This window comes from Lasioglossum baleicum, chromosome 7 (assembly GCF_051020765.1).
Source record: "Lasioglossum baleicum chromosome 7, iyLasBale1, whole genome shotgun sequence".
Taxonomy (NCBI): Eukaryota; Metazoa; Arthropoda; class Insecta; order Hymenoptera; family Halictidae; genus Lasioglossum; species Lasioglossum baleicum.
The window spans coordinates 13,813,686-13,943,788 of NC_134935.1; the positions used below are offsets into that span (position 1 = coordinate 13,813,686).

Genomic DNA, 130,103 nt, shown 5'->3' on the forward strand with positions numbered 1-130,103 from the left:
CCGACAGCAGGACCATCGCCGGTAATAAAGACATTAACGAACCCTGCCGCCGAACGATGGAGGCCTTCCGTTCCAGGAGGCCAGTTAGTTCGAGCAAAGCTCCGGAGCCTGACGGCACCGGGCCAGCACGCTTTCGGCGAAGTGATTTACGCCCCGCGAACTATAATTATTGAAGCGCCGCACGAAATTGCTTCCACGTATTTCCTCGATCGCCTCCTGGGTCGTGTGACCACGGAGGATCGGCGACGACTGCTCCGCCATTGCCAACCGATCCGATCTGATTCGTATATCGCTCATTTTTGCGGGCGAACTGTTCACTTCACTTCAGCGATTTCTTCATTGTTGTATCGTTGTAGTGATTTGTATGATGAAAATATTTTTGTCAGTCGTGAAAACAAACGAAACTTGATAAAAATTGTCAGGCGATTAATTATTTATAAGAATACTGCAGATTTTATGCATTTGTTGTTGTAAAAATGTGTAGATCTCAACTTTAAAACGGTAAAAACACTTAATGAATTTACTGATGAAAAAGAACATACAAATAAATGTCTTTACTGTAGCTTAGGTATTGCTCTGTATACATATATGCCATACACACGGTCGCTATTTTGATTTACGTTCACAGAGGACCAGTGGCTGTAAAGATCGCAATAAGAATTCATTTTTCGACCGTTACGGCACGCGAAACAAGAAAAATGAACGTGGAAAGCTCGCAAAGCACACTCGCAGACTTGCCCGTCGAATTTCCGGTGCGTTATGTGCATTATGTACGTTATGTCCGTCATAACTCGAATTTAAGAGGCGTCTCCATCGCGTGGAACAAATGACACTCCAGGGGAGATCGTCGTTGCGCGGTTTATTTTCGTTTGCCTCGTTTCCGGACTGTCCCATGGGTGGGATCGACGTATCGACGTGGCCTAAGTGAAAAACCGGGCCGCGAATCATTATGTCGTCCATCCATTCGGGGCTGATCGCTGGATCGAAGCAAAAAATCCCGCCGGGCAATCGTTGAGAAGAGAATCTCCTCCTCTCGGCAAAAACAAATTTTTTATTGAAGGATCTTGCAGGGAAGTGGCATTCGTTTTTCTTAGATCTTACAGTTCCTGTTCTTCCTAGTTCAGTATGCGATAAGAATAATATTTATGAGCCTACCAAGCAGAAAAAATTTACACAACTTAACGAAAGTATAACAAAAGCCTATACAAAGTTTTAAATGAGTCGCACAATTCTTTCCTTTTAAAACAAAAAAAAAAGGTGCAACGCAGATTCACATTTTTCACCAAAGAAACAAATTGCCCCTTAAGAGAAAGTAAACTCCGCGGGCACCATAATTCGACCGACAGTATCTGTCAGTCTGCCGGGGTCATTAAGAGAGACGTCTCTATCAAGGGATCCAAGAGGGGAAGAGAGCTGATCGTCGATTATCTTGATCGAGTTATTAAAAGAAGTCCAGAGCGCTTGCCCCGATTCGATCTCTCTTTCTCGGTGGGCATGAATTTCTGCCAGATGGTCAGACGATCGTCATCGAGACAGGTGCATGCGGATCGGTGTTACAGACCCACTGTATGGGGAAAACACTGTTCCAAGGTGAACCAGGCGCGATTCCGCGAAATAAATGCGCGAGGAACGCCTCGGGCGATGTCCGAGCTGCTTTCACGATCATAGCGAACCACTAAGTGGTAGTTCAGTATGATACAGGATCTTTCGTGACTTAAATTAAAATAGTTCTGCTGCTTAGCTTAGCTGGGTACGGTGTCCCACAAAAACTCATATCAGTGTCTAAAAGTGTTTATATTGTTCAATATCATTGTTTTATGCCTGAGATGAAGCTTGTAATTATTAATCTATACGCCACACAACATTGATGTTGTGACTAGCTTCACTGTGGACATAGCTTAAGACTACAGATTTATATTGAAATAAAATTCGTGGATCCCCCTAATTTTATTTTAACAGTATAGTAAATTATATGTAGACATTAATAGTCAGAAAAATAAGGGAAACCTTAAACTAGTAGTTCACCACGACCTTGATACAATTTTTCTCTTCCCACCACTATACATCTACGCCCCGAAATCGTATAGATCGATCACGTGTTCTTATCCCCAATAATTGAGATACTCGAATCAAACGAGACACCCCATACATAATGACTGGGTAAGACCGCTTGGTGGTCGCAGGATGTTGTTAGAATAGAGCCTGAGGCCAGCAAGCCCCATAATTCGCCGTTGTCTCCAAGAAATCATCCGAAAAACTGACACTTAGGGCCTCATGATCGAATCCCGACGCTCATTGCGTTACTCTTCGCGCGGGATTATCGATTCCCATGAATCGCAAGCAGCGAAACCATACTTTGTCGTGGTGATCGCGTCCCTGGACGCCTAACGACGTGAGACCATGTGCGAAACTGCAGGTTTCCCGAATGTATTCCTCGGGAACCAACCAAACCGGGTACTCGAAGGCAAAATGCCGGGTCACAGAGGTTCGCGATCATGCTTCCTCCCCGACTTCAGCCTCGAGGCTACGATGGCGTGATGGATAAACGAGAGGCTCGTTTGGACTTAAGACAACTTTGTCCAGGAAGATGAGACCCCGAGAACGACCTCCCTGGAACCTGACCACGGTTAGGGTCTCGATCACTAGACAGCTGTGTCCCGTTCGGATGGCTCCCGGTGACGATTCGTTCGGCTATGGTAATTATGCTAATTCCACGGAAAACCGGTCGCCTCCACCCCAGCCGTTTGCTGTTGAAATGGAAGCGTTATCGGACGATATTATCGCCATCAAGAGAACAAAACGAGCGAAGATTGCGTTCGAGGTATTATTAAAACATTAGCTGCCGCACCGGTGGCTGTAAAAGTCACAGATATGGTGGGGGACGCTTATTTAACCCTTGTGCACTGTTCGGGAAATTGGGACGTTTACTGGTCATTAAATTATGGGTTTATATTAAAATGAGCAATTTCTACATGAAACCCTAGCTACACAGAAGATTTTTTTAAAACAGCACCTGCGCGGCGCTGGTAACTGTACAATTGTTGAAATAGTCGGAGAAAGAATGAAATTTCTATTTGGCTCCTGTATCTCCCAATTTATTCAAGCAATTCTCATTGAGCATACAGGTTCGTGGTTTAATTATAACGGGCACAGAATTTATTCATAAATATCACCATTTGGATAACCATTTTCAACAGATTACATAAATTGAATTGGAAAATTGATATCGCATATTTATATGTTGTCCAATGACTGTGCATGAACAGCAACAAAACAGAATTTTATTTCAGAATCTGATGAATATAACGTCTGTTCAGGATCTTCAGCGTGAGACTGAATCGATAGTGCAAGGGGTTAACTTCACGTTTGAGTCCACTGCCACGAAAACAAATCGATGGTCTGGTCAAAGAATCGCGGCACCTACAGACAAACGGTGTTCACTATGGCAAAAAAGGGCGTTCATTGTCCAGTGTAGACACGCCCCGTTTCGGTTCTCCGATCCGACGCAATTAACGAACATGTTCCCGGCTATCCCGGCACGATTAAACCAATTACTCGCCGATAAAGTCGCTCTTTTCCTCGGAGCCGATGGCGAAAAAGAACGAAGACGAAACGCGGAGGCCGTCTCGCGACCGTCCGGAGCTTTGAAGAGTTAAGAAAATTCATTTCCCGTGCCGGAAGCTTTCGTGTTTGCGATTGGGAGTCGGGAATATAAGAATCGACGGAGGAAACACGGCTTATTGCCAGCCGGCTATGAAAGCGAATTCCCATCGTTCGCAAAGAGAAAGAAAGAGAAAGGGGAAGAGAAAGAGACAGGTATTCGATTAATTCAAGCATGAGCTGGAAAGCTTTCGTAATGGACAGAGAACTGCGCTGGACTGATCTGGGCTAAGTGGCCAACTATGAAACTGACTATTGATGCAACGTGGGCACAGGATAAATATGGTGTTCAACGGGGAAGATCCGTGTAATTCTAGGAGATAATGTTTGCTGACGGCGCCTGGCACTGTCTAGGAGCTTTAGCGTCGCGAGTAACGGTGACGGAAGAGAGGGAAGATAGAGGAGGAATGATAGGTTATAATTTTCCCATCGTTATGGGGAGGAGGCGGGAGAGTGCGAGGAAATGGGGAATAGTTCCCAATAACGGGTCTTCGGGGGGTGTTGTCACTATCCTATGATTATCTTTTTGTTTGGTGGAGGAATGGGCCAAGAAAATAAAGATTTTCTACATGTTGAATAGATAGTAATAAGAGAAATGGTCAGAATTGTTTGTAATGAATGCTACAATTTTCCAGACCCATGTCTGTCTCTGAAATGTCCAATGGCTGAAGAAACCACGTATTCTCTCAAGATGGCGTCCGAATCTCATAACATCATAACGAGATGTTTGCAGGAGCAAATAGATGTTGACTAGAAAACAAGCGGCTACGGTACAAAGAAAATAAATGAGCAGGTACCTGTAGTATATCAGAAAAATATCTAAAAAGTTCCCGTCAGCTGTGACGTTAGAGAGAGGCGAGTTAGCCTTGCCCTGGTGGCGTTGCGAAAAGATCCACGGGACGCGACTTGCCCCGAGGATGCGTCTCGCAGGAAGAATTCCTGCCGACAAAGATCGCTCGCCTTTTTCTGACGAACCCAGCAACTCTTCAGCTAGCTTGGATTTTCCGAGAATTTCAGATTCTTCGCGAAACACGGAGAACGCGGGCATTCGGCTTCGAGGATATTTGGAACTGAAAGATGTTGGCACTTGGCGATTAATCTTATTTACGTTATTATATGCATCCTCCATTTCTGCAATAGTGAATAATCGATGTGATAGAACCACAAGTAATGTGGGTGATCAATAAATGAGTAGACGCGATTCAAGTTTGCTTCTTTTTCTAGCAAATGATGCACAAACAATTTTTATTTTGCATCAAGATCTGCAGCCTAGTAATCAAACTATTATCAAAGCCACAGTATTCAAAAAATATTCCTTATTGTAAACATGCATTGATGCTCGATAAGGAAACAATAAAAATTCAGTGTAGTAAGATTTTTATTTTAAAATTCACTGTTTCAATGTGAAATCCTTAATTTATGTAAGTGTTTCTAACAATCGGATCACCCACTGCAATTAGTTAGATTTGTTCTTCGAGAATTATTTGTGTCGCGACGATTGTTGTCGACCCGATGACAATGATTGTTGTGTCCGACACAACTGATAACAGACAAAAAAAAAAGAATTGTCCACGTCGTTCACAACTAGTGAAACAATGTGTAAACCATACTAAGCCCTCGATGTCAGTGAAAACTGTGTCAAGCTGACAGAAGAACGCAGGACGAGGGTCAAACTCCTGTTGTCGATGTTTACGAGTCCAGCTACCGTTCCATGGGGTAATACGGCAACATTTATCATACACAGTGGCGGTTGCCATGATTATCGTGCCAATACGGTATCCTATGGCCGGTATCCTGCTCGCACGAAATTTCTCGAGGCCGGTGAACCAATAATCTTTGCGAGAAACCCACGGAATCCGAGCGTATTCGAGGATGGACTGAGAGCCCCGAAGAGACTGCAACGTTTCGGGCCGCACATAGGCAGACGGTTTCCAACATAGGGCAGCCTCGTAGTATTAAGGGTGTGGATCCCCAGTTGACCTTGACGACTTTTCGATGGTCACGCCAAAAACGAAAGAGCGGCCGCTAGTAGAACCTAAGTAATAACATTTTCGTCCAGTAGGGGAGCTGGGTACATTGTCTGCCGTCACTGCATCAGTAAGGGTGCGTTCCGTTTCACGCTTCAAGCGCATACACTGTATAGTGTAGTATAAGAGTAGTACGGATCGCAAGGGTTCGGTAGCTGACAAACCATTTCTCTATTATATACATTTGGAACCACTACGTAGTCTCAATCGCTAGATAAAAGATCAATCTAATGCGTATGGTGTCTAAGATGGCCAACTTTTGCGTTTTCGAGGCATAATTTTAATTATTCGGCAGCAAGATGTCTGTACCGCGCGGCGCACTTACACACTCACCGCTCGGGCAGCGTGTACGTGTGCCTAGGCGGATCGCAAGGGTCCGGTTCTAGTAAAAGTACGTCTCGCTAATGCACATTTGGAGCCCCTACGTAGTCTCAATCGCTAGATAAAAGATCAATCTATTGCACATGGTGTCTAAGTTGGCCTAATTTTGCGTTTTCGAAGCGTAATTTTCAATCTTCGGCAGCAAGATGTCTGTACCGCGCGGCGCACTTACACACTCGCCGCTCGGGCAGCGTGTACGTGTGCCTAGCCGGATCGCAAGGGTTCGGTAACTGACAAACCATTTCTCTATTATACACATTTGGAACCACTACGTAGTCTCAATCGCTAGATAAAAGATCAATCTATTGCGCACGGTGTCTAAGATGGTCTACTTTTGCGTTTTCGAAGCGTAGTTTTCATTATTCGGCAGCAATATGTCTATTCGGGAGGCTCTGCAAGCAGGCTTGACTTTGACCAGCCGTACCGCGCGGCGCACTCACACAGTAACCGCTCGGGCAGCGTGTACGTGTGTCTAGGCGGATCGCAAGGTTTCGGGAAGCTTCAAATCATTTTTCGTCCTTCGCCGCCTCCTGCACTAGGTACCTATACTATATCTATATCTATACCATGCAATACCTTCCTATACCTTGTATAGCATAGAGCACTAGGGTCGTTACGGGGAGCTATGGGGAACAATGCTGGCATTGCCGACAACTACTGCAAACCATTTCTCGTCCTCCGCTGCATCCTCCGCCGTATCTTGGGGTATCATGGGGCCTCGCCGTCTGACGACGTAGGAGGAAAATCAAATAATTTCAATTTTCGTCCGGCGTAGGACGAAACAGCGTTCACTTCAAATAATTGTCATGTCGCCAATTTTGAAGTATCCGTATTTTTAAAAACGGGGCCGTAAAGAGGACACTTGGGGCTATATTATCATAATTTTTTTTTTCAATTTTCTGGCGGTATGATAGCAATGCGCCTGTTTAAAAAACAATTGCAAAATAAACTATGAAAACAAATATTTTTTCAACTGAAATCATTTTTATTAAATACTCTTATGGTTACACTATGATATAATTTAATGAAAAACTTGTGACTTTGGGTATTCGGATAGTTTTTTCATATTTTCTTAGTTTTAAAAATCTTAATATTAATAAATGTGGATTCGAAATAATCGTTTATCTCGCACTTTCTAAAACCATTGTGACCTTATTTGTGGAAAAGTAACATAAAGTCGCAAATTTTTGGATTATAACCAAATAAAAATCGGTGGCACCATAGGGTCTTAATAATATGTATACAAAAAAAATTAATGATTAGCTTTGCATTTTTTATAATTTAAAGTAATGTACTCACCGCACTGAGTAATATCTACACTATGAAACTTTCGAAAATCAAGGAGTGCATATACGCAAAAACAACAAAGAAATGAGACAAAATTTTTTCCTTCAAATGTATGTCACAGTTCTTTCCAATGTCAGTGTTTGGGTTAGGTTCTATTACAATCTATGATCGATGCATTAATACTGTAATGTATTTCAATACACATAGATTTTTAAAAATGACATAATAAACGAATTATTGCCATGTTTTGGGGATTTTGCACCACTGTACGACGTACGATAGCGTAGCGGCTGTAAAACATTGGGCATGCAAATGGTCGGGTCATTATTGGGCGATCGACAGCGAAGCTATTTTCCAGAAAGCTGTTTTTAACGCGTCCTACTCATAATGTTTTACTGTAAAGTACTTTTTAATTTAAAACAAGTCAACACGTCATGTCCGATAAAGTGTCGACTTCCAGCTCAATAGTAATGACCTGTCATAAACCTCTCCATAGAGAACAGCCTCGGGAACGGCACATAAACAAATCGAGCCTATCATTGCTAGGTCTGCCTATCTGCCACCACAGCCGCGCCCGTAGTCCCAATGTTTTGACTTCGACGCTGCACGCTACATGGTATGTGTGGCCGCTGTAGCCAATATTTCGTCGACAGCCGAAAATGCGTGTGAAACGAGGTCTGCCTCCTCCGCTCTGATCCAATCGGCCGCTCATTCGTTCCTAGAGACACGTCACCGTAGTCCTGCCTGGGACGCTTCTTCTCACGCTCGCATCAATACAATGTCACCAGTTCGGACCCATACGAGATGGCGCCTTGCCACCCCGACAATCGCGTAGTAGTGGGCGGTAACGGTGTAATATCTTAACCCACTCAGAGTTTTGCTAATTCAATTACAGAATTGAATTACATTGTATTTCAATTATATAGTAATTCGGGCATTGTATTGGACTACTTGTTGGACATAAACAAATTGAAAATGTTTTTTCACTACATGGAAGGTGTCCCATCTCTACTTGGCCAAAAGTGTCTTCCAAGTGGAAGACAGATAAAAGAGTCACTGCACATGGTGTGCGGGTTTGACGGGAAACCCCAAGATGATTAGCTGCAGCCCATAACTGACCGTGGAGGTCTGCAAGGTTTATAGCACATAATTGCTATTGAGGTATAGGGAGATGTCCGAGTTTTTCTTCGTGGCTCCGACAATAAAGTAATAACGAAGTAAATGGATTTAAGAGAGGTTTTCTCTCAAAAATTGCAATTTGAATTTTTTTGTTTACGATTGATCTATGTAAATCGCAGTTTCTTCTAATTGTTTTAATTTTTAATTATTTTCGAGTATCCATACTTCCATGAGAGTTAATCTACATACATATACATATACAATTAGTGCACATGAATCTTTCCATGCGAGATAAGACTACTGTTTCGAATTTTGTTCAAATTTGAATATGTTGCAGTCTTTAGCAAAATATAGACGTATCTCGAAGAATTCTTTGAAATCTTGAAAACTGTTGGTTTTACGGACATGTAATATGAGTTGTGTGTCACAAGTTTTTCATTAAATTATAACGGCTAAACTAGCAAATTGATGAAACTTAGTTTTGGTTACTCATAGTGAAACCATCAGAGTATTTAATAAAAATTATTTCAGTTCAGAAAATATTTGTTTTCATAGTTTATTTTGCAATTGTTTTAAACAGGTGCATTGCTATGAAAGCACCAGAAAATAAAAAAAATAAAAATAATGATAATATAGCCCCAAGTGTCCTCTTTACGGCCCCGTTTTTAAAAATACGGATACTTCAAAATTGGCGACATGAAAATTATTTGAAGTGAACGCTGCACCGAAATATTGTATGGTGCAAGGGCCGTCCTGTCGGTTGATGCAGGACGAAACTAGAAGGGCCTCTCACAGACGGGCCTACCTGGGCCTACCCACACATTTGAAATGTCTGCCAGACGGCTCTGACGTCACCATGTCTGTCGGTCGTAGGATGCACTGTAGGCGCACCCTTAGTATTTACTGCAACATTTAAAAGAAAATTAATGATACTAAAAATAACATAAGAGGCCTAGTTGGGACCAGGGATTGAAAACTGTTATGATATCGGTTCCGATTCTCGAAACAGTTATGAAGAATCGAAATGGTGTTGTAACTGTTACACCACGAGAATATCGGTTCTGGCTTACATATGTAAAAATCGGATAAGGTAACGGTTTTGGAGAACCGATATTATTTCGGTTTTATAATTGTTAATTTTCGGTTCTGGATGTCGATTCCCGATTTCGGTTCTGTATTCTGTATTGTGTTCGGCCTTATACATATGTATATTCATTATTCAAGTAGTTCTTTATTGTTATTCATAATTTAATAATTTTTAAATTAGTAAATTTTTATAATTTGTCTCTACATGCATTATTTGAATTATCATCTGAATAACAATTTATTGTTGAAACAATAGTTTAAAGAAATCAATTTTCATAATGTATAGTTTGTTTCTATATTCATTGTTTAAATTACCATTTACATAATAATGTTTATTTAAACAATTGTTTTAACAACAAATTATTATTGGAATAATAATTCAATTAATGCATGTAGAGACAAATTATAAAAATTTATTCATTTAAAAATTGTTTAAATTATGAATAACAATAAAGAACTACTTGAATAATGAATATATAAGGCCGAACACAATACATAATACAGACCGGAAACCAGGAACCGACATCCAGAACCGAAATTTAACAATTATAAAACCGAAATAATATCGGTTCTCCAAAACCATTACCGTAATCGATATTTACATATGTAAGCCAGAACCGATATACTCGTAACAGTTACAACACCATTTAGATTCTTCATAACTGTTTCGAGAACCGGAACCGATATCATAACAGTGTTCAATCCCAGGTCCCAACTAGGTATCCTATGTTATTTTCATTATCATTAATTTTTATTATATGTTGCAGAAAATACTAAGGAGACAGGCACTGAAGGAAGTCTTCAAAGGGTTGATAGGACGCGGGGCAGCGCGCGGCGCGACGGAGGCCGAAGAGGCGGCCCGTATAATTTTTACTTTTACAATAAATTATAATAAATTATAAATTATAAAATGTGCACTTTGCATTCCCCGGAGATTCACCGGCGCGCGTACAAACCATATATATATATTTAAATATACTATTAATAAATAAATCAATTTTTATAATGTATTTGTTATTCAATGATCCTATGAATACATAAATATCTTAATTTCATCTTTGAATTTTTATTTAAAAACGCTACGAACTTTCGTTCCAATCTAATAATTAATTGTTAAAATAATTGCTTGAATTTTTATAATGTATAGAATAATAATAACAATTTATAATGCGGCGGAAGATACGGCGGAGGATGCAGCGGAGGACGAGAAATGGTTTGCAGCAGTTGTCGGCAACGCCAGCATTGTTCAACCAGTGTTCGTGCTTCCCGCGCGTCTCGCTCCCCGTAACGACCCTTATAGTGCTCTATGATATACCAGGTATAGGAAGGTATTACATGGCATAGATATAGATATAGTATACCTAGTGCAGGAGGCGGCGAAGAACGAAAAATGATTTGAAGCTTCCCGAAACCTGGCGATCCGCCTAGACACACGTACACGCTGCCCGAGCGGTTACTGTGTGAGTGCGCCGCGCGGTATGGCTGGTCAAAGTCAAGCCTGCTTGCAGAGCCTCCCGAACAGACATCTTGCTGCCGAATAATTAAAATTATGCCTCGAAAACGCAAAAGTAGACCATCTTAGACACCGTGCGCAATAGATTGATCTTTTATCTAGCGATTGAGACTACGTAGTGGTTCCAAATGTGTATAATAGAGAAATGGTTTGTCAGTTACCGAACCCTTGCGATCCGGCTAGGCACACGTACACGCTGCCCGAGCGGCGAGTGTGTAAGTGCGCCGCGCGGTACAGACATCTTGCTGCCGAAGATTGAAAATTACGCTTCGAAAACGCAAAATTAGTCCAACTTAGACACCATGTGCAATAGATTGATCTTTTATCTAGCGATTGAGACTACGTAGGGGCTCCAAATGTGCATTAGCGAGACGTACTTTTACTAGAACCGGACCCTTGCGATCCGCCTAGGCACACGTACACGCTGCCCGAGTGACGAGTGTGTGAGTGCGCCGCGCGGTACAGACATCTTGATGCCGAATAATTAAAATTATGCCTCGGAAACGCAAAAGTTGGCCATCTTAGACACCATACGCATTAGATTGATCTTTTATCTAGCGATTGAGACTACGTAGTGGTTCCAAATGTGTATAATAGAGAAATGGTTTGTCAGTTACACACTGACGCTGCATCATCGTGAGCCGTATAGTGACGTCACGTTTACGTATGAAGCCCAACTTACCGGGAACATGCTTTTTCTCGTCCACTGTTTTACCGATACAGCAGAATCAGATGTTAGCGCCCCGTAACGAAAAATGCCGGACCTATACTTGGATCCTAAACCTCCGTTTAGGGGTATGTTTCCGTACTTTACAAAGTGTGTGTTTAAACACGTATGGTTTAACATAATAAACGTTGCATTGGCATTGTATGTGACCTCAAAACTTCTGTTGCTGTTTGATTTTTCTATAAGAACCCTAAATTTCTCGATATTTAAGAAAATGTATGTGTCTCGACAGTGGCAGCACTGTCGCGCCGCCCAATTTTTGTCGAACTCCGCTACATGCTGCCGAATAATGAAAATTACGCCTCGAAAACGCAAAAGTAGGCCATTTTAGACAGCAACGGCAATTGGTGGGTCTTTTATCTATCGATTGTGACTACGTAGAGGCTCCAAATGTGCATTAGCGAGACGTACTTTGTAAAGTACGAAACCCTTGCAATCCTCGTGTACATATACAGTGTCTAGCGGTGTGTTAGGGTGCCACCACACTCTCGCTCAAGCCGGACCCACACCCTTAAGTCATTACGTTCGGCCCCGGTCCTAATAATACCCTTCGCTCGCTCCGAGTGAGCGAACCGACCCGAAGTCCCGTCCATCCATCCAGTTGTCCGCCACGACGACGTGCCGCATCCTCTGCACGATGCAGAGGTTCTCACGTGGTACTTGCTGGTAATATTCGCGAGAGACACCTCGAGGAACACCTTCTCGAATCTTCAGAATTTTTCTGTACTTTTCTTAGAATTTTTCCAAAGAAATAAAAAAATTCATTTATTTTTTGGTAACCTCAATCCTTAGATGACAGGACTTTTTTGGGACTATAAGATTGATGATGGTTCGTACTCAAGGCTTCATTTATTAATTTTTTAAAACACATATTTTTGAAGCCAGTTCTTCGGAGGTAGGAGGTGATTCTTATTCATTTTATTTCATCGTCGGAAATTGAATCAGGAGCCACTTCCATAGCTTCTTCTAGCAGAGTTGGGCAAAAATTTAATTAACGATTGACGAATAAATTTCTACTTCAATCGTTAATCGCAATTAACAATTAATTTCCTAGTCTAGTCGTTAATTACGGTTAACGATTAAATACTTATAAATCGTTAAAAAATTGCGGTTAACGATTAAATACTTATTAATCGTTAATTGGGAGAATGACGGTTAAATTTCTACTTTAGTCGTTAATTGCAATTGTAATCGTCAATCCGATAATTGATTAATGATTAACTGTTGAAACTTCGAAATGAAATACGGAATCAAAACTGTATGAATACTGAAAAGAATGTAAACTGAGTTTTTGTTGAGATATATTTCTGTCAATTCTCCATCTCCGCTCTCTATCTCTATCTCCCTCCTTATTACAATTTATGGATAGACCGTATGGTGATTAATTTCATCAATCGGTTGAATCAATCGCCGAGTTTTCAATGATTACTTTTTTAATCGTACACATTACTCAACTCTGTCTTCGAGTCTTTATACTGTTGTACATTTGTACATGTACATTTCATCCATTCATTTTTAAAATTTGCAGTCTAGTTATACTACAGTGTGTGTGTATTGGGACACCTTAAAGTCGTTTTCTAAGACAACGGTTTAGTCCAGACCCATGGTTCCTTAGGGACTATTGTTCGTCGGGACGAGTATTAAAGGATGCAATAAAAAATGTTTGACCTTGAAGAAAGGGTCAAGGGCAAATTTACGGACCATAGAGGTGGAGAATCACGGTGGTCACGACATATAATTTTGAAACACCTTTGTACAAACTCATATCCTCTTAGTCCCCGTCACGTTCAACGAAGGAGTTGACAGATTTTTCGAAGAAATCTGCGGAGAAAAACGATAGCAGAGCGATAAGCTCGAGTGGCAAGGTCAGTTTGGTACTGACTAGTGGAGTTGGCCGATGATGACAGACGACAGGGTTGGTTTCCATAGGCACCGTCGAGCTCCGTGGAATCGGCAGGGACCACCGGGTTCGCTCTCTCTCCGGTTATGCCCGTCGGCCTCTCGTGGCTTTGCTCTGGTAATATCTTATTACACGATCGCTGCATGCCTGGCCGGTGCATGCTAGCTCTCTCTCTCTCTCTCTCTCTCTCTCTCTCTCTCTCTCTCTCTCTTTGTCCCTCTCTCTTGTGCACATATACGCGTGTGCTCGCCGAGGTGCGCGAGATCCCAACCTAACCCGCATTGTATAAACTCGACGGTGTTAATCCACCAGGTACGCGGGTTACATTACCCGTCAGTGATACCCGTGATCCTATCTCTTTTCCAGGGAAATTTGTACCGATCGTAAACTGTCCGCGAAAATTCGCGACGCGTTATTATACTTCGTCCCCTGGCGGGACGTTGCGCGACATAATGATCGGCCAACGCGTTTGTTCGCGATCACCAACAATGAATTTTCTCTGACCTGGTGCTGGATGATCTGTAAATAAATCGGGCATGTTATCTCGCATCCTGTTGAAAAATTTTCGATTGCTGTGGCTGTGAATAGAGAATGTAGAGCAAATCGCTTGGGAATAAATTAGATATCGTTTTTGAAAAATTGAATTCAACTAAGATCTGGCCTGAAAAATTTCATTCTGTACAAAATGCCTCACTTGAAGATACATGAATCAAGATCGTTCAAAAGAGAAATGAAAGTGGCCTTGAAACCTGGTCCTCGTAAAGAACGAATCATTTGAGAATCCATTAAACATCAAGAAAACGAAAGTGGCCTTCAAAGTGTCTGGTCTTGATCTCGTTCGCAAATAAATCGATCTTATTATCTCAGATCCAGTTTTAAAATCGTGTTCTGCTTCACGTATAACTTACATTATCTTTAATCGTTACACCAGGTCTTCCTAAGTTAACAATCGTATTCCCAAGAGAAGAATTCGAGCAGAACGTCGATGATCCGATTTTTCCCGGTTGTTAGATCCCTTCATGTTCTTCAGGTTCGTCTGTTTAGAATTCTCGATATTGTGATTGCACGTAGCATTCAGAAGTTCCCGAGGAACTGCTGAACTCGGGCATCGAGTATCGGGAAATGCTTCCGCGGACCCGTGGACCTTTGATTGCCAGAAAGAAAAGGTAACGACTGTTCGGAATGTGGACCAGTGGTACGGCGAAACAATGGGCACGGCTCGTTGAAACCGGGATCGCCGATTCGGGGCAAAACAGGAAGCTTTCCTGGTAGATGGGTCAGTGATTCCAAGCAAGAAGACAGTGCTTCTTGGACCAGGTTCGTCGATGAGAACAGAATAGGGCTCGCTTTAACAGAAGTCGGAATCGTCGTATTGAAAAATCCTGAGAAATGCCAAGACCTGAATCACCAATCTACGAAATAAGAAAATAAATTGTCAAAATTGTTTCACAATTTCCTCCACAGTGGAGGAAGACTAAATTACGTTCTTAAATATCTTCCTATTTTATGCATAAATACATTTTTCGAATCGAAGCTCCAGAATATGGTCTTGTAATTTATAAAAAAGAAAGAAAGAATGTATTAAAAATTGAAAGAGATAGCCACACACTTTTTCATAAATCTCATTTTTTATCGAAACACAAAAACAATCTTAACGCACACTGAATCAATCAATGGATAGGCAAAATCTGCAATCATTCAACATATTTTTTAGAACACACTCTGATCGAAACTCGAAGTCACGATCCTTCAGCGGCTTCGTGGCATTCCAGCGAAGTTCAATTCTGAAGACGACCTCGTACGGGTTCAGGATTCTGGTTGGCTTCACCTCCTCGAGTTGCCTTGAAAGCCACGCACCGATAAACCAGTAATAAGATATTAACGCCGGCAATTCCGGTCTAGAACGTGACTTTAAGGGGTGTCCACGCACCACACCGTTCCCCACTCCTCTCTTCTCCCCTGCTTGATCTTCTTCTCCTTGCTCGTCCTTGCGCGAGGATTCGTCGATTCGTGAGACGCCGCGGGCAAAGGAAAGAGGCGAGCTCTCCGACAGTGTGTCGAGGCGATGCGCTGCCATAAGTGCATCGAACGGAGCCCGCCGGAGATAATAACTTCATACTGAAACGCTGGTGGTCTGTCCTGTATCCTGCACACGGTGTAACCGAGTAAAATCGACGGACGGAGCCGCGGCGGCGACCATGATCGACACAATATCCCCGCCATTGTTGGGAAGAATAAGTACTCAAGGAAGACGAACTAGAAATCTTCAATTGAAAATAAACCTGAAGCTGTGTCTCCACTGAAGCAACATAATACATGTACCTGACAAATGCCGAATTCTTTCAGAAAAAAATTGTCCTAATATAGAATAATAATTAAACAGTAATGTTCAAACAAGAATACAGAATCAGTACAATATTACAGGCTGCGTATTTCAGGACTATAACGAAGGAGCACTAAAAAAAAATTATAGCGAGAAACCCCAAATAAAAATTGAAGGTAGCGATCATTCAAGAAAAAGCATCCTCGTACGCATAATATTATGAAAATTATGAAAAATGTTTGTATATAATTAAAAAGAATTGCTCGAATTAAGTCAGCTACAAAATTTGAGCTAATATTATATTATTTGAGCTAATAGCTAAGTCTGACGTAAATATTAAATGTCAACACTAAAACTTTCCAGACACCAAACTGTTGAGTCACAGCAAAAATCTCCAGGGAGAACTGTAGCATTTCCTCGCGAGGACGTCTATGGCGAGGATTAAACGATCCCGAGGTCGCGTTTTTAAAGTCCGAATCCGTTGTGTAGCTGATGTCCCGGCAACTGGCAAGAAGAAGTTCCATCGTTGATCAAAGGCCGGCGAACGACGAAGTGGCACAGGTGGAACGTAAAATTCTTAAAAGACGAGAACCAATTGCTCCGGATGGTCGGGTCTCGCGACACGGTTAATGAAGTAGGACAAGGAAACGAACCCGGTCCAAGACCCGGACCCAGAACCCTCTTCCGACAACTTGCCTTTCCCGTAGACTAGATTCCGCGACAATGAGCACTTCACAGAATCATGCCCCTCGACGAATAATAACGCCTCTCTCGAACGCAACGTATACAGAAAGAGAGAGAGAGGAGAGACACAGAGAGACCGGCCGCGCCGGTTCCTTACGGAGGAGGACGATCCGGCGCGGGATCTCCAATTAGAGCAACTTCACCGCGGAGAGAATCGCTAACGAGCTTTGACCGAGAAACCAGGCCGTATCGATTCCGCGGGAACTTCTCCGCGAAGATTTACGGCCGGCACGCTTGCTTGCTCACTGGCTATAGCTTGCTACAGTCCGCGTGCGTATTCCGCCTTTGAAAGTCGCCCGCGGTTACCGGCAGATCCACCTTCCGCTTCCGCTTCGAGCCGTTCGACGAAATCCTCAGGATCCGTCATCCCCGCCCCTGGAAACCAAAAATGAAAATGATGCGGTTGTTCAATCCTCGGACTCCTGTGAATTTTAAGTCGGAGTCATTTTTTACACAATATTTATCTAATACAGTTTCATTCCGATATAAGACGAGGACTCAGGACCGATTTTCGTCCTATATTGGATGAGGATACCTAAGCGACTTAACTTTGTTAAGACTGCTACGCACATTTATTAGCATTTTATAACGCTCATCTTGTCAGTCCGGACATTTGCGTATTACCGTTTCACAAAATTATTCAGGAAGCAGCGCAATGTAAAATTCAATGAAATTTAATAGGGAGACTGCTCAATAAACTTTCGTAGAATTTTACTTCCCAGGTGAATTTGCATAAACACTCGAAGACCACGCGAAGTTCGTTTGGCCCCGTAGCTGTTTAAGGGTTATCTACTTACAAGCACAGTGTTAGGTCAGAAAGAGGGAAGGTTCCATCAAAGACGGCTGTGAAAGAACACTCGTAAAGGCCAGTCCTGCGGTCCTTTGATTATCCTCGGATTGAACCTTCATCTGGTTAGCTAAGGTGCTTAACGGCCGGCTTACCGACCGAGACTTCCACTCGCGGCGGACCCTATTTGTCGGCTCCCTTACGACCATTTTATTAACCATCGTTTCGTAGCCCGTTTCCCGAGCATTTTCTTCCTTATTCGCCGGCCATAAACCTGCCAGTCGGTGCGCCTCCGTCCACGAGTATTCTGTTCGAGTTACTAATTGAGGATTCTATGCCTGGACGAAGGTTTTCCGACTCTGGAAGGCTTCCGCAGGTGTTCCTCCCATTACGCCCATTATAAAAATGCCTCGAATTAATGCGCCCAATGAAAAAACCACGCTGCTGCCCACTAAACTTTCTATATTAAATTTTTTAAATAAATCCTCTCAACTCTAAAAAAAAACTTTAAAATTCCTTGCATTAATAAATTAATTCGTCAACTTAAAAGAATATACTACACTACGATATACTACCCACGAACAAAAAAGGAATCAACTCGATTTGATAAATATTCTCTCTCACTGAGATAAAAATTCTTATTTTTAGTGCAAGGATCATCAAGAGAAATTTAAATTTTCTGCATATTGCATAAGCTACTTGGGAATTTCTTTCAACCTTTAATAATTTTAATTGGTCGAAAGTAGTGTACCATATTACTTACTTAATAATATGGTAGTACTCATAGTATCCACTCACAGTACTCATAAATACTTACAACTCGCAGTCTAGTCTAGACAAATAAAATCAAATATAGTTAATTATATATTAATATAAATTACTTTTTTATTTTTTATTAAATTAATAATATAAATAACTAACAATGAAATATAATATGTAAAAAAGAGTACATAGAATGATGCAGTATAAAATGATATAGTGATTTTAAATGGCATTTTCTGTGCAGTGTTCAAGTGAACAGGGTTGAATAAAGGATCCAAGGGTACGAACAGGTATCTTTAACGATTCGATGAATCGGGAGAGCGGAGAATTGGTTCGCGGGGCAAAGAGCTCCTTTCCAATCTGCTCGCGGGTACTTAACGTCTCGTGCCGCGGATTCCGCAAACCATAATGCATCGGGATCTGATTACCCTGGGATTGCTTGATTTGCATCCGGTCACGGTCCAATGACACCTGTAAAGCAGTTTCCTCGAGTACCGCGAAATCTCGCAGAGCTTTCGCGCGCAATGATCAGAAATTCGCTTATCCGCCATTGGAACTCGTTTTACAGGTTCTTGGCTGACTGGCACCACTATAATTAATTCGATCGGGAAGAACAGAATTTTACAGCATCCTCTTATAAGACGCATATTCTGAACTTATGAACATTTTTAAGAAAAAGTTTGAAGAAAATGATCAATATTATTAAAAATCTGAATCTTTAATGAAAATTCACAATCGTTGATTTTTTAACCCCTCACTACAGGAGCATCGAAATAGAACACAATAAAATCCAGCTGCTTTTATTTTAGTGAAATTAAATTCACTTCAATTAGTGAAAAAATTAATAATGGTCGAGATCGATCTGAAGCGATCATACCACGTTACTGGATAAAGGGTGAAAATGCAGCCCTTCTCACACACCGGTAAGGTTCACGTCCAATTATGTCCCTCTAAGGGCGGTATAATCATAATAATAGTAATAAGAATTTACGGTTTCCTGATAACGGAGCTTACAAATCTTTTACGAGATCGTCTTGGGGACGCGTTACATCCCCTCGGTGATGCAGTTAGAGCTCGCACACACACAGGAGGGCATAAAGGACGAGAGTTAAGGTCGACTTTATCCACGATAAACTCGAGAGATCGCCTCGAGGAAATAACAATGGCAGTCGGACGTTACGGGTTCCATCATCGCGGAAGCACGCGAACGTTTCGATCGTACTGCATACACTGAGTTCACCCATCCCCCCCTCTCTCTCTCTCTCTCTCCCTATCTCCCTCCTTCTCTCTCCCTCGTACTCTCTTCCAACGGGGTTGCATTAATATCGCATCGCTAGTCGATTTTACGCGGCTCTCGTCGCGATTCCCGGGATTTCTCGTGCGGCTGCATTCGCGTCCTGGATGCCTATCGATCCCCCACGACTCCTACATACGAGTCTACGGGGTCGACTGGAAATCGAATCACCGTCTGTCCGCGGACCGTCGAGATTTTTCTCTGCAGATAAACCCAGGACGATGGACGCCGACGACCCGGAAACACTCGCTGGGGATCCGATTCCTGAGCCATCGACGCGATTAACTCCTGTTTGAAAAATAATCGGCACCGATCCGACCCGTCCACGCTACACACACAGAGCTCGTCAGAATTTTTTAACTGATGCGGACTGATTTTTTTCCCCTCCACACGCGAATTTTTCGGAGGACGGACATTTTTTGCAGAAATGTTCCGAAGAGTCGATTTTTATTGCTGCACCCTTCGGAATTGTTGTACATATTTATATGTTGCAACATTGTCTGCTAGATTTAGTGAAAATATGTCAATGGTGTTTTGCAATCAAGCAGCAGCTTCTCTATAATCATTTATTTAAAATAAAATGCCTTTGTGCCACTTTCGGGGCTATAAATATAATTATCAAGTAGAATACAAAGCAGAGTATACACGCACTATAAAATACAAATATGTACCTATTTATCTCGACTATAATTTTATTTCTTTTCCTAAAATCCTCCAATGCAATCGCAAACCAGACTTCCGCCCTGTAAAACGTAATGCACCCGCACCCTTAACGATTTCCTCTGCGAACCCATCAAAGCAGGTTCATCGTTAACATTCTAAAAGAAACAACAAGTTCATGCTCATCGTAAGGACACACTTCCTTTGAAGCTGAACGTTCAATAACGTATTTCCCTACGGCGAATCAAACGGTACAATAACCCGAGCAAATAACACTTAATCACCCCATAAACGCTTTACAGTCTGTACCGCCCCCGAGGTACGATCATAAACCCAGTACCAACGTATAGTACGAAAAATAAACTCTCTTTTGTCAGGGCCGAGAAACACAGATAAAAATTTGTTCAAAAGTCGCAAGCAATTTTCCAATAATTTTCCAGGCGCGCTTCATCTTCCAGGGTACTAATACTCTCCGGGAGCGATGCTATAAAACCTGGTTTAACCTTGTCAATGGTGCCAATTTTACGAGTCTTATGTCTTGCTCATACGTTGGCCAAGAGAAGGCTTAAGCCCCAAGAAAAAGAGAAGTTGCAAAAATTGTTGCATGGGAGGATGTTATAAAATGAGGACGTACTGCAGCTAGGTAACTATTCTATCGTCTGGACGTTTGTGTTACACTGATTGGATAGGATACTCTACATACGTTCCACAATATCTTGGATTAAATGGGTACAATTGTGAGTCGAATTGTGTCATGTTTGGAGTCATTTTAATAAAAAAAATGTCACGCACGTGTTGGTAAAGGTTTCATAAACATAAAGTCAGAAACTAAAAATTTTTTGATTCACATTTGGGTCTACAATTTTTCACATATTACTGTGTACTTTACCCAGACTTTGTCAATGATGCCAATTTCAGGAGTCCTATATCCTGCTCATAAGTCGTCCAAGAAAAGCTTCAGCATCATGAAGAAGAGGACCCGAAAAAATGGTTGCAGTGGTTTCGAGGGCGACAAATTGGCATGCAACGAATCAGCGAATGCAACAGCCGGTAAACAAAGGGTAGTGTCGTTTTCCTGATCCATTTAAGCAGCGAATCCTGTGCCGTTATGAACGATCTTATCGCTAAGTGGCCCGGCGCCCCATCTGAGCATCTGAGACACGAGAGATAGAGCGAGGCGATCTAGGCATGCATCTTTCATCTTCGGCGAGGCTAAAGGGTTTAAATGGGGAGGAGACGGCTTGGAGGTACTTCGCCATAAGGGTTGCACCCACAGATGGTGCCCTCTTCTTTTGTTTGACAGAGGCAGAGAGAAAGAAAGGAAGAGAGAGAGAGAGAGAGAGAGAGAGGGGGGGTTCGTCACGAGAGGCTGCTCATTTGCCTAGTCAAAGGCTGGCTTCCTGCGGATCCCATCCGTCGCTTCCTTCCAACCCCACACCCAGAACCCTCCTTTTCCTGGACATCTTCGTTCACCGTAGCTCGCTATTATCGTTCCCTGTGATCCCGGCGCGACCCGTTCGCCGCCATATTTACATACGCATCTTGTATTTTTGCATTCGCCGGAAACGGCGGACCAATTAAACGACGATCAAAGCGGCCCGACCTACTCGAGCACCTCCGCCTGTCTTTTGGAATCCAAATTGTGATTCGAGGGTCCTGGAGACTCCCCCTTGAGCCCGGGCCCTTCGGCATTCATCTACTGCCGCTGGGGAATGGAAAGTTCGGATCGGTAATTAGAGTTCTCTCGATTTTACAGTTGTTTCGTACTCTTATAAATTGGCGCCTTATTCTCTCTCGGAGGTTGCAGAACATGTGACAAGGTAGAGAAACTTTCTGTGTTTATGTAATATTTCTTATTTTTTCATCATCCCACATCCCCATCCACCGATAAACAATACGAAACGAAGTGTAGAAATGTTGGATGTCGTATTAATCGGATAAATATCATTCATGTGCTAGTAAAAGTTTCATAAAAATATAATCAAAAACAAAGACTTGCCCCTTGCCCTAGAGGATCTGAGCACTTGAAAGATTTTGGGGTCCCCTTATACGAGATCACTTCAACGCAATTTTTTAGAAATATTATTTTACTGTGTAAAAAATATAAAATTCAGACAATTCGATGCTATTGATACCATGTTTACTGGTTAATCCAGCACTGAGTACGGTGTTGCGACTCGCATAACCTTGGTCGCAAGATGTCGCTGGAGGCGTCAGGTGCGCAGCAAGGCCGTTCAATCTGCGTTGCAGTCCCTCGATCAGTCGCAAAGGCTGGCCGCTAAACTGGGAAATAAATTTGAGACGGTGAAATTTCTCCTCGGACAATCAAGGGTAGCTCTCGCGCGATTTCATCGGCGATTTTTAGGAGATGAAGTTTGTCAAAGAGGGAGGCCAGGATGGGTAATCGGTCGGAACCGCTTGCTCCAGTATTCGGCTTTGACGATGAGATTCGAATTCGGGTGTACGTCGTCGACGTCGACGTCGACGCCCGCCGTCTCCGGGCGGGCGAGGAGAGGCTGCTAAATTAAACGCAGTCGACCGTGATCCTGTAAACAGACCATTTCCATGCCAGGAGGTTCGCCAGGCTGCGCGACTAATGGGCTTGATGATCCACCGGGGGTTGACGTCGTGAATTAACATCAACTACGACGTTTTCCTGTGCAAACGACCTTGCAAGTGGATACATCCGCCCCTCGTCGTAGTATTTGGCCCCGCGTCGTATATCGCGAGAAGTTGAGTCGCGTCGAGTCGGACGAGTCGGGTCGAGTTTAATGCGGGGAACGAGGACTCGTAGATCTCCCGCCGGAGTCGATTGTTTGCCCACCTTTCCTCCACGTTTGAAGGAACACGGGGATTCTAAATCCGCTGGAAGTCGAGGAACGGTTTATGCTTCATGCTTGTTCGTTCCGGTTCATTCTGTTTGGTGGGAAAACGTTGCATAACGTTTCATGCGATAGAGGACTGATTGTTTCTGATGGGAGATTTGATGATTTGTGTTTTATTAGCTTGAGCTCTACGAGTCTTCAGTCTTTAAACTCTTTCGAACATTTTCGAGAAATGAATAGTATGAAGGTGAAATTTTTCTTTCCGAGTACACTGCGGATCACTGTGCAAAATAAAAATGTTTCGCGTTAACTGTAAGACACAGCAACTAAGTAAAAATTTTATAAAAAAAAAATTAAACCGACTTCGAAAGAACGCACTAAGAAGTATGAAATAATTTCCATTTAATTTATGTGAGTACACACGAACTTGAATACAATACAATCTTTTCGGAGGCGGCGCAAAATTGAACATTTTTTTTTATAAAATTTTTCTATTTCACACTTTTTAGTGGAACGACCAGAATTTGTAGAACAGCGTAGGATGGTTTTGTTGTTTAGGATTGGTATTATTGGTTATTTGCAATAAAAACCGCAAAGAATAGAAACCGCGAAATGTTTCGTTCCGATTGGTCCATCCATCTCGGCGTAATCGGTGAACATACATAGAAAAAAAGCGAAAAAATGGCACATACAGATCGAAATTCTTCTGACGTCATTGCAACTTTTGTATTTCATTTACCAATTTTCGCCACAAACGCATAAAACCGGCTATCACTAACTCGGACCTAACACCTTCTAGGGTTAATAAACGACTCCTGTATCTCTGAGATAAACCGGGTCCTAAACGGATTAGAGTAACCCGAAACGGTGGAACTTGAAAGCACCCTTGTCTCCGAAGACGTTCCGGAACGAGTTGTCGAAGTTGGTCCGGCTCGACCGTTTCTCCAACCCCTCTTCTCACCCCCGATCAAGGAGTGGTTCGAGGAGCGGCGTGTAATCGCGAGCATCGAATTTGCATAAATTGCGGCACGCAACAATTTCGGTGTAATATCGCGGGCTCACGTAGAAAGTTGCTACACTGGTCGGACAGGGCGGTATTGGTACCGCGTCGGAATGGGGGTGTTACGGTGGTGTCTAGGCGAGGGGCGGCTGCGCACGGGAATCAACCGTGTCCGAATATTGGGGCGAGAACCCGTCGCCACGGGTTCCTCCGTGTCGTTATTACCGTGCCGGCGAAGTTTCGGCCAGGTAGCCCGAGCTCCTCGAACCGACGGAAATTGCAGATGCATTACCGTAGACAATTTGCAAAGGGGATGGTGCGGGGGACGCGTAGCCGCCGGCTGATTTAGCGTGCCGGTGAACGCTAGCCTGCGGAAATTAATCGCGGCCCTCGTGTTCTACCGCGGCGATAAGTAGGATCGGTAGATCCGCTGCCGGACGTAAATTTGAATGGCAAGTTGCGCACCCGTCGTCCCGATGTAGAATGGAAATGAAAACCGCCGATCAACGGCGAATCAAAAATTGAAACGAACCGACTGCTCGCCGAGAAGTTCGCGGGATCTGGGTTACCTTGGAACGGGCTCAACAGAGACTTCCGTCGGCTTGATTGAAGTTCCCCGGTTGCTACTTTCGACGGACTAATGGATTTCGTAATATTCTGGAAACTTGGAGTACCAATGCATTGTTGGAGACAAGCTGCATTAGCAGCTTCTTCCTCAATATCTTTATAGATTCTGGTTGCTCCAAGCACCAGAAAAAATATACAGGGTGTCTCGAAACATTATGCATCTGTAATAAAAGTGGGTAAAATGCAAGACAGTGAAAACTTTTAAAGAACATATTCTCTTGCGTTCTTTTCAGCTTATTATAATTATTAAGAAGAGAAATCAGTTTTTTAAAAATAAAAATTCGCAGTTAGGGGTTAAAGGTACCAAGATGTTAGACTGCAGAATTGAAAATATAATCGATCAAATCTGAACAGGATGTCTAATCCAATTTGTTTAATGACAACAACCCGGCGCGGCCGGGTCGAGGGGGCGTAGCCTTCGAAAATCGGCAGTCGCGAGTCATTAATTCCGAGGCCTGGTTCAGTGTAACCTAACTTCATTTGTGATGAACATTGAGTGACGCCAAGATGTCGGATTTGGAGAATCGGTAAACTAAAAGCGAATTGAAAATCGCAAACGGGGGGTTTGAAGGTGACGCATAGAAACGCGAAACTCGACAGCGGGAAACAATAAATGGCTGCGGGCTAATAACCGATGCGATACGGTTGAACATCGTGCCGAGCCGGGATCATAAATCCACAGGGATTAGTAAATATGCCTACCGGACGCTGCGTGGCACGGAACAGGGGGTGGGCGTTGCGTGGGAGGGAGGGAGTTTGTTGGAATTTAGTACTTGAAGGGGCTGAGATTAAATCGGATGTTGCTTTCGCAGATTCGCTGGCCATTTGCGTTGCTTAACGTGTGCGGGAAAAATTCTGTTAAGGATGACGCATCCCTTGACTTCTAATAAACGATGTGGCACAACGATGTGGAGAAAAATATTTTTAATATTTCTAAAAACTCTTATTGTAAAGGGTCACATTCCAATTATTAAATTTCGAATTTTTACATAAACTTCAATTTTCAGACGCAGTATAAAGATTTGTTGTCTGTACTAACAATTCCATTAGATGACAAAATAATACACATTGCAAGAGATGAAAAACCCTTCGAGTGTGTCCATCGTTCCACTTTTTACAGAATATTGTACAGACATCGGACTTCGATTTTTTAAAAAACAATCCTGAAACCATATAGATTTACTGGAACGATAAAATAATCAAGTAACTTCGGTGCAAATTGATAATAGATCCACGTGTAAATTCAGCATCGCGTGAAAGGAATATTCTGTAGATTCTGTAGCTGTTCTACATTTGGCGAAATAATCAAGGAATCTCCTAACGAAGTCCGAGTATCGGCCAAGTTCGTTTGGTCCAAGCTGGGACAATGCGAGAAAAGAATATCATTCTTCGCGGGAAAATAATTTACGATTCTATGTCACGCCGCCGACTAATTTGCATACCTATAATTCCTCGGGAAACCATTCGGAATTTAAAGTAGTCCGCAGCTACTGCATCGCATCGGGCAAGAGACCCATCGTCTCTCTTATCTCGTGGACTTTCCCTCACGGAGGATATAATAACTGTTTAATTGCTTCGGTAGTCTTGTTGACGGAAACGGTTCGGTCCGAGTAAATAGCTACAAGCCGTAAAATGTCATAGTCCAAAAAAATTTAGATGTGGCCTAATCGTGCATGTATCTCGGAGTGACACAGATAGTGTGGCTCACTTCGCCAGATCAGGGGAATAAGCTACCCTTCCTCTGCCACTACCGGTTTAGTCACGTGACATTGTGACACACGCACAACAGAGACGACACGCGTCACGTGGTCGAGCCGTGGCGGACGTGTAGGCAGAGTTGTGTTGAATTACAATTGAATTACATCACGAATTTCAATTACAAAGTAATGCAATTATATTGTATTCAATTATCTCGTAATTCGAAATTCAGTCATTTCATCCAATTAAATTACAATGTAATTTGTAATTCTGGTCCCTTACTCGAATAAATTATTACAATGTAATTCGATTTTACAATTGAAACACAAAGTACAGTGTAATTATGTATTATATAAGAAGAATAAGAGGTGGAAAAAAGAAAAAGATTAATATTTAGCATTGATGAACATGATATTATTCGTACATGCATATTGTGTGATATTTTGTACATACAATGAACACGTGCGCGTTTTTTGTCTGCTATAGCAACCTTTTCAAGTATACCACCAGTGGTCGGGCCCGTCCGGAGGGCCTATAAAAAATACAATGTAATTTATTATTTGTCAATAGAAATAATCATTGAAATTGTATTTGTAAATAACAATTAACTTTATTATTTTAAATACTTCATTTAGACTTGCTCAAATAATAGATCATTATTTTTGCTTTTTATTTGAACATCCAAATAACAAATAATTTGTTATTTAAATTTTTATTTAAATACTTATTTATTTAAATAAATTTATTTATTGCCCAACACTGCTCTGGGCTCAATTGCGTAGCTATCGTGTGTGCCGTACCCTTGTCTAGGCTTGTGCGGTTGCATTCTTGTTCAGGTTCTTCTTCATATGTACCTTCGTTCGAGTACTTGTTTAGATTGTTTTGTTCAGGTTCTCGTTAGGTGATTGCTTGGATTCTCATTCATTCCAAATCCTGGCGAATTTATAAAACAATGTTCACCGAACCAATTACTAAGCAGAACGTCACTCTCCAGTGCGGAAGTCAAAGAGCACATACCCCCGCAGTTCGACACGGTCGGCCGTATATCGGCAATCGATCGAACTTCCAAAGTTTCGCCGTCGACTTCGGGGTTCGAGTCCCGGGCCGGTAATTGTGTTTCGATAAGTAACTCTGGTGAATAAATATAAATGGAGAGGACAGCGTCTCGAGTGGACCCTTCGGGTGGCGGGAGGGCGGAGGGCGGATGCGGAAGAAACGTTGTCGGCTAGAGGAAGAGGGAAAACGTGGCGGGGGGGGGGGCGGTGTAGAGAATGTAAATCGGTGCACGCGGCTATCTGTCCGGGAGGGAAATCGTGGAATGCAAATTGACGAGAGGGACTCGAAGCCGAGCAGGAGCGACTGGTGCATTGCAGTGGCCGGCTAAACGGATAATCAATATATACAAGGCGTCAACTCGACTTCTACGTCGAATTTACAACAACCGGGAGCCCACCCCCGCAACCCCTGTCGGCCAGTTTTCACATAATTGACCCCGTTTTTCGTTCGTCCACCGTTCAAGACGCCCACTCGAGCACGTCTCGATCGGAGGATTTACGATAAAGCTGGATCGCGACGTTGTTTTTTTCGTGCCCAACCTTCTCCCTATTTGTCTTCTTTTTTTCTTCTCTTTCCCCACTCTTCACTCTTTTTCTCTCTCGATTTTTTTCTTGCTTCGGCGACCGGCTCGACTAAAAGCGCCGTTCTTTTTTTTTTCGAGCATCGAACTTTTCGGCCCCCAAACCATGGACCAGGAAAGTTTATTGGGTCACGTCGAGGTTTCCAGGTGGCGAGATCTCGCGGCTCGGAAAATATTTCCTCGAGGAATCGAGCCCGATATAAAATCCTTACAGCGTTGCCCTGGAAAACGCGATTTTTAAGACGGAGCTCCGCAACCACGCGCGCGATGCCGGACCCTTTTTACGGGGGCGAATCTCGATGAAAAGTAGATTCGATCGAGGATCGAATCGAATTAATGCTACACGCTGCAGGTCCCGTTCCCGTACCTTCGATCGACGGGGACGCCACTGGTATTACTATAAAGAACTCAAAAACCGCCTACGGAAGACGAATCCGGAGATACGAGCGGGTTTCCGAGCACTCTTATCGAGACCTATCTGTTCCAGCCTGGAGGGCTGACGTTGGCTTAACCCTTCGCTGGAGAAGTGGCCTTTGACGTGATGGATTCTTCTTTCTTCGAGACGAAGTGAGCGAGATGCTTTTGTAAATACACGGCTTCAAAGAATGAATTCTTTGCTTCAAGATTTATTTTAAGGAACTCGTTCGTCATTTGGTAGAAGAGGAAACAAAATTTACATTTACTGTATGTCTATGTCTTATCTAATATTTAACCCTTAAAGAGGAGAAAATTTGCTAAATTTGATGGCTACATACAAAATACATATCCCCAAAGTTTTATAATCTTTTGAATTTCTGAGGTCGGGATGAATATAAAATAAAATAAGACAATCAAATGAAACGTATAGAAATGGAGAATTGTCGAAGAATAATCCTCGGAATATCAATGCAGATAGTCTTTTGGTCCTTCCAGAATTAAGAGCACGAAGATGAAACGAAAGAGCCAAGATAACCGTGTGAAAATGATGATTCACACAGTAGCCTCGTTTATCCCAGGCACCGAATAACTTAAAACACGGTAAGAACTCTGAGATTTCTCATCGATCGACTTAATCCCAAAGAAATAACTTCGAAATCCCGAAAACAACGCACAGTCGACCGCGTTTTCTTTTTGCCCATTTGCGGTGGCCGCGCCTGGTATCGGTCAGTCTGTCCGCCTCGGGAAAATTTCCAGGGGCTCTGGATATTTTCATGCAAATGCGGATACCTTTTTTCCCGGTGCGCGCGGAACAATGGCGGTCGAATTCGTTTTCGCCGGAATCGCGCGTCGAAATTGTGCGGATTAACGGGAGCGCGCGGCTCGACGTTCACGAGCGTAAACGTTTCCGGCGCGATAAAGAGAACCAGGTGAAAAGACAACGATGGAACAGCGAGAGACCAAGGGGTGGCATCGTTTCTTCGTTGTGAGCAACGAGGATTTCCGTGTAATTTCGCCGGGTAATAAGATTATACCGTTTCCAACTCTATCTATTGTTTTCTCATTCGCGGGGACGCGGATGATATTGCGCGAGGCAGTGTTCGCGCTGGTACGAAACGGGTTTCTGACGCGAAAAAAAACGCACGAAAGAAGTTTATCACCTTTGAACATTTACTGAGGCTGTGAATGTTGCTTGAAATACCTGAAATTATAAATCGTAGAAGAGAAGACCAAATTGTAGGAGGAATTATGATGTTAACTTTGAGGCACTATTAAAAATTGATTGCCAAAATAATTTTTACAATTGTTAATATATACATAATTTTTTTACTGTTCTAGATTTTAAAAAATCTAAAAATTGGGCAAATACTATAAAATGAAGGAAATATTCTAAATCGGAAGAGAGAAATGTTTGGTTTTCTAATTAAAATAGTTACCTTGCAACACAAGAGAAAATAGCTAGAAAACTGACAGCACTTTCGTTCACGTTACAAGTATAACGTAAAGACCACGCCGCCCCCGAATTCGCTGGGTAATTTTTCTCTTCCCTCCCCCTTGTCCCGATCTCACCGTGACGAGCATATAGTTAACATCGCAGGAAGAAGATGGCCAACTCGGAAGTTTAGTCGTCGTCTGTGATGGCCCATAAAGAGCCGGCTGAAATTGCGTCCCGCGCCACCTCGGAAGCTCGGTCTACGTGCCCACCGACGTTCCTCCCTGCAACCCTCTTGCCGCCCTCTGCTACCCTCGTCGTGGCAAGCCACCCCCTGAAGACTGGCCGTGGACCGAGCTTCACCCCCCGAACGATGTAATAGCGCAGCGAACCGTATACAACACGGCGCGGCATAAACTTTACGATGATGAGGAAGGACCGAGGAGTCTGGAAAGTCATCCGGCCCACCCGTGATACCGGAATTAGATACCCGGCCGCGCTTCATCTAGCTTCGTACCTCCTTACCCGGGAAGATTGTTTCCGCGAGAACACCTCCACTGTGCTACTTTGATTCTCTTTCGGACTATAGCCCGGACACTGTAGCTCAGACAGGCGAGACGGTGGCGGTGAATAAATCTGCTTGATAACTACGCTGCGGATTTCCTGATAAAATAAGAAACGTTGCAGCAATTTTGAGTCACAAGGATTGTGTAGATGTTTATTTATTTTATTAGTGATTTTATTTGGTTCGGAACAATATGACAGTATTTAATAGCAGTTTTAATGCTAAACCTTCTGCGTTTGGAGATTGAAGAGTTTTTAAATGTTGTAGAGTTGAAATGTGTTCTAGAATTGAAGGGTTGATCAGTGTTTAAGATTCAAGAGTTGTTAAATGTTCGCTATACAATATAAAATCTCAGATCGGTTTGAGTTCTTTGAGGATTTAGGTTCTTCAGTGAATTTTGGACCTGCAGTTTATTAATTTATGGGTATCGAGGTCCCGAGGCCTCTCAAGTTAATTACCATCTGCGACACTCGTCCAATCTAGATTCACCGTGTCCTAAGTCCGTCATAACTCAAAGCTATCGCGAGCCTGGATCTTATTAACCGTAACAGAACCTAAGCCCAACGTAATCAATGTCCATCATAGCTTAGGTCAGACGCAAGCATGGCCTGCCACAACCAGTACCATCGATACAACGATCTTCTTCAGTCTGGCCAACTCGATCCTACGTTCTTGCCTTTCAATGAATCCTGAAACGTAAAACACGTAATCAATGATAAAAAAAAGTAATTGCTAATTCAAATAAAAATTTGTTTATCCAGAAAACAGAGCGAGGACTTTGTGCAACAGCAATAAAACTATAGGAATGAGATAAAACATACATAAGTCTCTCAGAAAGTAAACCTTTCGTTCCTTACGATCTTCCAACAGCACTAAAAACCTAATGTCGCATAAAAGAAAAATGTTCGTCTCGCATGAAGATCCGCAATTACGGTTCCTTCTAATTACTTTAGAGCCTGTTATAACAAACAACCAGTGCTTATCTTTTTACGATTCGCATCGTCTCGACCCCACGGCGCGGCGGTCGTTAAATAATCAAACGGTGTAAGACGGATTAATTGAAATTCAACGGGTCGAATTGAAGCGTAGGAAAAGAGAGAGATCGTCAGAGCCAGCAACGTCCTCAGAATATATCCGCGGCGATAAACGGCGCCCGGAAGACCGGAAATGTGTCCCGGGCAGGTCTAAAACGATCGTAAAACCGAATGTACCATGGCTAAGTTATATCGTTCGTTTCGCCAATTGATTACATGAATTATAGATACCCTTCCGCCCCGCGTAGCTGTATCTAGTATCACGTAGGCCATGTACGTGGTTATCCCTTTTAGGGCTGTTAACGTCCACTGCGGAAGAATTAGGATCGAGCCGCCCTTAACCACTGTTCAACCGAGCTCCTCGTAACTCACGACCGGGAAAATACTGGATTCGTGACGAAACTGGACGCGATGCGCAGTTACTGCATCCGGAACTACGCTGGGGATGCACAGGAGTGACAGGAACTAGCTGGACAAAAGTACAGTAGGGCCTATAGTTAAATTTGGCGGAATTTATTACACTTACATTTGCGCGACTCATCCCCTTCACTACATTACACTGTATTTACTATACTATGCTGTACTCACTATTCTATACTACATATACATATGTACACTCTTTATAGTCCTTGTACTATAGTATACTATACTATGTACTCCTTATACTATAGAATACTACAGTATATATTGTTTATACTACAGTATATCATACTAAAAAACGTCTAATCAACATAGGTCCTAAATGCAATCCTTTCCCTGTGAAATCAACTTTTGTCATTTATTATTGTCCCATATAACAACTGGTTCTCTTCGCAACATATTGAATATATACAGGGTGTGGCCGAACGGGTGGTACAACCGAGCAGGGGGTGATACTACATGTAAGAATAAGTTGGAAAAAAGGAACAACATTTTTTCGTTTGACGCTTCGTTTTTGAGAGAATCCAGATTAAGTTCCGCCAGGTTCGCGTGCTTTAGTATGTGCACAAAGTGGAATTGGTTGATCGTGGTCAGACGCGTCAGACGATTCCTATGCAATATCACGTGTATTCGCTGCATTTTCTTACATTCGATAATTTTACAGAGAAAGGATTGCTTTTAGGACCTTCTTAGTGAATTCGCACCAGGGGTAAAAATGGAATCCATGATTACCACATGTACAATCATGAAAACCAGCCTTCCGAATGTTAGCTAACAGTCGGACCTCTAGTTCCGAATCGAACGCGCACGGACATTGAACTTGTTCGGAAGTTCAACGACTAGTTTTCAGGCAGGCAGAGTGGCGGGGCCAGGTGTAACGCCGCGGCTCAGACGCTCTGAAGGACGTACTCACCTGCGAGTGTGCGGAGGCAAGAGGTAAGAGGGCGGCTGCGTTACCAACGACGCACAGTCTGCCGCTCTCGACGCCGCTGGTAATAACGAACCGTCGACGACGACGGATGGGGAGAAACGTCGTCGCCGAGAGTTTCGCCCGGTATCTGACGACGGGGAACCCGGTATAGTCGAGGCTCGATCGTTCTTTAATTCGTCGACGCGAACCCGAGGGTTCCTGTCAACCTAGCCGCGAAAGACTCGAGATTCGGCCCCGGGTTAATTGATGGGGAGAGAGGCTGTCTGGAATGCGGAGAACACCTGAATGGAACCGCCGAATGCGCCTGGTTGCGCTCCTCGCCATGAAAGTGCACCGGATCTCGGAAGAACTGCAACGGGGGTGCAGAGCTTCGGTTGCGTTCAAGATCGGATTGTGACCTTGAGTATGGGGTTAGAGGTTGTTCTGATAAAAGTTGAAATAAACTCTGCATCGTTGGTTTTCAACGTATTCAAAGTTTGTAACTTGCGTAAAAAAATTGAAAACTCTAAGAAAATAGATTTTAAAAATATATTTATTAATGAAAATGCAGGTGGAAGATCTTGTATGTAGACATTGGTGTGCATTAGTTTTACGGAGTACTAAAAGTGATTATTTACATTATATACAAATTTTTTAATAATTTATTTAAGCACGAAGACACAGGATATAGATATTTCTTCGGCGTTATAGATCGTCGTTGAGAATCCCCTGGCATTGTCCAGTCCCGCGGAGGAAGACAATGGCGGACAGCGAGACTTCGAGTATAGTGCGCGGTCGAAAATTCCCATTCCGGGGAAACATTAGGCTCGGTTTCGAGCGTGGAAATTCGATAAGGGCAGGTCCGCGTGACCGGCCAATAATTCTGCGGCGATGCTTTTGCGCAGACATCCGGCGAGTCGTGATATATCAGTCGGGGGCCGGAGCAAGCCGGAACCGGAAACCGTCAATCATAGGACTAAGTTAACGCCGAGTCCGTTCTACTCGCTCAGGGAACCGCCGCGCTATATCGTTACACGAACTATTTTATGGACCCTTCTGGCACTCGCTCTCTCTCTCTTTCCCTCTCTTCATACCACGTTCCTCGTTCCCTTTTCCGTCTCGCTCCCTCGGACCCACTCCTTTCGCTCGGGCTCTCATACCTACACACGCCACCCCCGTCATCCCTCTGAAATATACTTTCGAGCAGCGAGCATCGATTTTTTCATAAATAACCGGCCACCTGACCACCCGTAGTCGGTAAATCTCTCAATCTGGCCGCCCCCCAACCCTTACCTGCGTCTGGTTAATTCCATCGAACCTGCACACGCCTCTGGAGCCTGCAGCTTGCATCCCCTAGCCTGGCGCATGGTAGTCTAGGAAGTGGCTTTCAAGTTTATTGTTCTGAAGAAATTATCTTTCTACAAAGGAGTGGTCGTTCGAAGCTTTTAGATCTAAAATAGTGTCATCTTAGATAATTGTATAATTATATGCAGTGTTCTGAATACAAACTCTTAGAAATAATAACAACCCCTTGCTGTACCACTTTCTCTGCAGTTAGAATTTCATTTTTAATTGTTTAACAGAAAAGAAAATTTATATTTACAGTATGCTGTCTGGAACAAATAAGTGATCAGGAAAGTGTTGAAGAAGAACAAATTTTGTTAACATTTAGCTAGCTTTCGAAATCGAGGTAGTAGGAAATTTTATCCTGAAGTTCAGCAGGAAGATCTCCGATATCGAAACGAGCGAGAGAGATAGAGAGAGTACGACAGTAAAGCTCAGTATCTTTGCACTTACGGTAACGCGTGTGAACTGTGCTTTAAGGGGAGGCTCGCGCGACGGAAGCCACGAACAACAATGTCGCCCCGGCGCGTTCCCTCCTCTCAACGAAGTATTCAATTACTAACGAGTGTCGGCTATAAAGCACCCCCAACCCCCGAGCCTTGTCGCGATAGCACGCGACCAAGTCGCGTCGCGTAAAGGACCTTGTCACGCGTGTATTTTTAACGAGACTTCGCTTACCCCTACCACCATAGCTTCTCTCCTCTCGACCCTCTCAACGGTCGCGCCACCCCCCGCACGTTATCCAACAGCCACCCTCGCAGACTGCACCTGCGAGGCTATTCCTCCAACCCCCTGCCGATCCTGTTGTGGAATCGACTGTTTCATTGCCGGGGGTTCAACTTCTTCCCTAAACCAACGCTGTGGAATGTTAGATTTCGGGGGTGGCTGGATTGGGGTGGCGCTAATCACTTGACATACTATATGTTTTTACTGCTCGTCTTTACTGCTCAGTTACCTGGCCCGAGAGTTTTTAAAAATGAAGGTTGCAAAAAATTTTTTAATCGTTGCCAATTTGTTTTACAGTTGAAAACTTGGGTGCAAAAATTCGACAATACTGAGGGTTGAATTTCTTCCCTACACCAGGTTGTAGAATGCTAGACGCTATTGAATGGAAAGCTCGAAGAAAGAATTTCGCATTCTTTGATTTGTTCTACTGATTGTCCAAGGTGTTCTCTGCTTTATTTCTAATTGGTTCTTCTACATCGTCCGAGATCTGTTTGCTCGTCCTCCTTTCTCTGTCTCTTGATGTTTCCTGTGTATCATCGTATAGTTTTCCTTCTATTTCGTTTTTATTTCATTGCACTTTTCTGTTTGCTTCGGTTTCTCTAACAATTAGTTTGAGTACCTACATATGGCGGTTGCGACAGGAAATGTACACTGTCTCTCCTAACATCTTTCTTCCGAGATAATTCCTTTCTTTTCAAGTTCCACGTTCCTTAGGTGAAAAGTTTCTCATCTTCTCATTTTCTATATTGTCAAATTATTTATTTCTCTACGATCGTGTAATAATTTTTAAAAATGTCGAATTCTGAGTAAAAACGTATTGACCTTCATTAGCCCTAAACCTAATAATTAACGAGTAATTTCACTTTATTTCTTGAAAATTTTATTCGTTAATTATTAGGTTTAGGGCTAATGAAGGTCAATACTTTTTTTACTCAGAATTCGACATTATTCCATATTTTGGTATAAAAAATATAGTATTCCATTTAAAAAAGCAAAGTCGACCTGCAAACCTCCGAAACGCTTCCACCTGTAAAAAATATAAATCCACTACACAATGTACCCCTTCAGACCATGCAACTTCCGTATACAAAACTTTTTCGTGCAACACATACTTTGGAAGTTATTATAGGTGTGCAAGTTGCGTGGACCACCCTGTATAAAGATATATTCACTGAGATCTTAATTAATTTTTGTTATGTATAGCTTACTCACAAGTGAATTGATCTATCGATTGGATTTTCCCATAAGCACTTTTACGGACTAAGTAATTATGAAGCTAGAAATCTGGAGCGACCCTTTTGCCAGTTCCAGCGTTAATAACGTTCTTAAAATCTTCACTGTATATCAATAAATTATTCGCTAGAGTTGTTGCACGAACTCGCTCGTCAAACCTCCAACAGCACAGCTTAGCAACACAGTGTTAACCATGCATAGCAGATTCGAGCGCGGGTATAGTCTAGCAACCAGAGTGTTAGCCTTTCATAGAAGATGGAAACGTATTATAGTCGAGTTACACAGTCCGAGCACAATCTACAAACAAACGTCTCGACTTAGAGCGTACACTTTGCCTCCGTTGAAAGGCGAGGTCCTTCGAGAATAGTGATTTCTGTCGTGTACACGTCACCAAAGCACAAACGATTGCAATCTCGATTGTAATCGAGTATTTTTGTAGCAAAGGGTGCAATGGATCCTGTGATCCTCCGGTTACGTTGAAATTGATACCAGCATCGGCAGTCAATAGTATCGAGAACAATGTTCCCACAGTACACGCACTTTTGTCGTCCCGGCGACAAAGGGTTCATCTAATTCTTATCGGCACGCATCGTTGATGATGCATACAAATTGTTGATGCCGCGTGTGCTAATCAAAATTAGCGTCAATCACGAAATTAACGTCTATTGTTGGTTAATGCTGCTGTCGGCTCGTTCGCCGAGGTCCTGTCGCGGGCAGAGCCGTGTCGTCGCCGTGTGACAGATCCTTTTTCAGATTTGGGACTATGGTCTATCATTGGGAATCCTTTAATCGGAGAATTCGTGATTCGGTCCCTTTTGGTTATATTCTAGCCGTGAATCATAATATTTTCTTCCCGTCTTTACCAAGATACAGGTAATCATATTAATATGCGGATACTCTGAAAAAAATGATTTTAAAATTTTGAAAATTTTCAATATAGCATTATAATATATACATAGTAATATAATATTTTTTGAATTTTAATGTAGATTCAAAAGAACATCTTTCTAGCGGTAACGGTAACGTCGCAATTTTGGATCTCAAAAATACTGTTTCATTTAGTTATATGTTTGCAGTGAACTTCTCAACTCTCCCCAAAGTGACGAGTGTCAGATTTTGTCTTTAACAATTCGTGAAGTTACAGAATTATTTTGTGGTGAGATTTGTTTATTTCTTTATTCAAATTCATGTTATAAGGATCCTATGAAATAAATTCAATCCTTTTTTAGAAATGGATATATGTACATATGTATATCAGTCTCGTTTAGGGCTCGGTAGTTCTAGTGTTACAACACCTTTGCGACTCTTCGATCCGCAATCAAAGCGAAAAAAAAACAAAGTCGACACTCGCAAAGAAATCTACGCATCCCTAGCTCGTACCCTAGCTGGTACCCTAGCTGGCATTAGTTCGATACAGTTTACTACTTTTCCGATACCCGGGATGCAAGTTATTTACGAGGTCGCCTAATAATTTACTAATGAAGAGGTAACGCCGCTGACCCTCGAGTAATAATTCAGGGCAATAGGGCTGGAAGGGTAACCCAGATATGGCGAGGCATAAGTGGCTCGTATTTCGCAAGCCGAGTAGCAGGCTCTTTCGGCCTGCGAACCAATAAAACTGAAACAGAGAGGAAAAGAGATGGGAAAAAAGACTTCGTTGGTAGGGTCGCGTGTCGTTAACCCGAAATCAGCGTTGCGGGAGGGTAGCATCGATACTCGTGTTCAGAAGAGGCGGGTGCGTGGGCGGGTACGATGAGCGGAAGTCACGAAGAGTTCTTTCATATTCGAGCGGTGTAGAAGCGAAAGACCCGTCGATTACCCGGCCGAGTATTCGGCGGAAATTGAAGAAGTTCGCGAGAGAGGCCGGTTTGACGATGTATCGAGGAACGTGGCTTGAATATAACCACGCCAGTCGCCTGGCCACCAACCCTTTTCTCTGTCCACCCCCGCAAAAGCGAAACGGCCGGTCCCAGTTTTTCCCTCCCCTCGCTCATAAAGGACGAAAATTTCACAGGGCGTTTTACGGCCGGTCATTAGCGAAATCGGTGGTAGCTTGCGTTCTCGCTTTTACTGCGACCCTCCCGCGAGAAAATAAAACGGGTTCGGGCGTTTCACTTTTAATAGAACTCGCGCGCAGAACCGTAAAGGGCCGGTGTGAAACGGAGGAAAAAGCGGGGACCAATTGCTCGTCGATATTGCCGTTTTTCTTCGACGGCCGACGAAAAAGTAGAACAAACCGAAGTCTTAGACCGCCGCGTGAAATTTGGTTTATACACCGGCTTGCAAAATTAAAGGACCAATAAATTTTCCTTAAAAAATTGCCAATGTTCAAAGTATTTTAACTTGGTGAAAAGTCGTCGCCGAATATTTTACCATGTCTCATTTTCTAAAGTTGAACCCTCCACTTTCGAAATCCATTATTCGTTTTATTGAAAATAATGCGTCTCTATATTTTAATAATAAAAGATATAGTTTATTTTCCGCTTTACAAAAAGTGTATATGTAGAAGAAGAGCAAAACGAACACGTCACGTCGGTTGCCTGGTCAGAGCGCAAACTGAACATCGGTGGCTTCGCAAACCAAAACTGCAACGAAGAAGTCGGCGGGCGCCTCCTCATTGGCCATTGTCGTGGCACTACATACCAACACAAAAGAACTCTATTTAAACTACATACACAATGTTGCAGACTCAAACGTTCGTAGAAAAGCTAAAAATCGTTTTCTTAAATAGGACCAACGTAGATTTGAAGATTGGAGTCTCACCTTGAAATGAAATACCAAGAAACCGCTCGTCTTCGAAACAAATCTTCCGCACGCCCTGGCCCAGCCGTATCCGCATCCATTCATTGCCTCGCGCTCCCACAATAAATTCCCTCGAACGACCCCCGGACGTCGACAAAACAAAAACCTGTCCCGAAAAAAAAGGAAGAACAGAATCAACAATGTACCGATCGAGCGTGTGCGGCTTCTTGAAAAACGGTGATCCCCGGATTCGAGAGCCGGCGTATTCAATCGGATCCTTCTCTGTCGCTAATCCCACTTTTGATGGAAACAGAATTGGCCGGGGCCCATAACAAATATTCCGCGCGTGGAACGCGAGCCACCGAGTCGGTCCAAGTGTTTCTGCACGGTGAAATATTGCGACGGCTCGTTTGTACGCGACTCGTATTATGTAGATACCACTGAACTGGAAATCGCAATAACGACCGGCCCGGATCGGTGACGTTTTTCCACCCTCGCCTAACCCTTTTTTCGAACGGCCACGCCGCCGGATTTAACCCTCTTGCACCCTATTTTTCGTCACCGGCAACCCTCCTACCCCACAGTGCGTCGAATAGGCTGGATGGACCAAGCCCAAAATTTAAAACTCGAGAAAAATCTACATCACAAATTTTTAATAAGTCACCCCCAGTAACGTAATGTAATAATTTCGTTCGTCGTTATTATTGAAATTATTTTGTAAGATTGTTTTGGTACAGTACGATTATTGCAAATACTTCTAATAGGTTTCCGGTAGATAAGTCAGTTTGACATTGGAACGTTAAATTTTCTATTTTATTATTCTCGATATTTAAACTGTCGGAATAAACCTGGTTCAATTTTGAAACTGAGGTGGTTCGAGAAAGAAGTATTATTGTGTATTGCTCTAGGAGAGTACTGTGACATATCGATATTATCAACGTTTATTGAAAACAGTATCTGGAACAACAGAATTTCCCGGGAGATCTTTGTTCTATTGCAAGGTTGCTTCCACGTCAAAGATAAGGCTGTCGAACCCTTCTACAAGCTTGCGATGCGTTCTAATTCTGGATACTGAGTCGATCATTCTTACAAAACGCAGTACCTTGCCTGACAGAGACCGTCTGATTAACCACCCAATTTCCTGATGCCTCCAACAACCCCCTCTATTTCCAAACACCCTACGAGATTCGATTTCCCTCGAGCCAACGGTTGCTCCAGCTAAATAAGGGTGGGAGAGTCTTCACGAAGAGTTTCATCTTGTTTTTCGCACTGATTCTGTATTTGGAAATGGGGGTGGCTTCAACTCCTGATCTTTCTTTTGGAACTTGATTTTCGATGCGGTGCCTTTTACTTGAATTTGGTAATTATTTTTTTTTTGTGTGTTTTTCTTAATCGAACCTTTACTGTATATTGAAACGAAGAGAGATACAAATTTGAGGAGTGAATTTTGGCGGGGAGTGTACAAATATGATTTAAAACAAATGTTTTTGAAAATTACAGCTTTTGAAAGTATTTGGTTATATTGGGAATGGTCTATCGCCTTCAAGACCGAGATTGAAAGTGGGAACCGTGGGTCAGGTGGTAAATTAACGCGACGAAATTCATCCTGATGGTTGGGGTGATCGAAGGGGTCTGAAGGGTAGGAATGATGCTCGACTATCCTTATGAACGGTTATCGAAGTGGTCTCGGTGAAAATCGGAACGCTGATTGGATGGAAGCTCGATCAAACGGAGAGCGCGAGACGCGGAGTGGTGGGAGGCTGCTCGAGACTCGTCTCGGTGTCGAGCGTGCTTCTGTTAAGCCCGGTTTTCACGTGACGTTAGATCGAAATTTTTACAGTATCGTGACACGAGAGATCGCGGGAGAGGTTCGTTCGCGAGAAAAGCTGAAATCGCGTGGTCACGACGTCGCGGTCGTGACTTTCGCAGTTATGAAAACTAGAAGTCGCGTTGTCACGACAGCTGGAGACGTGACCTTTTATGACACGAGGATACGTACCCTTATCTGTGTACCCGGAGCAATTTTCTTTGGTACAGTCGGGTGAAATAGTCCCGGAGACATCCACGATCAACTGCGGAAAACGAAACGAAAAGATTCTTGGTAGAAAAATAAAAATTAATTTCAGGTAAGAGAATTCTGGAATAAAAGATACAATGGACTTGTGGCAATAAATATACAGCAAAGATGTACAGAATATACACCACACAGACAAAGTCTGTAAGACTGAATGGAACGACCCAATCCTCGTGCATTTCTCAACATTCTCAACGGTCATTAAAACCTATATTAAAAAAGATGAAAATTTTTGGTCCCCCGAAACGAAGTTTAACCCCTTACTATCGTGTACAACAGGCCTGTTCCGTCCTCCAGGATCGTGCTCCCTTTTCATTCCGCTAAGGTGGGAGGTGACGTTCCCCCACTGTACGACACGTATATATCAACGGAGTGATTGATGGTGGGGGCTGTGTGGCTCGTGAAGAAGAAGTTGGGCAGCCCTGTTGTAGAAGATGAAAACAGTCCTCACTTAATCGGACAGGAAGCGAAGATGTCGCTAAACGACGGGGATCAAAATCCAGAGGAGCCGGATGACGCGGTGCGAAACTTTGGCGAGATCGTGTGCACTCGAGCGGGCAGAAATTCGTAAGTGAGCCGATGCCAGGTCACCATTAATCACCGGCCCTGGCCAGGTATCCGTATTTATTGTGCGGATCAGCCGGATGCTGGCGCGATTATCAGCCACCGGAATTACCTCCCATCAGCAGTAAATTGCAGCAGGCTCGGGGGGAAGGACGGTGTGTTGGCCGGGGCCGCAGGACGACAGCACGTCGCGAGTTACAACGACAGAAACGAGGAGCCGTTTGCACGTGGCCGGACAAATCCTGAGACGAGCGACGACTCAATAAACGGCCACTCGATTTCGCATTTCTGCGCGATTTTGCGGCCATTACACCTCGAACCCACAATCCACCCATTAAAATTATTCGATCATGATTGAACACGTGAGTTTTAATCGACTGTGTCCCCCAAATTGTACACACATTAATCTTTTGTTTTTAACGTAGCAATTGTCCATGTAATTTAATCACCGGAAACTAAGTACAGTAAAGTCTTGAGCTAAGTTACACCTTGAGGGCCGTACTGTTTCTTAGATCGCGTAAATCTAATATTCTTTGTGACCCCGCCGATCACGCAATGATAAGGATAAACGTTTGTCTTTCGATTTTGATATTCTACATATGTCAGACGTCGTTGAAGCGTAATTTTACGGGAATAATAGCGAAAATGTTCTATCGCGGTGAAAATTTTTTCGGTCTAGAATTCCCGCAGTGGGCCATCGTTGGGGGTCGAGTAAAAGGAATCCGACGATAAAAGTAATATGTTTAAAGTGACGGGAACGCGTCGGATGGAGGATGCAGCCGGCTCGAGCTCGCGTAATGCGGGCTGCCGCGTTTATTCCGTCACGTAGAGACGCGAAACGAGCCACGGATTTCCCCGATCCGTCTGCTCCGCGTATACGGGCGACGTCTTTTGTCGCCGCGCGACGCGGCGCGTTTCTCCGAGATTGAATCGTAATAAACCGGAACGTGACAAATTTTAACAAAGAGACGCACACGCGTGCACGCGTTCTCGTCGCCAGCCGCGGCTGATAATAACCACGCGACATTCAAAGGCATCCGTGGGACGAGCAATTAAATCATCGACGATGTTCACAATGGCCTCGAAAGAGCAGCCTAGCGAGAGCTGAGTAACATAAAAAGAGAGAGAATATATTTTCGTCGAGTAAACGATGGTTGGTAACGACCCGCGAACCACGGTCACCAATTAAAATAATTCTCCAAAACGAATAATCGGCCGCGAGAGCTCCGCGTTGATTTATCTCGGCGACACAGTCAATTTGTACTCCCGGACTTATTAAGCGAACGACGCCTATCGAAAACGAGTGGCGGCTAACCGTCCAGATGTAACCGAGCGTCGCGACGCCTTTGATCACAGACTAATCCCCCGACTCACAGACGCTACAGACGTCTGCAGAATGATGGTAATCGAACGTCTGTGCTGCTGACAGAACGCTTAATGTATTTCTAATTAAGCAAATCCACTGAGTTCGGAAATTAATGATTGTTTACGTTTCGAGAAATATACGAAGAATAGACGAAGAAATCTATCCTAGCAATAGAGTAAGAATAAACGAATAGAATTTCCGAAAGTCAGCACATTTTCGAATCGTCGGAAAATTTCGTCGTCGCCTCGAAACCATTGCAAAAATCCCGAATTTCGCGTTGACAAAGGCTGACTTACTAGTCTTGTCCGTAAAAAAAAAACGAGGAAACAGACCGACACAGAGACAGGGTTCAGGACACGGCAGCGGCGAATGAAGAATTACTGGGTGGCTTTGAAGCGACGCCGTCGTTATCCGGACAGTAGCGTGGCCATAATTTAATGGCAGCCGATGAACGCCTCGCTAATAGGTAGTTTCTTTTTTGCCTATGCCGCGAGGAGGGCGCAGGCCGCCGGAAGAGAATCAATTACGAGCTTTTAGTCTCGTTAGTTCGCGCGACGAGGTGACACGGCGACGTGTCATCTTTCCTTTTAAAGATAGAAAGGCTATTAATAAATGTCACGCGTTGATAAAGTCGGCAGGGCTCTCGCGGCTGACGGTGCTGGACAAGCTCCGAGCACCGGGCCCGATGGGAGTTAAAAATATTATTTACCCCGGTGGCAATATTTTTAACCCGTTCCACGACGCTCGGGGCATCGTTCGTGCCCTTTCCTTTTGGTTTGGAGAAGCCGGTGTTATAGATCGACGGGAAATCTTGACGCGTTCGTGGAATTAAGTTGCTCGAGATGTACAAACCATTTTTAGACCCTTAAATCCTGGTTTGAGGTTCAAAATTTGGGACCAGTAAAGAGTAGAGTTGGAAATGGGAAGATTGGGTACAAAAATACTTGGACTTCATGAATGTTATGCTACGACCCCGATTAAAAATCTTTTACGACTGTAATTTACGAGAATTGATGTTTCTGGGATATCAAGGTGACCTAGAGCTTTTTCAAGATCAAGTTAGTAGGTCGCTGAATTCCTCTCTCTGTATCGACAACAACGTGGTATAAAAGTTTTATTTTATACAATGATATCTTTTTTTATTGACTACTTAGATGAATATGAAAATAATTTTTTACTGTACGAATAGGCGAATAATTGAAGTTTATGAGGCGTATCTTTAAATAATTCGCCCCTACAAGATCTACTAAACAAGAACCATCGCGTTTCTAGAAACAATAGCTTCTGAAAGAAGGAGACTTCCGAACTCGGCTAAAAACGGTATCCCCGATCGCGTCAAAAGTCGCAGCTGTCTGCCCGGTGCTCGCAAGAACTAATGGACCAGCTAAAAATCGCGATCTCGTCGGAATTCGCGGATCCGCCCCCGTTCCCAGTCGTCGTCTTGTCACTCCCGTCCGGTTGTTTTGCTCGTGGCCTCAAACGCTGTCAGACCGGCGAACGAATCGAAGGGTAGGGGAAGCAGCGGAACGAATAAAAGAAAGTTGAGAACGTGTGCGGGGGTGGAGCAGTGCGCGCATTAGTCGTGAAACACTGGCGCTCTATCGTCTGGCGTGTAGCGCAGTTAAATAAACCCAGGAAAATGCATTTCTCCGTGTGTCCCGGGTAGCACCGGATGCGGCTGTCATCCCCGCGAGCTCGTACGTCATCTTCCAGAGTCTGCTGGATCACGTCTTCTCTCTCTCCTCTCCTCATCTCTCCCGGTCGTCTTTTTCCTCCAGCCACCCCTTTGCGTCCTCCGGTTTCTCTCAGATTTTCTTTCCACCGGCTTCTTGCGCTCCTCCGCTCGTTCTTCCGGTCGAACGACAGCATTATTAATCCTTCGTTTCGCCGTGGATATTTTCGTTCTTCGATGCCGCACTATGCTCTAGAAATACCAATTACCAGGCCTCAGATTTAATTATAACGGCGGTTCAACCCCTCGCGTTCTATTAACGCAGCCATTTTGTTCTCGTTTTAGTAATTCGATTAATGGCGAAAGGAATATGTTTCATTGCGAATATATTAAAAGTACAAACGCATACATAATGTATAATTAAACTGCATAGTTATATTCAAACATTTTCCCAGCTGCTGCTGTTCAAATACAAGAGAGCGCCAAACATAAAAATTGACGTTGATCAATTCATGTTAAAACAAATCGTACAAAAATCAGCACCCGATCTTCGCCTATAAATTCGTATAAAACCTCGAAGCGCCGCCTATCCAAAGTTAGTTACCGAAGACACAAGAGCCATTTCCCGTCGGATTGTACTCAACACGGCGTCTAATCCAAAATGGCGTGGGCCCCATTACTCGGCGAGGCGAATCACGGGTCGAGCGGCGTACTAATTCTTCTTCCTGCCACATCCGCCAAAACTAAGATCCCGAAACTACGCCGATCAATCCTGGCCGGAAGTTCCGGGCATCGATTTCGCATTACCGGTAACGGGACCAGTCTGTTGGGCGACGATTCCCATCCGGTCGACGAATCCGGGATTCGTGGCCGCGTTGTGATTAAATCACGCCGTAAGAGGGAGAGAGGGGTGGGGGAGAGAGCAAGTAGAAGACGAGTCTCGGAGAAACTTGACGGAACTTTCGGTTCCCTCGCGGTTCCGGCTGACGAGGAAAGCCTCTGCAGGTTGCCGTAGGTGTCGCCGATCGTCGTCGACGACGACGATACTCCTCCGTCGACGGAAGCGCACCGGACGTCGACCGGCTCTCCCCCTTGGGACGTTAATGTCATCTCCATAATCACCGCAGAACCGAGTGACAGGAACGTGATGCGGAAGCTCGAATCCCGGTCGGTTCGGCTGCTGCTGGCCCATTACTAGTCGCGCCATCAATCCCCGCGATTAGGCTAATAATTTCTCCGCGTCCTTGTAGGACGACGGCCCGTTTGCGAGCCACGATGACCAGCGAAACGACACGCTGAATTATAACGATCGCTGGAGAACTATGGAATGATTGGGATAATAATTGGAGGTGTCAGGCGGATCTCCCGACTTTGGTTTTGATAGGAGAATCGTCCGGGGATTGCAAGAAATGATGGAAAACAAATTTGGACAGTAGACGGTGCCACGGAAATATTATTGGGCCCTTAAAAAAATCAAATAATTATTCTATCTAAATAATAAATAAAATTAAATATTTCTGGAACCCATATTCCAAAAATTATTGGTGCAATGAGAAAAGTATAGAACCCTACAAAAACAGGGTAGTATACAAGAAACAAATTATGGCGTTCGGAAAAAATCTCGTGGCTCTTCAAGACAGGATAAAATCCAAAACACTGCAACATTGAAACAAACGGAAAGGGTGACTCGAAGATTGAAAAGCGCTAGAACGAGGACCATGAAACGTGGCCGTCAGCTCCGCCGTATTTTTAAGATTGATCAGGTCCAGTATCGTAGCGAAGGGATTTCTCGTTTCGTCGGTTCGTCAGCGGAGCATGATGCCGGGAATAATTTAGGGTCGCATCGTCGATCCGTGCCGGAGTAGCCGAGTGCAGGTGACTGTTGGTCGAACGAGCACTCGAAGAAAGTAGCCCCGCACGAAACAATCGAGGCTACCGGAAACGTATACGAGCAGTGCCGATCCGGTCCTCTCGTATCCATCCACTTCGCAGCCCTCCAGAGTGTCGGCCGAGATTGGATGGCTATCGTTGCCATTTGCAAGGTCGATTGCATCGGTCATTTGGGAAGTCGAACTTCGGTTCCTTTCGGATATGGCACAAGTTAGACTCGCCGTTTCTGCGACAAACTGATGCGGCAGCGGGTCGCGGCCATTTTCTGCATATTTCAGCTCTTGCACGCTCTCGCGTTTCTAGCTGAAATCTGAATTTGAAATGATATTGTTATGCCCGGTGCCCATTCTCGCAGAAAAGTGCACGTTACGTGCAGTTGCCGCGGGATCGTCTGAATTTTAATGCCCGCGTCCGTGATACACTGATGACCGTCGTTGTCTTCATCAGTTTTCATATTTCATCGTATGGTAGTGTTCAACCTCGTTCGGGGATTAACGTGAACGCTCTAAAGTGACCCATTTCCTCGAAAGAGTTTTTGGAAGGAGAACTGAAACAGTTCGCGAAATGTTGGAGTAACTGCAAGTGGGAACGTGGAGGGTCGGTGATTATCTTCGCCGTGAATAGATTGCAAATTAGTTACGTTCCATGAGGTAAACATGATAGTAGCTGATAACACGTTTCGAGTCTCGGGCATACTTTATACGGCTTCGCGTGCCATAAATGCATGAATATCTGGTTCTATGATTTAGTCATATAAGCTAGTTGCATGAGGATTTCTATGTTTCATGTATAATTCCATATGTTCTCTGGTTTCATGCATTCGATATGATGCCAGTGAAAGTCATTTTAATAAAAGAGGGAGGATATCCTGCAGGGAAGAAATTACCCATACGGAGTTATCTTGCTATACCACATACATTCAAGTAAAAACATCTCGTAAAATCGAAGAGAGAAATACATGTTTGTCACAATTATTCTTAACTAGCTGATAACTGTCTCTAGTTCCTCTAAAAACTGCCACAAAAATTTCTTACTTAATTTCTACACCAAATCATGTACTCCAACAATACTTATCTAGTGGTAATTGCCACCCTCAAAAATCTATCAAAAATCGGCTTATTAATATATTCCATAATCCACAAGCTCCCTGTGCTCGTGCCACGGGAGCATCAGTCACTGACAGATCGTCAAGCACCATCGTCTATCAAGGGTTATCCACGATCTAATCAATGTCTACATATCAGCATACCCTAATCCAGCGATACTGATGACAATAGTTCTCGGTAAAAATCGGAACTGCAGAAATTCGTCGATCGAGCTAATCTAATTTCCTGGAAATTGCCCCAAAATTTTGTATAATTTATCAAACTGTCAATTTTTGTTTGATTTCCCTTGTTTATCAGTTCACAGAAATTTCAAAAAAAGCACTGGACACATTGCTGCTACAGTATGCACAACAGAGAATTTTTTTCTGCTTCTTGATTCGTCATTTCAACGGGGAACATTTATTTGCAGAAAGCTTCAAATATCGCTGAATTTTTATTGAAGCGACGTCCCTTTTACATTTTACGGTAACAACATATTGTCACAGACATTTCCAACCTCTTTGATCCAATAAACAAAATTGACGACCCTTTGACCTTGAAATTCGGTAGTAGCCAAATGAATTTCGCACGATCGTGTCATTTATGAAGAAGTCGGAATACGCGACGAAGATAACGAGCTGTGTGCAATTGTGCATCGGACAGCGTGCGAAAGAGCGTGGCCGCAGCCTTGAGGGAGCAGCTCGTAGGCGACCGGTCGATTGTTTAACAAACCAGTCCGCGAGGACTGTATCTCACCGTTCGCAGCATCGGGACAAGGGCTCGCGATCCTAATTAAGAGGAATGCCAGTCTCACAATCCGTTCTTACGTCTTCGTGCGAGCGCGGTTGTCGGTCCGGAGGAGGCATTATCTTTAATGAGGAATTGCGTCCAGCCCCGGCCCATAGCTCGTGGAATCTTCGTAACCGGACGGTTAACGATGCCCGACGATCGCTAGCCAGAGCTATTAGTCAACGTGAATCTTGATCCTCGCTAATTAAGCCCCGTGTTAGCCTCCTCCGTCCCGGAAAAAATCATTCGTCAGCCGGCCCTCTTCTTCCGACGCGGTCCCATATACAAGAAACTTAAACGCTCTTCATTTACGAGACTGCGGCGGAAGTCAACAGCACCATAAACGCCCCAACACGTCCCGCGAAATTGCATCTAAGGGATAGAAACGCCCTGCATCCACGGCGCGCATGCAAATTTTCGTTCTTATTGGGAAATTTGCGGAAAACACCCTTGGGTTAAATATTGTTGTCGGATCTACAGGTCTATCCATTTTCAGCGGGGCCGAACTTCACACGGGGTAACCAGAAATTTATTAACTTTTTTTATTTAATCCTGTAGATTTTGACTCCACTGGTTCAAAAGTTATGCGTGTTTAAAGTTCAGCGATTCTCACCGTTTTGGACAGGTAACTCTCTCCGAAATGCAATGGCATACATTTTTACAACATTATGGATTCTTGAACCTGTTCAAAAAATTAAAAATTGAAAAATTTCCCAATTTATTAAAATCGTAATTCTGAACAAAAATTCAACTGCACTAGGCGATGCAGCATTCCTCATATTGGCACAATCAAAAAATCCTCTTACACAATTTTCTTTTCCATTGTAGAAGATAAAATCGGTCAATCGATTTCTACACCTCGAGGATCTATTATCTCCGATTATGATACGTTCGGGGAAAGATGGGTTGCAAGAAGCGGTGATACAGCACTGGATCTTGATCAGGTTGAGGCGCGGTGGCAAAACGTTCGCGGACCTGTCCGGGTTGGTATCCGTTAATGAGCCTTGTTACCACTTCGTTTCAGCTTACCACGTATCCAGGTGTGTCCGCGGTGATCGAGGTCGAACAGTTCGCAGAAGGCAATCACAGAGTCGCGAGCCTCGAAACACGGCTGGAAAAACATTTCCGCGAACCCAGTGCAGTGGTATAGCCAGCCACCGCGATTTCTGTTCCGGCGACGATGAAAAGTCAGATTTCTGTAAGGAGCCCGGCCCCCGAAGTACGCTCGACCTGGATTCGTTTGAGCGTTTAATTCGGCCGCGTTGTTACGAAGCACGCTTACGCGAAGGGTCGCGATTGCGGGAACACCCTTTGATCGAAAATAGCGGAAAATCGTTTGCCAGCCGGCTCCCGAGCACTTTCTGTCTTGTTATTTCTTGGACCAGCGCCGCTCTCTCTCTCTCTCTCTCGTCAATATTCGATGTCGGCGATTAACGGTCGCATAATGTTCGACTCCGTTCAATCATACGACGAATTTCAGATTCGCGGAACGATCAACTTTTAATAAGCGCTTCACGAAAACTTTTCGGCGCTTTCAAACCCTTTCTTCCCTTCCCTCCGGAGCTTTCGGCACAAATAAATCGGGAAATTTGACCTACTTGATTTGGTAGGTTCTGAAAAGTTTTGGAATTATACGGCAGTTTCTTCCTAAATGACATGTTTTGCAGTTAATAAACGTAATATCGTTAATTAATTGCGACTTTTATGCAAAATAAAAATGTCTTTCTTAATGTAATATAATTTTTATAACTTAGGACCAATATATCACGATATATTTCCTGAACAGAACTGTGTGATTTATAATAATTAATGCAGCTGGCTATTTTCAGTAAATTCAAATTGAATTATTTGTGTTGGAGTTTAAGAAATACTCTAGTCATCAGTATAAGAGATGTTTCCACTTTAATATTGCGAAATGGCCTCAGTCTCTTTCTCTCTTTGGAAGCAGGAATCCGAGACGCCCTGATAGTCACAATAGCTGTCCGTCCGTATTTCACGTCTCTTCTTCTGAAAAACAGACTAGCACCGTTTCGCAGTATTAAAGTAGAAGTATCTCTTAGACTAACAGCTTCGAATTTGTTTCTTATAAGACGTTGCAGCAGATCAATTTACATAGATGCACAAAATCGTATGAAATGTACTTCGAAGAAAATATTTAATAATCCATTCTATGAACCAGTGTAATTTTATTCTAGTAAATCCACAAAAGAAATTACATTTTTCTGGAAAACCAATGTCGACCTCAAAGAAGGAGATAAAAAAATGTTTTTAAAAAGCTGAAAAATTATTTAAATACCTATCCACAACCACGTTTCAAGAAAAATCATAAATCCTACCTCCAAAATTCTTCGAATTTCTTTTTATTCACCAGCATTTATTACAAACGCACACAGGCCCGACAGCGTACAGGATTTTTGAACTGCGATAACTTAAACATTCCGATTTAAATACCGCAGCATGTGCAACAACTGATCCGAATTCCGCGGATTCGATATCGCAACGAGTGGAAAAATCGTGTAACGCAGAAACCGCGCGCAGACTCGCGGCTTGAATTCGCGAAAGAAAGAAAGAAAATAGCGAGGCATCCGGAGCTCGTTAAACGGGTTACCACCGGGTTCGAGGCCGCGTGCAAGTCGTTTCCGATCGTCACACGTATCAGTCATGTATCCCGGACAGCATCGCGAAAGAAAAGACCCTTTTCTTCCTCGGAAGCGTTGAGCACGAGTAAAAACGGGAACCGAAGAGTCAAGAGAATCCGTCGAGGCCAAGAAGAATTTTTGTGAGGTCTGCTTGGGTCCTAGGAACCCCACCCAATAGAAGAGAACTTCTTGTTCGTTGGGGCGATGTCGGTTTACGTCGTGTTCCGCTCGAAAATGTGCGTCGTCGTCGCGCTGACGAAGTTTTTACTGCGCCGCACAATTTCCCGTTGACAAAAGTCGATCCGACACCGAGAGACATTTTTCCTATTGGCCCAGTCCTTCTATCGAAACTTTTATCCTCCTCTACCCCCACCCCAATCTTATTTTGATAATTTGTTTGCAAAATTTATAAAATTTTAAAACAAATTATAATAATTTGTTTGTAAATTTCTTTTTTAAGGTATTAATGCGCAGAACATTTTTATGTGCAGCACATAAGCAATGGGTTAGCATAGTACATGCCGGCAAAAATAATCATTTAAATTGATGCATTCTTTTGCTGCATCAGGTGTGAAAATGTATGCATGTACCAGGAAAAGTTTAAATTTCATTGCCTGTGAATACATTTCCTTATGAAATTAGTATGTGCATACGTTGAGTGGAGAATGTATACATTTAGGTGTCCACTTAGCATAGTCACCGTAACATGTATACAGTTTAGAAATTAAAATAGAAGTTTGTGTTTGGATTGGATTGGCCGCAGGGTCTTCCCCCATCAAACAATTCAAGAATAATTTGTTTATGTTTCTTCAACAAGTTTCTACCGTCCTCTACTGCATTTCTTTCCTTTTAGTATTAATTCTTGTATTATAATGCAAACGCTACTTTGGAGAAAACGAGTCCAGCCTAAATGTATTACATTACTGCGTAGGTCCATTCAGTTTTGAACCCAATTTATTAAGAAAATTAGAACGATCCCCATGCTCGGTAGTCCCATATTACCCTCGTGCACTGTTCGTGGCAAAATGAGACAATATTTGGATGAAAAAATAAGTCTCAGACAGGGAATACAATTTTTGTTTGAAAGATTGTACCACCATTTACATGACTCTCTATGAAAATTAATTACAAAATAATACATCTCAATTAGATATTTACAAGAAAGTTGATACACAAAAATTCGAATGATTCTAGCCAGAGCAGCTACAAAGTAATCAGAAGCGTCCGCCATTAAAGGGTGCAATCACCTGAATTAATCAAAAGCAGTAAAGAAACAATTACGTAAACAGAGGACACGGGTTAGCGTCGTTAATATTGTTTCCTGTGATTCAGCTTGCACCCTCATTCAAAAAAGGAGCATCCTCAGCCAGGCGTAATTTGTGAAAAAATGGCGGTGCCTGTGGAAGGGTTGCGGACAGGGGTGTCGAAAGTAAACGACGCGGGTGTACCTGTGGGAGGGTACGCGTCGTGACTGGTGAGCGCATTAGAATAACGTCCCCCGTAGCCAGTGTGCTACTAATTACACGGAGTTTGTATTAATGCGGACGTTAGCATTCCGGCATGGCTGCGCGGCGGCCGCAGGAACCGCGCGCCGGTTACGTGTCCTCGTTGTCCTCCTGGTTCCTGCCGTTGTTGTTGTTACGCGTCGTGCGACCGTGATGACGTCGACACGGCAACGGACGGCCACCCACGCCAACGTGTCCGGCGATACAGGTGGATTTAACTGCCCCGCAGGTGGACAACCTGTCCGGATAATAATCTGAAATGAAACCTACGTTTGCGAGCGTTTGCGCCGACGTCCACTGTCATTTAATTCTCTCCAATTTTGTTCGCTGGCGAGCAAATTATCGTTTGAGGGCTGGCGTTAGAGCTGCAGTTCGGGGAGAAAGTTAAATGCATGGGGACAGTGTGTTGATCTGTCAAAGTTGGTTCAAACCTTCACACATTTGGTTTCGCACTGTTGATACAGAACACAAAATAATTGCAGTCAACGTAATAGTAATTCGCATATTCAAACATTCAACATTCTAGCATTCCAGCATTCCAACACTTAAACGTTCATCATTCTAACATTCCAATAGTACTTCTGTGGAGATAGGTCCAACACAAATCGGATCAAACTCGTCTCGAGCCGCTCAACGATCAAATATATTTTACACTGTAAAGGTACATTTCGATTACGTTTCCCGAGGGCGTCCGAGCGCGAAGTGTTAAAAGTCAATCTCGGTAGTGAAATTTTACAATGAAATAGCGCGGAGGGAAGCGGATTCGATCGGCAATTACCGCTTCGTATTCAATTTTCTAGACACTGATCTCGAAGGTGTCTCGGAAACGGCCTTCGCCGCCGTTTTCGATACCTGTCTGCGAAGAGGAGGTTGAAAAGAGTCCGGGACTTCCGCAACGGCGCGGCGCGGCGGCGACGCCAGGCCGGAAAGTACCGGCGGCGATCACGGCGGAAGCAATTTCCGCGAGGCATTAATACGTTTCAGATAAGATTGGCAATTCGTTGGATCTCGGTAGCAGCCATTACGGCCCGGCGCGATATCATAAAACAGAAGCGATTTTCAATAACGACCCGCGATAATATTGGCAGACAACGAGTCTCGGTTGTCCCCCTTCCCACTGTGACTCTTTCTTTTCCTTCCAGGATTCCTCCCCTACCCGGGACTAATTTTCACCATCCTCCTCCTCCTCGATCGACGTCTACGATTCCTCCACTCTCGACGGCTCCACCCTCAAAGAGATCTCTAGGATCGAGTAAATAATGTTACGAATGCAAATTGCTGGCCATCGAGCCGCTCTAACGAGACGATACAATCGTTCCTCTTTTCCTTTCGTTTGTTTCCTGTTCAAACGCCACGCCTAAACGGGGCCACAGAATTTTACAATACAATTTCGCTGGAAGTGCGTCGCTGTTAATATTATCACCTGCTCGTCATTATTTTCAATTCATGCTAACAATATTCTCTTTTTATTTTTCAATTTATGAGGTTCGTCTTTATATTGCGGATTAAATATTAACAAGCAGCACACCTAAGTGGGGCCAGGAGATTTTATAATACAATTTTGCTTATCACTTACTCGTTCATTATCTTTAATTCATGCTGGCAATGTTCTCTCTTTATTTTTCAATTTATTGTTTTCGATTCGTGAAGAACCAGAGTTTGTCTTTATATTGAGGATTGAATGTTGACAATAATAAGACAATTCATTGCAGCAACATTTATTAACCCTCATTTTGTTCTTAGAAATAATTGCTGCATCGTCAAGTGGACAACGGTAATGCAGCTGCTAGGTACCTTGACCACCATCTTTCTCAGTCGAGTGGCCGTGAACCTTAGGAGGAGTCACCTCGGCGGCGTAATTAGGCAAGATCGATCGCCCGCCGCCAGCTCGAAAATTTAATCCCGGCGAGTTGATCAACGCCCAGCCACCGTTAAAAGAACTTACTAATTATGCCGCTCCTAAGCCCTGCTCCCCAAGAACGAGGATAAATGAAGATTTAAGGTGAACCAGGGTGGTAACAACAAACTAGCTGCAGCCCCTACCTAACATGATACGAATTACGTTCTATTTGGAAGACTAGACAGAGGGCGAGTGTTTCGTGCGATTGAAATACCGAGCTTGTTTAGCCAGTTGCTCCTGCAACCTGTTTCATGCCACGTTTTCATGGTCTCGAGAAAGTAAAAGCCACCGTATTGTAAGGTAAGCTAGAGTATGTTTAAAATAAAATTATTTACATCATTCAATAAAACGGCGTGTAGAATATACTGTTTATATTCACAGAGTCTATGAAAAATTTATTAAATTGATACAGCACCGAGAATGATCATAACCTAGAAAGAAAAACAATTGAATTTGTAAATTCCTTGTTTGAAAATGAAAAACTGCACAAGAACTGGGATAAGTTTAAATAAGATTTAGTTAAAACGATTTAGAAAATACTATTTACTCAGAGTAAGTGAAAAATGTGTCAAATTAAAACAGTGATCAATCAATCTAGCAAAGAGACAAATAATACAGCCGAATTATCGCCTTTTAAAATTTGAAAATTAAAACAAACTGGGATAAGTTTAGAACGAGATTACTCACGCCATTCAAACAATTCATTCAAAATTAGCCAAAAGTGTACAAAATTGACACGAAGAATGGTTATGGTATAAACAATGTCTAAACACAATCAGGTTTTGAATGAGTGCAAAATACAATAAAGTTCATGCAAAACCAAAATTCCAGGATACGTAACCTTACGGCATTTCCGTCGTTCATAGCTCTAGCAGTTTCCCAGAATCGTGCTGGAGAAACGCCGGAGTGAAAAGCGGAGCCAGATGAGCCAATAAAAAAAAGCGCGAGCCTTATCTGCTGGCCAATACGTTTCCAGCATTGTTTCAGCCGGCGTTGATGGCGAAAAGGGGTTGATAACGCCGGTGGTATGCGCGCTCGCGCTCGCGCGCGCGTGTGCTTTTAACGAGCGAACTTTTCGCGAATAAATTCTGCAAATCAGCAAGCTGTAGCTTCTCCTGAGAAAGAGCCGAGCCGCTTGCTACGTGTTCGCGCGTTGCGTATCTGTTGGAAGTTGGAGACGCTATCTCGTTGCTCTTCCTTTAATCTGCGAGATTAAAAGGCTTTAGGGGAGTTCTAAATGGCAATTAAAATTGGGACAATGTTCATTTTATGGTCACTTTTTCGTTACCCTTTTCGTCGACGATTTTTTAAATATTTTTGCAAATACGTGGTAGAAAATGGTTGAGCAGGATTGTAGATGTTGAAAGGAGATTATTTAAATATTTTTAATAGAAAATAGAAGAGCTGAAGATGTTCGTGAGAAATTTTTATAAAATTGTAAATGTTGTTCTTTTACCAAACACATTACCCCACAGATTAAAGACTCATTAATCCATGACTAGACAACGGATCTTTGTGAAAAATGAAAATGTTGTGGTTGAATAAATTCTTCTAACGTTGTTCAGTGAAAAAGACTATAAGCGAACGGTCGAGTTCTCGTACAGGTGTAATTTAACTCACGGTAACCGGGCGGTAGAATGGCGAAGTAATCACCATAAAACAATAGACACCGAGGTGTTCGTATTTTTTCGTTCTCCTCAAACCGTGAATCAAACTGAAAGGCTTCTCCATAAAACATCGCGCCCTCTTGCACGCTCCACGAAGTTCCTATCACGGGCTCGAAGCCGCCGTTTCGCTGCCTCACTTTCTCGGCAGCATGACCCACATACAAAACCTGCAAAAGTGGCGCACACGGTCTAGCCGCACGCTGGAAACGCTTTGGTTTTCGTTCCGGCGACGCATGGTCCCCTTTGACGACCGCCTGGAACTCGGCAATTTATGGAAATATGTTTTACAAACTTGAAAAACTAAAAACAAGTCTGGATTTAACCGGCACGAACATTTGCATTCCACAGGGAATAATTTCTGTGGTGTTTATTTCGAATAGACGCCGCCGCATAAGTAGATCACGTCGGTCTAAATGTTTCATAGATGTGAATCTGCCGGTTTAATTACGCTAAAAGATTCAGGTCTAATTGGAATTCTCATTTATGAAATATGCTTCAATATTTACTGGAATGCGTAGTCTGGGGAAATATTTTCTAGAATTTCCTCGTTGGTCTAATTCCGTCTTGTTTTAATTCAATGCTAGAATTTCATATTTTACTCTTCCATCGCCCCTCTCTAATCAAACAATTCTGATTTTGATTGTTCCAGTTACTTTATATATTTTTCTTTATGTGTTGTATACAATTCGTGAAGACTTGAACAAGTTGGACTGTAGAGGGTTGATGACGAAAATATGTTTGTGAAAAATTCTCTTAAAAATGAAGGGTTGATATTTTCTTGGTAACAGAGCTATCTGAGCTCACTTTTCTTGATTCGTTCCGCAAAAAGACGTCCCCAAATCGTGACGTGCAAGCACGTTCACCGACGCCCACTAAATCGACAGGACCTAGCGGACTTAAGGGTCCCGCCAACGTTCTTTCGTCTCATCGAAACTTCCCCGTAGGAAAGTAGAGTACGATCAACTTCCGAGGGCATTCAGTGAACTCGGCGAAAGTATAAATTAAATGTATGAATTACATGAAACGTTGGTAATTTTATCATCCGTAAAAATAAAAAGGTAATTCACAAAATGATTAAAGTTATTTTTAAATACATTCTTTTTTCTAGAATATAGTGCAAATAGCACGTGCATTTTTATTGTGTGTTCAAATGCAGAAATCAGCTGTTTCCCATATGAGAGCATCTTCATAATTTAAAAAATTATAAAATATGGAATCTTAAACATTCAATCAAAACCAGTAAGTTTATTGTTAAAATCCTTATATTGTCTTTATACTGCAAAATTCTGATTCATTTCCCGTTAGGAGCTTCTCCTTGTTGGTCCACCCACGCCCACCCTTGTCCACCCTCCTAAAATTTTTCGGCCAGTGGACAACCCCACACCGATTCCATAGAGCTTCTTTATCCCCGTATTAATTCGAGGACTCGTACAACCAGTTTATTTAACCTTGGTTCTTCTCGCCCGATTCTGCGAGCCGATCTCTCTTCTAGGTTTTCATTAAGTTAATGCGAGGGAGGCAGTGTCGCTAAACGCCGTGTAATTCATTCCTCAAACGATTGCGCACCCCCGCACCCTCTGGAAGACACCGGCCGCGTTAATTACCCGGCGAGCTGTTCTTCTCGAGGGGGACGAGGGCTTCGACGAAATCTGCCCCTTCCGCACGGGATTTATTTGCTCCCCGGCTAATGCGAGGACGCAGGCGGCTTAAAAACTAATAAGTAACTTCCACAAGGCTCCTTTCTTCTCTTTGTACTTCGTGGACCGTGAATTTCAATGCCGGACCCTGGATTTTTGGTGCCCTCAACTTTAAAGAAAACTCTGGAAAAGGTGAAAACCGACCATCATTTTCAGGGTATTTTTCTATTGTTGTGGAATGTTTTATAAAATGTCTTTGTACCGACATATTGTACTGCGTACCATGAAGTAAATTCTCTTAAAGTTTTATTAGAAAATATTAATGTTTGTGAAGACAGTGACCCATGCAGTGGAGGGTTGTCAAAAATGCACTTAGACAAACCAGGTGAATTTGTAATTTATTAATGCAGGCTCTGAAATAAGAAATAAAAAACAAGCGAGTGTGGAAGATTTTCAAAATTTCTATTTATTACAAATGGTTTAACCAAAACATACCTGCTTCTATTTAAATACAATACTTTTGCTTGAGATTGTATGATTATATGCAGTGCAAACAAGGAAATAATCTGCCTTCTCCTTTCCGAGAAAACAAACATTTATCCTCGTAAAATTAGCCCCAAGAAAAAATGAATTAAATAAAGGCTTCCCCACAGTTTAAGCTGTAGAATCCGAGATTTGTTATCTTGACAGATGCAGTTGTGGTGTTAAATCCCCGAAGTGGAAATATTTAGCTTCTTCACGGGGCACGTTTGATGTCTGTGTTTCTCTGTATAAAATGTTTTTGGACTTCTCGGAAGGCCAGAGTCTTTGGCAGAGACTACAGGCCAATTAATCTGGCAGATCCACCCCTGACACTCTTTTTCTATTCCCCTCTTTTTGCTCGTGCTGTTCCTCTGGCCTCGTGCACAGTGTTTCCCCGTCGACGACGTTGACCAAATTTCAGGGGAGCGTGTTCTATTCGTCGCGTGGATGAGAAAAGTTTCACGGGCACCAGCCCCCCTTGGAGCCCCTTCCCAAGTTATTCGCAACAAAGTTCTGCAAGAATGTCTGGCGAGTTCATAAATTGTTCGAAGACATTCTGCGGTGGATACGGGGCTCCAAGTTTAAAGTGCCTTCGAGGCGATTATATTCGCTAATAGATCAGTCGCGCCCTAGATTTTTCGAAAGTCCACTATCAAGTCATAAATTGTTTATTCTGTGCCCCTACGAGGTTCTTTAACAATATTATGATTGTAGACAGAGACATAATAATAGTAGAAATTAAATAATGAGTAAGAAAATCATATTGGATTTATTTATTATTTATTATTATTATATTTTTGCTCTTTTTAGAGACTTCAGAAAATATTCTGAATCAGGAGAATGAAAATAATGGGATGGGCTCCTTCTAGGTTTTTCTCGATTTTATGTAATTCTCTGACCTCTGTAAAATTTCTAGTTTCACCTCGGGTTTTTAATTTTGAAGAAAAACTATAAGATTAATTAAGATAAAATATGAGGTATATATAAACATATAGTAATAGTTAGAATAGCAACGCAAGATCATTATGCAGAGTGAAATTGTCTGGAGAGAAATACAGCTGCAAGAATTATTTTACTGTTTTATAATTTACGCAGACATTTCTGCATAAAATGCATGAAATAATAAAACGTATGTATGAGAATGAAATGAAATTTTTTACTGATTCTATTTAAATATGTACTTGTTTTATTTGATCATCTGTCTATTTACAAAAGAAAGTCTTTCGTACTGATACCTCTAATATGCATTTATAGCGTGTAACGGCCTTGACAAATTACAGCAATATTCACTTTTCCAGTTCGCTTTTAATTAGCCGAAATTAGACACGATCAAATTTTAATTAGTATCAGCTTTCCGACAGTTGTCTGTGCACGCTTGGAGTTGCACAAACTGCACCGGTCTAATTATAACTGTAGTTCTGCACTCTTCCACGGACAGGCTCGAAAAAAATTGCAGAATAATGTTTCATACTTTGTTGGCAGGAAAGTACTTGGCGATGGTCGAACACCAAATAGTGTCTGGCCCCATCAAAGAATTGAATCCAATTCAATTAATTAATTCATTCAATCGATTCTAGTGAATGGTCAACAATGTGAACAATATGCATTCATCTGCTGGTGCAGAGTTTGTCAATCTGGATGCATGCTGATGCTGAAACATTTCCTGTGTCGTGCTTCAGTTCTGCTAATAATTTTTCCCATCATGTCCTTGCAATCTAAAATCATTTATTATTTTTATATAACGAAATGTTTATATTTTCAGTAAATTCATCTCCCACAATTACAATACCAATAAAAGTGAACAACTGAAATCAAATATTCATACAGCTTCCTCAAAGATTGCTCTTCTGCTGTTCCATTTAAATTTATTAAAAAAAAATGCACTCTGCTATAAATTGTTGCTAATTACAAAAGTAGATATCTCTACAAACTTACATCTTCAGCCCAACATTCAAAACTTCCCCAGCAGTTGGTGCCCTGTAGATCGCCAGTTTACAGACGGACATGGGGGCAGGGTTGGCTAATTGCTGGGAATGTGTCTTCTCCTGGTCACAAAGCTCGCTCGCGGTAGACAAAATGGCTCGACAAAGTTAATCCCTCCACCAAGCCACCCCCTGTTCCTTTCTAACAACCCCTGTTACCCCGCGGACTAGTCTTCCGTTCGCGAGATCTCATAAATTCGGCGAGGCTCTCGATCCGCTCCAAGATTTAGCTGAAAAAGGAATGGCGACCAGAGGGGGTAGCAGTGATCTTCTTTCGCCCTCGTTACGCCACCCTTCCGCGTTCTTCCATCCCCATTCCTCACGAAGCTGGATTATCCAGCAGAATTAACTTTCATCTTGGAAAACTCTGGCCCCGCAGCTCTTCGAAAATCCGTTCCCTTCGCCCCATTCCCTCTTCACTAATTCTGAAAAATCTCGACGCGATTCGCCGATTCCTTGTGGCACGCCATTGCACGGGTGGTTACGGGGATCCATTGATCTATGTCGAGAAATTGGAAATCGAAGGTGTGGTGCAGGAGCTTGCTAAATGAGTCCTAATCTTTACTATGATTGCAAAAATATTTCAACATTAAAGCTTCGATTTTTTGAAACGTGTTTAATTTTATGAAAAATAATTGTACAAGGACGAATCTCGAGTTGTTTTAAAGCTTAATGTCTCTGTTTTTTCTTCACAATAGGCATTGCATAAGATATATAAATAGACTGCATGCACTTATGACAAAACTAAGTAAATAAAATATAAAACAGAAGAAAGATGAAAAAAATCTAAAAAATTTTAATTCATAAAAATTATTTTAGAGAAGAAACATTTACCTGGCGCTCTTGCTTGAAAATTTTAAAAAATTATGAAATGCAAACAATGTATAAATTGTATCTGGTAAAGAAAATAAATAAGGTATCAGAAGTATCTAAAATTGGGGGAAAGGTGTCGGTAGGAGGTAGCCACTTACATTTCCTGGGAAAACCTGAAGATCGTTTCTTTCAGGAGAGTTCTCCTCGGCCAGTTCTCTTTCCTTCTCGGTTCCCGTCTCTCCCCGACGTCCACTCTTTTCCTCGTTTCCGTCGCTCGGAGAAAAACTGACGTCGAAACGAAAAGCGGTAGGTAAAGGGGGCGCCGCTGTGTGCAGGGGTGTGCTCGGGGCGAAGGGAAAGTAGCAGCCGCCTGAATTTACAGCATTTAATATCGGCAAAATGAAGTACGAGCACGCCGGAGAACGGCCAAGGAGCCGCCATTTTGCGGCATCGATAAATCCATTTTATTGCCCGTAGCTTGTAGGTGGGCGGTCTGACTCTCGGTTACCGGCCGATGCCTACGCCTATGCTTCTGCCAACCTGTGTGTACATATAACAAACACCGAATAAAAACTAATGCGAGGGTCTCGAGTCGAGAACCGCAACCACCCCCACGCGCGGTACACCGAACCCGAGGGTCGTTTATTTTTCTTTCGCTTTTTTTTTATTGTTTTGTTGTTGCCATAGACATATAGAGATAGACTGCGCGGCATGAACGAAGCGCTGAAGCCCACAATGGCGGCGTGCGAGAGAGAGAGAGCATTAGCCGGGGTCCATAGCGCTCTCTTTCTAATTGATGTGTCGACACATCATATAGAAAGAGAGCGCTATAGACCCCGGCTAATGCTCTCTCTCTCACTCTTTGTACCGCGCGCCGCCATTGTGGGCTTCAACTCGCCCATAAGACGGCGCAGTCTATCTCTATATGTCTATGGTTGTTGCCTATTTCGTTTTGTTTCGCTTGCGATTTATTCGCGGTCTCCGGGAAACAACTTCCTACGAAAACGCAGGCCTGTATTCTTATCGGGCCGACACAAAACATATCGCGGAGTCGATACCTCGATCCTGGAATTGCGAATCGAATGCGCCCCGCCGATCGCAATAGCGATATGGACATGATTCGGCTGGTTCTTCGCGCGACGATAAATCTCCCGCCGAAATAGTGCTTCTTTCGATTGGCTGTCTGCGGATTTTTTGGTGAATTTGCCGCGTGATGGAAACATTCGATACAGTCGCTAAATGGTTTTTTGGTGTCGTATATATCCTTCACCATCGACGAATTAGTTCTTCTTTGTTATTAACGCACAGCGAACCTTTTTGTAGAAAAATTCTCATCGCCACTTCATCAGTGTCCTTTGATGATTTAAGGAACTGAAAATACTGTTTCCGTATTTTTTAATTTTTTGAACTTTGCCAGTTTCATTCTTTAAAAATTGCGAATTAAAGGCCAAGGTCGAGGTCAGCTACGACGAAACATTTCTTTACACCTACACTCTTTACATCTCACATATATGTACATGAAAAATCTGAGCGTAACAAACAAGCGAAAAAGAAAACCATTTTTTTAATATTATTTTTTTATATAATAAATTATTTCCAGCGAAGCATAAAATAATGAAACTTCCTACAGCCATATTTTAATCAAATTACGTTAAGTATAACGATCTGAAAGCACGCTCACTCGAGCACAAATTCTTTGACTCGCCGTCTTTGCAAAATGGGTTCCAGCACTCACCGCAAGGGCCAAAAAAGAAAAAATCGAATCTAATAACTTCTCTTCAAGCTCGAAACCCAGCCCTTGGAAGTGGGAAAGCGTGGTGCCGTGGAAAACCACGGAAATCGGGGAAACTCGTTGTCGATTCGCATCAGCGATCCATTTTCCCATCTTTTGAAAATTCCCTCGCGGATCCCGGGCTCGCCCGTATTAAAATTCGAGCAGTGTTTCCGGCACAATGTTGCCCCAGCTTTCACTTCAGGTGTTCTTTCTTTCGTTCCCGTAAAAAATGGCGCGGATTCGCGGCGGCGTGAAAGCACAGTGAGAAGAAAGGCGGGGAGTCTTTCATCGGGTTCCTTCGCCGGATGGTTCACATATCATAACTCATCCGGCGCGGTCTGATATTAGAAAGGTGACATATCGTCATGTATTGTGAGCCGCCGGTGAAAGGAGTCTCAGAAGTCGCTGCTTTTACGCGAGCATGCCACCCCCGCGCAGCCTACATTGCGGCATGAACCATCGTGTAACACGTGCGATGTAACATAACGAAACCGGGCCGTCCAAGCTGTAAAGATGCATTAATCTGCCGACAGCGGCGTCCTTTATGGTGATGCTCGTCCAAGAGCTTGAGGTGGTTCATTGAAAATGCATCCTGTGGTCAGAAACGAATTTTTGACCTTGAAAAAAATATCCTTAAAAAATTGAAACTTGGTTTAATTGCACTTTAAATTAGTGGAAGTTCATGATTTAGACAATAACAGAAAATTGTCTAAAAAATGCAGAAACTCGATATAATGATGTAAAAATAGTGTAAAGATGGCGGCTTTGCTTCTATGGTATGATAGAGAAGAATAAGCCGTGCACTGTGTTTTTAGTTAAAATAATAAAACGAAGAAATTTTTTTGAAATATAAATTTTTGAAAAATTTATAAGGTTCTTGTTGGTCTCAGAGAGTTTCAAGATCCGAGTTTCTTCGAACATGAGTGAAATAATATTATCGCGCCACTGTGAAATTTCATAAAGGGTTCCCACACTCTCGTTACAGTTCTTTCAACCCGCAAATGGGTCGGAATTGACCCTTCGGCGAGGAATAATAAGATCTGTTCCTCGAGGGTAGAAACAAGTATAAAGAGAAGCGAGTACGCGGCAAAGTTCTCTTGTTATTCTTGGAACAGTGCTGTATGCTGTATTTAAAGACCTGAGAGTATGTAAAGGAAAATTTGAATAATATGTTCGGAGAATAATTTTTCATATGCAAAGGATTTCTAAATTTTTTAAGCAATTGATTGATGACTGCAGTATACGAGTTGATTGAGGTTTAAACCCTGAGAAAATAGTGTCATTAAATCATAGAGTGTCACTTAAATATTTCCTGAGGCGCATCGGGGCCGTAAACTACGCAATGCCACTAAAATTTTATTGACAATAAAATTTCTAGCGAAGTTATCGCGTGTTTCAGAACTTTGATGGCGTCTCGGAGACTTGGCACCAACAATTAAGGGTTAATTTTAATGTAACGTAAATTGCTTCACAATCGACATTAAAGAACTATGTATGTTATGGTGGCCAAGCTGTTCGGAAACTTCGAAGAATATTATCTTTTAAATAACAGTCTGCCAAGACGGAAAACGGGTAAAGTAGGAAATATGGTTGAGGTGAAAATGTAGAAAAATTGTAACCCTAAGGGGAATCAATAAAGTACATACATACATACAAATAACAGTCTGCCCATAAAATGAAACACGACCTACTATTTTAAAGAATTTATAGAACTCGCGAAACAAAGGTTTCCATTGTTCTCTACTCTTCCACAAGTAATATTGTACATTCCCAACATCTTCTTAATTCAACTTCCCTTTATCAGGATCGCATATTTTCTTTAAACAATAGCTGAAGTTGCTTTCCACTCAACCCAATATTTTCATAATTAAATTACGACGAGGAAACAGCTGAAACCAAAAAAAAGCTTACAATTCTCAAGAATTAAATAATGCTTGTAAAACTGAGGTTCTTTATCCATGCATTCAAATTTAATTCACAATCAGAGTCGGGCATTAATCGAATACAATGATAATCATGATTGATTAATGTGTAAGATTAAAAAAAGAAATCGTCGAAGAATCGACGATTGATTCAATCGATTGATGAAGTTAATCGTCAACCGTTGATTAAAAAAAGATATCATCGAAAAAACATAAAAGCACGTAGACAGAGACCAAATAACGATACACCTAAATTCAGTTTACATTTTCTTCAGTATTCATACAGTTTTGATTCCGTATTTCATTTCGAAATTTCAGCAGTTAATCATTAATTAATTATCCGATTGACTAAAGTAGATATTTAATCGTTAACCGCAATTAACGACTAAACTAGAAAAGTCATCAATCGTTGATTAAATTCTTAGCCAACTCTGTTCACAAACACTCATAATTAATTCAGTGCTTGTGGACAATTGCTAAAATCTCCATGCAATATGAAGAACGGTAGAGACAACAAAATTACAACAGAATAAAAACTTCTTCTAAAAAAAGACATGTGATATTTTAAATAGAATTCTCTCTCTATTTTGAGATATTTATATAATTTATATAATTTTATATTTTATTTGCAAGTTTCATGACACAAATTTTTTATACATCCTGTACTTTTGTAAAGAAGAGAGGAAAAAATGGTAAAAGGGGTAGGAGGGTTGAAGGGGCCCCCGATGAGAGAGAGAGAGAGAGAGAGAGAGAGAGAGAGAGAAATCTCTAGTGCTGGCCACAGGATCCGACAGGGATCACAATTCTCCCGTCGTTTACGCATTTCCCGTAGCTACCACCTGCCGACAATAACACGGGGAGCTGGCAAGGACGAGAGTATAGCTCGCACGAAGTTGTTAAACACGTGCTCGCCGGGTAATAAGAGCGCCGGCTGTCCCGCGGCGTAATCAGGCTCGTAAAACCGGGCTTTACGATCGGCCGCTTACGCAAAAACCCGATCATATCCGCGTGAACCGGAAGCAACACGTACCCCGCATAAGCCCGCATAAAACTTGCGAAACACACGGCCCGCGAATTTCCCGGGGCGGCTAGGCTGCTCTCTCGGCTGCGCATCCCAGCGTCGAAGGAAACTGTAATAAATTTTGCGAGCCGCGCGATTACACCGTGTACCCCGCTCTCGAATTTCCAAACCATCGATCTCGCTGGATGAGATATTACGAGAGATCCTGGAACTCCGAGCGTTCTGGCGATCTCTTTATTGGCATGTACACGCTCCGATATGGAGATCATGCTGCTATGAAAATTGAAAAGCCCCCCGTGCTCCCTCGTATTTCTGGCCGAGCGCGGATATCGAGGGTTCGCCGTGATCGTTCCGGTATGCTGATGCTTGTACTACTTTGTGTAATTGTTTGCCCGATCCTGCTGCGAATTTGGTGCCTGGATCCGAAGTAGATGAGCTGTACCTTCGAATAAATGGAATTTTAAAGTTGGACTGTATTTGGTTAGTAACAAGCCTCTGGGAACTTCGGAAATAAAAATATTTGAAATTTTATTTAAAATTTTATTTGAAATATTATTCTTGAAATATTATTTCAAACAACACGTTACTTTATTTTATAATTACTTCCATGGATGCGGTCATTTTAGAAATAACATTACTTGAAACATTATTTAAAATGAGAAGAGAACTCAGTTCTTGTGTAAAATTGATTCGTGTTTTGAGTATTGTTATAAAAGTATAGTGTCGTATTACATTAATTACGTGATTATTGAATTAACTTAACATTTCGTATTATCTTCAGAAATGAAAATTCTTGAAGGTCTTTCAAGGATCACAATTTTTTGTGATCATTTTATACATCTTGAGGGTCTAGGATCTTCGAAAGTGTTGCAACTCATCTTCACGAGTTCAAAGTGCACATTTCAGAGGTGCCGAACAGTACCTTCTTATAATTCTGGTTCAACATCTTTTTCAACTGTTCTGCGTGTTCTCTGTCAATGGTCTCGCAGACAACCTTCACGTCGACGCTGAAGACGTCCGACATGATCCACGCCCTCTCGTGCATGATGTCTTTTATCGAGACACCGATGCCAGCTAAGATTTTACAAAGCTCTGAAATTCCTCCAGGTCGATCGGACACTGTCACTGTGAACTTCATCAGACGACCTTCGGCTACTAGACCTCGCTCTAGGCATCTCCCTAGGATTGTTGTGTCGATATTGCCTCCACACAACGGTAGCACAACCCTAATTAATAGAAACAGAAGAGGAAAGTGTTAGACCTCAGTGAAGGTGAAGAAAGAATAATTATTGTGACACAATTATGTGCATTCAATGAGGCCAAATTTCTAAAATGGACCTTTTTCCTTTCAGTTCATCCAGCTGGCCTGCTAATATGGCCGCCAATCCTGTTGCACCAGCACCCTCCACGATGCACTTCTCGCTCTCGACCAATTTTAAAATTGCGATGGCGATCCATTCCTCCTTGACCACGACTAATCTATCGATCAATGGGTTTGCTGTTGCGAAAGCATTGTATCCGACCATGGGCACCGCCAGGCCGTCAGCCAAGGTGGATTCTATGGGGGTGTATATGGGTCGCTCTGATTTTCGCGCTGCGTAGAAGCTGGGACATCTTTCCGATTCGACACCCTAGAACACCAAAAAAAGAAAACGAACATTTATAATTTAAGATTCCAAATTTTCGAAATAAGAAAATGTCAAGGCATTTTAATCTTTAAATTGTGTTTAGCAAATTGGGGGATGATGTACATGCTAGATTTATTTTTTCAATGCTTCCAATGCTTCTTTTCGAACATGCAATAAATGAGAAATGATAGATACGAGATAAATGCTTAAATAAACAATTACTCACGATGATTGTGATGTTAGGGTGAAGGGTCTTCGCAGCCAATGCCACGCCAGCGATTAAACCACCCCCGCCGACAGGAACCACAATGGCATCGATGTCCGGTACTTGCTCCACGATCTCCAAACCCAACGTCCCTTGTCCAGCCATGATATCCGGATGATCGTAACTAAAATCATTATACAAATCTATTATAAAATACTTACATGCAATTTTAATGACATAGAATTTTCATTTTTAAAAAATAATAATTGAAAACTGGTGCAACAGCTGCCGCAAGACTTTTCTCCGCGACTATATCAGTTCCGGTGTTCAATAATTTCTGTGGAACAGTGTACAATTTATTCCTGGATTAGAGTGATTACTAATCGAGCCGAGACTACGTTAATTATTATTTCGATCATTTAATAATGGTTATTGATTAATGACGAACGGGTCGAAGAATCATTGATACGTGTTAGCATTATTATGAATTTGTATTGAATCAGAGAGCGGTCGTTAACCCTGGTGCATAGTTATGATGAATTTGATCCAAACGCGCGTCTTTGTTACTAATAATATTTATAAACGAACTATGTCATTTTATTCAAAATATTTTTACACTATCAAATGTGCTTATACTTAAGAAATTACTAAATGTTTGAATATTGCACGAGTAAATTGCAACAGCTCCATATGCATAAAATGAAAAAAATTTTCTTAGAACATTCTAGGTGGGAAAATATTGTTTTCAAGTTAAATTTCGATTGCAAATATTATTGCAAATGTGTCTCCAATATTACGGTGCTACGAATCTTTGAAAATTCGTGTTCATACCCATTTATGTACACCATCCCTTCGTCCTTAGAGTACTTGAGAGCAATACGCTTCGCTTCGCCCATGTCACGACCTTCGACGATCACCTTGGCACCGTACTGTCGACAGGCGGCGATCTTCATGATCGGCGCTACGACAGGCATCACCACAGCCACAGGAATCCCCAATTTGTGGCCGTGGTAGCATAACGCTAAAGCATGGTTGCCCAAGGAAGCCGATATCACGCCGATCTTCTTCTGCTCATCCGTCAACATCATCAGAGCGTGCCTTGCTCCTCTCTCTTTGAAGCTTCCGGTTCTTTGGAGGAAGTCCTTCTTCAGGTATAGATCGATCCCTGTCTGATCTGACAGTCGGGATCGCTAAACAAACGATTAGGTGAAGAAATTGTTCGCTGCGTCCAATTTTAATATTCATGTTTAAAATCACAAAAACGTTAAAGTTACTAATAGAATCTTCTAAAATATATGAAAAAAATACGCAGTTCACACACTAAAATACACTTTGACCGTCATGTCACCTATATAGGTGATGGAATTATTTTTCGAAATTGGAACATGAATTTTTACAATATTCATTATACCAATGTTAACACTAAACCTACCAACACTGGCAAAATGACGGGTTTCAGGTTTTTAATTGTACAATTAGAAAAATAATAAAACTGATTTCACAAAAAACGATTGTATACATATCTTTAGTAGTGCACGTATTACAATAGGAGCCGCACAAAAAGTCTAAATAAAATCAATCTTGTCATTTTTATAAGGGGGGCCACACACACATGTACCAGTTACTTTTAAGGCTCGGTAGGTTTAGTGTTAAGAGTGGAAAATATTACAGAACGAAGAAGTAGTTAGTATCACACAATTCAAGTTTTTTTTTCATATGATTAAATAAATTACTTTGGTTTTGGCAGTCCAAGTATTAAATCTCATCGACTGTGCACTGTATCACAGAGATAACATACCACGCACGGAGTGTTAATAATTCCGCATTTGATCTTGAACGCCGCGGAGGTGATATCCTCGAAGGTGATCTTCTGAGGGTTTTCCTCCACGCAGAAGGGGTCGACGAGTTCCTCATTGCTCTGCGGAAAAAAACACAGGAAACACTCCTCAGTCCCCGACATAAACTTGATCCAGTTGATCGGGTGAACAGCGCGGACGATCGAGGTAAAATTCGTAACAATCGCGAACAAACTGGCGAAAAGATCGAGACAACGGAACAGAGATCGTTTCAACGGCAGTATCAAACTCATTTCCTGTGATTCGCGATCGCATCTCCGTTCCCCGATCTCTCTCACTGAATGATGAACTGGATCGAATAATTTTTATCGGTGATTCAATCGGTGACGGAGTGATTACGTGGAGGTCGAGATCGCCGTTGCAACTGCTCTCAATCGGACCGTTTTGTAGGTTCTGCTTCCTGTTCAGGTCTCTCATGATCGATCGATCGATCCCCTCAATGGGCTACGAGACTCGCGAATAATCGACTGTAAACGATCGTCGGTCGGCCGAGTTACTTATGCGAACGTGCGAGACTCGCGTATCGCGACAAGAGTTATCAGGCTGGAACCTTTGACCCCGGCACTCGTCCGACACTGCTCGGCTAAGGACAAGTCTCGTGATTGCCATAGTTCTCCGTCGTGCGGTTTTTCCCCCTAATTAGAGGACGCGATTACGCGAGTAATAATATTCCATTGGGTGATCGGGGGAACAGTAGGAGACATAGGTATAATTAGGCATGGAATCTATGAGTTATGAGACAGGTTTTAGGGTCTGGGAAAAATGACGGTGAGTGACAATTTTATGAGCAAATTTTTAAGGAATCCATATGAGAACTTTTAATAAAACGAACTGAAAAAGAAAATTGTTAAGAAAATTGAATATTGTGATAATATAGTTGAGTTAGGCACAGAGTCTGAGTGATGAGACAGGTTTCAAGTTCTCTGAAAAATGATGTTGGGTGACAATTTTATGGGAACAATTGTAGGGTGCACGTAATAGAAACGTCTAGTAGTAGGAACGAAGAAGAAAATTTTTAAGGAAATTTAATATTGTGATAAAATGGGTGACAACCTTATGAGAATTTCCTCAAAATGAGGATTTGTAGTAGAATGAAGTGAAAAAGAAAATTGTTAAGGAAATTTAATGATTCATGAATTCGCAAGAGTAATTTTTAGGCACACAAAACAGAAATAGGAAGATGGAATTGAGAAGATTTGTCAGTCAAGATTTTAAGTCTTGAATGTATATAAACTCCGTTAGGAACAATGTCCACGAGACAAGTTTTAGGTTTTGTGAAAAATGAAGTCGCGTGACAGATTCACGAGAGCAATTTTAAGGTACATAAAATAGGAATTCGCAGTGAGAAGAGGGAAAAAGAAGATTGTCAAGGTAATTTAGTGGAGAGCGCTGTCAGAAGTGTTCTACGTAGAATGAAGAAGGAAGAGAATGAAGGAGAAACTTGAGGTTTTGAGTATGTATACACTGCATGGAACACGTAGACTAAGACGTGTAAGATAGAATTTTGTTGTTGTATGAGAAATGCAGTCGCGTGACAGTTTGCGCAAATAGAAAGGTCATCAAGATACTTTCGTTGATAGCGCTGTCAGATTAGTTGTGTATGTATACAATGAGGAAGGATAGAAACTTTGTTTTATATTCCAATTTTTTACTGGGTTCATAAGTTGCTTATAAAATTACGTAAATATATGTATAGAAATTGTCGGACACAATCTTTAAGACTTGAATATGTTTTGATTGTTTGTAAATGAACAACAAAATGAAGAGAACCTAATATTTGGCACGACAGTAAATCTACTTACCATAAGTGATTGAAAAGTAGTCACGAGAATGGACAACGAAACGTCAGATGTGCAGATCCTCCACTTCCGGCCGCTCGCCTAAGCACTCCGAAATCAAATGGTTTAGATGAATAACGATCATGAAGCATCGAGCCGAAGATAACCTCGGCTAAACCGATAATACTCGAACGGTTCCGAGAGTAAAGGAAATTATCGTGCTCGAAAGTTTATTCTTTTTCAGTCGACTATCATCGTTTGTTTTCGCCAGTCGTTCTTGTTCTTTATACTTTGAATTGTTAAGGCCGCTTTCGCTAAGCTTTGCTTATCAAACAGAAATGAAAGAGATGTATTTAAAAATCGTTCGAGCTTAGATCACAAAATATTGAGAATCCAGCATGATTCATAGTATTTGCGTTATCGCGAGGAGCCGTTGGATAATTTTCATGGAGCTATCGTATCAAATTGTAATTAATTGGCAGTGATTACGAGTCTGATGGAAGACTTTCGAAAGAAGATAATTTCTTCTGAATGATTAATAGGAAAATAAATTCGTGTCGAATCAGGAAAACATGTGTTTTCCATTGTTCGTATCATTAATAATAATCACTTTGTATGCTTCTTACTCTTTTTATGTCTACTGTATTGCATCGGTTACTTTATGTTCATTTCACAACTTTCCGAGTTCTTTGTTGTCCGTGGTAAACATTCTGCTCCGTTATGTGCAATTAAAACGATATACTGATATTTTGAAGCTATTATTACTATCATTGTTATTGTTAAAATAGGGTCAGTCAGATGTGGTTCGGTAGTCGCACAATGTTCGTCAAAACACTGCAAGCCACGTTTATTCCGGGATTATTCATTGTTCCACATAATTATTCGTGACAAATGCGAATACAAATAACGAGGCAAGGAAAATATATGTGTCGCGTGGTTATTGTTTGTTGTTCCGTGTTATTTCAACTCGCGCTGGCTGAGCCGGGCGCATTATAAGAGCGAAACGCCAACGACCCCACGCGTCACGTGCAAAAAACAATGATCTCGCGGCTGATCATTAACCCTGGCATTCCTATGGGGGGGGGGGAGGGCACAGGTTTGAAAAATTGAAATTAGAACTATTTCTCTTGGGTGAAAATTTTTGAAAAAACTATTTATTGTCGTTTATACATTATAGTTTTATATCCAGAAGATTCTGCTGCTATAGAAAAAAAATTACAGTGCATAGTAAAGGAACACACCGACGCGAGCGGACCCGAACGCTCCTATCATCTCCAACAAAATACTCATATTTATAAACGAAAAGAACATGAAAGGTCGCAGTCCACGGCACGGGGCGGGGTGGTGCCCCCTGCCCCCCCCCCCAAAAGATAGCAGATAATCCCAGAACTAAGGATCAAATATAATAATATGTCGAAATACAAACAAAAAAAAAATGCTATAAATGTACAAATCATATATGCAAAAAGCATTCTATAAATGTTGTATCCTGTCAGTCATGTTTGTCATCTGAAGAATCGAGTTCAGAGTAGTATTCATGTATACATTATCTTATATTATTCTATTGTATACATATATATCTAAATACAATATAGAATGTTCATTAAGTATCAGACGCTTAAGTATTACCAACCTTTTGTTTGTAATAATTTTTTCTTAGGAGAAATGAGTAAAGAATAGCATGGGCTCGAGGAGCCCTCTCGTTGTGTGGAATTTTTAGATCTACGACGTAGAGAAGATCACAATGTATTGTGATGGATTGTATAAAAACATTATAAGATCATAAAATTTTTAATATTTTTTGCACTCATATTATATTAAACCTTTCCAAATTTTCGTGGTCGAAAATCAACCTCCCTCTTACGGGGAACACGATATACAACGTGACACGCAGCCCCTCGACAATAATTTATTAATAATTTGGCACGCGTTATCGTGGGCCACGTCACGTGCCAACGCGTATTCGGCTAATCTCGACGCTCTATCTCTCGCCTAATCGCGTAACGCTGTCGCACGATAACTCCAGTTTACAAACAGCTCTGCTCTGTCCTCTGCATCGCCGTTGTTTCTCTATTCTATCATAGTTTGGAACAGAACACCTCGAAGACGTCGGAAATCGTCGTTTCGCTGATGCAAGCGTAACGACGCTCGTTTACTCGTGCACACCTAAACGGGAAGACATTTTAGATCGATTCTTACGATACGATGCGAATATTTTCGCAGAGCATCCACCTTAGCCAGCGAAATATTGCAACAAGTCGATCCCGATTCATACGCGAACATTTTTTTAGCCTGGACTAGGTGAAAAGGCAGCACGCACGGATCGTTATTGTTGAAGTTGCACACGACAAATCCTCTGCTGCTCTTCCGGCGTCAGCTCTTCTATACAGGTAGGCTTGGAACACCAGTAACTTCTTTCTGAATATTCCTCTTTTATCATAGCACGCAGTTGAAAATCAAAAACTAACGATAATAATATTAATGATTTTGTAGCTACGTCGTCGCTACCAGGCCCCGGGGAATTCCGTCCCCAGTATATTGAAGAGTATTTTAGAGCCTTATGCTTATGATTGGTCCGCTGACACATCCGGCAGCCAACCCGGGCCGATATCGTTCCGTCAGTGAGTGTCTTTGGTTCGTGACAAGTCTAGCTACCTCAGGTACACGTAAAATACGTCCAACGAAAGATGGCACAGAGAAACTTGTAGGGACCACGTGATATCCCTACTTATAGGGAACATATTTATCCCTACTTATAGGATAAACATATTTTTTAAATTTTCAATATAGGCCCACATAAGAAAGTTGTAAAATACAACTTTTACTATTTTTTCTTCAATTCCGATCAATTGCAATTTTTGAAAAAATTTCTTTTCACATCCTGTAGTAAACAAATTGCCCTAGCTACCCAAGAAAGTTCAAATCGTATAGTACAATATTTAAAAAGTTATCGTCTTTCCGAATATTAATTCGAGTAACTGAACCTTATAGCCAGCCTCGCACGATCAAGGGACTTTTTATTGGACGTTTTCGCGACCTGCGGGTTTTCTTTTCCGCCAGCCTTCATCCGTCCTTCTTCCTCGGAACATTCACGTTACCTCCCGCGACGTTCCGTTCCGCTGTGTTGGTTTTCCAAGCGCGTGTTAATGTAATCGCGCCTAGTGAATAGTTTTAAATAAACTTAGTGTATATCGAGAGAGTGGTCAGTTATTCGATGCATTATTTCCGTCAACCTTTATCACCTCAATAATTTATTGACAGTATATCTTAGATACATAAGAGAAGTAATCAATCAAGATTAGAAAAGTCTTGAAAAGTTATTCTTCACACGGTTCAATCCAAAGTACCTTCTCACTTTCTAAAAAATCGATTCACATCTTTAGATCATCATTGTCAATCTCAAACGCTTTTTCTACCATTGAAGGATCGCTCCTTCATCACGATCACATGCAATTTTCAACAACGAGAGACAAGAAGGATTCTTCCTGTATCATCGGACTATTTACAATTCTGCAAAGAGCGCAGAGGAAGATCTTTTAATATCACGAAATGGGGGCGCGAGTTACGCGATACAATGCCAGGTGAAAGAGCGAGAATCGAAAAGTCAGAGCGCGATCGTAAACGTTAGAAAAGGCTGAACTCTATTATTTACAGGAACGACGCGGTTCACGCGTCAAGATAGAAAAATATGCGACGAATACAATTTACAACCAACGTTACGGTAACGCACGGTTCAATTTACACGAGTCTGTCCTACTCAGTATCTTGGCGAAGCTACCTCATCGTCCAAGGGTAGAGAATGAGTACAATGTATGCAATGCCACGAAAAAGTAAACATGAAAGAAAATCTTGTTTCCGTAATTTTCGCCTTTCCCTGATAATTGTAGCACCGATAAATGGCCGAGATTCTCCCGATTGAAATGAGTGCAAAACTTTTGTACTTTTACTTTTGTACTTAATCGCAGTGTTCAATCGCAGCATCAATAAAAGTAGTCCGATTTACATCCTGTTTGGACTAATTTTAATCGGCAGACTCTCGGCTATCCATTGGTACTACAATTACAAAGCTGAGATGACAATTATTTAAATTAAATTTCCTTTATGTTTATTTTGTTTGCACTACTGTATAACTGTCTTCAATCCTTGCACAGAGGGCTTCAAGAGGCACTCGTTCCCCTGCTGCTCTCCACGATCCTGCGTCTCTCCCTCAAAAGCTCCAGGAATCTCGCTCTAGGACTGCCGGGATACTTCAGCTTGTCCCTGAACTGCAGGATGTCGTTCGAACCTTCATCCTTTGGGAATGCTTTCGAGCCGTCTCTAATTCTCCGCGAGTAGTCGTTTAATTCTTGAAATCCCCTAACAGGGGATAAGTCCGCCACACGTTGCGACGAGTAACTGCTCTTCAGTCCCAAGTACTCATCGTCCGAGTCATCGCGATACTTAGCTCTTCTGAATGTACTGTTCGACGAATCGTCTCTTTGCGATCTAGAAGAATCCACATGCAGCTTCCCTTCTATACGGTCCAATCTCCTCAAGGGTAAGAAATCATCCTCCACGATAGACTCTAGATCATCGAAAGACATCCCTTGTGTCCTAGCGACTGACAGATTTCCTGTAATCTCATAACTCGTACAGCTCGGTTCGTTTACGTCCAAACTACCACGAAGATCTCCACAAAAAGACTCGTTCGCATGATTGTATTTCTCTCTGAGCTTTGAGTAAGTGATAGGACTTCGAGTTCTATGGTCAGGGGTCTTGGAGAATCTGTTCTGAAGTCGACTCGATGCTCTGCAGCTGGTCGCGTTCGCCACGTTCATCAGCTGATCGAAGATCCTCTTTTCTAGGTCGTCATCCACGTTTTGAGATTTTGCGGACTGTTGACTTGGTTTAGGGTGATAGTCGGTGAACGTAGGGCTGGTCCAGTCTTCGATGACGTTGGAATTGTCTTCTCTTCTATCGGAAACCACAAACTCGCTCGTCATAGGTGCACGATCCGTGCTAGGATTCGCTAAACTCAGTCTAGCGCCAGCAGATCCGCAGTTGACACCGTATTTCACGCGAAGCAGCTCGTTATGCCTGTCCACCCTCCGGATGCAGTCCTCCAGCCGTTGGATTCCATTCAGACAACGGTCGTACGACTCCGTCGAGACGACGATGTCTTCGTCGCTCTCCGGATAATCGGCGTCGTCCGTCACAAAGACCTCTTGCCTCTGGTGATCCAGATTCCATGAGGAGGAGCTGCTTCTGCGACGGGACTCTTGCTTCCCGACCCGTTTCTGGTGGCTGGGCGATGAACACCTTGAGCAAAATTGATGGGGTTATCAAAATTGTTTCGAAATTATCCTTAAATCAAATTTTCATTAAATGAAGTGACTCACCTTTCAAGCACGCTAGCAACGTTGATGGACTCATTGATGGAGTTCAGGTTCCGCATGAAAGTCACAGCCTCGCTAAGATACTCTTTGAGGATTTTCTTCGCTGCATGGTCGCAAGGAACATCCTCCTCTTCATCCTCAATGTTCTCGCAACTATCAGACTCGCTATTCTCCGACACTAAACCTTCCTTCGACTTTTCTTCAGCATCTCTAGCCTGTACTTTCTCTTCCCAGTCATCCTCCAACTTCGAACTCTTCTCCTCTTGTTGAGAATCATCAGTCTCATCATTGGACGACTGAACACCGTCCACAATCTCCGACACGCTCCTCTTCTTCCTTTTCTTGATGATAGATTTCAAGGACGTCTTTGGACTCTGCTTGGGAGCTTCATTCTCCAAGGACACTTTATCATCAACCTCAGGGCTACTTGAAAAAGATACTTTCTTCTTCCCACTGCTATTCACACGATTGGAATCTTCAGGGTCTTCATTGACGTCTTTGAAGCTGTAGCTGGGTCTACCAAGGATAAGGTCCTTATAATCATGCACTTGTAGGACCTCTCCCTCTGATGGCTTTATCTTCGGAAACTCAACCTGGCTGTCCTCGAAATCTCCAAGTTCGTTACACTCTGCTTCAAGGGCTGCCACCTTGGGGCAATCCTTTTTCGTGTGTGCTACGACATCAGGTGGACAGATGGTTTCTCTCAGTTCACACTCCCCCATCTTCAGCATCGTCTGTCCTATCACATTGTTCTCATTGTAATCCAAACTGTCATCCGAGAAACTATGATCATGTTCACTGGCACCATTCTCCGAAGACTTCGGGTCACCCTGCACTTCATGGTCTATCTTCGAGTACATGAAACCATTCTCCGGGGTACAGTTCGAGCACGACAATGTCAATCCAGCAATCTCGCCAACCTTAGACTGCCACGAAGAAGGTCTCTCATTGCATCCAAAATTATGGATTTTATTAACAGCTCCAGGAACCGACCACTGCCTCCACGGGTCCTCCTCCCTCCCAAAATCGAACCTCTTCTTCGTGATGAACGCCTCTGTGATCAAGCCATCCCTGATGAACCCTTCACCCGGCCTCCGTCCCCCAAAACCACCAACTTCTCCATCCCTAACCTGAGACACGTAGGAAGTCCCAAGAGAGTTCCTGAAAGTGATGGAATTCCTCATCCTCGCCCCATCAACCCTTCCCCCAGCCCCATCTACCCTTCTAGACACGTTGTTAGGGTCCTGGAAAATGTTCTCAATCCTGAACACTCGGCCATCTGTCTGACTAAGCGTCGATCTACTGTCATCCTTGAAACAAACAATCTCGGGCCTAGTATCCTTTGCTTCTTCAGTTTGAACCTCCCCATCTCTGGTCCTGGACCTCGCCTTGTCCTGCTCCAGTGTGTCCGTCACAGCTATCCTGGATTCTATGACATTGGTGCTCTCAATCGTGATGCTGATCGTGTCTGGCAGCGATATAGAAATCACGCTTTTCTCAGGACTACCAACAGACGAAGGATTCCTAGGCTCATGAACAGGATTACAACACTGTCTCAAGCAGGCTGGAGCTTTGCTCTCTATCCTACGAGGATCTAGAGTATTAGGCCTAGGAGTCTGTACTGCAAAATTCCTACAAGAAGAGTACAAAGTGTTGGTCGAACTCTCAACATGCATTGCTGCTCTATGATCATTTTCATGACATACATCTGACACCTCTGTGCTGGACAAATTGCTCTCAGCATAGTTCTGAGTATCATCAGAAAGGATTCCCGAGTCGTGTCTTGGAGAATGAAGCTCGTACTCGTACTCATCTAGGTCATTAGCTAGACTGGCAACGTCTTTACACCTGACGATGCTAGTTTTCGGTTTATCAGTTATAGTAGCCATCTCTTTTACTCTTAAAACTGGTGTCCTGCGTTCAGCAACGATCTCACAGTCTTCATGGTTGTCCGTCAACACTGCCACGTCTTGAATCTCAGGCATCTCCGTCGAAGATGCTGTGTCCCTCATCCTGATGGTCCTAGCGCAGTCAGTCTGCGTGTCCACGCAGACTCTTCGTCTTTTTCCCAGCATTTTTCTCGAGATCTCCTGGAGCTTCATCCTCGCTAGAGATTTTACTTCAGTCCCCTCTGGTGGAGACCCAGATACATCCTCTGGTACCTTCTTGCTAGAGTATAGTCTTTCTGTGACTGCTGCCACGATCTGAGCTCTCTTAACTCTCTGAATAGGTGTGTGAGATCTAGTAGAAGGTGATTCCTGCTCGATAGAGTCTTTCCTGTGTAATAGCTTGTCCCTGGTAAGGTTGGAGATCAAGATCTGCTCGTCTTTAGAACTGCTGGAGCTGCTGTCCTTGCTGGTCTTCCTCTTCAGGTTCTCCAAGCTTGGCTTCCTTACATTCTTCCCTTTACCTGAACTCTGAGAATCTTTTAGCGACTTGTCAGAGTCGTTACTACCTTTCCTCTGTAATGGTTCTTTGCTACTTAACCAGAGACTCTTTTTGACGCTCTTCTGGTCATCGATCTCCCGGATGTTGTTCAACTTCTTCGCTCTTTCTGGGACTACAGAACGCCTTTCTAGGCTCGTATGAGACCTTTCTAGGGAGAAGAGGGGCTCCTTCTTTCTTTGGATTGTTTCCACAGATCCAAACCTCTTGGAAGTGTGAAGGTTTGTGGGAAGTGGAGCTGATAGCAGGTCTACCGAGTCCTGTTTCCTGAATTTAGGCTTTTCCTTCAAGTTTGGCGTGGATTTGTAGATCTCTGATTGATAGACATCTATCTCATTGTCTCCGGAAGCCTGGCAAGAGTTCACTGAACTACTCCTGTCATCGTGGTCGATGCTCTCTGGCTTTTCTGGATCATCAAACCCTTCATGCTCGTGCCCGATGAATTCAACGTCGATCCCGTCTTCAGCTACGTCGTCGGAACAAATCTCCTCGAGCTGCGTCGACGATTCTTGGAGACTGTCATCCGGCTTGATCAACACTGCTACCAGAGTCGGAATGTCGACGAACACTGACTCATGGATCTCGCTGACTTCATCCTCTTCGTCGTTCAACTCTGTTACTCTGGCACGGTTGCAGGTCCTCTCAAAACGATCTTTTGAGGATAACAGCTCATACGAACCGAATCTTTTCAAGTGGCAACCAGTGTCTAAAGTTGTGAGACTCTCGGTTGACGTGGACCTCCTCAGGGGGAGGATGCCCCTACTAACTTGGTATTCTTCTGGTTTCGAATCCCTCTGGGAGTCTTCGTTCTTTGAGTCCGGATCTGGGTCCTCGTAAGGCTCTATTAACACTTTTGACTCTTCTGGTTGGGCTTCGATGGCCTTGAAATTTGATGATTGATCCTGGATCTTTTGACAGGAACACAACGCTTGGGTGGGCTCGATCTTCTGTGGAGAGGAGAGGCAATTGATTAGTGAAAAAATAATGAGTTATGTGCATTCAAGTAGAGGAATTGGTAAGTGTACAAGTTGTTGTTTTTGGGGGTTTCAGTTGTAATACAGGGTTTCCCAAAAAAATGTACTTCCTCCAAAGGGCTGATTCCCAAGATCATTTGAAGTCACTTTTTCCTTTGCGAAAATGTTCTCCGCGGCTTAATTAGCCGGAATCCGTCCATAGTAGCCGGTCTCTGATTGGTCCGAGTTTTTCGTGAATAACTCCTTAACGAAACGGCGAAGAACATTTTCGCAAAGGAAAAAGTTACTACAAATGACCTCAGGAATCGCTCATTTCATGGAACTACAACATTTTTGGGACACCATGTATACCCTGTTGATTCTCTAACAGCCGATGCAACAGCGGCAAGGACGCGCCAGGAAAATCATTATCCCGGGCAGCCCGCGTTTACATAAAGTGTTCGCGATAAACAAGCCGCAACAATGGCACTTTTCGGCGCTCGCTCGACAAACGGCGTCGCGTTACATCCGAGGGTGCAAACAGAAAAATAAATTAGCAAATACTCCGTGAAACGGCGCGAGATTCCACCAGGGAAATTGGGAGGCGTCTATTTATAATCGGAGCTGATTTGCAATCGACCGATTACAAAATGTGCCCGGTGGCCGGCGAACCCCCGTAGAACGGCGAATCGGGAACGGATAAATCGCTCGAGTTTATTATCGGTATAAACTCGCGTCGAAACGTCATTACGCAAATGAAATGCATGGATCGTTTATTTGATACTCATTGACCGACCGCCAGCGGTTCCGCGCCCGGGGTTCAACTCGAAAACGAACGAACGATTGCTGATAAAATACAGTTCGCAGGTGCGCGCCCGCTTAATGAGTGATTCACATTACCGCTCCATTTTCCATCGGTCGAACGCGAATTTTACAATATCCTTGCACAAGTTACATAATCCGCCGTCCACTAGCCTCGATCGAATTTCTCTTTATGATTCCATTACACCGGCCACCGATTTTCCTGTATCATTCCTATAAGCGGAATCGGATTGAGAACCTCCTCGCCCATCGACTTTCATAAGCTGTTTCGAGCATTGTCATCTCGCCAATCGAGAACTGATTGCTGCGACAGATTCAAGAGCACAAAATTATGACGAAGTCCCGAACTTCACTGTCCAACAAGTAAATGAACTAACTTAAAAAATGCCCTTGATTCCTGCGAATCTTTATGCACTTATGGCAAAATTGAGTAGACGAAATTGAAAAATTTGAAAAACTGAAGATGTCGATATATGATTTCTTATCTATTAAAATCATTACGGCAAGAAATAACATTCAATGTAGTTTCTATTTCTTGACAATTTCAGACAATTTTTATTGTGCATAAAGATCCGCAGTCTACATATAATTTCGATATCATTAATGGATTTCTGGAAAACTTTTGTAAAGATACCATAATTATATAACTGTCATACGAAAATGGTTTGTTTTTAACCGACTTCTCCTCTGAAAAAGGAGGAGGTTACTCAATTCGATCTGTATATGCCTTTTTTTTCGCTTTTTTTTTCTATGTATGTTCACCGATTACGCCGAGATGAATGGACCAATCGGAACGAAACCTTTTGCATCTTGTAGAGTACGTTCCCGGGATGGTCCCGTGCAAAAAAATTTTACATTTCTTTATTAATTACGATTTTATTTGCGATGATAAAATAGATAAAATAGATGCAGATTCAAATTCTAGTTCAAATACAAATTTTAAAAAATACAATACAATCTTTTCAGAGGCGGCGCAAATATATTATTTAAATATAAATATATTAGTATTTAGAACAATTTAAGGATTTTCGTAATTTCCAGTGTCGAAAATTTTCAATTTTAAGTTCGTGTGTATTCACATATATTAAATGGAAATTATTTTATACTTTTTAGTGCGTTTTTTGGTAGAGTGACCTTACCTTCTCGAGTAAAAGGGACTTGAGCCTGGCGACCTCGTCCCTCAGCTCCCGAATGACCCTGGCCACGGGATCCTCGTTGACCACCGGCCGGTTGACCACGCTCTGCGCCCTTTGCGCGAATCGCAGGGTGTGCGCGGTTTCGTTGTAGCTGCCGCTTGCTGGCGATATCGCTGGAAAACGGGGTGCAACGGTGCAGAGAACAGGTGGTAATTAACAGGAACGTGTTCGAGCGGGCTCGCGTCCACCGCCGCGACCACGATTCGACAGCCCGCGAGCGAACCGACGACGAATGCAATTCACTTTCGATCATTCCGCGTTTTTCTCGCGATCCGACGACCAACGACCTTAATGACGCTGTCCAACAAATTCTGACAATTTTCCCTTATGTCTCAATAACCGGCAAACGATTTGTATGTACAACGACTCGCTATCGTTCCTCGTCATCACCCTGCGTTTTTCGAGGAAGCTAAATGTTTAAGAAAATGTCAAATTCTTATTAGATTATATACAGACTAAAGGGTCTAAGACGAAATCTAAATTAAAATTAATTTTCTGAAGTTGAAAATATTTTTTAAGATATTTTTAAAGACATCCAATTTTTAGATGATGAAGAAGAAAACCATCGTGAATATAAAATATAACCCCTCTTGTCAACAAGTCAACAAAAGTATAAGTTCGATAAAAAAAAAATTAAGTTTACGCTACGTACAACTACAATACTTAAAGACCGACCAAAAAAACGAGGATCGCTAAAAATCAATTTAGTGCGCTCACAAAATTTATAGTCTATTCAAGGAACAATACAATCTGGAATTTGTGCAATTTGATCAGCATCTACGGTAACTCTTAATTTCATTACTAAATTTCAAACGCTAGAAGTACCGCAATGTTTCCTCACATAAAATTCACGAGAACATTCTAGAGTTTCCCATCTATTCAATTATAACATCCGTAACTTACTTAACGTTCCATTTATTTTCCCGATACTTATCAAATAAATACCCCGGAACGAGTCACTCGAATCCACCCACCGGTTCCTAGCATCGAAAAGATAAATTTGCATGAGAACCCGCAGCCTGCTAATTGAATTTCACGGAGCGATCAATTAAATGCTCGTTTGACTCGATCTGAGTCGACTCGAAAAAAGGAGAAAATCGCGAGAATCCGGGCGCGGCGGTCGGACCGTGCATTTCCTGTGGAAAAAATCCGGACACTCGATCGGCCACTGGTTCGATCTTCCTTGAAACGAGAAAACGTCAGTCCGGGCGGCCGGATTTAATTCGACAAAGTGCCATCACCCGAAAGGTTGATCCCTGTGCTGCGTCCAAAGCCCGTTTCTCTCTCTGTTCCCCATACGCGGTCAATCATAAACGCAGACACTGAATATTAAACGTCCCCCTCCGCTCGATAATAAACCCGAATGCTATTAGCAATTCAATTAGCCGTCGATGATCAGCGGTTTGGAATATTTCGCCGCGATTAATTATACGCGTCCCTGTCCCGGTCCTAGGGATATTCGGGGATTCTTCCGTTTCCGCGCGACACACACACACACCCACGCATAAACAACATATACAGGAGGATCGCTAATTGGCTCGCGTGGTTTTTCTAGTACCGGCTGTTAATTGTATCCTCTAATGTATCAGAGCGACGAGCTGACCCGCGGGGCCAAATAATCCGAATTAACGTGTCTCTAGTTATTGCAACGGCGAATCCCCTCGTGGCGATCCAGCAAAAAGCCGACCCTACGTTACGTACATTATGTACAGGATTTTCTTCTAACGGGTGGGCTGGAAGTCGTGATCGAAGCGGAGATGGTTCATTTTTAATCGGGTAGCCGCACGGAAATTGCGTTTTTCCGTTTATGAATACAGTAGAACCTCGATTAAACGGGGACTAAATTCATTCTTAGTCTCTTTCCGAAGCAACTAGAATAGCATTGTTTAAATATATACACTAGTCTGTCTTGTTAGATCATCCCCACTATTTGTATCATTTTATTTGTACGTATTATCAGTTTAGTACACTGTATCATTTTATTTGTACATATTAAATAAGATCATAATGTTCTCAAATTTTGTAAGGACAAGGAACGCCAAAAGTTTCAAAAGAATTGTAGATAATATCTTTATATACATATTTCAGGCAATAGATCACTTTTCACGAGTTCATATTCAAATTTTGCTGCTTCCAATTGCTCAGGAAAATTTGTTTATTGTGTAAAAGAAGATTTGGTACAGCACAATTAATAAAATGTTAATATGCTTCACCAGATTTTCGAGTTCATTTTGTGAAGGCCCGCAGGGACAAATATTCGAGCATAAATACCAAGAGAAATCCCGGGGAAGGATTTCTCGATCGTCAAGAAAAGCGTTGTTTAGTTCCGGGAGAATTCTTTGGTGGAAGCACAATCCGCGGAGAGAGCACAAGTGTGCTCATTCATCTCCGGGGTTACCACGATTTTCAGCCGACCCTGCAAGAGTTACATACAGAACAAGAGACTCCACTGTGTACCTAGGTATGTACTTTTCTACGGTGCGGTGTCTAACTACGTTTAAATTCTACAAGATTTACGGCCGACCCGTTTGCGGAAGTTTACTACAGCAGTTCTTCGACCAAGACACCAAAGACGTCCGCTTGTTACATTGCTGACACGTGATTTATCGCGACCGTTTACGTATGTACATGGAAAACTACGTGTGAACAGAGAGCGTGATCCAATCAGTTCCATCTACCAATAATCTACGTTGCCACGTTGACGGGACATCCAACGATCTTCTAGTTGTGTGACATTTTAAGTACTTGGACCTGCGGCTACGGGATTATGTACAGAGAGCTGAATAATGGCGTCCAAGATTTTCTGGGTTTGCAGCGCTCGTTATAATGATCCACTTTACGAAGTGGATTCGGAAATTGTTTAATCAATACACGGTATCAAATGGAATTATTGAGAGAAGTGACATGAATTATGTTGTTCAACTACGTCTGTATTTTGTTTAGGCTACACATACGTAAAACTTTGACTTTTATATAAGCAGTATTTATTATATTATACAGGGTTATCCAAAATAGACTATAAGAAGTTTTTTTTTTAAATAAGAAACATACTATTTTTAATTTTATTGTTTCTTTTATTTAATTATCAAGTATCATCTATGACAATTATGTGCGAAAGACGATATCTGTCAAATGACCACCACGACCATGTTTACAGACATCAATTCGAAGAAATGCTCAATTCTTGAGAACCACGTGGAATTGATGTTGATGGGTCATTAGCAACACTTTCACGAACAGTATTTTTTATTGAACACTGATTTCCAAAATGAATTTTAACAACTTTAACACGCTCTTCAATCGTATCAGACTCCATTGTTAAAATTGTCTATCACTGTAGGTTAGAAATACAAGAAAGTGACAAGGAACAAACATGGCGTTGGACAGATATTCTCATTCAACATCCTAAAGGTACTTTTGAATAACCCATTACGTAAGGAGTATATAAATTTCTAAATGAGCCTATTTTTGGGCTGTACAGTGATTAAACATTTTCCACAGCATCCACCGAAAACTACAAACCCCTAAGCTCGCAGAGCCCGCTCTCAACCGCTTTGTATGTACATCGAGGCTACGTCGGCACAAGCTGAGATAGGATTATTCGTATTTACCGAATTCCGGTTACTACGGTTTTTCGCGCCAGTTATTGAATTATAATCTGGCCGTGCCTTAGCTCGCCTGGAAAAGCATTTAAACCAATTACGATCCTGGCGGAGTCGGCGCTCCGGTATCGCCGGGCACAATTTCATGAATCAGAGGCTCGCGATAATAATTCTCCTCCGGCAATTAACCGGAATTTATGGAAAGCCGGAGCGAGAGCGAGAGAAACGGAATGGGAGAATCAGAGGCAGGAAGAAAGAGAGGGAGTTAAGCGTCCGGACGTTGTGGATGCTTATGGGGGGATAATATGGGGAGGGAAAAGCGACGGCCAATTTTTTGCACGCCCCCACTCTTACGTCCTCTTCCCGAATTAAATATTGCAATCACAGGATCGAATTTTCTTCTGCCGTACTACGAAATCTTCATTTGGAATCATTAAAATGGACATTTCACTGTTAATAACAATTTCGTTGAATTCCACGAGAAGTCACCTCTTCACAATATTTTAAATGAAACTCTGACATGACTAGTAATATGAACTGTATTTTTCCAATTGGAATAGTTAACTATCGCCATTTTGAAGTCTCTTTTCTATAGCCGTCGCTTAAATTGTGGAACCAATGCAACCGAGCCGTGGAACGATGAAAAAAAATATTTAAAATGACTCCGTTTCAAAATGGATACGGGACGCGGGTGAATCTGGGACGAGCGTAAAACGGATTAGCAAAAAGGAAAGGGTTGCGAGGGTAGAAGGCGGGAAGAGAAATAGACAGAGAGAAAAAGAAAGCCGCTCGTTGAACGTGTAAATCATCGTTTAATGGATGGATGCACGGGAGAACGGAGCCTTCCGAGAATAAATGCGACGCGATAGAACAGGTGCAGGGGTAAGAGAGGAGGAAGGGGGTGCGGTCGAGGGGACGGGGGAAAGTGAGAGCAGAAGAAGGGAAGATCAAAGGGAAGACACTTACTGGCGAGCATAATGGTAGTGGCATTTCCGCCAAGTGCGTCCTTCAACAGCCAAGTAAGCGAAGAATCTCTGTAAGGGATGAACCTTCTGCCTGGACCACTTCCGGTCGAGCCTCTCTCCGCGAGGGCTGATATCACGTTCCCTAGAGCCACTAGACTCTTGTTTATGTTCGCACCCTCCTGCAAGAAACACGGCGAGCCTTCTTTTTCGCAAATTTTTACACGTCGCGCGATACGGCGATGGTCCTATGGTGAAAGAACATGAAGAATTGAAGAATGTGATTTTGTGGTGTTCGGGGTCGAGGATTCTTGGAGGACGTTGTTTGTCGTATTGTAATAACAAGAAGTTTGTATATGCTGCAGTTTTTGTATGTACATAACAGTTATACTCTTTCTATTGCAATGAGTAGCGTGGTCCTGATGAGAAAGTTTGTAGGTTTGTAGGGTTTATAATGAATAAATAAAGTGGATGAGCTATGGTGTACACGTTTAGAACTTATTGGAGGGTACATGAAGGGGAAATAAATATATACTGTATAAATACAATGTTCATATTGTACGTTGGTGATTGTAGTGATGTCCATTTGGAATTTTTTTCCTAACTACCAATGTGTATTTTGTCCCTGATGAAGCTATAGTATCGTAAGTAAAACAATTCCAAAAGAACACAAAGCTTGCACCCTAAGTCCTCACTACTAAAAAATATACAAAGACCCATGAAAAATCTCGGTGTCTGTATACGATGATGGGATTAATTTTTGAAAATGATCTAACTCAAAGGGTACCAATCTCGGTCAGTTTACATTTTCGCGAAAGACGATGCTATATTGAGGCGAGTGACTCACCTTCAGCCGGTGGATTCCGCCGCACGTGGCCGCGCTTTCACTGCCCGCCAGATCGACCAAGCGTAGTTTACTGCCACCGCGTGGCGGGGATCCCTTGCCCCTCCTCGTCGAGGAGGAAGCGGAGGCGGAGGAAGTGCCGCAAGCGACGCTCGACGGCTCCGGGGTTACGGCGATCGTCAGCAGAGCGTGACTGCGGCTGCTGCTCGGGTTCTGCAGAGTCGACGCTGTCTTCCGGGCCCGAGTCCCTTCCTCCACGTAGGACATCAACGAACCCAGGGTGCGGACCACGTGGTGGGTCAATCCTGTACCCAAAACAACCCTCAAAACTTGTGTACTCCACACCTTCTTACTCTAGGTCTATTGACGATCTTTTATCTCACAGACTGGGTCAGAAATCGGGTCAGAATAGAGTCCAGACAGGTATGTCAATCATTGGCCAAGAATATGTTGTGGTTTCGACCCAATTTCTCATTCATAAAAAGAAAGAGACAGGTATGTCAATCAGATTGTTCATTGTGTGTACAATGTGAGTTCAAGAATTTATAAGATTTAATTTTTTAATTCTACTACGTCCCGCGTCGTCATCATAAGTTTTCAGAGCAGAATCGCGATTAAATTCTTTTCAGACCACAGCCCTAGCAACATTTGCATTATGCTAGATGGTCAATGTGCACCTTCTTCGTTGAATGCGACACATGCAATTATCAAATTGAGCAACCTGTCGCGACCATAGCGATGTTTCAACCGGCAAAAGCTGTCGGAACAGCTTAAATAAAATATTCGTCTGACGTGACATAGCGTCGTCGGCCTAAGGTGTCAAGTATCAATAACCCAATAGAGTGTACGTTCGCGAGCTCGTGACTCGAAAATTGACCCGGTTGTACCGAAGCTCAATGCACGAGAGTATTCGGAGAGTGGAAAGGCTGTGAGTGGGAGTCGGCGAATTTTGTCTTTGATAAAAGGGGATTGAGAGGAATTGGAAAGGAAAATCGAAATATCGAACATCATTGAAGATATAAGTGGAAGGCAGTCTATCAAGTTCAAGGGAACCCGAGAGGAATCTCGGCTACGCGAGAGGATCCTAGATCGGAAGTGTAAGGAATCGACTGGAAGATCTCGAAGAAATCCTCGTAAGGTTACAAAGGTTTAAGGATGATCTAGGAGAGGTGGAGTTGGGAGGAGGGGGTAAGTTTCCACGAAGATCGCAATTATCCGGGACTACGGAGCGTCTCCGATTGCCGATACCTTGAACGTAAGGGCCGAGTCGAGGATGCTCGCGAACTCTCAATCCGCTCGCGCTCGAAGACGGCTTCAGGAGGTCTCTCACCCTCTCGTTGTATATCTCCAGGTAACTGAAACAGAATTCAGCCGGCGTTACGCTTCAGCCATTTGATTGATTGCGTTAATTTAACAAGTCCGTGCTGATGGATTCGCTCTCAGCTGTTACAACTTCGGGAACTCGTCTGTTCGCGCGGGACTATCGGAGTCGTTCGGATTCTACGGGAAAATTTATTCTGCACGTAGTGCCTCTGATTCGATTTTGATCAATCTGAGTAGAGAGAAACGGGAGGAGATAATATGTGGGAAACAGGAAGAGTCTGGGTGGCGGAAATTAGTACCAATCATGTTCCATCTTAAGATTAAAAAGAAATAAATAAGAAATGAGAAAAAATGGACAATGCCAACATTCATCCATTAAAACGACTGCAGTAAAGATTCGTTACATGTTTATTTCGAAAGAATTTCGTATACAACCTTTTAAACACAATTCAGGGGATGACCTTGACATATAAAAAAATTCTTGAGGTCAGTACCGTGTCGTAAATATTTAACGTGAGCTTTCCTCCATCGGGTTTCTCGATTTCCGGTTCCCCTTGGATCGGTCTCGGTGAATTACGGGCGTAGACACAGCGGCCGTGTAAAAGCGAAAGGAGACAAATGTAAAGAACGGAAACCGTCCAGGGAACACCGAGGCAGGAAAGTGTTTCCACGGGGCCGCGAGCACCATGGAAACTCCGATCGCTGTTAAGCGGATTTACGGTCGCACGTGCGGACGTTTCACGGGCACAGCGGAGCAGATAATGACGTTAAGAGGATCCAGGAGCTTGCGGTGGCCCGTGCGCTCGCCTACCGGCACCGTTCCGACGAAAAGTGTGCGTCCACGATCCGCTAAATCTCCGCTTTTCGGCCTGCACTGTCTCCCCGCGAACAATTGCCGCCGCCGTCGTCGATTTGTTTGTGCCCGACGACGAGACGCACCCGCATTCGCCGCTGTTCTGTAATTACAGCAGGAACTCGGCAATTGCTCGCCGGATCAATGGAAAACATTTTATCCGAGGGATTTTCTTTAGGACTGCCGGGAATTATCGATACGGTTCTAACACTCTTTTAACCGTTTTTGTTGCTTATTGTTTACTTTCTTTTTAGGAATTGCAGGAAAGATTCATTCGTTATCAATGGACTGTCAATGAAAAACATTTTGTGAATGTATACTTTTGCTTCGGAGACATCTACTTAAGTGAATGAGAAAATTGTTTGGACAGTTGCAATTAATAGTGAACATGTAACGAGTCTTTACTATATTCTTCTTTGTGAATAAATCTTGCCACACTTAATATAAAATATTTGTTTTATCATTAACGTGTTTTGCATTAAGATACCTCGCCGACATCGAATAGATTAAGAAAATCATGTGAAGTGCGATTTTCGTGAATGGTTAGCGAGTTCCGGAAATTCGTCCGAGAGGACGAGAAAGATTGCAAGAGTAAGTTCACGATACGAAGTCGACTCGGGTGGAAGTCACTGGTAAGGTCTCGTGTTCCGATGATTGAAATCATCGGACTAGGGCTGAATTTCGATCAAGTTGGCCCTGCGGAAGCACTTGAAGCGCTCATCGCTCCCTGGCGAAAGGACTCCAGCCATTGACGTCACGTATTTCACTCACGAATCCCGGCAGAATTGGAGTCGAAGTAGATAGGGTCGTCGGTGGTCAGACCGCGCTCGGCTGCTGTAAGTATTCAGCGTCGACCAGCGCGCGGCGCGGCGCTCATTCATTTCGGCGAACGCGCTTCCGGAAATTAGAAAATCGAACGGGCCGCGTACGTTCACGGCTTCCTTGACCCTAAAACCTGGATACCACGGCAATCTCTTATCCCAACGAACGTTATAGCTTCTTATTTTTCCCTCCGTACAGCATTTGTTCACCTAAGTCCTGCCGTGACACCACACTTCCTCAGACTATGAAATGTTACGCTAGAATCCTTCACAAAATTCCGTGAAAGCTTGCTGAAATACTCTCAGCCGTATACTTCGAGGCTGTAAATGTGTAAAAGAAGTTGAACAAATTTTTAAATAAATCTTACTCGAAGCATCGATCACGTTATTTTTATTTGGGTAATCAAATCATTGAAGGCAATTAATTTTTCAATTCAAATTGGGCTACACGGAATTTTTATTATTATTTTTATGACCAATTGCTATTTGCAACTGCAAACAAACATTGCAGGCAACATTATGCATACAATATAAAAATAACTTTAACCTAAAATATATACCTTCATCAATAAAAGTCGCCAATAAAAAAATTTTAATTAAAATTGTATGTATACATTCAATTTTTTCAATTTCGTTTGGGCCACCATTTCAATAAATTATCCAATGAAAACGGCCGTGTGTTTGTCCACCGATCCAGTCGTCGGTAAATAAATAAATAAAACGGGAAACAGTTCACCACGCAGTAAAAATGGCGGGTGCAGGTGCAGCGTGAACTGCACTAGGTCTAGCTAGCTTCATCCCCTAAATTTATGGGTCGGAACATCAATTGCGAAATTCCACGATGATTACACGCTAGCCAAGAATAGGTAGCGAGAATAGAAAGAGCAACCGGTTCTTCTCGAGCTCGTAAGTAAGGGTTGTTTCCATTTACGATCGCAAAATTCACTGGAACCCCGCTAATAAGAAGAAGCTCGCGTTCCGCGAAAGAAAATTGCACCCCTGCCCCCTTTAAAGAGTAACGGCTGCTTTGTAAACTCTGCATTTTTATCGCCGCGGAGACCGGGCGCGGCGGAGAGTGAATTGCGAAAAAGCTATTTAAAGTTTCACGAAGATAACCGGCTACCTTTGTCCGCGATCTGATGCTTCGTTTCTCTCTCTCTCTCTCCGTCCCTCTTTCTCTCTCGTTCCCGACGGCTCCCGACGTTCGATAAGATCGCCTAACGAAACAGTAAACAGAACAAAATACGGAAAAACAGCGGAAGATCCGCCACATTCGAGGATTCAAAATTTACTGTTTTTCTATTAAAAAAAAGATATACATAAAAAAAAGGATGGACTTCAGAATTGGCTTGATTCACGAAAGAAATTTTTCAACGTGTGTTCAGCGATCCCCACTCCGCGCGCCAGCACTCCCTACTCCACTACGTGTTCCCACTCCGACTCATTCCGTTCATTCAGTTCCATTTCGGACAATTTCGGACTCCATCAAGAGTCGTCGTCTCTCGGAGTCATCCCCTCATTCTATCTCGCGTATTTTCATATTTTGCGTTTCTATATATATATACATATATATATATATATATATATATATATCTTACTATTTCATACCAGTGTCTTGCGTTCCATTTAAAAAAGACTAAAAAGTAGAAAATAAAGAAATATATAAAAATATTTTTTGAAAAACCACGCTTATATTAAAATGCACTAAAAAGGAGAAAATAATCTTTTTAGACATTAGTGACTATAAATACAAGCGTGGAGCGCCCACGAAGACTACATCAACATAGTTTAGCGCTCTACGCTTTTATTTATAGTCACTGTGTGATGTCTAAGTAGATTATTTTCTCCTTTTTAGTGCATTTTAATATAAGCGTGGCTTTTAAGAAGATTTTTTTATATATTTCTTTTATAAGATTAGAACAGATTAAAATCAACAATCTTTCGAAAGTTCCGTATGCCGATACATTTTGCATCAAAGCAGAATCATTTGTGAAACACGAAGCAACAGAATTCGGTTACTGATCCGGCGACAAGATCGTTCAAATACAATTCGACAGGGGCATGCTCGAGGAATCAAATTCTGGGTCCGGATAGACCCGGCACCGCGCGACACGAGTTCGGAACGTTTCGAGTTTCGGGTAGGTTCACAGTCGTCTGCATCGGTATCCGGTAAACGCATCGAAAATCGAGCGGCTTGATTAAATGAGGACCGACAACAAACACTACAGTCGGGTAGCGAGCGGATCGAATTGAATTTGCGACGAGAGTTTCGATCGTAATGACCGGGAATCGAAAGCTCGCCTCGCAGTCGAATTAAAGCTTCCACGTTCAGCGCGAGAGAAATACAGAAAGAGAGAAATGGAAAGAGAGGGAGAGGAGAAGGGAGGATCGGAGAAAGGAAAGAGAGAAACGGCGAGGGCAAGGAGAGGAAAGGAGAGAGAGCGTTCTATCGATCAATCAGCCATAAGTAATGCGGAGCTTTTGATCGGTTACCGTTTCATTGCGGATGGGAAGAGCGGCACGGCATGCTATCGCGTACGAATTCGGCGACTTAATCACGTTAAACGTCGTTCCCTAATGACGATGGTTCCTGATCAATTAGCGGGCCCGGCGAATCATCCTGCCGGCCCGATCGGACCTCAGATCATTTCCAAACAGACGTGGGAAAACGTGGCTCGGTTCCGCGCGGTGCGTTTTGATTGCTCGTTTATAATTAGTCGATGTTGAAACGAGGGAAAAAACAATCTTGCCCCGGGAGTGCGCCACGCAATCGATAGTTTGATTCCCGATGGCTATCGACTGCCCGGAACTTTTCGCTGAACTATCCCCAGTCGAAGTTGGCGCCTGTGAATATTGTCGATGCGGCTGTTTTGCTAATAAATGATTTTTATCAGAGATCACTGACATCTTCCCAGGCTTTTGGGAACTTGCAAATTGCGAAGTAATTTTAAACGAGATGCGCATAAAAAGTACCCTGTTTTAAATATTTTACTGTGGACTTTTAAGCAATATAAAAATTGTCCATAGTATTATTTAAATATTATTTAGAACAGTGCTGCAGCATTTTTAAATTCAATCTATTCATGTTTACCATAAATGCATAAAATACACGATCTACTTATGAGGAACTGTAACTAATAGTTTCAAGAAATTAGATGACGATTTTAGTTATCACTTCTGGCAATGTGTAAATATGCTTCCTTGTACAGATCCCTTCGCTCCAGTCTCCAACGGTGTTTTCTCGCCCTTCGCAGGACCTCGGAGGCAGCAAGTGCATAAGGACCCGCAGTCAGCGTCACGAGTATAATAAATGGTTAATCTCGGGGATTTCGCGACGATGAATACGTGACGACGGCGAAGGGACAATTTACGGGCGAAGCTCGGAGAAGATTGAATCCTCGTTGAACAGGCCAGTGAAGCTACCCAGAGACCTGAACGGAGATCACTCGTCACGCGAGACGGGACTGTAGTAGCAGCTGGATTTTGCACCTTGCAGAATTTTGCACTCGCGGTCTTGCTTCCCGTGACCCAGTAATCGGTGATCGATATTTACGAGCGAAACGCTCGAACGTCCCATGTCGCGGGGAATCGCGTGAATTCTCTGTCTCCATTCTGTTCGAACCCTTCGGTGTCACTTTGCTTGACACGTCCTCCTTGATCCTTAAGATTCAATGAAGAAGGGAAAATTGAATACTTTGGAGACACTTCTCCCACAAATAAACAATTTAGACACTCCAATGAAATTGTACTTTTGGGTCTGGTGTGAAAATTGATTCAAGGTTAGCATTACTCTTGAAAAAAGTCATCAGAAAATTGTTTTTCATGTACGTATCTCTGCTTTTTTGATAATATTGTAAACGTGTGATGCACCCGAAGAGTCTACAACAGGGTTAGAAAAATGTAATATTTCAAATCCTTGAGATACTATTAATGTATGTATAAACTGGATAAGTATGTATAAAATGGAGTTTTAAGTAGCGTGCGAAGCTCGGAGCATAAAATCAGAAGTACAATAAATATTGGCTGAAAGATCATGAGCGTTTAAAAAAAAATTGTCGGCCAGGTCCTGCGAAGCGCCGGTGGACCTCAAAGCCCTCTTTGATCACGGTCTGCCACCGAACCAGGTCAAACTGGACTTTGTAGGAGATTAAAAGCCAGGTCAGTCAACCCTTCGCGTGTCCCTTTGTAGGGAAGTCGGCCCTTCGTCGCCGTTTTTGCGGGGCTGTCGCGTGAACCGGGATGAAAATCGTCGGCGTGTCGCGCTCGCGATCAATCTGTTCGCCGAGGCCTGCAATTTTCAGGTGCATCGATTTTCAGAAATAGCCTAAACCCGTTGCCCGGGACTGTCCTTTCTCTCGAAACAATGCCTCGAAACTTTGAGCCCGAGTTTTCGACACGATCTCTTTTTCTTTTCTTTCTCGATCCCGATTCTTTTTCGGTGGCGGCTATTCTTTTTTCCCTCGTTTTTCGGTTCTCTTTTCGCCTCTCGGCTGTCCTATAAGAGATATATTCTTTCGCGGATAGGAAACGCCGATCGATTCTTATTCCGACGCCGTTCGTCCGCGTAATATCCGACAGGCACGAGAGCCAGCTTACGTTTTCTCTCCTCATCCCGACGCCCTTTCGTCGCGCCATCGCCGCTGATGAAAATGAGAGGCCACTCGAAAACTTTCGCGCCCCACTACTCGGAGCTACTTCCCCTGCTTTTTTAGTCGGCGGCGGTCGTGTCGAGCAACCGCCATTAACACTGCCTCCAAAACGCACCGGACAGTTACTATTTCACACTGTGTTTACTCAGATCTTTTACGAATGTTGCCACAAGATAAATCCAAGTCCAGAAGTGAAGAAAATAAATTTTCCATGAATGAATCTTTCCCGTTTCCAAAAATCACTTTAAGTGACTATCGAAGAAAATTTTTTTCAAAACATTGGCCTGCGTCCCTCCCTGCCCTAAATTGCAAGTTTATCATCGTTATATCACATATTTATCAAATTTATCATTTATATCACGCAAACCAAGTCATCCGGCGATAACTTGTATAAGGAAAAGTTGTTCAGAATGATGACCTTGATAACATATTTCAAGGTCATTGCAATCGGTGAGGAATCTTTCTAGGGCAGAAGTGGTGACACAAAAATTATTTGCACCTCCAACCAAACCCTCCGAAGTTTAATTTTCTGTTTATTCGATTTTCGACAGCTTTCGATATTTATCCCGAGTCGATCGATCACAGAACTACACGTATCCGGAGGGAGAAGATCGGTGCCGATAAGTCTCGCGGAAAGAATTCGCGGGAACCGGAACGAGGTGAACGTGTTTGGTCTGTTTATCAGCGTGCGAAACTAGTTTCGCTGATTAACGACTTTTTCGGCGGAACGTTTTGCGCGGCTCGATCGGGATTTCGGAAACGCGCGGCATGCGGAATCTGGTCACGTGTCGGTCCCGTCCCAGAGGATCGATATTCCGGTTTTGTTGTGCGATTAATTATACCTATTAGCGAGTCGTACTACTCGTCAATAAACGGGGATCGGAGCCGGGCGTAATTTAATTTACGAACTAACAACGATCACGTTACAACTGACGGGACGCGTCGCTACGGTAAACGCGACATGGGCTAATGCCGCGTGAAAATTGCCATGGCACCGAGGGGCTCGCTAATATTCGCCAGCGATTTGATAATCGGGACACCGGGCTGGCGATCCTCGCGCACTACTTTACCCTTGAACTGCGAAAATCACGGTCCTCGCTTCGATGGTAGGGAAATCGAGAGCTACACGTGCGCCGCCGCGGTTTATGGCAATTTGCGCTGATGGCACTGTTGAAATCGCTCGATGAACGACAAAAATATCTCGTTCTCTCTCGCTTTCTATTTCAAAAATCATTTTTTAACGCTCCGATTGTCAGCCCAATAAATTCCACAAGACTCCGGGAAATCAAAGTGGCCTAAAACCAGTGATCGAAGTCTCGCACTCTATTTTACAAATAATTTTTTAACGCTCCGACTGTCAGCCCAATAAATTCCGCAAGATTCCATGAAATCAAAGTGATACATTTAATTAAACAAAAATTGCTGTTATAAAGAAAAACACAGTAGAGATCATAAAGGAATATAAAAATCGACTGACCAGTAACAGGTACGTTTTGCACGACAAATTGACCAATCATTACTGTCAATAGTCCACAAATTAATTCTCTCTGATATCATACCTCCACCAGCAACAAACCTCTCGATGATACACCGCAATTCATAAAAATGCCACGACAGAAACATTTAAAACTTCACCAAACCAATAATACTATTTTCTGCGGCAATTTTCGACCAATATCAACATCCCCCACCACACGAATACTACCGAGAAACGGTAATATTTCACAAACCCCCAGTGATTATCGGTGGCCGTTAAATAATCCCGTTCGAATAAATTCCGCCAGTACCGAGAACGAAACGATCGACGTTTCGCAAGTCTGTCGAAACAAATATGGCGTCGTTGCGAAAATTCATTTAACCACAATCCTCCTGATTACTTCGATTCTCCCGATCCTCGTCCTCTTCCATCGAGAAAAATATTCTCTGCTAATTCTGTTTGCCGCATATTCTTCGACTTCCTTTTGCGCCATCGCTGTTCGTTTCTCTCTCGTATTCGCCACCCAGACCACCTTGCTTTTGCGGTACGTTTTAATTCCGCGGTTCTCCGACTTCCCAGCAACCCCTACCCCTACCGTTCACCACCCTCCTCGGCCGTCGTTTCACCCCTTTTTCGTACTTCCTTCGATGCTCTTTATTTTTCCGGTGCTGCCGCCGCGATCGGGTTTTCATCGACCCTTCTTTCTAGTGCATTTCTCGGTGCTTTCTGACCCGAGAGCAGTCCGATTCCTCGACATCATCTCTCACATGGTACGAACAGGTCTTCCGGAAGTTATTGGATCCCCGACTAACTCGAGAAATAATCAAAATGGCCAGGCCCGCCCTCTTCAACCTCTTTCACCGGTGATTTTTCTTTTACGACGCCTTTGATAGGCTTCGACGCGGATTCAATCGAGATCGCGGCAATACCGCCACTATAAGAACGCGGAATCGCGCGAATTTTCAGTGCAACTCACTTTTTATTCAAGATTAGTACCTGTTTTCAGAATAAATTTATTTTTTGCGGTGAAAATTGTGGCGCAGAGTTGCCTAAATTATGTAAGGTGGAGTTGGGTAAGTCCGTCTACGGATCAAGTCTGTTAATTGGTTATTTTTATTATACTATGAACGCGAAATTTCTCTAGTTTGTATTTATTAATGTAGTATAAGTTAATATGAACTATTCGACATAGATGTCGCCCGGGAATAAAAGTGTCTTCCTCGCTTAAATCAACCAATGCCAAACAGTCAATATTTTGTATTGTTATTTTAGGTAAGTACAACAAATATTGATGTAGGTTTACATTAAATAAACCGTTTTTATTGTATTTTTTAAAATTTATTGAGAAAAACACTAAGATGATCTTGCCCCGTAAATAGTCTGTACTATCACGGTGGGGTAAGTGCGCACTGTATGGGTAACTGTAAAACTAAACAATATATTTAATGCAATAAAAAGTATTTTGTAGTAGGCTTAATAATAGTTCTTCTCTTGCCCCGTAGCACTTGAAACAACGTTCGAAAGCATTTTTAACTCTCAGTGACGGACAAGTGCGTCCTAGTTGACACTTCGTACAATATCCTATCAAAATGATAATTTTCAAGCAAAATTAGAATCCTACATAATACTAATTCATCAGTAATAACTGTGGCAAGAGTTTGATACTAAGAACGTTAAGCTTTTACATACCAGATTGAAAATACGTCAGTTTAAAGTCCAACTTTGCAAAAACTAGGGCGGACATACCTCACTCCACCTTATTTGTTTAATCTCCAGATTGCGAATTTATGTTTGGGTCAAAATAGACCCAGGTTCCGTCGTCCAAGGATAAAAATTGGCTCGTCATCTACTCCGGATGTAAACCTGTTATTGTCATTGCAGGATTCGCGAATAAAAAGAATTTTTTAGCGCCGTCTATGATCCGATGAGGACGAGCGCCGTGTTTTCTGCAATCGTTAATGGCGAGGTTAATTTATTTCGATGCTCTTTCGGATCAAAAACGTATTCTAAAAGCTTGCTTGCTCGCTGCTAATAATTCCTGTCAATGGCCGGGTATCCAGCTACCACTCGCTGGGAAAATTCCTGGTCGTGCCGAGCGAACAGATCGAAACGCTAGCCGGTTTCCCGGTTTTTGCACCGCGGGGAAATTTACGCTCGCCGATGGATGTGATTTCCCGGTCGCCATGCCTTCGTTATCGCGGAATTTTCCTGGGCCGAGCAAATTTTGTTTACAGGGGATCTCGTTGATACGCACGGCCCGGAATCGCTGCCGCGCCACGGATCGAAAATTAACGATTTCGCGTCGACGAAATATTTTCGGGAAATCACACGTCTGTCGCGGCGCTTTCGCGCTCTTTATCGTCAGATGAATTTTTGAGGGACCGAATTCACGGCTGATTTTGACGATGAGTGTGCAAATGCAACGCTGCTTGTTCCGTGATTGTTAGACTGCGAATTTTGTGTATTTGTGACGAAAATTAGCAGGGAATTTTTAAACAGGGAAATATTGACTTGGTTTACTAATTTTAGTTTATTCCGTATCGCACGGCGCGAACAACTACTTACATATAGAGAGTGTTGTTGTATTTCCAAAAAGAATTAGCAAGTAATTTAGAATTTTAATTATTTTCCCAGCGTTAAAAGGGTAGCAAGAAAATTGTGAACTGACGTCAGGCTTGATATATGTATAGAAACTGTAACTGTCCTGCGTGAAAAGAGTTCTACAGATGACAGAAAAGGAAACACGGCGACACGATGCGACACTGACGGTCACGCGAAAGGGACTTTCATGTTTATCATGTTTCGAAGAAGTAATAAGCGATCATGGAACTAACGAATAGTAAAGTGTCTACACGGCACCCTTAGCTGCCAGAAGGAAACGGGACAGTTTGTATTCAAAATTCATTCCGTCACGAAATGTCCTAGCAGACTATACAGATTATTCATCGTATAAACACAGTATAGCTCGAGAATGTTGGATCTTTTGTGAAATGAACAATAAGTGACGCAATCATAGTAACTGGAATCATTATGCATTTACGGTACATGCAAATGTTTAATGCCTGACAGCAGAAACTTTCTTGAGTGCAAAATAAATTTTGTTCCTCGTTATGCTTTGTATCAAATAACATGAGAAAATAGAAGCTGCAGTCTAATAATGACTAATAATACTCAAGAGGAAAACCGATTACCGATACCTATATCGGTAATTTGTTCACAAGCTCTACAACACTTTTCAAGTCTTATAATTTTTTTATGGGCCTAAAATTTTGTCGTACACTCTAAAACCTCTTTTATAGGTCCTGCAGTTTTCTGACAGACTCTAAAATTTGTTCACAAGCTCTGCAACACTTTTCAAGTCTCATAATTTTCTCATGGGTCTAAAATTTTGTCGTACACTTTAAAACCTCTTTTATAGGTCCTGCAGTTTTCTGACAGGCTCTAAAATTTTTCATACGCTCTACAATTCTGATGTCTCATAATTTTTCCGTGGACTCTAAATTATTCACAGACCTCAGGCGCCGGGTGTAAGATATAGCCAAGATAGAGTAAAGCTACCCCATTTCCACTCTCTCGAGCTTCTCGCATGAAGACCTGAGTCTCGGTATGTTCTGAGGTAGAGTCAGCATAGTGGTCGTATCGGCAGATATTAGTGCCGATGTAGCGATATCACGATCCCGTGAATCCGCACGATAAAACGCGATACTGTTCCCTGCGCCATATTCCATGGGAGGTGTTGTTGCACGCAATGCGTATAAATAAGCGGTCGGGTGCCGCGCCGAATTCTACTCGCGCGCGCGTCCGCTTAAACGATTTATCGGACGGGACGCGAACGTTCCATCCTGGACAGGGGTGCCATGTAAATCCGTGGTTACGCGGCTCGTTTTGCCTCGAAGAAAGATTCACGAGGCCTGAAATCTATAAGCGGATCTAGACATCCGAAGGGAAAAGGGTCGTCGCCGCCATTTTGGTCTGGCACGCAGCAATCGCTTGCAAACGATGCTATTGAACGAAAACTGCGAAGAGATATTTGTTGATCAGAATTTTTACAATATGTAAAATACAAGTCAATGGCATTCTTTGAACAGTTTATATCTATAAAGGTTAACCATTAAAGGCTCTTAAGGTGGTACACCACAATAATTTTTTTCTGTAATTGTTAAACAAAATGAAAGAAATGAAAAAATCTTTTTAGGAGATATTCAGCAACACCTTGACTTTATTTCCATATTTATTTATTATTTAAAATTACACTGTCGACCCATGTTTTTCTATTGGGTTGGCAAATAAGTTCGTTCGGTTTTTTACATTGGAATAAATCACAAAAACCGAACGAACTTAGTTGCCAACTCAATATATACACCTCCCTCTCTCTATAAAAATATATGCAACTCATGTATTTCTAGTTATTTTCAATTTTAAAAGAAACACACGTGTACTCTAAATACACATATGTATATATGTATACCAAATCCCAATGTAAAAGTTCCAAAAGTTTTCCCGAGAAAGAATTCCTAAAAATTCGAGCAAAATGTCCTCGAAAACCAACACACCCCCTTGAGTATTGATTTTACTGTTCAGGTACTGAAAATGATTTGTACAAGCAATTTGCAAATGATTAATTGTAACTGAAAAAGGCGTGTTTCCGCATCGGCAAGGTTGCAAATTATTCACCTGGCAGTCGGAAGCTGAAGAGGCCAAGGAACGCTTCGACAGCCGAACCAGGAACGCTTCAGTTTTAAGTGCGTCGCGTTCCGTCGCCGACGACGACGACCTCGTTTAAACATCCTATTATTCGCATTATTAAACGGCGCGAGATTGAGTTTAATTGCGCCGGAGGAGCCCGCCGACTTAATGGACACAGTGCCGAATGAAAACGCGGCCACTTTCACCGCCCCGAAGGGAGCAGCCACGAGAGAGACTTTCGCGAACCTAACTGCCACGGCGCGCGCCGGACGGGCAGAGAATGCGATGAATTTCATGAATAAATCTTCAAGTTTCATAAACAATTAACGGGGATGATGTTCCGGAAACAATCGGCAAATCGAGCGTACCCGTCTCCCTCGTTTGTTGAGACGTCGAAATTCTTTTTGAATCATTCGGCTGGAAAAACTGTTTTAAACAGTGATAACTGGAGTTCCGATCATTACGAATTTTTGTATGGCCATTGACAAGAATTAGTAGCATTTTTACTTTTTTTTACGATGAGGAATTTTTTTAGCGTGGCTGTTTTCAAACAGTCATAATCAGATTGTGCATTTTTATGCATACTTTTGGAATGTGCAGATTTGTAAAATACAAGAAATACGTATGTAGTGTTACGTGTGGCCTTAGGCGACCGTACTCAGCTATTCATCAGTATTGAATGACCAATAAGCCACAGTCAGCTAGTAAATGTGTGTCACTTGCATCAAGAATTCCAGAACTCATCAAATTCGGCCTAATAAAACCACCACGCGACCAGGACTCGTCGCTTCTTTCGGTTTCCGTCGTCTGTTCTAAACTTGCAACGAAATTACACGTGTCTGCACTCTGCACCAGCGACTCGACTTTTGTCCGTAATTATTTGAGCACCTGTATCCGGATCCCGGACCTTCTCCTCATCTGCAAAGCCGCAGCTTAACAGTACACTGACAAGAATTATTGGGTTGGCAAGAAAGTAATTTCGACATTTTAAGGTGAAATAGAGCCTAATTTTTTTATTCAAACAACGAACTTTAATCAATAAGATATTTTCCCTTTTGTTCGATGATCTTTTGCCAAAAAGAATAAACAAGAAATATTTTATTGATTAAAGCTCATCGCTTGAATAAAGGAATTCGGTTTTATTTCACCTTGAAATACCGAAATTACTTTCTTGCCAACCCAATAATACCATTCTTATCGTATTTTAACAATGAAGAATTTTTTGCCTGACGAATTTGCATAAGGAACCACAATAAAAACACTATACATACATTTAATTCGCGGATCTCACAGACCCAACGTATCAGAGGTTCAACAAAATATTTTTTATTCGCGAATCCTGCGGCCAGGATTTCTAGAAAACAGCGGGACGAGTGAATGGCGATACTAGGTTTATATCCGAAGTAGACGACAAGCCGTCCCGCGACAGTGCCCGTATTTCTCTCTCGTGGAACAACGAATCGCCGCCGTACCACTTTTAATAACTGCCGGTGATCGTATAAACGCGAATTTATAGTATTTCGAGCGCGGCGTACGCGTGACACGCTGCTCCGCGTACGACACGCGTAAATCTGTCGTTTATTTCTTGTTTTTTACCTTCTACCATCTCTCTCTCTGGATTTTTCTCGTTTTTTTTTCGTTCGCCAACGTTCTTCCTTTTTTTCACCGTCGCGTTTTTCGGGAGAGCGACGAACGCGGAACAAAGGGATGATTCATAGGCCAGTTACGGATGATGAACTGCGCCGGGGACTCTTCTCGACGATGAACGTTCCTTTACAAAAATCGGCGAACGTCGAACTGGGCCCTCGCATGAGCTAGACGACTGCGAAATGTTGCGATCACTAGCAATTTTTTGTTTGACTGAGGAACAATTTCCGGGGAAAATATTTTTTGATCGAATCTTTATGAGGTGAATGTATTTTGTACTCTGGGAAGTCGTTTTTGCTCAATTGGAAACTATTGGCGACAAGTGAAAATGGACATGGAATTCCGTGTAAAAATTGTTTGAAAATAAAAATGTGCTTCATATTTCAATAATTTTAAATAAATTGAAGATGGTGTAAACGAATTCATGAGTTCCTGAATAATACGAATAAGCAAATGACAGAATTGTCCGGTACAAGAATTAAATAAAAATGTACTTCTTCTTTTAATGATTTAAATAAATTGAAAATTTTACATATGAAATCTGGTTTTTGTGTGTCCACGAATACGGAAACCGAAGAATGTGTCCAGCAGGAACAGAACAAACCTAATTAATGCGCCGCAACGATTTTCGCGCATCGGAAACGTCCCGGGGAACACGCAAAATCCGAACTTTCTTCCGTCGACCCACTTAACGATTTTACGTCGACGAATGACGAGAAAGAGCCGGTGCCCCAAAGAGAATAGGTGCTCAAACTGACCGATTCGTTCACCCCGCAATACATCAAGCAAAGTTCCGAATTTTTGCTGAATTCACTTGAAAAATCTTCTTTAGGAGCCGACGGGAAACAGACTTGAAGTGTCCTTTGCCAAACAAAATTCATCATTGTAAATTATTTTCTTTCCAAGCAAAATATTCACAGAATATTTACATTTGATAACAAGTGGAAGTACGAACCACTAAAAGTGACAATTTTGCATCGTTTATAAAAGTAACGAGGTACTGCATTTATTTATATATTTTATATAATTATAAATTATTATAATTTCAATAATTGTGGAGTAGAGAACCCAGAGCCCACGATCTTTGACAGTCCAGTTTATTATTAAAATTACTGAAAATAGATATGGAAGTATGTCGAGTGTAAAATAGATACGGAAGTTTAGATAGAAACATATTTTTTTTAAATGTACATCTAATAATTCCAAAGAGTTGAAAATAACGTAACATTTTTCGATGTTTCTAATGTCTTCACAATTTCGTTTCTCACTCGTTCCTTTTCGCCATAAATGTAAAAAAGTAAATTTATCTAACGTCATATTCACCGTCCATACATAAAAAATGCACCAATACTTTTTCCAGCTGCCCGAATCTATGAATTATTATACAATGGTTCCCAATACACTATTCTACGTCTGTCACAAAAGTGTCGTTTTTAACACTCACAAGTTCGATCGAACAATTTCCACGCGAGATAGCATCGCCGAATTCGCTTCGACGTGTCTAAACGCGTTCGATCTGATCGAATCTTTCGCAGTACAATCTTCCCCATGTGGCCAACACATTCTACAATCTCCATTCTACAGTTCGCGAGGTACACGAGGATTTACGAAGTCCGTATCCGACCGGAAACAACGTGTCTTCCCCCGGACCGTATCCTGTCGCAGTTTACGCGACTTCGCGCAACAAACATGTTCCCAACGATTTTTCGAAAGACCCAGTTTCGGACACGCGTTACAACGTCTAAGCGCCGATAAAACTTGCGATCACCGACGAGAAACGCCTGTCTCCCTTTCCGCCATTCATCGACGAAACAGCTTGAAAATGGAAGGGTGGAGAGGAAGAAAAAAAGGGAACCGATATTTCGCGCGAACGGTAAATACAGTTTTTACGCGTTTGCCAGCAGCGCCGGGCGCAGTAAGTTGCAGGTTTTTTATTTTTTCCTTCGAGGTCGGCTACGGACAATCCCACCAACGTTTAATATGGGAATAAAACGGTGTTTACGAGGAAAAGCACGATTCGAAGATTGCTCCGTGCGCCTGGAATTACCGTGTGTTTTGCGGCCGAAGCTTTGTTTCTTCGCCTTCTCGGTCTGGGGTTGCTAATCGAGATTTAGAGGGTAGAAATAATTCCGGGGATGAATGTGATCTCTCGATCTACGGTCTGTGTTTTGCGGTGAAAGTCATGGCAAGCCTGTTTAACACTACAATGGGGTGAGATTTGATGTTCTAGCATATTAAGAACAATTGTAAATAATTAACAACTAAAATTTCCGAGGTGTGAAGGTTTAGTAGAAACTTCAAGGAGTGAATTGGATGGGGTGAGATTTGACGTTCTTCATTTTTCGAAGCAAAATTCAGTGTGTTGGTAATAAAGATTTCTCAATTAGAAAGCTGACTACGTAATCTATTATCATGTAATATATTGTCAATTTCGTGATAAAGATCACAGTTAGAATTTTTATAAGTATGAACACATTTCTTTTAAATCGGAATGAAATTCTTCTGTCACAGAAAGTGTGATACGATTTAATTTATCAGATTCGAAGATCCGTTTTTGTTGCTATCTATTATATTAAGTATAAGGTGGTGCTAATCTATCGAAGCCTCTTGTGGTGCAATAAAATACAATTTCACGAAATTACCAAATTCTAATTCACTTCTAATGCACTATGTTCCTAAACTTAGATCCTAATACAGTAAAAATTCTTACAAATTCAGATTTCAACTCACTGATACTATCAATATAAGTTTTACAGGAGGATATATTTTGCGCACGGTGCATTTTGCAATAGTGCATTTCGTAACAGTGCAAGAAGGTCGAACATAAAACAGTGCAAGAGTGAAAAGGGGGTGATTATCATAATTGTCCATAAACGTCTTACCAAAAATCGCGAAGGGACTACGTTCTCCACGATTGAATTTCCGGTCCCGTGTTTTCCGCGATCATACTTGCGAAACTCGAGCGTCCAACGAATAGGACGCCGCGGCGAAAAAGCTCAATCGAAAGCTGCAGGGGTTGGTTCCTCGAATTCTTACCCAGCTATAGCGAGCCGACGTCCGTCGAGGATTGCGAGTCACGGGGCACTGAGCTTACAAGACACATCCAGGCCAGCGGCGCTTGTAAGCTCGCGGCTCCTAAGCTCGACTTCCAACGTCCAACCCCTACCATCGGCACCCACCCCTTTCCGACACACAAACACACACGATATTTTCCGCGTTCCCTGATTACCATCCGCGGAATTAACCACAAATTAACCAACACTTTGATTCTAGCGCGAGCGCTTCTGGTCCAGAAACGTCGATACCCCTTCTCCTACCCTGACGTAGGTAGTTGTCAATTAACCCTTTGCAACCTGAATTCTTTTTGAATTTTCTTCTCCACTCCCTATCATTTTAGGTGTTGTATTTGAAATGTACTTCGAGAAGCAGTCGTTTGATTCGTACTAATTTTAAACAAGTTTTTAAAATTTTTATATTCAAAATAGCTGTCTATCATTTTAACGATTGTATTTAAAATGTACTTCAAGAAGCAATCGTTTGATTGGTACCAATTTTGAACAGTGTTTTGGACACAATTAAATTTATGGTTATTCCTTGTCTAAGTAAAAGAAAATTAATATTATAAAGAGTGGTGTATATTAGAATTGATAACTTATAAATGTCGAGTACTACACAATTTAAATAAAATTTAATGTAACCAAAGATACTATTTATTTTTTAGCTTATATTACAATACCATTTCGAAATTCTTCTTCAGTTTCTAGAGCTTAACACTTTATCTATCGGAAGCCTATTAATAGGATTTTCAATCATTGTGCTGTACCAAAAGAAAGCAAAGAAATTTTCTTTTACGTTGCAATCTTAAATGAAAATATTGTGGGTGACTTATTAGTTCTCAATGAAAATTGCTGTTGCTATTGAAGGTTCCATTAAAAAGTGTTTAGCCATGTACCATAGATTTGTTAAAATTATGCAATAATCACGTAATCCCCGATCAACATTCATCGCAATCGAAGCAGGGTAATTGGCTAACACCCTCGATCAGTGTCAGGGGGTTAATCTTCGACGGCCGAGACTGCAACCACAAAGAAGCATCAACGAATCGTTCAGAAGCCCCGCCGAAACGATCAGAGCCGTTTTGCTCGTTCCCGGAGGGTAAATTGGAGAGGGGAGAAAAAAAGTGTAACAAGGGAAACGATAAACTTGTCGTCGCTGTAACACCAGTCCAGGGGTTTCCCGAAGCCCCTGGTGGGTAGGCTACCGTCGGAATGCGAACTCAATCTCGCAGAGCACAGTACCTACACACATACGCGTACGAAACGTAATCGAAACGATTCGAGGCCTGCAGTGTAAAATCGAGTGCTCGGAATCGAAAGCCGATCGACAGCACGAACGGGACGAGCGAACTTGAAGCATGATCTGTCTGAAAACGATAGTGTAAAATTGGCCGGATAGCCGGACCTTGACCGAGAGAGGGATGCCTTGATCGCACCCGATTGGTGTGCAAACACGTCGATGCCTATGTGGCGCGGCCGCGTCCGTGAAAGACGAATGTCGAGTTTCCCACAGTTATCAATCCGGACGCGTTATCGGCCGGCTAATGCTTCCTCATCTATGTTCCAAAGGGATCGAACCGAGACTTACGTGTACACCTAGCTGGTTTTAGTGGGACACGCGGGAAAGCTTCGCTCTCACACTGATTTTCCGAAAACTCGTGGAGTCGAACTCTGTACCCCGAACTACGACATTGACTGTTTGCTACACGACGATCCAAAACTGGTGTCGCTAAATTCATTCCTGAGAAAACATTCGAGAAAATCGATCTTCTACTGACAATAGAAATTTTTTAATCTAAGATCATTGAGATTGTAAAGCTACACTCATGAGAATATATTCCGTTAATTTGTTTCCTTCGGCACATATTATAATCAGCTAAAATTCTGAATAAATGTACTTTTTTAATCTTTATAACGTAACATAATATTCATTGTGGGATTGACTGCTGGGAAGAAAACGATACAGCAGATTCCAAAAATCAAAGTAACCTTGAAATATTTGAAAATCGATCCACATACCAAAAATGTTTTCTCACGCCATTTTTGTAGGAATTACCTGACTGAGACGGAGCAATTCTTCTGATTCTTTCGATCTTCCTCGATCCTGGCAAATAGTCCCTCGCACAGCCTCGGAGTCAGTCCAGGATCCTCCTGAAAAAACATTATTTATATCAATTCAATGAAATTTATTAATTAATATATTCGGTACAAATGTAAACTAATTTTGTGAAAAGTGTAAATGGCATGGATAAATAAGAAGCTTGGAAGCAAATAAAATATAAATGAGCATAAACGTGCACATTGCGAAAGAAACATTCAGGACAACCTGACATATCAGAAATACAAGAAACGTAGTCAAGGGTCGAATCCAATTCACGGACTGTCAACTTGAATTAATTGCTACGAATTCGCTGAAACAAAACCTCAGAAAATTACAAACAAAATAATAGCTTTGAAAGCACCGCCTTCAATCGACGATAAAAAAGGAAGTCTGTGTACGGTCCGTGGAACGATCAATTACCACGGTGGCGTATCGCACTCGCCGGAAAATTATACTTTCCCAATTAAAAGGCAATATAATAGTTAACGATCGGAAGCGGGAGAGGAGCCAATCGCAAAAATTCATCTGCAATCGTGTCCCCTCCAGTCGACAGTAATTCTTTTTCGCGAATTTCCCCCGGTGGTAAATGGAAACTGTTTTCGCGGGTGCGTCGCTTAATTAAATTGCCCCGCGGCTTTACATTAGAGGGATGCGCCGGCGGGATTTTTAAAAGCGCGCGGACTGCACGCGTCCCAGTTATACTCGGTTCCAATTATGGAGAGGAGCCGTCTGGATCGCCCGAGGCCATTTCGATGACCCATAGATAACGATACGTGATTCCTTTTGTGCCTTCCTCGCTTCCGAGTTTCGCTCGTTCCACTCGTTTCACGCGGAAGCTGTTCGGAACGGAAAATGACTAACCTTTGTTTCTACATAAAAGTCATGAAGTTATTTGTCTAGATTTAAAAATGCATTCTTGTACTAATATAATACTCTCGGCATCAAGCATACATTTTTTTCAATCTTTATTTTATTGAACAAAGTACTCTGATTTTATTGAACTTCATGAGCTGACAATCAAAATATCGTTTGTCCATATTTAAAAATATATACTTTTGCATTGATATGTGCAGTGCAGCAAATTTGTTCAGGATCCAAAAACTTCATCAACGTTAAAAGAGTTTTTATCGAATTTTTGAGGTCACTCAAGTCAAGGATATATGAACAAAGACAAAAAGTGTATACCTTAGTTCCCATCATTGTGTAAGTTTTCCCAGAAGCACTCTGTCCATAAGCGACCAGACATGAGTTGTACCCCGACAGGACAGCCTCCAGAACAGTCTGACCAAGAGTTTCATAGATCCTCTCCTGATCCGCGAAATTTTCGGCATCAGAGTTGGACGAGTCGAAGCAATAGTCGAAACCATATCTCCTAGTCCTCTCACGACTATCTCCTGCCTTGCTGGAAGACACCTTCAGGTTCGTCAGCGAGATTCCATTCGAATCCGTGTGAACCACAACGTCCGAACCCGTTCGATTCAGCTCCCTGGATCATACAAAATACAATCTATTAAAAATTATCTTTGAGCTACCGTTAGGTTGTCTGTACTGGTAGAATACATGTACTGACAGAATAGCAATCCCTGATCACCGCAAGGTAATGGTGGCCTATAAGCCGCGAATGGTTTCTCGGTATTGCTCCATTTCGCAGCTCGCTGTTACGATTGCTAATTCGCGACACGGGGAGTGGAAACCGATAATGGCGAGTTAACTGCGAAGTGGGCGCGAAGTGGGCCAACGTGACTCCAGAAAGAGGGCCATACATTGCACCACTACTGTAAGTTCGTATAGTGACTTTCATACTTTTTGAGTTAAATTGTAATTTAATGAACTTTCTCTGAACAGTACTCTGTGGACATTGCATCGTATCTAGCAAGTTTGCAGGAGCCAAAACCATCCAAGGTCTGGGCAATTTGTGCTCAAAGGGTCGATGACGTATGTAGATCGGCTATCCCCACTATCCACTCCGGTGTAGTGCCTGTCCAGACTGTCGCGACAGGGCGACTCTCGCTGGTCGGCCGAGAGCAGTGCTTCGATTGTGCCCAACCTTTTTCATATGATGGATGGCCGCTAGAGGGGCTGCGCGGAAAAAACAGTAACGTATCTACTATCGGGTAGATGAAATGGGGTTCCTTGAGCACCCCGCAGAATTTAAAAAAATTTATATGATTTGATTCTGAAAAATGAATGTATAACAAGTGTATTTGTATATATTTTGTAACTCGTAGGACACATCCTGGAGTCTTTTTGTCCGGTAAGATTATTTCGATACATTCCCGCCAATATAACTGCCTCAGGGCTCTGGCCGCTCTGCTACCCAATAGTAGATACGTTACTGTTTTTTCCGCGCAGCGCCTCTAGCGGCCATCTATAGTATGAAAAAGGTTGGACACAATCGAAGCACTGACCGAGAGTCGATGATGTATTGTAGAATCGGCTACCCCCACTATCGCGCTCCGGTGCGGTGACCGTCCGAACCTTCCGCGACAGCCGGAGATACCCGATGTAATAAATACGTTAGTAATCAATGAATCTAATGTCAAAGAACAATAATTGATCCCTTGAATTGCCTAAACTACCCTTTGAATCTGAGGAATCTCTAAAAATCCAGAAATTTATCAAACGATCCATGCCGATATACGCGGGGGAGTACGAAACCATGCGAATATTCGCGAACCGACGGGTTCCCGACGAAGGATACCGGAAATGATCGGGTCGCGGCGGAAGCGCGGGACTCGCCATAGTCGATCAACGGCACACCGGTTGACCCAGAACGATCCGGGCACGTCCGGCACGTTCGGCACCGGCGAGGTGTTAATTTCGCAAAAACGCGATATACGCGCGGCACGGAATCGCGTCCCGATTAGACCGAATCGGGGCCGATAGGATCACGCGAGGACCTCGGGGTGAAAGCACCGAATCCGGTCGCGTGTGTGCGTCACACACCCTGAGCCACATAACCGCGTTTCCCGGTGTCTGGTCACGCCAAATGTTGTGCCGGCCGCGACGGAAGGCGACCCGAAAACCCGTTCAACCGTGGCTCGTCAACGGACACCGGCCGATACTCTCGAAATCCCCCTGGGAGAAGTTCCAATTCGGTTACCGACACTTTTTGCCGCGATAGACCCACCTAAACGCGGCGTATTCTACTGGGTGACTGCAAAAGTTCTTCTTTGAAACTGTTTCAGGTACAACAATTTTAGTTTGCATTCAGATCCACATTTATGGGACCCAAACGTTCTGATATTGGCATGAAATCATAGTACGCTATTTTCTCTGTAACTGTCGCGAAGGTGATTTACTCTGCCGAAACTGTTAAAATTTTATCTCGATCATTGGAGGATCCCCCTTGGAGCCAGTCAAGCGGATCCATTCAAACGTTTTGATAAAACCTCGAGTCTGTGCTGTTTCTTAGATCATGTAGTTCTACTACTTTTTATAGTAGATAACAACGAATTATCGAACATCGTGGAATAGATTATAAATAGATTTGCCTAAAAACTACGTTTCACTCCGTTCCGGTATATAGCATCGTCATTTCTAACATTTTAGCTACCAAAATTGTTATTCGTAGGGCTCTAACGAAGCTATAACGACAATGATGTTTGCACGTCTGTTTAGTAAACATTTAGCTACGTTAGCTAGACGCTGTGTTCATTCTCCATAAATGAACACGAATATCAATTTCGCCAGTCACTGATGCCTCGTGCACGTTCGATGTTGCAATTTTCATCGAGAGCCCCACGTTTACGTGGTTCGTTTGCTTATATAATAGAATGTGTATTACCCTCGCGGGTCTGATAAATAGCTTAGAGTTTGAAACGATAATGTCTGCCGATAATGGGATACTTTGCGATTGGAGGAAATTGAATCTCTGTGGTCATTGTGTCGAGTTCAAAGGAAAAGTGATTTTCACATTTGTCCGGAGTAAGTCATAATTCTTCTTTAACAATTCATCTCCACTTTACTGTTAAATTGATACAGTACACTAAGCCATCAATACGATGGAAAGATAAATTATTAGCTGTGTGAATGCTGACAAACTTTTACAATAACAAAACATCAATACACCTCTTTGAATATAAAATTTTTAAATGAATGTACAGTGAGATCAGTCACGTCGTTGACAACTAATTAACACGTTGATTATATTTTGATTGAAATTCTGAAAGGAGTGGATTCTAAATGGGGTAGATTCTATAGGGTTCAATAAGTAATTAATATGACAAGATTTAACTTAAGACAATTTTTGTTTATTACTAATAAATGCATAGAGAGAATATATATCACTAGTTTTGTAAATAGCAATAAATTCATGAATAAAGAGCTACGAATTAATTTGTACACCATACATTCATAAGGGTGCGAGAGAAATTCCATGTAAGATCAGAGAGGTCTCATAGCTACCAACAGGGCCTCCAACACCCTAACTCAACCCTCAATCGCCAATTCAAGGCATCCTCAGGAAATCTAGCTAAAATCTAGATTCTCCTAGTTTAGCAGTCGATGGCAGTTCATCCTTGACACGAAGCACAGCGAATGAAATTCTGAATGAAGTGCAGGGATCGCAGGGTGTTAGCAGTTCATTCCGAGATCGTGAAGTTCCACGGCGCTCGACTTCGGTGAACAGCATGAGTCCCAAGAAAACATCGACGCGGAGGTCTCTGAATGAATCGGGGCTGGGCTACGAGAGGCTCGTACGTGAATAGCAACGGGCACAGCCGGCTTTATTATCCGGCATCTACCCTCCGTGGCGCCGCAAACCAGTCAAGTGTTATTCTAGAACGGATGCGCTCTCGCTCCCGCTGCTCCTATTGGAGTCGTTAAACTGTCGAGTCGTGTGTCATCGGCGTGTCGTGCTATTCCTACGCGGACCCGGTCAGAAACATCGTCGACTATACTTTTGTCAGGGTGTTGAGAACATCCCCCGGATCGGCCGGAGTTACGCGAGGATCTAGCGTTTATGAGGAATCAAGTAAACCGATCAGGACAACAGACATCCTTGACCCTTGGTCTTGCGTATTCGTGCAATTTTATGGACCTTGAATACAGTCGGACACTTTTAAAAAATTAATTCTTGGAGCTGTTAAAAGTTTTCTAGCTGAAGTAAAACAATTTTTAGAAAAATTGCAGTTGGTCAGAATCGTGGAGAAACTTTTAAATGCCCCACGAATCTTACCCCACGTGAACGCGCGACAGATTTCGACTACTAGTTTAAATATACCTCGTCGAATCCCCTCGCCTACTCGGCAACGTTCATCACCTCAACGAGACACCCGGAACTTTATGAGGTTTTATCGTGTCTTATTCTTCGACGAAGACTTGTATATTTGCTCACCGTCTTCGTTTTGGAATAGGGTGGTTCGAGTTAACCCTCGAAAGAGTTGGCAGCCACTTCCGGAGTCGAAGCAGCGTAGAATTAGCTTCCAACAGTGTTGAATACAAACAAAAACAAACCCCTACCCAAACTTCTATTTATTATTATTTTACTTTACTCGTTTCATGAAATACTTCGTGCAGTACTGTAGAGTAGAACCTTCTTCAAAGCTTCTTCTCATTATTTTTTCTGAGTCTTTCGCCAACTTATTTATGGCATTTTTCTTATTAAAATTAATGACACTAAACACATTATAATTTGAACTGTATTTATTGGATTAATTCAAGCTTGGGTAACCAGTGATCTGAGAGTTGGAGCCTGGCCTGCCGGGAGGGGGGTAGCCGACCTACGTCCTCGACTCTCGGCCGGTCCGCGCGAGTCCTGTCCGGACCTTATTTTGCATAATGGTCCGCCTTCTAATAATTCTATATTCTCTGATATTTCTAAATGCAAACAAAAAAATATATAAAAAAGACTTTTTAAAAACCACGCTTATATTAAAGTGCACTAAAAAGGAGAAAATAATTTTTTTAGACATTAGTGACTATAAATAAAAGCGTGGAGCGCTAAACTATATTGACGTAATATTCGTAGGCGCTCCACGCTCTTATTTTTATAGTCTAAACTAATGTCTAAAAAAATTATTTTCTCCTTTTTAGTGCATTTTAATATAAGCGTGGTTTTTAAAAAGTTCTTTTTTATTTTCTACTTTTTAGTCTTTTTTAAATGGAACGCAAGATATAGTAATACTGGTGTGAAATAGTAAGATATAGAAACGCAATATATGGAAATACGCGAGATAGAATGAGGGGATGACTCCGAGAGACGACGTGTCTTGATGGAGTCCGAAATTATCCGAAATGGAACTCCTTCGGTGCGAAATGGGTCAGTGGAGTGGGGATGAGTCGGAGTGGGACCGCATAGTGGAGTAGGGAGCGCTGGCGCGCGGAGTGGGGATCGCTGAACGCGATGAGGTACTACCGAGCGTCGCGCGACGAGGTGTGACGGTTAATATTAAAATTTCTTTTTCTCCTTAACGCACGATTCTTTTTTTTAATTTGTTTTTTAATATTGCATTGTCATCCAATTCTGAGCTATGTTTAAAGTTTGATGTCTCTAGCTCATCGGGAAGTTGTTTAAAATTCGATTACAACATTCATACAATAACAACAACGACAACTCGGCAAGCTAATATAAGCGTGGTAATGAATGGCAAATTTCTAAAAAATCACAATCATCTTTTCTTTAATTAATACTTCAAGCTCCCAAACTGGTTTCATAAATTGACTCAATAAAAAAGCACCAAAGCAATTCCTACATTTACCATCTCAGAGTGCCAAGATCCTGTCAAATAAACGAAGAAGTTATCGACGGTTGGGCAATCTATAACCATAAAACGTCTCCGGTCGCGACCTGATTGCGTTCCCGTAATAATTGTCAGTTTGTCTGACTGTCGTCGCGGCTTCTATCTATAGAAATGAGTCCGGTAGCAGACGTGCTGAAAAGGAGACGCCGTTCCCGCGAATCTGCCAGCAGATTTCCGTTCGAACAAGCATATCTATAACAGAGAAGCGACCGCGTCCTCTACCTCAGTAATTACGTCTGCGTGTGTTACCGGCAGACACCGGAATATTGGCAGCGGGGCTCGTAAAACCGTTGAAAAAACCGTTCCGCAAAAATGAAATTGCGGCGGCGGTAAACCTTGACCTCCCGGGGGATCGCGTATACGTATCCAGAGCACGCCGGTTTTTGCTGTTTCTTAAAATACATCGGCCTGCGAGGCAGAAGCGAGCCTAAACGGCGAGACCAGCAGGCCAACCTAGAATTTTCCGCGGACGTTTTCATTATTCCGTGCGTGATCCTCGCTAACAAACATCGCAAATTTCAATTTTTACCCTGGGACCTCTACTTTTCCAACAGTCATAAATCTCGACTATAATTGCTAGAATTTACTTAAACATCGAAGGCTACCATACCGAATGAAGAACAGTACTGAGTAAATTGTAAGCTCACCTGGCCGAGATCGGTCTCACTCGCACTGCCACCTTGATGTTCGCCATATTGTCATCCCGTGGACGACTACGATCGACGTCATCCAGTTTCCATCTCCAATTGTTGAATTGCAACTTTCCCAAACACGCGATGTGTTTGACGGTTTTTTAAAGGCGGCTCCAGGGTTCCTTCTGTCGCATAGAGACACGGCGAACACTGAAGGATGCACACGGAATCGGTGGAGCAGAGAAGTGCCGGCTGTGCGTGCACTGTGGCCGGGTGCACGTGTTGTACTGTTACGATGAAAATACCCTCGAGTCGCTTCCCAAGACCATTCGCTCGTGGTTTACCCCACCCAGAGAACGCGGACGAACTCGATACATTTCGCCCGAACCGCTGCGAACGCCATGACATCACAGGTAACCGTCATCTAGGTCCTAGGTTCTCGTCCGTTCGAGCATTTGCTACCTTTGAGGAACGTTCAACAATGGGACCGCTCGGTCCTTAGACCTTGGTGAGTCATCTTATGGTGCTTTGATACTTGTAAACAAGTATGACTAAGAATCTAAGAAACGAGACGAAGATGTCTAACTACCCTCGAAAGCCGACTTCGCAATCACTGAGGAGATGCCCAGGTAGATTAAAACCAGGTAAATTGTGAAAATAATAATTTCTATATTAGTAAAAGCTCTATTTGTCTATCTGTCGTGAAGTTCCGGACCCTCGGACATTGTCGCGACCAGTAGTCATTGTCTCCCCGGTTGCGATCAACCCCCTAAATCCGTTAATTCGTCGACGAACGAGGAGGACTACGCGAACTTTCAGTCGGCGCTTTGATGTACACGGATATTTTTAGACTAGTGGAACGACTATGGTATATGTACGTATATGTACGCTCTGCAAGTTGAGTCATCAAGGGTCTACAATCGTAAAGCATGTGGTGTGCGTCTACGTTCATCGTAGCGGCCATTACTCCTCCTTGGTGGCCGTCAGGACCGTTAAGTACGAGAACGAGGTACTGAGCACCTGAAAATCAAACGACATATTACCGAAACTATTATCTTAATCAGCAACAAACAGTACACCATAAAACTCGATAAATATTCAGCGGATCATTCTTCTGGCCGCCATCCTTCATACTTAGGGGTTGAAAACTAAAAGATCTGTTTGTATGTGCAAGAAGCTATCTGCATCAATGCAAACGAGTAAACATGGTTTGCAACCCTCGCATTCGATAGCTATCATCCCCTGAATATGAACGATCTCTGGAAAAAAGATACGCAACGACTGCTTCTTCTATGCATTTCTACTTGATATGTAAGTTTAAAAAGGTCTGAAGGGTCGCTTTATCATTCCCCTTGTTAGCAAGGGATGCTCTCGATGTTCTTCATCAATCGATTCGATTACAGTGAACAATATTGATGTTCGAATCGAGTGAAGCAGTTCGGAGGACTTGGAAAGGGTTGAAAGGGATCAAAAGTGGTTTTCACTCACCGTGGAGAAGCTCTGCAGAGACATACTGTAAAATTTCGCCGCTGTGATCTGGTTGGGGATCATCGACCGCATCATCATGATCATTAGGTTCGGGCAGTAGCGGCTTTTTATCCATTCGCAACTGTAAGCTGACAGACCGACGTTCTCGCTCTGTTCAATTAATAGTTATCAATCATTTCTCACAGTATAGGAATAAAGAAATTAATTGGACAGCATAAATTTTCATTCGAAAAAACCGGCGAATAATCGAAGGCTCCCAGTCAAAGTCCCCAAAGTCCAATAAAAGCGGCGCGATCCACTTCTATTTTCTGCCAGCGATTACTTTGACCACTCGAGATTGCCCGGTTGGTATAGTACTTTCGGCCACCTCATTCTCTTTGGGTTCCTAACACATTCGCGATTCTAATTATAATTGTAACTTCCGAGTGACTAATGCCTGTTCCTCCATGCTGATTTCCCCGGGATGCAGTCCCGGGCACAGAGAGAATAATTCAATAGCCCCGAGACGAGGAAAACTCCGGTTCCGTTCGAGAAGGAACCTGATCAATCCGATTCGTGGAGCTTTGACCGTGCAATCCGCTCGCGACCGCTTTCGATTAAACGACCTCGCGACTTGAAAAGGTACAGAGCAGTACTGAAACTTCGGAAAAATTCTGTCCTCCTTCTCCTCGTTGATTTTCAAACCCCTCACTCTTTGCGAATATTTAAAAACGTTTCACGTAAATATTCGCACAATTAGGGGAGTTACAGGACGGGAACGTAACTGGCGAAACTTTAAAGCCGTTTATCTCGAAACTGTGCGTTTTTAAGAACGTTGTACAGCGTAACTCTCGAACCGATGAATATTTTCACTTTGAAATTTTACCGAGGCATAAAACTTGGACGTCGATATCGAATCATTACAGAATTGTTTACAAACTTTTAACGATCAATTTTCTTGGTAAATATATGAACATGAGAGAAGCGAATTATTTTGCGTGTGATTTAAACAATTTTTATCCAAATTCCTCCAAGAAGTGCCACTATCTAGCTCTGGATATTGAGATCATTCTTGTCTGGATTGAATATATGGAGACCAGTTTTTCCCCGATTACCTCCTCTATCAACCCGTCCCCGCTGAGGCTGTACATGAACAGCTCGAGGATGGCGGAGTTCAAGAAGGTCGAGTATTTCATCAGCCGTCCCGTGTCCTCCATCATCTGAAAAGGTTACTTTTTATTGACGACGCCTGAACAACGCAGCGAGAATGCCGGACGCACCGACATGATCTGGAAACCCGCGAAGCAGATCAGACCGGTGCTAATCACGAATTGAGCCAAAGCCAGAATGTTTATAAGCCTCTCCAGCGTATCAGCAAACCTGGAAAAACAAGAACCTGTTCGAAACGGAAGAAATTGTTTTTGACCCTGGAGAGTTTTTTTTTGCGGAATGATCAAAGAAGGGAGAAAACTGGTTTGCTCTTTAATGGCAATCTCTTGTTTGTTACTTTACGCATGAAATGAGAATGCCTTATCTGTGTATCTCTGATTTGCAGATTGGTGAAGTTTTGATTAACATTAATTGTTCAAGTGTCGAATAAACCAAGCCCACTCTATTGCCTGCTGATGGCGAATTATGCACTCCGTCATTTCCGAAGAGGAGTCAGGATCGTCGCCGCTTATGGTCTCCAGCCTTTTCCGTAGAACCGCAAACTTCGCTGATCCATGCGTTATCACTACCAAGTTGAAGCTAGTTGCACCGGCGATTATACTTCCCGCGAAGCCGCCTGCTGCCACGTTGAACAAGTAGAAACACTCGAAAATCGGTGATACGGTATGGTTGATGTAGAAATATCCACGGAATGGCAAGACTTTATCATTTCCTGCCACGTAGATCTGTGGAAAATTAAGGGATGTTAGTGTTCAGTGATGTATCAACGTCAAACATCGTCAAACCGTTGGCAACCTCTCCCAAACTAAATCAAACCAGCTTACAGTCAAGATATCAATGCCAGCACCTAGAACAGGACTGGGTACGGTTGGGGCCGATCAAACACTTGCTTCCCCCACCAACCTCTCTTTCATGCAGCGCGCACCGTCCTCGCGTTCGCGCGACGTTTCCCGGGTTTTCGTTGCCCCACCATACGTACCTTCGTAGCTATTCGCGACTATGGTGGTTACAGTTTTTCCTAAATCGAGGCAAATGTACCCAGACCTGAGCTAGAATATGATCTCTCCATTGATGTACGTACTTCAAGAAGCGGAACAAACATGAAGAGGACGACGCTTATAACCACGGTGGTGATGAAGAACTTGGCTAGTCGGTAGGCGAGCATTGTCTTCTCCGACAGGATCATTCTGTCCTCGTAGGAGGTCAGGGTCCAGTCCTCCCGCATTGCGTTCACCACGTACAGCATGTCCTTTTGATGAGCGGTGTAAACCACTAACCGGATGATGCACAAGTAGAAGACCGTGCAGGTTAGGGCACACTCTGTCGCCTGGTTCAAGTCACTGAGATGGTAAATCACGTCGGCCGTCTGCCCGATCGACGTCACGCCCACCTGTGCATCCAGCCTCGCGATGAACAGGCGAAACACCCACCGAGTCTGACCAATTATTTTTCTTAATTCCTAGAAACTTGCTCACCAGAAAAAACATGCAGAACAGATGAAACCTTCTTAACAATATCCTCGATCTGCTGCTGTCTACGGGCAACGGCCAGATCGCGATTATTTTCCCGGTCATCATTACAGGCTTAATGAGTCGGTCGTACTGCTCGCCCCCGTATATTTGGAAATTCATTGTTCTGAACCAGTCTGCTTATCGGGCTACTTAACAAAAGGCGTTATATTATCAATAGACATTACGCAAAATAAACATTGTTCGCATTAATCGCAAACGTGTATACATATGTAAAAGGAAGATTCGGTCTAAAATAATTCAACAAAATTCACTGTTATACTAAACGAATTTTTTAATTGTCTCCGAAAATTCTATCTTGCTTGTATTTATTAATGAAATTTTTTATTATGACTCTTCTGAGTCTGTCACCTCCTGCATCGCTACCTGGCAGTGTGCTTCAAGGATCGTTCTACCATCCAAGCCGATCGCAACCATACACGATGGTAGAAAAGAGAATAACTTGGAAAAACTGCGGAAACATCGATCCGCTCTATACTTATTACTTTATAGTGGGCGTGTCGCGATAGTTTGACGACAGGTAACACTTGATGATAGCGAATTTCACCTTCCGAAGTAAGTTAAATTACGCGTCTAGACCCTTTCTTTAGACAAATGTGCATCTGCACCTCTACATTTGTGTCTCGAGCATATACATTTTCTAGAGGCTATTCTACGAAATTTTCATATTCGACTTTCCTCCTTCGCATACTGATATATCTATTGCGAAAAGTGGTGTAAAAGTTATGCGACTCTTGCTGAATCACAGCGAGACAGAAAGTGGTATGTACCTGCAATTCGCTGTTCTGTAATTTAGTTGTGTAGTTAAATGACAAAGCGTTTACCATGAAGTACACACCGTCGTTGTGAGTATAATTATTGGTTATGCCGATATCTTTGAGAAAATATTTACATATTAAATGGAATAATTGTAATACAATAATTCAACGTATCCTTTTGTCACAGTTTTCATTTCTAATACTGGTGTTGAATATGATTTGGAGGCAACCCGTTTATAAGGCACATATATTCAAACAATTTTTAAATAGTATTTTACAAAATATATTAATATTACGGATTTCCATGAATTATTTCCATTCATTTTATCTTTAAAAAGATTGTAGCATTATTATACAATATAAACATACATTATATGCAGAAGCGTGTTCCCTTTTGAATTGTTGCATCGTTCAAGCACTAACGCGTAGGAATTCGAAAAATGGAGAAACGTGACCACCAGGTCGGACAAAGGACATTCGATTTTAAGGAGTTTTTTCGAGTCAATTTTAAAACGTATTCCCGTAGAAATTTTTAGACGTTTCAGGGCTCAGATTGAAAGCGCAGGATCCCGCTATACATATGATAAGAGCATTTTTGTTCAAAATTAAATTCAACCTTCGGTGCTGCTATCTTATATATTTCACTGGAAGACTGTTTCATTTAACTGGCCATCTATCTGTGATACTCAAAAGTTACTAGCTATTCCTTTAGTTCCGTTGATCATGATCTGTGCGAGTTATTGATCCGAAAAAGAAATATAAAATATGTATTTGTCCTAAGTGCAGGGTATTATTAGGATAAACTTTCGAAAATCGGTCAAATCAGAAAATGTTATTTCGGTAAGGTAGAAAATGACACTAAAATGATACGAAACTTTTTTTCGAGTCGCCAAAAATTCCTTTGGGAAACATATTTTTAATGCAAAATGAACCTTTGCGCAAAATGTTAGCTCAATCCAATTTGACCGATTTTGGAAAGTTTACCCCCGATGAGATACCGTTTGGCGGTATCTGATCGTTCGGCGGCCATATTATGATTATACTGCCATCTGGTTCTACATAGCGATACTAAAATGGAGTACAGGGTTCTGACATTCTTTTAAAGATGGCGCTATCATTTCCTGAAGAAGATTTTCAGCATCGGCACCGTTTGTCTACAACAGTGTTTCCCAAAGTTTCGTCACTGTGTACCCCTTCTATAACTGTCGTAACACCGAGTACCCCCGTTAAGAACAATCGGTATTAAGTAGCAGGCGTGTACATGCTTTGTTCACAACAGTAGAATTCCACTGCATCAGGATTGTTGCACTAGAATCAGTACGCACCCCCTCCAAACACTTTCTGTACCCCCAGGGGTACACGTACCACACTTTGGGAAACACTGATCTAGTGCGCGCGTCGAGACATACGGAAAAAGGGACATTTTGAAGTTACAAAATATGAGAGAAAAACAAATGTATATTCTTTAATAATCTTACACATCCATTGTTATCTTAATCATCTGTGTTCCGTCGCGTACCGCTTCTTCATATTATTGGTGCGGGCACAAAGGCCCGATTACTGGCGATATACCTGAACTGGCCGATTATTTTACAGCCACCGCGCGGGAATTTAAACCCCAACAAATTAACGACACGTGCGACAGGCCCACCGAAGCAATCAGCGGGCATTATAAATCACGCCATTGACAACCAAAGACAATAAGAAAAGGAATTTCTTTGACATTTGAAAAATTATTAATTGAATCATTCAGCGAACCATGGAATGGTACAAAATCCAAATGGTTCCAATCGTTATGTCCATGTTAGTCACCCAATGTTAACAAAACCTCGAGACTTGCGTTGTACGCATCATTTAGCACAATAGAAACTGACAAGAGCTCGTCAGATGCGAAAAGACCACCACGATTATTTGCGCAGTTATGTGGCAAGCGGAACGCGTTCATTTTTTACGAATCGCGACGTGACCAGGAAAAATGGGACTCGTTCGGAACAGCGGTGTTCCCATTAACGCGTTACACGTCGTTTGCCATTGTGGGAATCGATTGGAAATGCACCGTTGTCCTTCCTCGACTTCCCTCTGCATATTGTCACGCTTTCGTTCGTCGACTATAGGAGAGGAGAGGCGTATTCTCGGTCCCGCACACTGTTCAGCGGTGAACGGCAAACCGCAATGGAACAAATTTTCCGCTGCCGTTTCAATCTCATTGTTCTACTTCCTAGATATCGTTCTAGGTCTCGTTTAACGCCTTCCTCGTTACGACCGGCTCTCAATAGTAATTACGGGATCGATTACCGCCGGCAACCGATACCCCGGCGAATGTTCGCGTTACGCAAACTAGCAGACACTGGAGATGATGGTCCGCGATTCTACTTCTTTCCAAACGATAGAACAATCCACTTAAGAATGAATTCGTTAGCTGCAGGCTGCTTCTGGTCTGGAAGAATTCAATATCAACTGAAATATTCAGAAAAACATTTTACATAGTGCTTCACTTGATATACCATTAAAAGATCGCGCAAGGGTAGAAAATTCGTCTGTTTTCCTTGCAAAGCCAGTACACAGGCGCGGACTGCCAGTCGGTGAGTTACATTGAAGACCGTTGCACCTCTTCGCGAATGCAAATCGTGGTCGTCGAACGGCAACAAAGCGTCGTTACCGGTTTCTTTGGTCCCGGTCGGGTCGGGGCACGGTTCTATCCTCGCTCCTCGATGTTTTTACCATTTCCCCGGCGCAATACATCATCGATAGCGATGATTCACGAGCGCGGCCGGGTCCGTTCCAGGTAATGCCTCTAGAGAGGGTCCAGTAATTAGCCGGATCTGAGTATATCATAACTCGGATCCGTCATCGGGGCATCACTTCTCTATTCACGCGAGAACAGGAAGGAGCGTCCCGTTCCACGGTGCCTCGCCTCTGTAATTAACCGCAATTGAAATTTCATCTTTCATTGACCGCCAAATTACTTTCTCCGTGCGAGCGTGAAATTATGTTTACTGTATCTGTCCGCTCGGATTATTATATTTTATACCGGGAGCCAATCGCAATTAGAGTTTCTTGCCGCGGACGATAACTTGTTGCCGATGCTTGCGCCCGCCATTTTCTCGCGTGTTATTTTTCATAGGCCCTTACCTCCCTTCTACTCTCCCTTATCCCCTTGTCCAGTGGATCCATTTTATTACTGCCGACCGTGAAGCTTAATTGCCAATCGTTTACCATTTACGTACTGTCGTTATTACGGTCGCTTAATAGATTGGATATTAATATAATTAATATAAGTCCTTCTCCCACCTCTCCGCCTCCTCTTCATCGACAATCGTTCTGTGGTCAGATCTAAAGTGGCCCCTACACGGTCAATAATAATGTCAATATTCGCGTCAATATTAACGGAGGACCAGATTGATGGAAATAATGATCGTCTTGGAGCATATTGAAGCGTCCTGTCAATATTGACGGATATTGATAGAGAATTATAATTTCTGTCAATATTGAAGAACCGTCTGAACGTCTAGGAGGTTTATTGTCAATATTTCCTTCAATATCAGTTGCTCGCGAGTACTTGGCGGCGCATCGTGAGTACGACGGCGAATTTCTCCGCTCCGTGAGTCTACAATTGGGTGAAACGAACAAATTTTCTATGACAGCGTTATTAGACTCGGGTAGCCCTGCAAGTTTTGTTAAAGAAAATTTTGTACCGAAAGACATTACTAAAATTACACTATAGAATTAAATTATGGTTCGAAATTTTGACAATAGGCCTGGTGTATGCACGAAACTGACGCCTCAGTATAAAGGACCGTATGTAGTGTCCAACGTGCTCCGAAATGACCGTTACGTAATTAAGGACATCGACGGACACCAAATTTCGCAAATTCCGTACCGGGGAACTTGGGAGGCTGCGAATATGCGACGATGGTTTCTTTCCTAGGTCGATAGATTACGCGTTAGATTAAGCTAATATTATTGTTTGAATTACGATATTGGTTGTGTTTGCGTGTGTACGAATGGAGAGTGCGAAATTCTTTATATAGAGTGAAAAAAAAATCGAAATCCATTCCAGACGCTAGGTATCCCAATGTTATAGAAAGTCTTTGGTTTGCACGGATAGCTTCGCGCATAACAGTGTCTTTTTTCTGGATGTTGGGCCTGACTAGCTCTAATAAAGTTTGAAAGCCTTCTTCGTCTATTCGAAGAAAATTTTTGTAGTCGTCCGGTTCTGTAGAACGCAAAAAATTCAGCGAACATTCGTCTGTATAGCGGCTTCTCAGCTTGTACCACTCTTTCGACCAGCGTCCATTTTTCTTTCTCTTTGATTTTTTTTTGTTCGCACAGTGAAAGAATCAATGCTTGAAAACCCAAATCCGAACTGGAAAACTTTTCAAAATTCACAACAAAAACACCACTGAAATAGCCCCGACTATGCAGCACGAATATTTTTGCCAGAATTGATGAGAATATTGATGCGTTTATATTGAAGCATGTTGATGCGCGTTTCAATATAGAGGGTCAATATTGACGCGAATATTGACAATATTATTGATCGTGTAGGGGCCCCTTAAGAGAGTTGTCTTCCCGAATATTATAGTACCGTTCTTTTTTAGACACAGGCTTATCAGATGCACTCGCTGGCCAATCATCGTTTGAAGAAATGAATTTCTGTTTGACTAACAGAATTGTTTCAACGAACCACGGTCGCTTCGAGTTCAACTAGCAAAGAATCGTGCACGTAGCCTCTTCTTTCGCCGAAAAAAAGTTAGTTCAGCAATCATTGTCAAATATTACGCAACCACGAGGCTCTTCACGAGGTCCTCGCGATCGTTGTGAGTATATTACAACATCTATAAATATAACTTCGGTTGTTCCCAAACTTCGTAAGAGCGCAGACAAACGTCGCTCGAGGCGATTCTATGCAAATTCTCGGCGGTCGACGTGACGGAGAACGATCTTCTGATACTACGTTAACATTAGACAAGCCGTTGTCGACCATGTTCCTCGAAGATCACGAAATTACAGTGCTCACATTCGTACACTTCGAGGGAAAGACCACGGTACTGTTACCCTTTGAGTCGTGGATCCAGAGAGACAAAATGATGCGACGCGGAGTCTGACAACTCTCTGAGAAGTGGAAGATGATGTCTGACAATCCTCTGAGAAGTGGAAGATGGTGTCTGACGATCCTTTCCGAAGTGGAAGATGGTGTCTGACGATCCTCTGAGAAGTGGAAGATGATGTCTGACAGTGAACGGACGTTGTTACTGGAAATTGGAAATGGTCGGGCATCGACCATATTTGTAATATTGGCAGCAATATTATCACGTGTATTCACAATATTGGCAGCAATATTCACAATTTTATAATATCCGGAATATTCACAACTTACTGAATGAACTTTCTTACTGAAGCACATCTTGTTATAAAGATTGCAACAAGTTCCGCCATAATTTTGCAATTTTTGAAAGGCAACACATACCAGTCACTTTTAGTGCTAGCCACGTTCAAAGTTAATATCTTTTCTTCACATTTTATGACGATGTTTTCTCGAGTTTGATGGATCCACTAGATCGCAGAAAGAGTATGTGTTGCCGTCGAAGGCAAGAAGATCGATCGTTGAATAGCCGAGCAGGATGACCGAATGAATAACGGAGCAGGGAGGAGCGTGAAGAAGATAATTGAATGAGAAACGGTGATTTTTAGCGACGATCTGCGATGAAAGCTGTTGATGAAGCGAATGTTCCTTCTTCTCTCCCTGTTTCACCTCTCCCATCCCTCATCTTGGCTTGGTTAAGGTGGGTCTCGACCGATGTCGAAGCTTTCCCGATGCTATCCAGCTCCGATTAATGCAATATCGTTGTTCTCACTTTCCGTTTTATCCTCGCCTTGTTACGCGCTTCGCTATTATCGATCCGGTCGAACACTTTCGCCTTCATCTCCTAAAGCTGCGACCTCTTTATAACTGCTCTAAACCTCTATAACAAAGAGACTATAGTTCCCTGTACACATCAGTCTATCTCCGATACACTTCCCAAAAAAATCAACACGTTGTCTTCCGGACTATCAGGCAATCTACAGAACGTCATCAAAAAACCCACAATATCAAAATAATTTAGTCATTGTAACCAACCATTGCAGAGCTGAAGAATCTTCTTCGCAAGTATTCAACGTATTCAAGTATTCAAGTAACATTTTCTTCATTCAATTTAATTGTTCATTGAGAAGGAAAACGAGTTTAAGTTTACGTAAAAATCCAGCTACCAATTCAATCTCGATGATCTCCGATTTTTTCGCGCGATTCGAAAGCGCCTTGAAATCAGGCGAGACCTCAGGATTCCGCGGGCGATAGTTCCGCGAAGAAGCGTATTATGGCTCGGTGTCGGCGATTTCAATGGCCTCGCATGTATCGGTCTGATTTTTACAGTAGTTTACCAGTTTTTCACGAGGAAGTCTACGGACGGAAGTCGATCCTCTTCGACGGAATCACGGGCGCGGCGTCATCACCGTGAAACCGCGACACACAAGGTAAATCACTGGCCGGTGCCTGTAGATCGTGTCGGCCGCGTTTTTCCTAGCCGGTTCTTCAGCCCGCGTATTCGTGAATGGCCTGTGTATAATATATATATGTACATATATACAGGGTGTCCCAAAATTCCTTCAACAGCCGGAAATGGGAGGTTGCCAATAGACAGTTGGCGCGCCGGGCCGACTGTGCCAACTCGCGTCTAAGTCGCGCTCTAATTGGTCCGTGTTGTTCATTAATAACTGCTAAACAAAGCTGCGGATAACATTTTTGCAAAGGAAAATGTCGCTTCAAATGATCTTAAGAACCTCCCATTTCCGGCTGTTGAAGGAATTTTGGAACACCCTGTATATATTTTATATAATATATATATATATATATATATATATATATAATGTAAAATATATATATAATGTAAAATATATATATATATATATATTGGCTACAGGAAATTTAATCTTCGGGGCTTCTGCCGGGTAACCGGCTTCTATCTTCTGCCAATCAATGACTCGGCTGTATTAGACAATCCCGGCGGAGGATATTAAACGTTAGAGGTGGACGAGGAGATGCGAACGGACGGTTCGCGGGACGAGTCATGGCGGTCCGCTCGCTTCCGGAGCCGTGACTTCTGTCGGGGCCTGTAATTAGTAATTACAGGCGAACCGGGAACAGCAACAATATGATATCTGCCTCGCGACCGGCGAACGAGCCGGGAATTGATGGGACGTCGATGACCTGACGACGAAGGATTTTTCTGAAACACGCCGTTTTCATAAACCAGGATCTATCTGGAAATTCTCCCGTCATAGAATCAATTATAATTAGGCTCGTTCCTAGGGTAACAATTACTCAACGCGACTGATACATCTAGTCGGAAAATCCCACACAGAAAAATGTCGGAAAAATTGACTTTTGAAATATGATATATGAAAAAATATGAAAAAAATTGGAGATGGCAAATCCTCATTATTTAATTAATTTCCAGGGCAAACGCTCCTAAGCTTCAGTATTAAATTTGTATTTTCTCGAACTTTTTGCGGATTTTCTTTTTTACAACTAGACTTTGCAACGAAAATCTGTCTGAATGTGTCGGAATTTTTTAGAATTTGATTAGAATTTCTCAAGGACATTTTTGACTATTTAAATCCGGCTGGAATGGTTAGAATAATTTTACTAATTTTGGAATAGAAGAAATTTTGTTGTATCCTTGAAATCTATATAACAATCGTGCAAAATTTTGAATTTGTAACTTCTACCATTTCTGAATAACAAATTTCCAAACAACGTGTCATGAAGGAGAATGTATTGGCTTTATCAATGATCTTCCGTCTTCGTTGTGGATCCCCGGATAGGTCAGACGCGAGCCGCAACGATCGCATTTGCTCTTGTTAAACGTCTGTCTCGAGTGATCGGGATGCAAACGGTGCAATCCAGCGCGATCGGAAGCCAGTGGCGTTACAATTTACGCGACACGGAAACAAAAAGTCGAGAAACCAGAAACGCTAGGCGAACTGTAAAATGATGGAGAGGTCCGCGAGACGTTCGTTCACTGCCGGTATTTATGCTATCGAATCCCGGCACGGCGCGGCGGCGCGGCGGCCATAGAGACGCTGTTGGTGCTGGGAAGATTCCATCAGTGGTGCGTTGCTACGGACTTTTTGTTTAATTAAATGCAGGATGTCGACGGAATTACCGTGCCCGCGGTGAAGACGCGCAAAACGAGCCGGTTATGTTTATATTATACTTCTGAAGAATTTTGCCGTCTCGCTGACAGTCGGATCACTGAGAAATTTTCGAGGATGCAACTATATTTTTTACTGGGGAGAATCCGTTCGGTGTTTCATTGGTAGAAGAGATCATGGGAGCTGGAGAATTTCAAGGATGGCGGTTTTGTAGAGAGGGATGTGCGGCTCCATTGGATGCTAGATTGTGAAAGGATTCGATGAAGGACTTTGTTGAATTTATGGGTGGAAGACGAAGAGCGCATTCGAGGACGCTTGATGGCTCAAGTCAGTGTCGATTGATTTGCTTAAAAAAACGATTTTCATGAAATTACGGACTGTCAGATTACTTCGAACTCACACCATAAAAAAAATTAAATTTGATGTATATTAGAACGTAAAAACACATTTCTTCGGGATAAATATATAAAAAGAAGTATGTGTCCCCCCAATATAGTATTTCCTTGAATGGGGTGATTCCTGAACTTATTTGTAATCACTTTTTCCTTTACGAAAATGTTCTCCGCGGCTCCGTTAAGGAGTTATTAACGAAAAACACGGACTAATCGCAGCGCGGCTATTATGAATGGATTGGCCAATGCCAACGCCATGTTTAGCAGTAGCCGCGCTATGATTGGTCCGCGGTTTTTCGTTAATAACTCCTTAATTAAGCCGCAGAGAACATTTTCGCAAGGGAAAAATGACTTCAATTGACTTTGTCAATCACGCTTTTCAAGGAAATACATTTTAGGGGCACCCTGTAGAAGGACTGTTCTGTTTTTTGAGAGTATCACTCTTAGAAAATATATATAAAGACAGGAATAATTGAATAAGTAAAAAGAATTGGACAAAAGTATGTCCTAGAGAGAAAGCGAGTGTTAGGTTGTTAGTAAGCTCGGGGTTGCAAAAATGCTAGCGCGAGAGGGGCTGATGGATGCTGGAAGCTTGCGCGGCTCGCGCTCGTTTAATTTGTACGCGGGCCAGCTATTCGCATAAATAAATATATCAGATACAGATCTCAGCCGGCTTGTCCGGCGTGTTGCGTGCGTCACCGGGCACGGCGGCAGAGGAATTCACCGTGTGACAGCTCGTTAGTGACAGCGGGATAGAGTCGTCCTCGCGAGCGCCACGGAAAATATCGTCATTTATCATTTCCGCGTGCGGAGATCACGCGTGAAATCTCAGAATCGACGGAACGATTCAGATGCGGACCGGCGACGCGAACGCGAGGCGAAAAAATCGGTCAACCGTAAGGCCGCGGTTATACTTGCTCTCAATACCACAGTACCTCAGTACCATTACGGAGAAAATACTGAAATTTAAAATACTGAAATGTTCTTATATGGGCTTGTACTGAAAGCTTAAAAAATTACGTTTTTAGATCTGTGTAAATTATGTACATTCTGAATGTGGATCTTTACGCAAAGTAAATATTGTCTGTATTAATTGCAAGATACACAGGCTACGTCTACACTTTGTTCTTTTTTTAATAATTTTAATGCGTTGAAAATATTTTAGTGTAACAATTGTCCAAATACTGTTACAAAAATAAACTAAGGTGGAGTGGGGTAAGTGCGGAAAACGAGGCA

General features: G+C 42.6%; 3 protein-coding genes across 6 annotated transcripts; all 3 read right to left on the reverse strand.

The window, feature by feature from the left end:
- Positions 1-66,227: 66,227 nt before the first annotated feature.
- On the reverse strand, positions 66,228-71,347 carry Srr (Serine racemase). Of its 3 annotated transcripts, none has more exons than XM_076427020.1 (6): positions 71,193-71,347; positions 69,333-69,452; positions 68,366-68,724; positions 67,556-67,718; positions 67,040-67,332; positions 66,228-66,927 (listed from the first exon to the last, which is right to left on the reverse strand). In XM_076427020.1, exons 1-6 carry the CDS (start codon positions 71,193-71,195, stop codon positions 66,582-66,584), a joined length of 1,284 nt encoding a protein of 427 aa, XP_076283135.1. In that variant the 5' UTR covers positions 71,196-71,347; the 3' UTR covers positions 66,228-66,581. The 3 variants fall into 3 exon arrangements, with proteins under 3 accessions (XP_076283135.1, XP_076283134.1, XP_076283133.1); XM_076427019.1 differs by lacking the exon at positions 71,193-71,347 and adding an exon at positions 69,730-70,349; XM_076427018.1 differs by lacking the exon at positions 71,193-71,347 and having other exon boundaries at positions 69,333-69,709.
- Positions 71,348-74,387: 3,040 nt separating this feature from the next.
- LOC143210285 (uncharacterized) lies at positions 74,388-115,767 on the reverse strand. Of its 2 annotated transcripts, none has more exons than XM_076427015.1 (9): positions 115,371-115,767; positions 109,166-109,466; positions 107,936-108,030; positions 88,616-88,722; positions 87,371-87,672; positions 86,528-86,771; positions 81,903-82,072; positions 76,547-79,935; positions 74,388-76,466 (listed from the first exon to the last, which is right to left on the reverse strand). In XM_076427015.1, exons 1-9 carry the CDS (start codon positions 115,415-115,417, stop codon positions 75,326-75,328), a joined length of 5,796 nt encoding a protein of 1,931 aa, XP_076283130.1. In that variant the 5' UTR covers positions 115,418-115,767; the 3' UTR covers positions 74,388-75,325. The 2 variants fall into 2 exon arrangements, with proteins under 2 accessions (XP_076283130.1, XP_076283132.1); XM_076427017.1 differs by having other exon boundaries at positions 86,528-86,705; positions 115,371-115,766.
- Positions 115,768-116,193: 426 nt separating this feature from the next.
- LOC143210802 (odorant receptor 13a) lies at positions 116,194-119,623 on the reverse strand. Its single transcript, XM_076427994.1, has 7 exons — positions 119,468-119,623; positions 119,074-119,382; positions 118,434-118,717; positions 118,103-118,202; positions 117,938-118,042; positions 116,844-116,993; positions 116,194-116,375 (listed from the first exon to the last, which is right to left on the reverse strand). The coding sequence occupies exons 1-7, from the start codon at positions 119,621-119,623 to the stop codon at positions 116,319-116,321; spliced, it is 1,161 nt and encodes a 386-aa protein (XP_076284109.1). The 3' UTR covers positions 116,194-116,318.
- Between the last annotated feature and the right edge of the window lie 10,480 nt (positions 119,624-130,103).

Excerpts from the sequence above, each read along its gene's own strand:
- Srr (XM_076427018.1), bottom strand. The coding sequence starts at position 69,623 with ATGAGTTTGATACTGCCGTTGAAACGATCTCTGTTCCGTTGTCTCGAT. Across the intron at positions 68,725-69,332 it reads TTATTAACACTCCGTGCGTG|CGATCCCGACTGTCAGATCA; the intron begins GTATGTTATCTC and ends TCGTTTGTTTAG. Across the intron at positions 67,333-67,555 it reads ACCCTAACATCACAATCATC|GGTGTCGAATCGGAAAGATG; the intron begins GTGAGTAATTGT and ends TTGGTGTTCTAG.
- LOC143210285 (XM_076427015.1), bottom strand. The coding sequence starts at position 115,417 with ATGGCGAACATCAAGGTGGCAGTGCGAGTGAGACCGATCTCGGCCAG. Across the intron at positions 109,467-115,370 it reads GTGAGACCGATCTCGGCCAG|GGAGCTGAATCGAACGGGTT; the intron begins GTGAGCTTACAA and ends TGTATGATCCAG. Across the intron at positions 76,467-76,546 it reads GTTGCTAGCGTGCTTGAAAG|GTGTTCATCGCCCAGCCACC; the intron begins GTGAGTCACTTC and ends ATTTTGCTCAAG.
- LOC143210802 (XM_076427994.1), bottom strand. The coding sequence starts at position 119,623 with ATGAATTTCCAAATATACGGGGGCGAGCAGTACGACCGACTCATTAAG. Across the intron at positions 118,203-118,433 it reads CGCCATCAGCAGGCAATAGA|GTTTGCTGATACGCTGGAGA; the intron begins GTGGGCTTGGTT and ends TTGTTTTTCCAG. Across the intron at positions 116,376-116,843 it reads CTCTGCAGAGCTTCTCCACG|GTGCTCAGTACCTCGTTCTC; the intron begins GTGAGTGAAAAC and ends TTTGATTTTCAG.